Source organism: Podarcis gaigeae, assembly GCF_964106915.1.
Source record: "Podarcis gaigeae genome assembly, chromosome: 3".
In the NCBI taxonomy this organism is placed as follows: Eukaryota; Metazoa; Chordata; class Lepidosauria; order Squamata; family Lacertidae; genus Podarcis; species Podarcis gaigeae.
In genome coordinates, this window is record NC_139680.1 from 11,865,674 (window position 1) to 11,992,725 (window position 127,052).

Sequence of the window (127,052 nt, forward strand, 5' to 3'; positions counted from 1 at the left end):
CTCGGGGAGTCAGATAGGGAGCTGGTGGGAATTCTCCAGAAGTCCAGGCAATATAGACTTGCAACGTGGAGCGTGTGACTTTACCTCCACAATAGCTCAATCAAGACACTAGAGTTAATCCACAAGTAACTGGTAGCCTGATAGTCAGGAGAGGCTCTGGGACTTGGATGAGGAAAGTTCATCTTTCATCAGCCATTTCAGTGAGATGATGGTCCCATCAGCCTTTCTTCTGGGGCTCCCATCAATCCTATTTTATAAACAACACTTGTTCTATAGCCATTTGTGGTGCAAAGCTTCAAGCAAACCTCAAGCCCAGGGACCAAATGTGCCCCCCCCAGGGGTCTCTAGTTGGCCCTTGGAATTTGCCCCAGGCTTCACACCTCCTGTTTCTGCCTGGCTGGAATTTGTCCTTGAACTCTGATCATGCTTCTTGGCTTACTGCATAGAGGATAAAGAGAGATGTGTATGTGTATTTATTGCTTCACCCTGTTTTGCCTTGTCCACTACTGGGACGCGGGTGGCGCTGTGAGCTAAACCACTGAGCCTAGGGCTTGCCGATCAGAAGGTCAGCAGTTTGAATCCCTGTGATGGGGTGAGCTCCAGTTGCTCTGTCCCAGCTCCTGCCAACCTAGCAGTTCAAAAGCACGTCAAAGTGCAAGTAGATAAATAGGTACCACTCCAGCCGGTAAAGTGAGATGAGCGCCGCAACCCCAGAGTCATTCGCAACTGGACTTAACTGTCAGGGGTCTGTGACATTAACATATGAGAGTGCTGGAGGTGAAATAGTTAAACAGGTTACCCAATCAGAAGGCAGGGGGTGGAGTCAGAGGGAATATAAAACCAGCTCTGGGAGGGGTGAAGGAGGAGTTTGTTGGGAGTTGGGTGGTTGGTTGGAATGGGAGTGAATTGGGATAGAGTCTGGGGGTAGGTTGAGTTAGTGTAGCGAAATAAGCTGAGTCAGGAACAGTTAGGGGCTAGGAAGACAAGTAAATATCTGAGAGGTGGTTTAGTGAGTGAGAGCAGGTAGCGGAAGTTATAGGTCTGGATAGGCACCCCATGATTGTAATTGACCAGTACCGTTTATGAAACCACACGCTTCTTAAACTGCAATAAATAAACAGAAGTTGATGTTCCAATTTAACCCTGACTGGACTCAGTATTATACCAGGTAGGGCCTGGATGGTGGCAGCGAGAAATAAAGTGGTGGCACAGGGATCAATAGACGGTGAAACGTCTGGGGACCCTGTGTGATTGCCACAGGGTCCTTTACCTTTTCCTTTGTCCACTACTGGCAAGTGGGTGCCCACAGCCTGAAAAATGGTTCCCCCACCTCTTCTCTGGAACAGCAGTGGGGAACCTCCACACCACAAGCCTAATTAGGTCTGGCACGAGTCCTAATTTGGCCCACAAGTCTGGTTTCTCCAAACCATGCCCACCTGCCCCACACCTGGCATGTTATGTGACATCAATTGTATATAGCTTGGCTTAGATCAGGGTCTCCCAAACTTGGGTCTCCAGCTGTTTTCAGACTACATCTTGCATCATCACTGACCACTGGTCCTGGTAGCTAGGGATGATGGGAACTGTAGTCCAAAAACAGCTGTAGACCTAAGTTTGGGAAACACTGGCTTAGATTGTTAAGGTTTCCAACAGCTCCATCAGGAAGATACCAGATAATAGTGAAGTGTGAGTGTCTATTCTGGTATACTATCCCTTTAAAAGTTCCAACTTCTCTTTTTCTTTTTTTTCAAAAATTTTTTTTTTTCATTTTATAACACAAATAAAAAACACAAACAGAAAAACAAACAATACGAACAAATTGTCATATCCTTATTTTTCTAAACATTGTTAAGTGGGCTTCCCTAAGTCCCACCTATCTGATTTTCATTTTACTTCATCTTTAGCATTTTACATATAGCATAATTTCTAACCATCTTTTTTTTAAAATCACACTTAAAATAACGTCACATTTTATCACTTACAAATAATACTATTTTAAAACACCCTATCTTCTACTTCTAACCCTACAGGCTATATCCACTTCCAAAGCTATTCTAAGATTTAAATATTAACATATTTTTTCAAATATTCCTTAAACTTTTTCCAGTTTTCTTCCACCGTCTCTTCTCTCTGGTCTCGGAGTCTCCCGGTCAGTTTGGCAAGTTCCATATAGTCCATCAGCTTCATCTGCCATTCTTCGATAGTTGGTAAATCTTGTTTCTTCCAATTCTTCGCTAACAATATTCTCGCAGCTGTTGTGGCATACAGAAAAAAGTAACATCCTTTTGGGGGATTTAACCCCCCTAAAAGTTCCAACTTCTCATTGAGGAGGTGGAGTCTGAGGCAGGGAAGAAGACCAGTCTGAATATAAGGGCTCTGTCTGGCTCATTGGTCTGCTGTGGGGAGCTGTCCATGGTCCTGCAGATCCATCTCCATCTCTTTTCATGATAACTTTCTCTAGGAGAACATCTTTCCCATGAGATAAAGTACTTACAAGTTGTACTTGACTTCCACCTCCTCAGTTGTCTGAGATCAGCTTCCCAACACACACACACACACACACACACACACACACACACACACCACTTTCCAAGCTGCTGGGTCGCATTTCCAAAAGCAACCCAAGAGCAGCACAAGAGAAGGAAAGCAAACAGAGAAGCACCAGGACGGACTTTTACCGTTCCATCACTCAGATGTGCTGTAACTTCTGCAACTGACAGGCACATATGGCCACAGATTCTGCAACATGATTGATTAGCAATCTCCCGAAAGGAGGGAGCAACCAAGTATCCGTGGAACTTAAACGCAGTGATGTACACAACTGCTCCAAATGAATAGCCACACCAGAAGGATGATTAATATCCTGCTTAAAAAGCTCTTTGCCCATTACAGTTTTCCTACATGGAGACTTCCTGTGCTTGCCAAAATGTGCAAAGTAGGATATGAGTTTCCCTTGTAGCAGCTGCACAGTCTGGGTTCTTGGGCCATGAAATAGACTCACGCCGTTCATTGTGCTTTGCCATAAAATACATTTTCCCAACATGAATATTACCTCGTTTTAGGGGGGAAGTGTAATGTCTGATGCAGCTCTAAGGTACTTTGATTTAAGACAGCTCCCAGTACAAATCCAAGCAGCTGCAGACCTCCTTGTAGATTGCCAAATGGTGACGCCTAGAGATGCTACCTTGTCCCTTTAACAGTTCAAAGATACTTGGGAGAAGATGTAGCCCAGCCTACCGTGAAGCAAAACCAGAACCCTGCTTGATACAGCAGACATGAGCTGAGGTAGAGTAATGGGGTCAGTGGAGTGGCAGAAGAATCATGGCTTTTGGTGCGCTCTGTGCTGAGGTGAGGCAGAACTCAGGCTAGATACCAAGTAGATAAGGCAAGGCTACACAGAGAAAGGGGTCAGGATGTGCTGTGTGTACACCACTTCTATGATGCTTCAGCAATGAACAAACTGAGCCTTAGCCCTATACAGTAGAGCATCTGCTTCCTAATTCTGAGCCCTGCCTGTACTGGAAGGTGCTGGTTTGCTTTAAGGGACCCAGTTCATTAGGACAAGTGGGGCACTGTCCTGCCAAGCTCAATCTACTCTCAGCCAACCCTCACCTACTGAATTTTCTTACCTACAACCAGTCCAGGGGGTTGTCCTGGATGTCAGCTTCCTCTTACGTCCTCTGGGTCAGTCTTGGGTCCCCAAATGTTGTTGAACTGCAGTCATCCCATCATCTCCAGATAGCAGGACTAGCAGTCAGAGATGATGGGAGTCATAGTCCAAGAACACCTGTGCTGGTCCCGGGGGTTAATCGAGAGGCCAGGTCCAAGTCCAGTCCGTGGTCAATGGAGCAATATGGAGACAGTCCGTAAAAGTTGAAGCTGGCTGCAGGGGAGGGTTCAGGCAGGAACTGACAACCAACAATGTTGCTCCTGCAACTTGGGCCTGGGGCTGGCTGACTTTTATCTGCCCCAAGGCATAGGGTGGCCCCAGTCCTAAGGTGACTCGCCTCTCCTGGCCTGGAGGCGAGCACTCCTCCTGCAGGAAGTTAGTTCCCTCCGCCTCTTTGCCCTGAGCCTCTGCAGCTCAGGAGAGGCTGGAGGGTTACCGGACCCAGAGGCAACCTCAGCTTCCTCTGACGGGGCTGAGAGTGGAGCACCTGCAGACAATGGGTCCTCCATCACCTCAGGAGCCAGAGCAGACTCAGCTGGTGCCTGCACCTGAGGATCCAGCACAGGTGAGGACCCTTCAGGCTCATGCCTCAGCCCTGGCTCAGCTGGTTCTGGAGGCGGGGAATCCTGTGCAGGCTGGGATTCCTCAGGTTCAGCATCTGAATCCGAATCCCAGGCCATCACAACACCTGAGGACCTGAGGTTGAGAAAGACTGGTCCAGCTGTTCCCCTTGTAGAACTCAGCAAAGAGGACGACGGGGACAAAGCTAGACTTTGCTTCGCCTGTCACTGGCTATGGTTGCACCCGCCATTATCTCTGGCTCCACCTACTATTGGCCTTCTAGTTTACACCCTACCAATCCCAGTGGACTCTAGACACCACTGAGCCCAGCCCTCTCAATTAGTCTCTTACTACATTGGAGCAGGATAGTTTCTGACGGCACTGAGTCATCCAAGGAGTCCTTCAATTCTGAAGATGCCACATTCTCTGGCTGTGGAGACATTGGCCCTGCAGGCCTAATAGTTTCAGTGCTTCTGGTGTGGGCCCTGATGGATTTACCCCTTCTGTTTTAAAGTCTTCCACTTCATCACTTCATCCACTTCCACTGGAGAAGAGGAGGTTAAGGGGCGATATGATAGCCATGTTCAAATATATAAAAGGATGTCACATAGAAGAGGGAGAAAGGTTGTTTTCTGCTGCTCCAGAGAAGCGGACACGGAGCAATGGATCCAAACTACAAGAAAGAAGATTCCACCTAAACATTAGGAAGAACTTCCTGACAGTAAGAGCTGTTCGACAGTGGAATTTGCTGCCAAGGAGTGTGGTGGAGTCTCCTTCTTTGGAGGTCTTTAAGCAGAGGCTTGACAACCATATGTCAGGAGTGCTCTGGTGGTGTTTCCTGCTTGGCAGGGGGTTGGACTCAATGGCCCTTGTGGTCTCTTCCAACTCTATGATTCTATGATTCTATGATTCTATCACCTGCTCCTGATCCCTGACAGTTTCGTCTTCTTCTTCTTCTGCCTCAGTGTTTTTAAGAGAGAGGAACCTGGGCCCTCTAGATGTCAGTGGAATACGGTTCCCATTATCCTTGGCCATTGGCCATGCTGTGTGGAGCAAGATGGAAGCTACAGTTCCACAATATCTCAAAGACCACAGATTCTCCACCCATGTTTTAAAGGGAGAGACATGGTCTCTGAAAGAAGGCCTGGGAATCCCACGTTCTTGAAACATAACTTTTTAGCTCCTTTTAGCAACCGTTGTCAAAAGGCACTTAAGTCTGGCTGATTCCCCTTTTCTTCATTAACTTTCTTATTGAGTTGTCTTCTGAAATTCAAGGCAGTCAGATCTGCTAATGGCATATTAAAAATTCCCCGTGCAAACGCGATAAACTGGATCCTCATTGTTATTCTGCAGAGCGATTATCTTTACTTGATGATGTCTCAAATTTGCCCAAATTCAGACTGAAACTTTCCCCCTTTCAATTTGAGGCTAATTCGTTTCCTAACTCCTTGTTATGGTGCAAAATATCAAAAATGCTCTCAGCCTTGACTTGCTCTAATTTATATAGTTAAGAATCGTTTACTGGCAATTAAAATTAGCCTTAAGGGCTTCTGCAAACAAGCTGGATTAGCTAACAGTGAAACATTTGCTTTTTGTAAACAGCAACTTCAGGACATTAAACCAGCCGGCAGGAGAACGGAACAACTTGCCTGGAACAAAGAATCATTAAAAAAAACAAAAAAAAACCCAGAAACACATGTGGGGGGCCCCAGACTGAGTCAAGCTCTCCAAACTGCCATTTTGCGAGGAAATCACACATTACCGCTGCGAATGCCTCCCCCGAGAGCACGACTCGTGAGCATAATTTTCCACATAGGCAGAATCCTCAAAGGACTGGGAACTTGCCTTTGCAAAAGATGCATCAGATTATACGTCGGTGAGGAGGTGCTTACTAGCTTCAAGCTGGCAGCACATCGGTCCAATTCAGCCGCAGCAGAGGGTATTAACTTGTCACAACCGGTAGCCCCTAATGAGGATATACATTCCCATTGGCATTAAAATATGTATCCAGCCAGTTCCACATGGCCCAGATGAGCGGTGTGATGCAGACAGGAACATGCCTCTGGGCCTGCTTTCACGTCACCTGTGCATAGAGCTTTGAGAGCGAGACGGGATTTGTCAGACACACTCACACACCCTTTTAGAAAAGCCTCGTGTGGTTTCTCCTAGGGGAGGGGTTACAGGGAGGCACAGGGGCTCTCCCACCCAGTCAGGATTCTTAAACCAACCTCCCCCTGCCCTATTTAGTTCCTTCTTCACCTTGCATGCCCACTCTCTAATTGTGCTGGTCCCGGGGGTAAGGTACCGTGGGTGTAAGCAGAGTCCACACGAAGAGGGGTGAGGTCCAAGGCGGAGAGCCGGGCGGGGAACAGGAACACTGGAACAGGAGACCGAGCAGGGAACAGGAACACCGGATGATCAGGAACAGGAGGCCGAGCAGGGAACAGGAGCACCGGATGGTCAGGAACAGGAGGCCGGGCAGGGAACAGGAGCACCGGATGGTCAGGAACAGGAGGCCGGGCAGGGATCAGGAACACAGGAAGGTCCGAAGCCAACAACGACGTTGCTCCCGCAACCTGGGACCGGGCTGACTAGGCTTTTATCCTCTTCTAAGGCCGGGGGCGGTCCCGGCCCCCAGGAGCCCCGCCTCCTCTGGCCTTAAGGCGAGCACTCCTCCTGGGAGCAACCAGTTCCCTTCGCCTCTCTGCCCTAAGCCTCTGCAGATCAGGAGAGGCCGAAGGGTTACTGGGCCCTGGAGGAGGCTCACCTGACGCCACTGAGTCCTCAAGCACCTCTGGGGCCAGAAGGGCCCAACACTGGCTGCGGTCGGGGACGGTTCGGGTGGAACTCGTCGGGTGGGGCCACCGGACTCAGAAGGGACCTGTGGAAGACCGGGTGAACCTTCAGGGTTGCGGGTAACCGGAGACGGAATGCCACAGGAGAGACTTGGTCCACGATAAGGAACGGGCCGGTGAAGTGGGCGTCCAACTTCCGCGAAGGTCGAGAGGGGTGGAGGTGGCGAGTGGAGAGCCAAACCAGGTCACCGACGCGAAGTTCCGGTCCCACCTGGCGGTGGCGGTCGGCCTGGGCTTTGTACGCTTCCTTGGCCTGGTGCAGTTGCTCCACCAAAAGCTGTTGCTGGGACTGGAGCTCTTGTAGCCACTCCATCACCGCCGGGACCGCGGAAGCCGGCAGCACATCTGGAAACAGCCGTGGATGATAACTGTAACTGGCCTGGAACGGGGTCTGCTGGGTGGACGCATTCACCGCGTTGTTGTAGGCGAACTCCGCCAATGCCAGGTGGTCGATCCAGATCCTGCTGGTAGCTGCAGTAACACCGGAGGTACTGCTCCAGCACCGCGTTCGCCCGTTCCGTCTGGCCATCGGTCTGTGGGTGGTAGGCTGACGAGAGACAGACCTCTGTCCCGAGGGTCTGGTGCAATGCTCGCCAGAACCGGGACGTGAACTGAACGCCCCGGTCGGACACCACGCGCTCAGGTAGGCCATGCAGGCGGAAGACATGCTGAAGGTACAGCTGAGCGGTTTCCTTGGCTGTGGGTACAGATGGGCAGGGGGCGCAGTGCACCATCTTGGTGAAATGGTCGGAGAAAACTAGAAGGCAGGTACAGCCACAAGACGGGGGTAAGTCCACTACAAAGTCCAACGAAACCGTGTGCCAAGGGCGTGGTGGAACTGGCAATGGCTGAAGTAGGCCGGGGGGTCGCCCGGTAGGGCCCTTGGCGTGCCGGCAGACCTCACAACCAGCAACGTAGCGAGCCACGTCAGCCTTTAGGCGGGGCCACCAAAACTCACGACTTGCCAGATGGGTGGTCCGATACCGTCCAAAATGCCCCGCTGCTGGGGCATCATGAGCCATCCGGAGCACCTCCAGCCGCAGTGGCCCTGGCGGGATATACAGACGACCGTGGTGCAGCAGAAGGCCCTGATGCAGGACCAGCCCCAGATACTGAGGACTGGACCCCTCAGCCAGCTCCCGGAGTCGTTCCTGGGCCCAAGCGTCGACCCGCTGCTGTTCCCGCACCCAAGCCTGCAGTGGCTCCGCCTCCTGGGTGGCTAGGAATGCAGCTGGAGGTAGGATCGTGGTGGGTACTGCTTGCTGTACCGTGTCTGCGTTGTCTTCAGGCTTCCGGGACAGGGCATCCGCTTTCTGGTTCTGAGAGCTAGGGATATAGCGGATCCGGAACTGGAACCGGGAAAAGAACAACGCCCACCGGATCTCTCTTTGGTTCAGCTTGCGGGTGGTCTGGAGGTACTCCAGGTTCCGGTGGTCGGTTCTCACCTCCACCGGATGTCGTGCCCCCTCAAGATGGTGGCGCCAGACCTCAAAGGCCACCTTGATGGCCAGTAGTTCCCACTCCCACACAGTATAGTTACGCTCCGCTGGTAGGAGCTGGCGGGAATAGAAGGCACAGGGTAAGAGTGGCGCTTCAGGTCCATTCTGTTGAGACAGGACGGCACCGAGAGCCGTACTGGAGGCGTCGGTCTCCACCACAAAGGGTCGAGAGGGGTCAGGGTGTTGTAAGATTGGCGCCCTCTGGAAACAGGCCTTCAACCCCTGAAACGCCTCCTCTGCCTCCTTGTCCCAGGAAAACGGCGTCTTGGGGCGCAGTAGCCGGGTCAACGGGGTAGTGCGATGAGCATAATCTGCAATGAAGGTCCGGTAGTAGTTGGCGAACCCCAGGAAACGCTGTAGGTCCTTGCGGTTCCGGGGTGCCGCCCATTCTCAAACCGCTGCCACCTTCCCAGGGTCCATCTGCACCCCATCTGGAGAGAGCTGGTGACCAAGGAAGTCCACAGTCCGCTGATGGAACTCGCACTTGCTGAGCTTTGCGTACAAACAGTGCTCACGCAAGCGCTGCAGCACGGTCCGGACATGTCCCTCATGGCGAGCCGGGTCACAGGAGTAAACCAGTATGTCATCCAAGTACACCACCATGTACTTGTCTAACAAGTCCTGTAACACGTGGTTGATGTAGCGTTGGAACACAGCAGGCGTGTTGCACAAACCGAAAGGCATAACCAAGTATTCGAACTGCCCGTACCGGGTCCCAAACGCTGTCTTCCACTCATCCCCGGCTCGGATCCGAATCAAGTTGTAGGCCCCCCGGAGGTCCAGCTTGGTGAACACCTGTGCCCCTTGCACCCGCTCCAGCAACTCCGAGATAAGGGGCAAGGGGTACCGGTCTGGGATGGTAATTTTGTTCAGGGCTCGGTAATCATGGCAAGGGCGGAGTTCCCCACATTTCTTCTTAACAAAGAGCACTGGTGCCGCGGTAGGCGAGGTGGAAGGCCTAATGAACCCACGCTCCAGGTTCTTGCGCAAGAAGTCCTGCAAAGCTTCGCGCTCTGGCTCTGTTAGAGAATATAAGCAACTCACTGGTAAAGGCGCTCCGGGTTGGAGGTCTATGCCGCAGTCAAAAGGCCGATGCGGCGGCAGCTGGTCTGCCCCCCGTTCCTCGAACACGTCCTGGTAGTCCTGGTACACGGCTGGAAGCGTGGGTGCTGCCTCCTCCGTGGGTGCGGCCACCAGCGTCTCGGATTGAGCATGGGAACATGAGTCTGGGAAGTGAACAGTTCATTTGACCCAGTCAATCTGAACGTTGTGAGCTTCCAGCCAGTCCATCCCGAGCACTAGGGGGAACTGGGGCATAGAGGCAATGTCCAAAGTTCGCAACTCCCGGTGCTGCTGGAGACACAGGACCAGGGGCTGGGTCTCCTGAGTAACGGCACCCGAACGCAGGAGCCGTCCGTCAATTGCCTCCACCTGTACCGGTTCTGGCTTGTTCCGAAGTGGCACCTGATGATGAGCGGCAAAGGCAGCGTCCATATAGGAGCGGGTTGCCCCCGAATCTACCAGAGCGTGGGTAAGAATCCAGGGCCCACCTGGAGGGTAGAGACGCACCGGAACCATGAGATGTCGCAATTCCACTGGCGAGGGCCCCTCTTGCATGGTTTGGGACCCCAGGTTGCTAGGGCCTTCAGCTACCGAGGTTGCCGGTTTTCCTGCGACTGGCATCTTCTCGGGACAGGATCGGGCGTAATGTCCACTCCCACCGCAGTAAAGACACAGGTTCCCCTCCCGACACCGCGTCTTCTCCGAGGGGGAGAGGCAAGGTCGCACAGCCCCGAGTTGCGTTGGCTCGTCCGGCAACTCAGCTGTGGGCATGGACCTGCTGGGAAGGACTGGAGCCAGGAGCCGGGGGTGCTGGCAGTCCCGGGCCTGGCGACGGTCCTCCAACCGATCGTCTAACTGCAGGCTCCGCTGAATAAGGGCGTCCAGCGTGGTGGGACGATCCATCATGGCCAGCTGGTCCAGTATCTCATCCGAAAGCCCCTCAAGATACTGGTCCCGAAGTGCAGAGTCATTCCAAGACAAGTCTTGCGCCAACAACCGAAATTCCATGGTGTAGGCGGCCGCAGTAGACTTGCCCTGTTTCAAACGCCTAATTGCCCGGTTGGCCTGACTCTCCTTCTGGGGGTTGCCGAACGCGGCCTCCAAATGGTTGCAAAACCCCATATAGTCTGCCAGCAAGGGGGAGTCTTGCCTGAGTAGCGGCAACGCCCACTTGGCCGCCTGGTCCTTTAACAAACTAATCAAAAAGTGCACCTTGGTGCGGTCGTCACCTGACGCCACTGAGTCCTCAAGCACCTCTGGGGCCAGAAGGGTTTCACCTGGGGCCAGCTCCTGGTGCTCTGCCACAGGTGCAGGCTCTTCAGCATCTAGGCCTTGCCCCAGTTCAGCCGGCCCTGGAGGCGGGGACTCCTGTGCAGGCTGGGATTCCTCTGGTTCATCCTCTGAATCGGAATCCCAGGCCATCACACTAATGCCTGAGAGGGTTGCAGGATCGTGCCCTGCTGACCGAGCCCCCAGCAACAGGACATTTGACGTGAGTGAGAAAGGGGTTCTGTGCACATACAGCTGCACACCTGTAGGGTCTCCTCCACCTTTGGAGGAGGTAAAAAGGTAAGGTAAAGGACCCCTGGACGGTTAAGTCCAGTCGAAAGCGACTATGGAGTTGCAAAACTCATCTCGCCTTCAGGCCAAGGGAGCAGGTGTTTGTCCACAGACAGCTTTCCGGGTCATGTGGCCAGCATGACTAAACCACTTCTGATGCAATGGAACATTGTGACAGAGTGCATGGAAATGGTGCTTACCTTCCCGCCACAGTGGTACCTATTTATCTACTTGCACCGGTGTGCTTTCAAACTGCTAGGTTGGCAGGAGCTGGGGCAGAGCAACAGGAGCTCACACCATCATCGCGGGGATTCGAACCGCCGACCTTCTGATCTGCAAGCCCAAGAGGCTCAGTGGTTTAGACCACAGCTCTACCCATATCACTTTTGGAGGAACCTTGATTGGACAAGGCCTGCAACTGGGGTTCAGAGGCCAATTTCTTCTCACTAACCCCGAAGGCATAGCTGCTAGGGACAAGGCCAGCGGGCATGTTAGTTTGCAAGGCGCATGACTATCGGGCTCATTCTCATGCTGTCTCTTTGGGGGGGAAAACCCTCCCCACCTTGTATCACTGCAGAATGCAAGCTGCCCATAATCCAATTACATGTGAACAGAGAGATAAATGAGAGTTGGTTAGTCAAATATCTCCTGCCTGTGCATGGATCAGAAACTGTGACTGGAGCCTTTTACAATCTGCAAGAAATGATGACTTCTGCGTGGGTGGGGGTCACTTAGCAATTGCATCAAATTGTATTGAATCACCATATGAATTATGAGGAATGTGGAACCTTACAAAGCTTTTCAGGGCCTGCCAATCTTGACTCCCCGCCCACCCAACCTCCTAATCTCTGGTTACCAAACGTCCCCATTTCCTGGGGGACAGTCCCCGGATTTATAAATCTGTCCCTGGACCAAATCCGTCTCCGGAATATCCCCGGATTTCATTTAATGTCCCCGGATTTATATTTTAAGTGCTATAGATTGATTAGTAGGGAATGAATGTTGCATGATTGGTTCAACGGCACAAAACACATCATATGGGGACTTCTGGTGAGGAAAAATGGTGGGCGCCACAGCAGCGAGCAGCTCCTGAAGCCAGCCAGAGCCAACTGCGCTACCAGGATGGCTCTGGGCTGCTGAGACTGTCGCTGCCACCGCCGCCGCTGAGGGGGAACTGGGGATGCCCGGCATGTCAACTGGGGGAACCCCTGACACACACACCCTCGCCCCACGACCCAAATGGAGCTGGGAGTGAGAGTGCCTGGCCACCCGGCCAACTGCTCAGTGGTGCTCTGGGGCCAGGAAAACCCCAGAGCTGGTGCAGGGAGAAGGAGAAGAGGAGAAGGAGAAGGAAGAGGGAGAAAGAGGAAGGAGAAAAAAGAAGGGAGCCCCGACCTTGCTGCGCCATTGCCGCCGCTGAGGAAGAGAGGGAAGGAAATGACATGTGGCTGAGCCCAGCCCTGACCTGAGCCTACTCCATGGCGGCTAGCTATCGCTCCAAGAGAGCATGCCGGAGCCCAGAGGAAGGCCGCATGACAGAGGAGACCACACAATAGAAAATATTCTTATTTTTTTAAAAAAATATATAACTTTTTTCTGTTTTCAGAAAAAAGTGACCCCGGATTCTTTGGGGAAAAAATCTGGTAACCTTATCCTAATCTAAAGAAATAAATAAATTATGCAACCGGCCCAAACTTCAACCCTACTTGAGTTCATTCCAGACTGGAGCTTTCAGGCGGTGAACGTCGCAAACCAAAAGTTGAAATGAATTTGCAAGGGCAGGGTCTTCTCTCTCCCTCTCTTTCGTGCTGGGGCTTATTGAAATAATAATTCAGATCTATGAAGCAAGGTCTATTAATTTTTATAAAAGTATTAAATAATTTACCAGATAGCTCCTTTCATCTATAAGGAATGCAGGGAAAACAGAAGAGGAGGGGGTGGACCTGAAACACTTACCCCGTCTGTGAAATGCAGCAAAGTCATCTCTGTTCTGCAGTTTTTGCAATTCCATTTAGGCTTCAGACATCCTATATGTGCTTACCTGAAAATAATTTCCATTGAACTCAATGTGGCTTCTTTCTGAGTAAATATGCACAGGGTTCCACTGTCAGTAATTCGGGGAAGGAAGAGGGTTGCTGTGCAAAATAGAAATGTTCAGCTGTAGGTAAAGCAAACATTTTCTTCCCTATGTTATTTTATCACAGCGTATTCACAGCATCACTCCCTGGCAATCTAAGCAGGGAAGTGTTACCCATAGGACTGAGGGCAGTTTACAATAAGCCTTAGGCAGAAAGGCTGAAGGAACTGGGTATGTTTAGCCTGGAAAAAAGAGGAAACTGAGAACAGATAGGATAGCCATCTTCAAATAACTAAAGGGCTGCCACATGGAATATGGAGCAAGCTTGTTTTCTGCTGCTCTTGAGGGTAGGACTCGAGGCAATGACTTCAAGTTAAAAGGTAAAGGGACCCCTGACCATTAGGTCCAGTCGTGGACGACTCTGGGGCTGCAGCGCTCATCTCTCTTTATTGGTTGAGGGAACCGGCGTACAGCTTCCGGGTCATATGGCCAGCATGACTAAGCCGCTTCTGGCGAAGCAGAGCAGCGCACGGAAACGCCGTTTACCTTCCCGCCGGAGTGGTACCTATTTATCTACTTGCACATTGATGTGCTTTCGAACTGCTAGGTTGGCAGGAGCAGGGACCGAGCAACAGGAGCTCACCCTGTCGTGGGGATTCGAACCGCCGACCTTCTGATTAGCAAGGCCTAGGCTCTGTGGTTTAACCCACAGCGCCACCCACGTCCCAAATTCAAGTTACAAGGAAGGAAATTCTGACTAAACATTAGGAAAGCTTTTGGATAGTTAAGAGCTTTTTGACTGTGGAATGGTCTCCCTCGGGAAGATATCTGTCGTAGATGCTTTAGCCGAGATTCCTGCATTGCAGGGGGTTGGACTAGATGACCGTTGGGGTCCCATCCAACTCTACAACTCTATGATTCTATGAATTTGTCTTCACAGGAGTGCCACTATGATTCTGTGAAATCCTACAAGGGCTCAGAAAGGTCAAAACCTGGGACAAACCATTTGTGTGAGCCAAAGTACACAGTATAGGGACTCAGGTAGTGTCTCCAGATTTGGAGGCTTGTGAAAGATCTCCTCAATTGGTCTCTCACCTTTAGCAAGCCCCCTTGTTGCCACTGTCACCATTGCCTGCTTGCTTGCTCCCTTGTGCTTGGGACAGACATTATTAAAGTAGAACGGGTCAGTTTGGTGTTGCCAAACTCTGAAGCATACTCTGTTTTAGAAGGCAGGGCAATGCAGGCTGCCGAAGAAGAAGAGGAGGAGGAGGAGGAGGAGGAGGAGGAGGAGGAGGAGTTTGGATTTGATATCCCGCTTTAACACTACCCAAAGGAGTCTCAAAGCGGCCAACATTCTCCTTTCCCTTCCTCCCCCACAACAAACACTCTGTGAGGTGAGTGGGGCTGAGAGACTTCAAAGAAGTGTGACTGGCCCAAGGTCACCCAGCAGCTGCATGTGGAGGAGCGGGGAAGCGAACCCGGTTCCCCAGATTATGAGTTTACCGCTCTTAATCACTACACCACACTGGCTCTGAATACAGTAAACCTAGAGCAAACTCGGCTTGACACGGGGCTGAAAAGATGCTGCGGATACACAGGTGAAAGATTGTTGGGCTTTGCTGTTGAGAGTTCCTACACGTTTTGTTTCCAGCTCAGGTGGAGATCAAAAGCTTGAACTCTTGACTCTGCTGGAATCTGCAGCATGGCACATCCATTTCAGGCAGCCGTAAATACCCTTTCTCAAAAACAGCTGGGATGTGATGAGGTTTTCCAAAGATGCTACCGATCGCCACCCCACCCACCTCCCACTAAAAAATGCCACAAGTCTGTATTCTGTTTTCTACTCCAATCGTTTGAATTCAGAATAAGAGCAAAGTCACGCAGGCCAGTTCCAACAATACAGCTTTATTTCTAAGTCCAGAGCCGTCCCATCCATGAGACAAGGTGAGGTAACTGCTTCAGGTGGCAGGATCCACAAGGGCAGCAGGTTCCAATGAAGGTATTTATTCCCCCTCCCCATTCCTGATTAAGATCTTCATTCACCCCTTCTTCCCAAGCAGGGAGATGGGGGCCATTTTATGATTTGCCTCAGGTGCCTAAATGTCTTGGGCTGGTCTTCTCCTCTTATGACCAAATCATCTTTCCCACCCCCCACCCCAAATTTTTTTTATTGATTTTCCACATTTATCACAACAATGACACAACAAAGAAAAACACATTACCCTACAATAAACTAAACACACACAAAAATAAAAAAGAATTATTTCTTCAAATATCTAATTGTCATAACATTGATAACTGACTTCCTCAAATCCCCTCTGAATTTCATTATATCACCTGTATAACAGTTCTCCAAATTCATATTTCTAATAATATTAGCTCCTTTCATTTACTAACCTCTTCTCCTTTATTAATATTCTAATCCTTAATATTTACTACCACGTATCCTTATTCTACTCCTAAGACTATTTGTTACTTCCAAGGATTTTCTGTTTATCTTATATTACAATATTTTGCTAAATATTATTTGAATTTCTTCCAATCCTCTTGGGTCTCCTCTTCTTTCTGGTCACAGATTCTTCCAGTCAGGTCGGCCAGCTCCAAAAAGTCCAACATCTTCATCTGCCATTCTTCTATTGTTGGTATTTCTTGTGATTTCCAATTTTTGGCTAATATGACCAAATCTTTAGGAAGGGTTGCTAAACATGTCTGCAACCAAGAACTGAAATGCCGCAAAATCCCTAGTTCTGTTATCTCCATGTCTAGAATATTCAAATATTCTTCTTTCCTTCCCATATTTATTTTCCCTTCGACTGCCTGCCTCACTTCTGTTTCATTTTCATGCAGCTATACTGGTGCTTACCTGCTTGTTAGCTTCTGAAAAGTGTGTTCCAAGTACCCAAAGGGCTGTCCTGCAGAACAGAGTTCAACGTCATGGGATCTGGTCCACCAGCCAGTCAGGTGCAAAATGCCAGTTCTGCTGGGTGAACATATGCTAAGAAGTTAAGGGACAGCGTGCCTCTGAGCACACATACAGCCCAGGAAACTGTGATCAGCATCAGAAGGAACCAAGCTCAAAAGTCCTTCCAGACAAGAAATCCACTCCTGGGTTTCCACAAGCATTCCTTTTCAGCAAGCGGGCTTAGCTGTGACCGTTGTTAGCTGGAAAACAGAAACCCTTTGCCAAACACCCAGAGACATCGCCTGCCTTCTGCCCATCCCTACTGTAGAAGAAAGAGACAACCTTCTACTTGTTGCTCCAGAAGACAGGACTGGAACGAAAGGTTGGCAATTTCAGGGAACTGGATTTTCAGCTAAATATTTGAAGGAAAATCTTAGGTAAGCTGTTCAGCAGTGGAACTGACTGCCCTCCAGAACTGATGGCTCTCCTTAGCTGGGGGGTATTCAAGCTGGACAGAGCCAGGGCTTTTTCGGCCATGGCCCTGATCTGGTGGAACGCTCTGTCGCAAGAGACTAGGACCCTGTGGGACTGGACATCTTTCCGCAGGGCCTGCAAGACAGAGCTGTTCCACCAGGCCTTTGGCCAAGGCATAGTGTGACCCCCCTCCTTCAGTAATCCTCACAGAACTCTAGCCCAATGGTTGCCATTAATTTGATTTTGAATTGATTTTAGAATGAATTGATTTTAGAATGCATTTCAATTAATTGATTGTGATTTTATGTGAACTGTGTTACTTTTATTGTTGTTAGCCGCTCTGAGCCCGACTTCGGCTAGGGAGGGTGGGATATAAATAAAATACTATTATTATTATTATTATTTGTTTGGGGTGCTATAATTGCAAGATCCTTGCTCTGAGAAAAGGGTTGCTCTAAATGACCTTCACGGTCCCCTTGAGCTCCAAAATTCTATTCTTCTATCCTTGCCATTTATTCAGCAGAAGCTGCTCCTGCTCATAATTATCTCAATGAGGAGTAGTGTGCCCAGAGGTTGTGGGATGGTAGCTGGCTGACCGAGGAGAGAAAGGGCAAAAAAATACTGGCAGGGAAGAGCAATGGAACAAAGTATTCTGATCAGCGGTATTTCACACTGTTACGTTCTGTTGGAGGTCCCACCTGTCAACTCGTAAGACATAATAATAAGCAGAAATATAGGGAAGTTGTTAATGTTTGATATTTGACTGTATTTGATGTTTTCATTTGCTGCAAGCAGCCCAGAGTGGCTGGGGTAACCCAGTCAGATGGGCAGCATATAAGTAAAGGTAAAGGGACCCCTGACCATTAGGTCCAGTCATGGCCGACTCTGGGGTTGCAGCGCTCATCTTGCTTTATTGGCCGAGGAAGCCGGCGTACAGCTTCTGGGTCATGTGGCCGGCATGACTAAGCCGCTTCTGGCGAACCAGAGCAGTGCACGGAAACGCTGTTTACCTTCCCGCTGGAGTGGTGCCTAGTTATCTACTTGAACTTTGACATGCTTTCGAACTGCTAGGTTGGCAGGAGCAGGGACCGAGCAATGGGAGCTCACCCCGTCGCGGGGATTCAAACCGCTGACCTTCCAATCGGCAAGCCCTAGGCTCTGTGGTTTAACCCACAGTGCCACCCGTGTCCCTAGCATATAAGTAATAACTTATTATTATTATTATTATTATTATTATTATTATTGACTTCCCATTGGGACCCAAATGACAGCAACACTCTCAGACTCTGCACACTCATCATATTCACTTTGTCTCTGTGAGAATCACATGAGTTGCACATTGCCTACATTTGCCAGCCCCATATCCCTCAACAAACGGAGTTGGTTTTGTCTCGTGGTGTCACAAGAGGGTAACTGCAGGCGAAGGTTATCCAGGCTATGCTTAGCTCGGCTTGGCTTAAAGCAGCACCAAGCTTCCGTCTGCCTCCCCCTTTCTATTTCTCCCAGCTGGTGAAATGTCACAAAACAGAGGCTCGCTCTATATAGATTTGCAGCAGGGTCTACAAAGACGTTTTCATACATGAAAGAGCTGGTAAGGATAACTTCCAGGGAGGTTTGCTAGGAGTACAGCCACTGAAGCTAACAAGGACTGTCATGGAAAGAAAATGGGGGGGGGTGTTGAAATATACTCAGAGTCGAGTGTGGTTTTCATGCTCTTTATTCAGCTCATAGTAGTGAGGAATGAATGTTCCCCCAAAATATCTGCTTAATATACATTACTTGCACAATGGGCCCCACGTGATTGGCTAATTCCAGGATTCTCCTGTAGGCCAATCAGGTTGCGGATTCACTTCCATCTGGAGCTGGACTGGGTGGCTCCTGCGGACTAATCATACTGCTGCATTGTTCTAGGACCAATCAGACTGCTGCATTCTGAATCCTATTGTTCTAGGACCAATCAGACTGCTGCATTCTGAATCCTATTGTTCTAGGACCAATCAGACTGCTGCATTCTGAATCCTATTGTTCTAGGACCAATCAGACTGCTGCATTCTGAATCCTATTGTTCTAGGACCAATCAGACTGCTGCATTTTGGGTCCTATTCAACTCAGTACGTAACAGGACTACAGCATGGAAATTCTTGGACAGCTTCAGAATGGCGCAGTGGGCGAAGGTGTCTGGTTACACCTAACAGGTTGAGCCAGAGCTGTGAAGGGAGATGTTTCAGAAAGGGTCTCTCTCTCTCTCTCTCTCTCTCTCTCTCTCTCTCTCTCTCTTTCTCTCTCTCTCTCTCTCTCTCTCTCTCTCTCTGTGTGTGTGTGTGTACATTGTCCAAGCCAGCCTTCTCCAATTTGGTACACCCCAATGTTGCTCTGCAACTCCCGCGGTAAGGATGCAGGAAGCTGCCTTATTTTAATGAGGCAGAAGTCGGTGATGATTCATTGGGCCAAAGATATTGGGTATAATATACATTTGAATGATTGGGGAAAACTATGGAATGAAGGTTTAAAATTTACTGCATGCAATGCCTTAAAGGAAAATGTGATGAAAATGATGTATAGATGGTATATTACACCCGTTAAATTAGCTAAAATGTATAAAGTTAGCAATAAATGTTGGAAATGCAAAGAAAAAGAGGGAACATTTTATCATATGTGGTGGGAATGTAAAAAGGTGAAAAACCTATGGGAGATGATATATAATGAGATGAAAAAAATGTTTAAATATACATTTATTAAGAAACCAGGAGCATTTTTACTTGGCATTGTAGGAGATGATATAAACAGAAAGGATTGTAAGTTGTTTTTATATGCAATGACGGCAGCAAGAATATTATTGGCACAAAAATGGAAGCAAGAAGAATTACCGACAAAAGAAGAATGGAGGATGAAATTGATGGACTATGCAGAATTGGATAAACTAACCGGGACCAGAGATTCACAGAAGACTGGTGTAAATTTACGGTCTATTTGAAAAGTAATTATGATGACCAGATTACTTTTGTAGGCTTGCAAGAAGTTTTGTGAGGTAAATTATTTGAATTATTGCAAAAATGGTTAAAGAGGTGGATTGTGAGTTAAGATAATTAAAGGCAATAGGAATTTAAGAAATGCAGAAGAAATGATAAAAAATGGTGGATCATCATCAGAGGTGCTGATGGAAGTCCAAAAAGATTGCATAAGATGTGAAGTTCTGTGGAATGTATAATAATTGGTATGTTGAAATTAATAAAAATTATATATTTTAATGAGGCAGGCCATTAGTCTATCTACCTCAGTTTTTCTCAAACTTGGGTCTCCAGCTGTTGTTGGACGACAACACTGAGCATCCCTGATAGCTAGGGATGATGGGAGTTGTAGTCCAATGACAGCTGGTCAGTGAACATCACAGCGGAGCGGGGATTTGAACCCTGTTCTCTCAGGTCCTAAGCCAACACTCTAGCCACTAAGGTAAAGGTAAAGGACCCCTGAACAGTTAAGTCCAGTCAAAAGCAACTACAGTGATACCTTGGTTACATATGCTTCAGGTTACATACGCTTCAGGTTGCAGACTCCGCTAACCCAGAAATAGTGCTTCAGGTTAAGAACTTTGCTTCAGGATGAGAACAGGGATCGTGCTCCGGTGGCGCAGCAGCACCAGGAGGCCCCATTAGCTAAAGTGGTGCTTCAGGTTAAGAACAGTTTCAGGTTAAGAAAGGACCTCCGGAACGAATTAAGTACTTTACCTGAGGTACCACTGTATGGGGTTGCGGCGCTCATCTCGCTTCAGGCCAAGGGAACCGCCGTTTGTCCACAGACAGCTTTCCGGGTCACGTGGCCAGCAGTACTAAACTGCTTCTGGCGCAACAGAACATCCTGACGGAAATCAGAGCGCACGGAAACACCGTTTACCTTCCTATCGCAGCAGTACCTATTTATCTACTTGCGCTAACGTGCTTTCGAACTGCTAGGTTGGCAGGAGCTAGAGCAATGGGAGCTCACGGGGATTTGAACCGCCAACATTCTTATTGGCAAGCCCAAGAGGCTCAGTGGTTTAGACCACAGCGCCACCCGCGTCCCTTCTAGCCACTACACCACACTGGCTCCACATGGTTTCCATGTTGCAAGTGAGCAAACATGTGTTAGTACCTTTGAACTCCTCAATGAAGCACAAGATGAGCAAGTCCGGCCCTTTTATCTGACTTCCTCTCCTGCTTGTAGCAGCAATTAGGACTCCACATGTACCCTGCTGTAAGTGTGCCTGGAAGTTAGATAAAAGGGGGAATGACTGAGAGAAGCCACGGCTACCACATCTCCAGTTCTGCAGAAGAGTTCAAAGCTGCACACCCTTGTTCGTCAGATGCGTCTGACAAATTTGGCCTATTTAAATTCGTCGCGACAATGACGGATTTGTTAATCTAGAACAGTATTCCCCAACCTGCTGCTCTGCAGATCATTTTGGACCCAACCTCCCTTCAGCCCCAGCAATGGTCAGGCATGGTGGAAGTTAAAAGTCCAGCAGTATTTGGAGGGCACCATGTTGGGGATGGCTGATCTGAAACATGCTACACAAGATGTGCTTCTGCATTTTCTCTGGGTTGCGGCCTTAAGTCGTTTCCACGGATGACCTCTAAATTAGCTCCAGTGGTTCCTATGTCCTTGATTTGCATATAAAATCTAGATTGTCAAGAATATGCACGCAATTATTTTATATTTTTTTTTAATGGCTTTGCCCTGCATTTCCCTTTGCCCTCCACTAACAAAAGTCTGTATAGTTAAAGCTATGGTTTTCCCAGTAGTGATGTTTGGAAGTGAGAGCTGGACCATAAAGAAGGCTGATCGCCGAAGAATTGGTGCTTTTGAATTATGGTGCTGGAGGAGACTCTTGAGAGTCCCATGGACTGCAAGAAGATCAAACGCATCCATTCTGAAGGAAATCAGCCCTGAGTGCTCACTGGAAGGACAGATCCTGAAGCTGAGGCTCCAATACTTTGGCCACCTCATGAGAAGAGAAGACTCCCTGGAAAAGACCCTGATGTTGGGAAAGAGAAGGGGACAACAGAGGACAAGATGGTTGGACAGTGTTCTCGAAGCTACCAGCAAACTGCGGGAGGCAGTGGAAGACAGGAGTGCCTGGCGTGCTCTGATCCATGGGGTCACGAAGAGTCAGACACAACTAAATGACTAAACAACAATAACAAAACTCCTATTCCAGACTAACAGGTGTTCTAAATTCCAATCACATCAAAGAAGTGAGCTTTTGGTGTTCTGTAGCATGCAGTTTCCTGGGACATTTGCATGGTTTGTGAAAGTGGGCTTAAGTGGGAGCAACTAACTGGACTGTATCCGATGGGAAATGACTGAGGGACCTAACAGACTAGATCTTGTGTGCAGCAGATTCTACTCAGTTAAGACAAATGGGGCTCTGTCCCACCATCCTCACTTTTTGCCATCTTCCCCCCTTCTTAGCCTCGTGCTGGTTTTTTCCCTGGGGAAAGCTGCAAATTTAATACAGAAAGAGAACAGGATGGATGCATGAGGAGAAGGCATGCCAAAGGGTCACATAACGGATAGATCTGTCAAATCCTTATAGGATTTTATTTTTTATTTTTTTGCTTACTTCCTAAGGCATCTGCTGTGCATCAGTGCTTTTATTTAATGTTCGGGAATATCAAGGATGCAGAAGCATGCGAGAGGGACGGCCTCACCTGTTCTTAAAGAGCAGGGTATTCGGAATGGCAAATGATCTGCGATCATCAGGCCCAAAGCAGTGTGCGAATGTGCTTGAAGAGGAAGACTCAAAGCAATTGCCCCAGAGTTACAGTTGCTAAGCCTCTGGGCTTGGTGTGCAGAAGCTGAGTTTCCCAATATCCTCAAGCTGAATTTCAAATGTGCATCTACAGGGACAGCGTTGCTGTGTCGGCATGTAAAGGGCGAATAGAATGAGACAGTGTCAGCGGGACATGTGCTTTCCTTAGGAAGAAGAAAAAGGGTTCACAGGAAAATGCGACCACGGTTCTCAGAAGTCTGTCGTCTTTTGAACTAAGGCCTCGTCTGCACATCATACAGCAGCATCATACCAATTTGCTTTGTTTGTTTTTTATTAAAGGTTTTCTTGTTTTACAGAAGTATGTGTAATGTCTCTCGTATTTTTTCCATGTAACGTTTTTACAAATCAGTTTCATTTGTTGAGACATTGGGGGGGTCGGGGGGAGATGGGGGGGTCGGGTGGCGATGTTTCTATTTTGCTTAATGTATGTAGGGTTTGGTGTCAGCATTGCTTATGCAGGTTCTCTGCTGTTCATCAATACCTTTCCCGCCCCGACCTGGCCACAGTGATCCATGCGACGGTCATCTCCAGGCTTGACTACTGTAATTCGCTCTACGCGGGGCTGCCCTTGAAGCTGTCCCAGAAAGTCCAGCGGGTGCAGAATGCTGCAGCGAGGCTCCTCACGGGGTCCCTGCCATGGGAGCATATTCACCCAGTGCTTTTCCAGCAGCACTGGCTCCCGATGGAGTACAGGGTCAGATTTAAGGTGCTGCTTTTCACCTTTAAAGCCCTTCACGGCCTAGGACCCTCGTACCTACGGGACCGCCTCTCCCGGTATGCCCCACGGAGAGCCTCAAGGTCCATAAATAGCAACACCCTAGTGGTCCCGGGCCCTAAGGAAGTTAGATTAGCTTCAACCAGAGCCAGGGCCTTTTCAACACTGGCTCTGGCCTGGTGGAACTCTCTGCCTCATGAGACCAGGGCCCTGCAGGATCTGATTTCTTTCCGCAGGGCCTGTAAGACAGAGTTGTTCCGCCTGGCCTTTGGCTTGGAGCCAATTTGATTCCCTCCCTCTCTTTCTTTTTTCTTTTCCTTCTCCTCCTGCGATGAGGCTACATTTTAATATTTTAATGTCTCAATATTTTAATGTTGTATTTTAATTTTGTTTTTAAGTTGTAATCATTCAACTTGTTTTTATTATTGCTTGTAAGCCGCTCTGAGCCCGGCCTTGGCTGGGGAGGGCGGGGTATAAATAAAAATTATTATTATTATTATTATTATTATTATTATTATTATTAGTGTTTTTTTGGTGGTGAGAGAGGTTGGGGTTGGCCTAGGGTGTTGTTGCTTGTTTGTGATTGGCTGTGGTGATCTTTGTTTTCGTGTGTGAGTGAGGTGGGTGGGTGTTTTGGATCAGGTTAGCCATATTGATTTGTATGCTGTTGGTGGATTATTGTCATTGTCTTGTTGGGCTGTGTATGTGATAAAGGGGAGCCATACCAGGGTAAAGGCGTCTTCTTCTGTTTGTCCCCGTGTCAGTTTCAGTTTATTGGTTAATTTTTCTAGTAGGGCTGTTTCCCATACTATTTGGTACCATTGGTCCATGCTTACACCTGACAGGTCTCTCCAGTGTCTGGTTATGGTGTCTCTGGCTGCTGAAAGTAGGTGGGTTATGAGTTCTTTGTGTGGAAATGGGCATTGTTGTCTTGGAAGATGTTAAACATCCATGGTTCCTGCGCAATCATCTTGGGAACTGTAGTTTAAGGCTGCTGAGGTTTATTAGGAAACTCCTGCTCCCCTAACAGAGCTACAATTCCCTTAGTCCCCTGTGAAGTTGGACTGACTGTTAAAGCAGTCTTAAGAGCTGGTGGGTTGTATATAGGGTGCAATCCCACTGGGAATATGCTCTCAAAGCAGACCCTCCCCCCACTCCACATGTCAACTTTGATGAGATGGGACTGAACTGCCCATCTGTCAGTCACATGATCATGTCAGGTGATTGACAGGTGGGTCGCCTTGCCCACCTCTCAAAGTTGGCCGGGGGGGGCAGGGAGAGATATTTTTATTATTTTATTATCTCTAAAAAATGTTAGTTGTTTTATCTTGCCCAAGGCAATCCAAAAAAACTTACAACCAAAAAAGATGAAGATCACCAGGCCGATAACCAGGGGGGTTGTGGTTTTGTTGTTTGGGCTTAATTATTTGCTTATGTTTTAATCTTGTATTTTAGTCTGTGAACTGCCCCAGAATCTCTTGATGAAGGGCAGTATATACATTTAATAAAAAATAAAAATAGTTGCCAGCCCTGCTTTAGGTCATTGATGGTCATCTCAATCGTTGTGTTGGTAGATATAGTCTTAAGCTCTACTTTATAATTCTTCAATGCTCCTTTTATATCTGTAGTTGGTTTTGTGTTTTACTGTTTATATGCATTTTTTCTATATAACACCCAGAGGCTGGTAGCTATTGGGCACAGAGTAAGGAAAACCCCAACCCTTCTTCCCTGGAAGTAAGACCCATGGGATTCAATAGCCTTAATTCTGAGGAGACATGGTTAGACTTATTCTATTAGTAAGCAAAAAATAAAATTTCATTGAGGCAGAAATGACTTTTTTTGGGTGGGAGGTGAAAAATTATGGATGCAGCTAGGTGGAGAATCTGGCTATCCAATTCATTTGAGTCTTAGATGGACAGAATCCTAGCAGTATAAAACTACAGGTATCTGTTCAGAACCATTGGGTTCAACGCAGCTTCCTCCCCAGGTAAGTGTGTATAGGATTGCAGGCTCCGTGCAACCAAGGCTTACAAGCCGAACTGAACTCTTTAAAAGTGCTGATAATAAATATTATTAGCGACCCAGCTGTAAGATTCTGCTAACTGCGGCTTGGCAGCATTTGTGTCAGCTTGAAAGAAAGTGCAGGTCTGTTTCATGTCAGATTCCTTTGGCTGTATATAGATCTGTCCTTATTTAACACTTGCCTCCAGCTGTGTGTGGCTAGGCTCATTAGTACTCCCTAAAGGACATTTTATTACACAGTGACACTTCAGAACAACTCCTTTATTTTGTGTTCATTTCCCCACCCCCACCCCTCGCCTCTTTGAATAAATCATCAAGAATCAGTTCCTTTATAGACGGCGCAGGCAAATTGTGCGCATCAAAATAGCCGTGAAGGCTGCAAGCCAAAAAGTCGTCTTAAAAACGGCAGGGGGGGTTTCAGGAACTGGGATCAACAGATAGGATTGTTGATGCCAAGTATAAAAGCATATAATCTTGTTTCCCTTCAGCCAAACGCCCAAGTCTGGCAAGTGGGGACTTTTGCCTGCAGGCTTACTGCTGCTCACATTCACTCGCAGCATCTGAAGGTGCTGTCCTCAGCTCCCGCCACTTCAGGAGGCTTGGAGTGGAGAAGGTCTTCTTTTTAAAGGATTCTCAAATGTTCCTCGAGGGTCCCTCTTGTCGCCAGGGATCTCCTCCAACTCCATGCCTTCCTGTTTTTAGTAAGCAACCACATACACCCAAAGGGACATGGGTGGCGCTGTGGGTTAAACCACAGAGCCTAGGACTTGCTGATCAGAAGGTTGCTCATTCCCTGCTCCTGCCAACCTAGCCGTTCGAAAGCACGTCAAAGTGCAAGTAGATAAATAGGTACCGCTCCGGTGGGAAGGTAAACAGCATTTTTGTGCGCTGCTCTGGTTCGCCAGAAGCGGCTTAGTCATGCTGGCCACATGACCCGGAAGCTGTATGCCGGCTCCCTTGGCCAATAAAGCGAAATGAGCGCCACAACCCCAGAGTCGGCCAGGACTGGACCTAATGGTCGCTTTACCTTTACCTTACATACATCCACAGGGCACTCTCTTTATTAATCAGGGAAAGTGTAAGGTCTGAGGGGTGGTGAACTCTGAGCTTTGCCATCATTGCATGGGGTGTTCTCTGCCAGCTCAGCAAACTAAGCCACTGAGGCCATATTCCCAGCCAACTTAAATACTATTGTTTGATCCCACAGTCCAATTCAGATCCACCAAACCCCATACTACGGGGGTTATCAACCTGGTCCCTACCACCCACTAGTAGGCGTTTCAGGATTCCAGGTGGGCGGTAGGGGGTTCTATAGCACAAGCTAAATCCTCCTTCCATCGAGCACTGGTGGGCGGTAAGGAAATTTGACCATTAAGAAAGATGCATTAGTGAGTGGTAGTGGCGCTGTGGGTTAAACCACAGAGCCTAGGACTTGCCGATCAGAAGGTCGGCGATTCGAATCCCCGCAACAGGGTGAGCTCCCATTGCTCGGTCCCTGCTCCTGCCAACCTTGCAGTTTGAAAGCACGTCAAAGTGCAAGTAGATAAATAGGTACCGCTCTGGCGGGAAGGTAAATGGTGTTTCCGTGCACTGCTCTGGTTCGCCAGAAGCAGCTTAGTCATGCTGGCCACATGACCCGGAAGCTGTATGTCAGCTCCCTCGGCCAATAAAGCGAGATGAGCGCCGCAAGCCCAGAGTCGGCCACGACTGGACCTAATGGTCAGGGGTCCCTTTACCTTTACCTTTAGGTATAAAAAGGTTTGACTGCCCCCTGCCATACAAGATAGAGCTTCTTGATGTTGTTTAGTCATTTAGTCGTGTCTGACTCTTCGTGACCCCCTGGACCAGAGCACGCCAGGCACTCCGGTCTTCCACTGCCTCCCGCAGTTTGGTCAGACTCATGTTTGTAGCCTCGAGAACACTGTCCAACCATCTCGTCCTCTGTCGTCCCCTTCTCCTTGTGCCCTCCATCTTTCCCAGCATCAGGGTCTTTTCCAGGGAGTCTTCTCTTCTCATGAGGTGGCCAAAGTATTGGAGCCTCAGCTTCAGGATCTGTCCTTCCAGTGAGCACTCAGGGCTGATAGAGCTAGACTGCTTTTATTAAAGATTTGTCTGGCACAGGCATGGAGAGCTTGTGGCTCTGCGGGTGTTGCTGGACTCCTGCCACAGTTAAAAGGCACCGTGTACTTTTAAGCATGGTTCTAGTAAGTTGGCAGCCCGAACGAGAAGAAGCACTAGGGCCAACTTATGTATTTGGCAGCCTAGTAAGTCAGTGCTTATTTACACTAGGAGCAACAATGGTCAGGGAAGATGGGAGTTGTAGTCCAACAGATTCCCTAGCGCATTGTGGCTTTTGTCTGATATCACAGCAAATGGAATCTGTTCTAATACAGTGGTACTTTGGGTTAAGTACTTAATTCGTTCCGGAGATCTGTTCTTAACCTGAAACTGTTCTTAACCTGAAGCACCACTTTAGCTAATGGGGCCTCCTGCTGCCGCCACACCGCCGGAGCACGATTTCTGTTCTCATCCTGAAGCAAAGTTCTTAACCTGATCTACTATTTCTGGGTTAGCGGAGTCTGTAAGCTGAAGCGTATGTAAGCTGAGGTACCACTCTAGAGGATTTCCTTACATGTTATTTTAATGATTTGGGGTTACAGACCTCACCTTGCCTTGATCACACATGACCTAGGGCCTTGTTTTTATGATACAGACCTTAGGTGAGAGCCTCTCTCTCTGCCGCCCTCAACACGTCCGCCTGTGGTGTTTGTGTAACAACACACCACAACGCTGCTAGGACATTGCTCATGAAACATTACGCTTGCCGAGCTTTCAGTGCACTCATAGTGGGGAAGCTAGGGAGGATGTTTTTGCCAGCAGCAACCATTTGTTCGGTGGGTGGTGTTTGTCAGAGCAACACACACATCCCAGGATATGGAAAAAGCAGCATTTAAAGGATCCCTGGCTGTGGAACGCAAGAGCGATACGCAGTGATTGAAACGGAAGTAGAGAATCAGTGAATTAATGTTAAACCTCAGTATACCCACAGCCATTGTGAAAGGATAGCCTGACAAAGCTAGGCTCTCTTGTGATATCCTAAGCTCCTTCCTTGAGTGTTCATTTTTCATTTTCATTTTATTTTTTAAAGCAAACCTCTAGCACTTTTACTTACAGAGATGTACAGGCCCTCAAACATGCCAAGTTTGATTAGATTTTGGATTTCCTCGTAACCTGTTGGGACTACCATGTTACAAATGAAATCACTTGTCCTTATTGGATTTAATAAAGTCAGGGGCATTGTTAGGGCCGGGTGTTTTGCATGGGGTCCCTGATCTCCTGCCCCTATTTTTGAAATATTTGTTTGTACTTTTACAGGGCAGCTGGGCACACTACAGAGCCAGTCAGACTCCAGTCAGCTCCCAGCTTAATTTCCAAAGGTGTACAGTGGTACCTCGGGTTACAGACGCTTCAGGTTAGACTCCGCTAACCCAGAAATAGTACCTCGGGTTAAGAACTTTGCTTCAGGATGAGATCAGAAATTGTGCGGTGGCGGTGTAGCGGCAGCGGGAGGCCCCATTAGCTAAGGTGGTACCTCAGGTTAAGAACAGTTTCAGGTTAAGAATGGACCTCCGGAACGAATTAAGTTCTTAACCCAAGGTACCACTGTACACACACACAATGTGCTACACCCAGAAATTCCAGATAGCAGCCAATATTTCAAGAGTGAGCCATACCACCAGGAGTCAGAGATAGCTTCCCCTCCTTTGAAATGCAGCCCAAAGGTGCTTCTATACATATAAATTAACATACGCTGTTTTACCCAAATGCCCCCTCTCTCTGAAGTACAAATTTCACAGCACCATCTGATGCATACCTAATCAGAGGGTAAGTCCAATTCAGCCTTAAAAGCCCAGCCAGAGCTCAGTGCTGAATCCAAGGAGTGTACTGAATGGGATTAACTACAGTGAACAATGTCCTCCGTTCATGGAGTTGTGAGCCCAACGCCAATCCTCGAGGGGTTCCAGTTACTTACCCAGATCAGAACCAAACCCAAAGTGCCATCAATGGTCGCTGTTGCCCATTGAGGCTGGCGGGGTGGTAGGCAGAGAGGCCCAACGGTAGGCGGAGCCAGAGCCAATGACTGGCCAAGCCACAGCCAATGAAACGCAGAGGCAACTCATTCTAGTTTTGTCCCCATCCTCCTCCCTGCTGGGTTCTACAACAGCTGTTCTCAACCTGTGGGTCCCCAGATGTTGTTGGACTACAACTCCCATCATCCCTGAACTCTGGCCTTGCTAGCTAGGGGTGATGGGAGTTGTAGTTCAACAACATCTGGAGACGCAGAGGTTGAGAAAGGCTGTTCTACAAGGACATGGGTAGGCAAACTAAGGCCTGGGGGCCTGATCCGACCCAATAGCTTTCTAAATCCGACCTGTGGACGGTCCAGGAATCAGCGTGTTTTTACATGAGTAGAATGTGTCCTTTTATTTAAAAAGCATCTCTGGGTTATTTGTGGGGCACAGGAATTGGTTCATTCCCCCCCCCAAAAAAAAAATAGTCTGCCCCCCCACGAGGTCTGAGAGACAGTGGACCGGCCTGCTGCTGAAAAAGTTTGCTGACCCGTGTACAAGGACAACGCTAAGACTAATACCATTGGTAGAGGTCATGGGGGGAGTTGTGCTTGGGTCTTGTTGGGTCTGTTGTGCTTGGGTCTTGTTTGCAGGTTTCCCATAGACATCTCGTCAGCTACTGTGCAAACAGGTTGCTGGAGTAGATGGGCCATTGGGCTGATCCAACAGACTCTTCTTATGCTCTTAGGTTCTAAGGAGGAGGAAATTGACAGACCTGGACTAGTTGTTAGTAGGTAGGCTGGCAGGCTGGTGGGTAGATGGCTGGCTGGCTGAAGGCAGGCTGAGGTTGGTGCAACAGTGGCCACCTGCCCTAATGAACCAGCCTCAATCTTATTCAGGGATTGCCCAACCTACCTTCTGGCATCTAAGATCAGATATAATTACAGGAATTGGTGGAGACGGCTCAATTGACTACTAAACTCAGAGGAAACTCAAAGCAAAAATTTGCAGAAAAATGGGATGGTTATAGAAGATATGTTCCAAAATACAATAATAGTTTTGACTCCGTGCTAGCATTCGAGTGATAAAGGAACTAAAAGGAGGTGGGCAACAATTAAGGATTTATTATGTTTTCAGAATGTATTGGAGAATTTATATAGAAAGGTTTATTGTTTTGTGTACATTCGATTGTAAGATAAAATATATGCAAAGGGACTTGACAGGAAGTCAAAGTTGAAGAAAAGATTTTGGAAGATAAAAGGGGGAAAATATTTACTGCCATTATTATCATTTTGTGTGCAGGTGTGGGTGTCTGCACATATGTGTGTTTTTGTATGGAATGTTTGGAAGGAAATAAGACGGTAAATAACAAATAAACTAAATATTGATGTATGCAATTTTTATTTCTTAATTATATTTAGTGGTAGTATGGTTGTATTGTTTTTTGAAAAATAAAATAATTTTAAAAAAAATTATATAAAAAAAATCAGATATAAGTTCCACATGCAAATATACTTTCAGCCATTACCACTACCAAACAGAAAACACGTTTCTTTCCCCACCTCCTCCGCCTTCCCTCAGAAACCGTGGGTGTTCTTTGTAACAATAATAGGTGCAATATTTTTAGAAATATATTAAGGGTTATGGGTTTGGGTTTTTTGCCCTCCCCTTCGAAGTTTCACATTCTCCTTTAAAATGGTTTCAATACCGAAAACTATTACTCACAAATAATACAGCAGGGGGGTTAGAAGAAACACATTTCTGATGCCAAGATTGAATAGACCTCCCACGATATTCCAACAGTTTAGATTGCAAAGGAACACGGGCTCTGAAGCAAATTGCCAGCAAGGTATCTGAACTGGACAAGGCCAGGCCAAGCCAATTTACCACCTGCGGCAGAGCAGCAAATGGTAGCCCTCCCTTCACCCCCCGCGCCCAAGCCAAAGTGCAAAGTACCAAATGCCGGTCAAGCTCTTTGACTGGAAAATCCCACAATCACATCCCCCTGGCAGCAAAGAATACTGTACAAGAACGACCAATTAAACAGCAAACCATTTGCTGTCTTTTCACAACTTCCAAAATCTGATGCCTCTTCTGTCTGATAGTAGAACCGGCCCCAGCTCAAGTTCTGGGGAGCAAGACTTCTCCATCAGGTTCCTCTCACTTGAAGGGTGGGACACAGGCCCTTCGTGAGGGTGGGGGCAAAGGAGGTCTGGTAGCCGATTTATTTCCCCTCCCCATCAATGCTACTGTGGTGTAGTGGTTAAGAGCGGTGAACTCGTAATCTGGTGAACCGGGTTTGATTCCCTGCTCTTCCACATGCAGCTGTTGGGTGACCTTGGGCCAGTCACACTTCTCTGAAGTCTCTCAGCCTCACTCACCTCACAGTGTGTTTGTTGTGGGGGAGGAAGGGAAAGGAGATTGTATAAACAACTTGGCACCATTGAGTTAGATGAAGTGAATTATGAAGATAAGATAAATTTAAGAAAAGATAAAAATTTGGAATATGTAGGTTATATTTAAACTTTTTAAGACTTGAATAAAACGATAGTCAAAATTAGAGATATAACATTGGAAAATTAGATATTAAGATTAGAAATAAGGGGATAAATTTGTTGAATAAAATTTTATAAACAGGAACGCAGGAGCAGGAGATGCGAGGGAGTCCAAAGAAGTGAAAAGATCTATGTTAAGAGATGTTATATTGTATTGTTTTATTGGCATTGTGATTTAAACAAAAAATTGATAATAAAAAATTATTATAAAAAAAAAGGGAAAGGAGATTGTTAGCCGCTTTGAGACTCCTTTGGGTAGTAATAAAGCAGGATATCAAATCCAAACTCCTCCTCCTCCTCCTCTTCTTCTTCTTCTTCTTCTTCTTCTTCAACCTGGACTCAGCTGTTGGCTGACGTTGGTCTTTCCAATTTCAGCAGTGCCCTTCGCAAGGCCAAAATTCAGCACCCTCCCTGCCTCTCGCCTTCTGTCCTGCTCAATTCACTGTGTCAAAGTTGCTTGCAGCACCTTTGGCACACCCTAAACCCTAGGCAGAAGGGACGCGGGTGGCGCTGTGGGTTAAACCACAGAGCCTAGGCAGATCAGAAGGTCAGCGGTTCGGATCCCCGTGACGGGGTGAGCTCCCGTTGCTCGGTCTCTGCTTCTGCCAACCTAGCAGTTCGAAAGCACATCAAAGTGCAAGTAGATAAATAGGTACCGCTCTGGTGGGAAGGTAAGCAGCGTTTCTGTGCGCTGCTCTGGTTCACCAGAAGCGGCTTAGTCATGCTGGCCACATGACCCGGAAGCTGTACGCTGGCTCCCTCGGCCAATAAAGCGAGATGAGCACCTCAACCCCAGAGTCGGCCACAACTGGACCTAATGGTCAGGGGTCCCTTTACCTTTACCTTTAAACCCTAGGCAGAACTGGTCACACTGCCCTAAATTCACCCCAGGCAGTGGTATACAGTGGTACCTCGGGTTAAGAACTTAACTCGTTCCAGAGGTCCGTTCTTAACCTGAAACTGTTCTTAACGTGAGGTACCACTTTAGCTAATGGGGCCTCCCGCTGCCGCTGTGCAGTTTCTGTTCTCATCCTGAAGCAAAGTTCTTAACCCAAGGTAATATCTCTGGGTTAGCGGAGTCTGTAACCTGAAGCGTCTGTAACACGAGGTACCACTGTAATAAGACGGTGCATAGTGCAAGTTGAGATTCTGTCTGGTTGCCCCAAAGACTTAAAGGAGGATATCTCCTCCAGATAGCAGTGGATTCCAGCTCCCATCAGCTCCAACCACAGTTGGCCATTATCCCATGGCAAGGGATGGTGGGCTTTGTAATCCAACATTTGACAGGCCCCAGGCTTCTCCAACCCAGCAATATAACCAAGTGATGATTAATCTTGCAGGGGCTTTGCAAACACCTTTTTAAAAAAACAAACAGAGCCCTTGTTGTGTGTGAATGCTGAGCAAGGCAGGAACATGTAAAATAATAAAACTTTTGCAAAGCCCTTAAGTGGCAAAGAAAACCCTTTTCCAACAGGTGATACTGTGCATCTTCACCCCTTGGTTCTCTACTCAAAGCCACTGCAAATGGACTCATAAATCCCTTCTCGTCGAAGATACACTTGAAATGCAAATCTGCATTAATTAATAAAAGCTAAAGTCACATCAGTGCTTGGGGTCAGGGACTCATAGAAGGAAAGGTTTGTTTCTGCTGTACATTTGCTGAGGGCCATTTTTTCTCTCTCTCCTAAGGCTATGGTGATGTATTATATGAGAAAAGTGTGTGAACCAGAGGTGAAAGCAAATGGCTTCCATGGAGGCAGAGTGTCACTATGTCTCTCCCCTGGGCCCTTTCAGAACGGCTTAAAAGTTTCTCCTAATTTCTCCTTGTTGTACTGTTTATTTCTGGAGGAATAGATCAAAACTAATGGAGAGATACCATTTGTTAAATTCCTGCATGTTCCACTGAAGTTTGCCTTCCTCCTCAAGTCCAGAACACTGCATTTAATTGAAGATGTTCTTGGAGTAGCATTTAAAGGTAAAGGGACCCCTGACCATTAGGTCCAGTCGTGACCGACTCTGGGGTTGCGGCGCTCATCTCACTCTATGGCCCGAGGGAGCCGCCGTTTGTCCGCAGACAGCTTCCGGATCACGTGGCCAGCATGACTAAGCCATTTCTGGCAAACCAGAGCAGCGCACGGAAACGCCGTTCACCTTCCCACCAGAGCGGTTCCTATTTATCTACTTGCACTTGATGTGCTTTCGAACTGCTAGGTTGGCAGGAGCAGGGACCGAGCAACGGGAGCTCAGGGGGATTCGAGGCCAAACTTATGATTCACAAAATGTTTAGGGGTATGTGTACCCCTGTGCCCCCCCCCCGGGAAAAAAGCACTGGTTACATAGCTAGGAAGACCTCACAGAGCTGCAATTCTCAGAATGTTTCAAAAGTCGATCCTTCCTCCCAGTGGATTCTGGGATCTCCTAACAACTCTTAGCACCCTTAACAAACTAAACCTCCCAGGATTCTTTGAGGGAAGCCATGACTGTTTAAAACGGCACTGCTTTAAATCTATTGTTCAGATGAGGCCAAGATTGCTTCTTAAATCTCTCAAAACAGTTGCTGAAGAATTTTCAAGTGTGTCGTCTTTTCCTGCCTTTTGAAGACCTTCCCACTCAAAGGTCAGGCTTTGTGAAATCACGTTGCAGCTGTTTCTTCTCTAGTATCCCTTCGTTGGGCTACAACAGATAATAGGTGCAATATTTTTAGAAATATATTAAGGGTTATGGGTTTGGGTTTTTTGCCCTCCCCTTCGAAGTTTCACATTCTCCTTTAAAATGGTTTCAATACCGAAAACTATTACTCACAAATAATACAGCAGGGGGGTTAGAAGAAACACATTTCTGATGCCAAGATTGAATAGACCTCCCACGATATTCCAACAGTTTAGATTGCAAAGGAACACGGGCTCTGAAGCAAATTGCCAGCAAGGTATCTGAACTGGACAAGGCCAGGCCAAGCCAATTTACCACCTGCGGCAGAGCAGCAAATGGTAGCCCTCCCTTCACCCCCCGCGCCCAAGCCAAAGTGCAAAGTACCAAATGCCGGTCAAGCTCTTTGACTGGAAAATCCCACAATCACATCCCCCTGGCAGCAAAGAATACTGTACAAGAACGACCAATTAAACAGCAAACCATTTGCTGTCTTTTCACAACTTCCAAAATCTGATGCCTCTTCTGTCTGATAGTAGAACCGGCCCCAGCTCAAGTTCTGGGGAGCAAGACTTCTCCATCAGGTTCCTCTCACTTGAAGGGTGGGACACAGGCCCTTCGTGAGGGTGGGGGCAAAGGAGGTCTGGTAGCCGATTTATTTCCCCTCCCCATCAATGCTACTGTGGTGTAGTGGTTAAGAGCGGTGAACTCGTAATCTGGTGAACCGGGTTTGATTCCCTGCTCTTCCACATGCAGCTGTTGGGTGACCTTGGGCCAGTCACACTTCTCTGAAGTCTCTCAGCCTCACTCACCTCACAGTGTGTTTGTTGTGGGGGAGGAAGGGAAAGGAGATTGTATAAACAACTTGGCACCATTGAGTTAGATGAAGTGAATTATGAAGATAAGATAAATTTAAGAAAAGTGCAAGTAGATAAATAGGAACCGCTCTGGTGGGAAGGTGAACGGCGTTTCCGTGCGCTGCTCTGGTTTGCCAGAAATGGCTTAGTCATGCTGGCCACGTGATCCGGAAGCTTTTGAAGACCTTCCCACTCAAAGGTCAGGCTTTGTGAAATCACGTTGCAGCTGTTTCTTCTCTAGTATCCCTTCGTTGGGCTACAACAGAGTGTTGGTTTGTTGGTTTAAACCATTTATATAGCACTTCTCAGGAGAACCTCATGAAGCTGGTTACAAAAAACCCAATACAGTGGTACCTCGGGTTAAGTACTTAATTCGTTAACCTAAAACTGTTCTTAACCGAAGCACCACTTTAGCTAATGGAGCGTCCCTCTGCTGCCGTGCCGCCGGAGCACGATTTCTGTTCTCATCCTAAAGCAAAGTTCTTAACCCGAGGTATTATTTCTGGGTTAGCGGAGTCTGTAACCTGAAGCGTCTGTAACCTGAAGCGTATGTAACCTGAAGTACCACTGTAAGCATCAGTTAAAGGGTTTTGGAAAAATTACGGATCACTAAAAATTTAACAGTACAATAGGAATGTGCAAAATTAAAAGAAAATACAAGATAAGCTCTACCATTCTCGTAAAATACCATCCTCAAATATTGTCAGTGAATATTGACAGACTCAACTCTTTGAGAGCCTTGCAATTTTTTAAGAAGGTGTGTTTAATAGATAATGGAAAGCCTTAACTGCCAGTGGCTGCCTGATATCTATGGGGCATGTGGTCTATGGAGCTGTTGCTCTGTACTAAAGGCCCCAGTCTGCCTGGCTGCAGAACAACATCTGGTGCACGCTGAGACAAGCTACAAGGAAAAGGCTTTTGGAAAGCAATATATTTTCTTTCTTCAGGGCAAGATCCTTTTAAGTAGCTCTGTGATGGCAATAGGGTTTGGGGGAGGCAGAGGCCACTTCAACTGATTCACTGAGTAGATGGTAGCCGGTCGTTTTGCCTTTCCTCTCTCCTTCCTTCAGGATGAGATGTTCCCCATAAAGTCCTGTGTCGGGCAGTTGGGAGAGGAGAAAGGCTGTCTCAGCTGCGACACTCAGCACCAGATGGTGGGAAAGGTAACCTGGTTTTGTACCGCAGCTCATGACTTGATAGCACTGGCTGCATACCCTCCAACATTTCTCCGGCGAAAATAGGGGCGTCCTATTCCATACGTTCCAACACTTCTCCCATGAAAATAGGGACATCCAGAGAAAAAAAGATGAGGTGACTCACGAAGCTATAGAAAACCAAAACAATTAGATTTGGAGCTCTCAAACAATATGGCACATTAGGTTTGCAAAAACACATGTTGTTGTTTAGTCGTTTAGTCGTGTCCGACTCTTCGTGACTGCATGGACCAGAGCACGCCAGGCACTCCTGTCTTCCACTACCTCCCGCAGTTTGGTCAAACTCATGTTGGTAGCTTCGAAAACACTGTCCAGCCATCTCGTCCCCTTCTCCTTGTGCCCTCCACCTTTCCCAAGGGAGTCTTCTCTTCTCAGGAGGTGGCCAAAGTACTGGAACCTCAGCTTCAGGATCTGTCCTTCCAGTAAGCACTCAGGGCTGATTTCCTTAATGGAGAGGTTTGATCTTCTTGCAGTCCATGGGACTCTCAAGAGTCTCCTCCAGCACCAGAATTCAAAAGCATCAATTCTTTGGCGATCAGCCTTCTTTATGGTCCGGCTCTCACTTCCATACGTCACGACTGGGAATACTATAGCTTTAACTATATGGACCTTTGGCGGCAAGGTGTACAGCACATGAGCTGTACATAATGCCACACTGGTGCACAAATGCAAACCTTCCCATGGGTAGGAGGGCACCAAGAAAATTTGCACAAGGACATATCTGTTCTTCCATGCTCAGGGCAGGCTGACAACTCATATTGAACGGAGAGGTTGGTAGAAATGGCTGAGGGGCAATGCACAGCACTCTCGCAAACATGGGCATATGCATCATGCGCCCCATTCTTTCCTGGAAGTGCTATAATAATTTTTTACTCTTTTCTTAATACATATTTATGAATCAATAAGACAGGAAGGTAGGGAACTGAGATATGAAATAAAATAGCAGTGGATAAAGCCATAATGTAAAAAGAGCACACAGCGGGAATCCTAAGAAGGCATCAATCCTAAGGTGGCATCAAGGCTGTAATTGGAGACGATCCTTCAAAAGTGTGGCAGTAAAATAAGAAAAGCAGGCACACCATAATTTCACTTTACCACGGGGGCAGCTATGCACAGTATTCTTGCTGAATCTATAACTAGGCTTCGCTGGAACATCGAGGAGAACCTCGTTGACATTGCAAGTGGGATCTGCAACAAAAAAAGTTGCGGCGTACCTTTGCCGCCTTGCAGGAGTGCTCCTGTTCAGAGTTTTTGCCAGTTAATAATAATAATAATATTTTTTTTATTTATACCCCCGCCCACCTGGCTGGGCTTCCCCAGCCACTCTGGGCAGCTTCCAGCAAAATATTAAAATACAATAATTCATCAAATATTAAAAACTTCCCTAAAGAGGTCTGCCTTCAGATGTCTTCTAAAAGTCAGATAGTTGTTTATTTCTTTGACAACTGATGGGAGGGCGTTCCACAGGGCGGGCACCACTACCAAGAAGGCCCTCTGCCTGGTTCCCTGTAACCTCACTTCTCACAGAGAGTGAACTGCCAAAAGGCCCTTGGAGCTGGATCTCAGTGTCCGGGCTGAACGATGGGGGTGGAGACGCTCCTTCAGGTATACTGGGCCGAGGCAGTTTAAGGCTTTAAAGGTCAGCACCAACACTTTGAATTGTGCCCGAAAATGTACTGGGAGCCAATGTAGGTCTTTCAGGGCTGGTGTTATGTGGTCTCAGCGGCCACTCCCAGTCACCAGTCTAGCTGCCGCATTCTGGATAAGTTGCAGTTTCCAGGTCACCTTCACAGGTAGCCCCACATAGAGCGCATTGCAGTAGTCCAAGCGGGAGATAACCAGAGCATGCACCACTCTGGTAAGACAATCCACGGAAGGATAGGGTCTCAGTGTGTGTTAGTCAGCTGTTCCATGAAGTACCTCAGCAGCACCTCAGCAATGCACCAAGTATTAGTGCCATATCATCTTAGAGTTTCTCTGCTTCTCTGTCCAGCACTGGGTCTCTTAGTGCAGACCCGGGTCATCAGTTCCATGTTTCCACAGCCCCTGCCTGCCATGAACCACCATTGGCAGCAAAAGGAGCAGATCGTTTTATGTTCAGGATAATATTGTGTTCTCTGGCTAATTACGCTGTTCTACATGTGTATTCTATATTAGACCTCCTTTAGTAATGCTTTATTTTGAAATGTTGAAGATAAACAACTGTCAACTTTGCTACATTAAATGTGTATTCTACACTCCACCTTCATTTGTAATGTCTTGTTTTGAAATCCTTGAGAAAACATTTTGCTTTCCGGTTCGTTATGTTGCTTTGAAAGTATATTTAATATTTTATTTTCTTCTGGAATGCTTTAGCTCAGAATATAGGATTGGAGGATGGCTTTGTCAGCAAGAGCATAAGGCTCTTAATCTCAAAGTCATGGATTTGAGCCCTGTGTTATATATATTTGAAGCATCTGAGAGTCACATCCGATCTGCATTTTAGCTTGCTGCAGCTTGAAGAAGCATAGTGGGGAAAGGTGGGAATTTGCAGGATTATGCAATTCCTGGTGTGAAACTAAAAACAGAAGCTCTTGGGACGTTTCTGAAAATACCCATCATTATGACAGTTGAGGATTAGGGTCCTCATACTGATGACATGGGGACGCAGGTGGCGCTGTGGGTTAAACCACAGAGCCTAGGACTTGCCGATCAGAAGGTCGGCGGTTCGAATCCCCGCAACGGGGTGAGCTCTCGTTGCTCCGTCCCAGCTCCTGCCAACCTAGCAGTTCGAAAGCACGTCAAAGTGCAAGTAGATAAATAGGTACCGCTCCGGTGGGAAGGTAAACGGCGTTTCCATGCGCTGCTCTGGTTCGCCAGAAGCAGCTTAGTCATGCTGGCCACATGACCCAGAAGCTGTACACCGGCTCCCTTGGCCAATAAAGCGAGATGAGTGCCGCAACCCCAGAGTCAGTCATGACTGGACCTAACGGTCAGGGGTCCCTTTACCTTTTTACTGATGACATCTCATACTAAGATACGGTCTTTCTCTCAGTCACCAATTTAGGATCCTCTCCTTCCTTCCTTCCTTCCTTCCTTCCTCTTCTGGGGGAAAAGTAAGTGAAAGAATTAACATTCTCCATGCAGAATCTCTGAACTGAAAGGCGTTGGGGGTGGAGAGGTGGAGATGGAGAGAGGGAAAGGGAGAAAGGGGCAGCTACCAAATACACAGTGCACCTCCGACCCCAAATAGGATAAAGCACACCTGAAGAGGGGATTGAAACAAGTCATCACTTGGTCTCAGGCTAAGGCAGGAGGAACTGGATATGGCAGAAGCAGAATGGTGGACCATTCTTTCAATTTATTTCCTTTCTCCTTCCATCCAAGATACTCACAACAGCGGTTGCAGGAGCAGGTTCTGCAAATATCATGCAGCCAGTAACTTGTGATGACTGGGAGAAGCTTAGCCACTGAAATAACGGAAGGTTTGGGATGCCTCAATCTCTGCTCCTGTTCTGTTCAGTCTTTGCCCATTCCTCCCTTGCTTCATAAGGTACACGGGTGGCACTGTGGGTTAAACCACAGAGCCTAGGACTTGCTGATCAGAAGGTTGGCAATTCAAATCCCCGCAATGGGGTGAGCTCCCGTTGCTCGGTCCCTGCTCCTGCCAACCTACCAGTTCAAAAGCATGAAGTGCAAGTAGATAAATAGGTAGCGCTCCGGCGGGAAGGTAAACGGCATTTCTGTGCGCCGCTCTGGTTCGCCAGAAGCGGCTACGTCATGCTGTACACCTGCTCCCTTGGCCAATAAAGCGAGATGAGCGTCGCAACCTCAGAGTCGGCCACGACTGGACCTAATGGTCAGGGGTACATTTAGCTTTACCTTTGCTTCATATGGGGACAAACTATGCACAAATATTTTGAGCTTACATTTGGGTACCACAGAAGGGGAGGGGGCTGTACTGTAAATGGATGTATTAAAGCACCTCTTATTGCAGATTTACAACCACCTGGAGCTTGGGGAATCACCAGGCCTCCATGTTTGATGGATAATTCCCCCTGACTGCAGGAACCCCTTGAGTAAGGCTGCTTGCCCCAATAAAGTATCTTTAGATACATGCGTTCATGACACACTCTCACAGGCTCTTTTCTGCAAGCATATTTATTATTAAAATGATGTCTAGGTCATGAATACTTAACAACAATCATTGGAAGGCTGACATACAGTAAACGGTAGTTAATACACAAACGTTTCTCCTCTGTTCTTTCCCCTTCTGTTATTGAGAATTCACAAACAGGTATCTGAAAGCACATCACACAACAATCTCCATCACCATCATATTAAATCAAACAGGCCTCAGATCATCTTTCTCTGCTGCCTGTTCTCACAAGTCAGAACAACCCAGGCTGTCCTCTTCCCATTCTTCATTTCCCTCCCATCTTACACTATGCAAGATAGAACTATAGTTTTAGAGGCTAAAAAAGTCCCATCATCTCTGACATTTGCCCTGCTGGCTGGGGTGGATGGGAGTTGGAGTCCAACAATATGTGGTGGGTCATTCAGGGTTGGATTTTCAGAAAAGCTAATGATTAAACTGGCACAATAACTTATCAAGTAAACAAAATGGTTCTCTGTTTCAGTTTCCAGGTGGTACTGTCAAAATAATACCGGGGGCCGGGGGGGGCAATTCATTTGTGATAGGCTGCCTAATTTTTTCACTCTGCTATCCAACTTACTGATTAAGATCAACCTACCTATTCCAAGCTGATTTCTCCCCACATGGTGAAAAAATATTTGGGTGGTCTTCAGAATCCCATTTTCAAAGATGTACTGAAGTCATACTTTTCCATTATCATCAGGGCACCTTGGTCTATACCAGTGTTTCCCAACCTTGTGCCTCCAGATGTTTTTGGCCTACAACTCCCATCATCCCTGACCACTGGTCTTGCTAGCTAGGGATGATGGGAGTTGTAGGCCAAAAACATCTGGAGGCACAAGGTTGGGAAACACTGGTCTATACGTGTGCTAAATTGTTAGGAATTTTGGAGCTTCCTGAATGATTTGACACTTCTGCCTCCATTTTGAGGTCCAAAACTGCTGGTTATCAGATTGTCTCTGGTAGCAGAGTTGTCTAGCTCACTGAGATGAATCCTTGATATTCCCATGACTGTGAGACCAAGCGTCATATGATTAGGCACAAGAATGCACACACACACACACACATTCTTTCTGAAATACCTGGCGTGTTCACATGCAAATTCACTGCCACCTAGCACTTCACCTATTAGCGGGCAGGTTCTGGTAAACTGATGTGAAAACATGTGAAAACAACCTTTTGAGAGATTGAGGGGGTTCTAGTTAGGTGCAAAATATTTGTGGAAACTTCTATGAACGTTAAAACAGGAGTGGGGGACCTGTGGCACTCCAAATGTCGTTTGACTCCACATCCCATCAGCCCCAGCTAGAATAATCACGAGTCTGAGATGATGGCAACTGTAGTCCCATATCAAGAGAGTAACAGGTTCCACATACCTGTCCTGCTTGCATATATTAGATGTGAGTTTTAGGCCTGTGATGTTTCATACCATTTTGGTTGCACACGCACAAACATCCTTATTGTCATTGGAGAAATGTTGGAGGGTGTGACACACTAATATAAACTCCACTTTATAGATGGCAATACCGTCAGTAGAAAAACGTTAGCTGAAACAGAAAGAGTCAAATCTAGAAGAAACTGGACATTCTAGTGTGAACTTAAATGCAGGCATTTGGCAACCCATCCCTCAAATTTAAGACATTATAGTCAACACCACGCCAAAACATCTTTTTTTTTAATACCAAAAATAGACTGAAGTATTGCTTTTCTAATCAAGACATGGAATCAATCTGGACTTCTTTATTTTCACCATATCTCTGCCTCATTAAGACTGATCATGCCTTTGAGCTATTTTCAAGATTTAATCTCCACACTGTTCGCATGGCCTGTTTGTTTTTGCATTATGCACTGAGATTCCAAATTAGGCCCTCTCAATCGCTTGAAGAGCTATAGAAGAAAATTCCACTGGACCAGCACTCTTGCATCTGTCAAGCATGGGAAATCAAGAATATTTGCCACTACCATACTCCATGGTGTAATATTCATACAATCATAGGGGGAAATTCATTGAGAAAGTGTTACAGGGCCCAGATAAATCAGATGATTTGACAAACATGGTTTTTATCTTCTGTCTAATCAGGAGAAATGTGTCATGTATAGAGCTGCGAGATTTGCCATGGTTGCGCTGAAACTGCTCACGAAACTTATTGAAACAAATGTAAAGGTAAAGGGACCCCTGACCATTAGGTCCAGTCGCGGACGACTCTGGGTTGCAGCGCTCATCTCGCTTTACTGGCCGAAGGAGCCGGCGTACAGCTTCCGGGTCATGTGGCCAGCATGACTAAGCCGCTTCTGGCGAACCAGAGTAGCGCACAGAAACACCTTTTAGCTTCCCGCCAGAGCGGTACCTATTTATCTACTTGCACTTGACATGCTTTCGAACTGCTAGGTTGGCAGGAGCAGGGACCAAGCAACAGAAGTTCACTCCATCACGGGGATTCAAACAGCTGACCTTCTGATCAGCAAGCCCAAGGCTCTGTGGTTTAACCCACAGCACCACTACCACCCACTAATGCATCTTTCTTAATGGTGACTGCAAAAACGTACTATGAAATAACGCTTTGCTTTCTTTTATATTTAAAGGAAGTTTTGAATGTTTCAGATCTTGCTGTGGTTGTTGTAACAACTGCTGAAGTTCCATAATGGGACACATTGGTTAAAGAATGAACATAGATGATTAGGGTGCTCTTTTAAGCCTGAAATGATATTAATGAGGCTTAATATTGTGATTGTGGACTTCTTTTTGCCATTCATTAGTTCTTTTGTGCACTTCCTACAAACCTTTGCCTTGGAGTCTTATGGAATCCCCTTCTTTTGCACCTTATTTATATAAGACTGCTCTATTTAGCACACTGCTGGACAACTGCCCCAGGTAGGTGCAAGATCTGGCCTTGGTTTCACCTTCAGGCAAGCAAGTTACTGGAGAGGCACGCGGTACTCCCACCACAAATGGGAGCTGTCTTTCAGACCTCCTGCCTGCTTCCTGTAACATTTAGGCACACTTAGTTATGTCATTAGTTAAGCAGCTTTTGCTGGGGGCTGTCAAACCATGACTGGGGACTGCTAGCAGGGAAAGGTACAATTCAATGACATCACAGCACAGCTAAATGTACCCAAGTCATGTAATTAAACATTTCAGAGGAGAAGAGGGAGAACTCAACATAGGATTGCTGCTTTGGGTGGCAGCACCTCAATGTCAGGTGTGAACATCATGCATTGCCCCTTCCCTTCCTTTGAGAGCCAGTGTGGTGTAGTGGTTAAGAGCGATAGACTCGTAATCTGGGGAACCGGGTTCGCGTCTCCACTCCTCCACATGCAGCTACTGGGTGACCTTGGGCTAGTCACACTTCTTTGAAGTCTCTCAGCCCCACTCACCTCACAGAGTGTTTGTTGTGGGGGAGGAAGGGAAAGGAGAATGTTAGCCGCTTTGAGACTCCTTCAGGTAGTGATAAAGCGAGATATCAAATCCAAACTCTTCTTACTCTTCTTCTTCCCAAACCCTCTGCATGTCAGCCATGACCAGCATTAAGAACAATCCATTTTAGGAGGGTGAAATATTCTGGATTTGTGAACTCACCAGAAAGACGTGTCTAGTTATTTATTTTATCACATATGCATATATTTCCACACAGTGTATCCAGTAATCAGCTGCCACATTCTTTGCTCAATAATTACAGTGGGCTCCATGGAGTTTGTTAATCACACCGAATAGCAATCAGCAGAAGGCATGACTTTTTCCTCCTTAAAAAAATAACATCAGCTGGTGTCAAGCGGCTGGTTTTACACTTACATGGAGTGACCTGGTTGCCGCTGCCTTCATGGTTGCTTATGTGTCCCTCTAGGATCACTACAAACTTTCACGCCTGTGGTTTCACTGAACAACATGCATTTCTATAGTGTATAAGTTATTTAAGTGATCCATGCCCCCTGGCAGATGAGTCACTTGTGTTTTATGTAAAGGTGTTGTAAAGCAAAGATCACGTGGATTTAATGTGCCTGGACCAGTGTGTGTGTGTGTGTGTGTGTGTGTGTGTGTTTGTGTACACTTAACTGAAGTTAATGCCGAAGTAAGCTACTTTTGCTTGAGAGTGTGGTTGTAAAAGCACCATGCATCGAGCAAGCATCACCCTGAGTCCTGCCAACTGAAGACAGCTTGCAGCATCCTCTGCTCTGTATTTATAGAACAGGGGTTTTGGAAGCAAGCCCTAGGGATCAAAGGAACACAGAGAGCATCTATTGCAGGCTGCAAGGAGAGGAAGCAAACTTCTTTTCCCAACATGTTTTAAATAAGTCTGATGGTAATCCACTGGCTAATTTCCAATAGATTGTCTAGTGTTTGTTGCTTGCTGCGATTCTTGCGTTATTGTATTGCTTGAAAAATATAAAATCTAACAAACCCACTTAAAAAAAAAAAAACATACCGGTATTTGCTGGATCTTGACACTTGGTTCTGTTAACCATTAGGCAGAACTAATCTATGTTGACCCTTTAAAAGATCCTTAGTATGATTATTATTATTGATTAAATTTATATTCTGCCCTTCATCCGAAGATGACAGGGCAGCTTAAGATATAAAAATATAAAATACCTAATACAACCACAACCAGAAGCCTCCCCGGAGACGGAATTCCACAAATGGGGAGCCACCACAGGAAATACCTGTTCTCATGTTGCCACCCTACCGACCTGTTGTGGAGGAGACACATGAAGAAGGGCCTGAAATGATTGTTGCAGGGTCCAGGTTCGTTCATATGGGGAGAGGCGGTCCTTAAGGCCTTGTGTTGCTGAGCAGTTTAAGGCTTTATAGGTCAAAACCAGGACTTTGAATTGGGCCCAGAAACTAATTGGTACCCTGGAGTGGGAAGAACAAAGTGAGGCTTCGCCGAAGCATCGGCCCCCTTTTCCCTGGCCCTCGCCCCACACCCAGCCCATTGTCCTGCCAAGCTGGGGGCAGGATGACAGCCACCCTATAGCCGGTGGGTGGCCCTGGCCAGGAAGTCTCGTGCAGTGTCACAAACCCTGCCCATCTGTTGGGAGGTGTTGGGTTGAGGTCCAGCTCCAAGGGCCTTCTGGCAGTTCCCTCACTGCGAGAATCAAAGTTACAGGGAACCAGGCAGAGGGCCTTCTCAGTAGTGGCACCCGCCCTGTGGAACGCCCTCCCATCGGATGTCAAGGAAATAAACAACTATCTGATTTTTAGAAGGCAGACCTGTTTAGGGAAGTTTTTAATGTTTAATGTTTTATTGTTATTTTAATATTTTGTTGAAAGCCTCCCAGAGTGGCGGTATAAATAATATGTTGTTGTTGTTGTTATTACTGTCTCTCCCCCAAGAAAAGTCATGAAACAGGGTGACCAAAGCAGTTTCTGTGCCAAAACCGAGCCTAAACCCTGATTGAAATGAATCTAGCATGTTGTACTTGGTCAATTTAAAACAAGACTGATAGGCCACAAGGAATCAAGTAAAATAATAAGTGACTCACTCAAGCCTGAAGATAGCTGTCCCTACCTCATAAGACTATATATGGAAGAGGTTACCCAAGGGTAGTGTCAGTCAGTTCAGACTTAGGAGGATATGAAACATAGCTTCAAAGCATTATGAAACTCATGTTACCTCCTCAAACACAGGCATGAACTTCTGCATAGTTCATGATACTGCTTGCCATTCAAACGTGAACAGAGGCTTGCTTGGTTTGAAAGGTCTGGATACATTGAATTGAATTGTCTGGATGCATCTGTATTCTGGCTTTCCCCACTGATCCAACTTTGGCAGGCATCAGACACGACAATAAAGGACTGAGCAGCAGAATGGTATGTCTACAAGTGTTTCATAGTTACAAAACAAATTAAGAAAAGCCAGTCACGATTGCAATGCCCCCCCCCCCACTTCTGCCATGAAGTTATATATGAATGTTTGGGGGCGGGGAGTTTGCTGTAGAAACTTTTATATCAAATGTCATCTCAAAAGCGATGAACGCACACACGCCAGAAATCTGTGAATAAGAGGAAATCAACTTCCTACGAAAAAGACAGTATTTCTTCATGAAAAACTTTGGGGTGAATTTGGTATTCAAAGATTTCTCTGCTCAAGCCTGCTTCAATTGCATTAACTATACATCCTACCAAAAAAAAAAAAAGCACTTCCTTTCTGACTAAAGTTATCCTGCTGTGTTAGTCAATGAGACATTTCAAATAGCATGCATCATTTTCTGAAGTCTTCCTCGTTCGCATTCCCACAGGGTGACAGCTATTTTATATTTTAAGTGATTTCCCCCCTCCTCCCCTACTATTTTTGTCTTCTGCAATTTTACAAAGAAAATCCATCTGAAGTCAAGACTCTTTTATTTTCTTTAAAAAAGAAAAAAAGAAAACTGTCAAAAATGTTAAGGTACAAAACATAGAGCCCAAAAAGAAAACCAGAACAGGTGTTCTTATGACACTTCTTTTAAGGACACAAAATAAGAAATCTTTTTGATATATTTCAAAAACAGCTGCATGTTGGCATGTATCCATGAAGCTTCTTGCATCTTTTCTTTGCCTCTCCACCCGGATCACCAAACCTCCAGGGCTGTCCCTAGGTCCTTGCAGGGACCAGGGGAAATCATTTTGTTTGGGGGGGGTCTGCCTTTTACCTTCATCTCCCCTTCATGGTCTCTCCTCCTGGCTGATCTTTTGCTGAGGTGGTGGGGTTTTGCTGCCACCATCCCCCACTGCCACTACCACATCCCCCCTCTCCTTGCTTCAGTGGCAACAGGCCAAAACCTCCTCCCTCCCTGCCTCCCCAATCTGGTAGGCAGGAGGTGGAAAACCTCGTTGGGAAATAAAGCTGTGGGCAGGGGTGGACTCCAGCATCTTAAAAAGCAGAGACATCACCTTGCCGACCAAGGTCTGTATAGTTAAAGCTATGGTTTTCCCAGTAGTGATGTATGGAGGTGAGAGGAGGACCATAAAGAAGACTGATCGCCGAAGAATTGATGCTTTTGAATTATGGTGCTGGAGGAGACTCTTGAGAGTCCCATGGACTGCAAGATCAAACCTCTCCATTCTGAAGGAAATCAGCCCTGAGTGCTCCCTGGAAGGACAGATCCTGAAGCTGAGGCTCCAATACTTTGGCCACCTCATGAGAAGAGAAGACTCCCTGGAAAAGACCCTGATGTTGGGAAAGATGGAGGGCACAAGGAGAAGGGGACAACAGAGGACGAGATGGTTGGACAGTGTTCTCAAAGCTACCAACATGAGTTTGACCAAACTGCGGGAGGCAGTGGAAGACAGGAGTGCCAGGAGTGCTCTGGTCCATGGGGTCACGAAGTCAGGCACGAGTAAACGACTAAACAACAAGGGGTGGACTTACCCTGGAGCTTCTCAATGTTGCACCTCCTCGGCTTGGTGCCCTGTGTGGGGGAACTGTCCACACTGCTAAATTGGGTACTGCTGTGGTTTGTGGCCACCACTACCAGGCATGAGGACAATTGTCCTAATGGTCCTGAGCACCTCTCCTATGCTGTATTAACAAGGTTTTTTGTTTTGGTTTTTTTTTACTAGCTATGTGGTTTGCATTATAGGGAGCAGTGGGGGGGGGAGAGCTGTGTTTTCTGCTACTCACAGGCTATAGTCTGGAGAGAGCAGGTACTGTCATAGATTGGTGCTATTCCTGGGATGTTGCCTTGCTATAGCACTGTCATTGCCCAGAAGTTAATGTGATAAGATACAGTACCATGATTATTGGCACTATGGTTATGCCATGTTCTCAGGGGTGCTGTTAGGTTGGCATGAACTGCGGAAAAAGCTGTTACTGCTTCTAACTAACATGCTATTGTAACTGTGAGCTTCAGCTATTGTTGGTTCAGGGCACTGAAAAACTAGCGACTGGTTTGGCACACGCAAACTCCTCTGGAAACAATTCATGTGTGCACTGAGTGGCGTACCTATACTTCTTTTGGCTATTTGCATCACCTATAACAGGTGAAGCTTAAACATTTGATCCAGTCTTAGTAAAGCAAGGATGTTGAAATCCCAGTCTCACCGATGGGTGAGTAAGCCCAATTGAATTCAATAGGACTTACTTCTGAATAGACTTGGTTACAATGGGAGCCTAATTCCAGTGCCGTTTTTGATCCTCATGTGCCTAGAGAACCTTACTTTAGCTTTTAAAAGTAACATATAGGAGAGTGTAAGCCAGAAATTATACTATGTAGTCTGTTTTAGCTCGGCATTTAGCACCAAGTAGAAATCCTATTTTCTAGCTGGCTATGTTAGTAGCCCAGCTAGGTGTTCCACTTGTTCCTTTTTTACTGCCAGCTTTGCCAACTGCGTCCTTCTTAATTTATCTCAAAATTATATTACTTTAGTAGCAGAGAGATGAAATGTAAGAGTGTGTTCTTCCAAATTATGCTCATGCAAAGCTCTGAATACAGTATAGTGCATACACCGTATTAGTTATAGTCCAGTGCGTACATTTTTTTGTAGAAATTATAGGCTCATGTAACAATCATGCAGACTACTAAATCTTTATATATTTTTCTTGGATATCTAAAGCATTTCAGGTGACTCTTGGTCTGTGGTTATGTTTGTGTCCCTGAGTAGGCTGCCTTGGTTAGCTGCTTCAGACCAAGACAGGAGCCAGATTCTGTAACTGATCAATTTTAGCCTACCACGAAGGCTAAATTCTCACCATCAGTTAATAAATTATCACTGGTGAACTAGCCAGGACATTTCTGTGGGTATATAGAGAAGCACACATATGCACACAAGTAAATTAAGCTTGCATTTGGCAGGCAAAGATACATTTTCTTGGCTGCCTTTCTCCCCAATTCAAGCCTGTGATTCAATGGTGTGAAGAGGAAATATAATTCTCACAACACAACTTTCTGTCCCATATGTAGCTCTGAATGCTCTGCGCCAGAATTCTGGCCTCAACAATAATTTATATAGAATATTATATAGAATATTCAATAGCCCTGAGAACTTACCCCCCCCCCCAAATAAACAAATCTCAAAATAAAATCACACTCAAGTCTAGTACGGGAAAAGAAATTATATGGTGTCCATATGGAGGCAGGATTGTGCAGGCAGCATTTCCTGCCCTTGCAACTCCCTTCAAAATCCTCAGAGGCAAGAGACTGGGGCTGAGCAGCTTGATTGTACTCAGCCCACAAGGGATGCAAGTTTTCCCGTGCTGGCAGCTGGCTGTCTCCAGGCAACAATGGTCTCCTAAGGTCCTTTGAGGCAAGGGAGTAGGGCTGAGCAGCTGTTACTGGTGAGCTTCATGCCTCGCATTCTGATAGTCAGGTGTTTAAAATGTCCACTTGTTAGACTTTTCGAGCAGTAGGTGCATTGTGGGCTTTGCGTGTGTCAAATTTCATCTCTGATGCTGGTCTAGAAGTCCCTTAGCCAGGTAGCGGTATACTTTGCCACATATTGTTGTTGTTTAGTCATGTCTGACTCTTCGTGACTCCATGGACCAGATCACGCAAGGCGCACCTGTCTTCCACTGCCTCCCACAGTTTGGTCAAACTCATGCTGGTCGCTTTGAGAACACTGTCCAACCATCTTGTCTTCTGTCGTTCCTTTCTCCTTTTGCCATTAATCTTTCCCAACATCAGGGTCTTTTCTAGGGAGTCTGCTCTTCTCATGAGGTGGCCAAAGTATTGGAGCCTTAGCTTCACGATCTGTCCTTCTAGTGAGCACTCAGGGCTGAATTCCTTAAGAATTTGATCTTCTTGCAGTATACCTGAAGGAGCATCTCCACCCCCATCATTCTGCCCGGACGCTGAGGTCCAGCGCCGAGGGCCTTCTGGCGGTTCCCTCATTACGAGAAGCAAAGCTACAGGGAACCAGGCAGAGGCCCTTCTCGATAGTGGCACCCGCCCTGTGGAACGCCCTCCCATCAGATGTCAAAGAGATAAACAACTACCTGACATTCAGAAGACATCTTAAGGCAGCCCTGTTGAGGAAAGTTTTTAATGTGTGACATCTTAATGTATTTTTGGTCTTTGTGGAAGCCGCCCAGAGTAGCTGGGGAAACCCAGCCAGATGGGTAGGGTACAAATTATTATTATTATTATTATTATTATTATTATTATTATTATTATTATTATTGCAGTCCATGGGACTCTCAAGAGTCTCCTCCAGCACCATAATTCAAAAGAACCAATTCTTCGGCAATCAGCCTTCTTTATGGTCCAGCTCTCACTTCCATACATCACTACTGGGAAAACCATAGCTTTAACTTTACAGTGCTACCTCAGGTTAAGTACTTAATTCATTCCGGAGGTCTGTACTTAACCTGAAACTGTTCTTAACCTGAAGCACCACTTTAGCTACTGGGGTCTCCTGCTGCCGCTGCGCCGCCGGAGCACGATTTCTGTCCTCATCCTGAAGCAAAGTTCTTAACCTGAAGCACTATTTCTGGGTTAGCGGAGTCTGTAACCTGAAGCGTATGTAACCTGAGGTAGCACTGTACAGACCTTTGTTGGCAAGGTGATGTTTCTGCTTTCATTATTGTTGTTATTATTATTTTACGGGTGATTTCTTTTCTGCAGCGAGCCGAGGTCTTAATTCTTGAGAAGCAGCAGTGAGGTCATGCAGGGTTTCGCTCACGCTGACGAAACTTTTCCACGCAAATGAGGAAAGGCCGATCCAACGGAGTTCTCAGCACCCGAATGAGATCACGGGCCCATCCCGGAAGCGGCTTAATTGCACCTCGCCCGAGGCCAAAGACCATATATCCCCTTATATGGGGATATATGCGACGAAGACACACAACAAAAGTAGCCCTTGGGCGGGAAGTCCGCGCCCGCCTTCCCCCCCTAGGATAAAGCGAAACCAAAGCAGTTTCGCCATGTGACCGGAATCCCAACGAACTCTCCCCTGAAAACTTTGCCAGCTGAGGCGGAATCTCCTCCTCACACAAACCAGGTGCGCGGCTCCGTCAGGTGTTGCGTGAGGTAAATTTCGTTACCTTCTCAGGTAGGCGGCCTGCAAGGCGGAGGGCGGTGCCGGGGAACAGCCGGCCGGACGACGGGCCGAGGGCGGCGCTTGGGAAGAGCCGGCGTCGTTGCGGAGGGCGGTGCTGGGAAGAGCCAGGCCGGGAGGCGGCGGCGGCGGAGAAGAGGGGGGGAGGCGCCCGGAAGAGCCCGTTCCCTAGCCGCCTCCTTCGCAGACTCCGTGGCTCGGCTCGGGACAGGGCGCGGCGGCGGCGGCGGCGAGCGAAAGGCCCACACGGACGGGAGTCAAAGCGGCCGGTACTTCACGGGTGAGGGGTCGGGATGTGGGGGGGGGGGGAGGGGAGTTTATTTTCTTTTCTTCCCCTGAGGTAAATAAGCGCCCCCGGTGCGGAAGGTTTGGGTGGGTTTTCTGAGGTAAATAACGTTCCCCTGAGGAGGAGCGGCCCGCCTCAGGTAACTTTCCACTCAGGCGTCGCCACTTTTCGCCCGCCTGGGCCTCCTCAGGCCGAGTTAGAAACTTTCAACTTCCGAAGGTGGCTTTAAAAGGGCGGCGGCGGCGGCCTTGGCGCGGCGCCCCTTCTTTCCCCCTTGCCCTGGATATATTCTCTCGCTCCCCTTCGAAGTGGGACACGGAACTGCCGTGCGTGTGAATGGGGGGGGGGAGATAATCCACTCAGACGCTCGAGGCCTTTTCCTCTCTTCCCCTCCCCCCCCCTTTCTGGGCGGCGCCCTCATTCCAGGGATTTGTGAGCTGCTATCTATGGGAGGGAGGAAGCACACAAAAGAGAGAGGATCTGGTTTTCTTTTCTTCCCCAGTAGTTAGTTGAGGAGGAAGTAGGGGTTTGGCTCTCCTTTCTTTCGCCCAGGCTTTATCTCTGGGGTTTTTTTTTTATATTGGTGTTTTTTTGCCCACTTGTGTGTGTGTGTGTGTGGCGAAATGTGCAAATGCACAGCAGTGGAGGGGTACTTGCGCCCCATCAGCTACGGAAGGAAGTTAAGAGTAAAGAAAAAAGCAAGCTTTTTTTGCTTCTCTGCTTGACTTCACCTTGAATCAGCAAACTCCTCCTGTAGCCTCCCGACACACCTTTTCTCCTTAAATCCAATTATAAGCCTAGGGTGATCTGATAAACATTGACAATCGAGATCTTGTGTGCGTCAATAGTAGTGTTCGGATCGTGTGTGTTTTTTCAAACTCCGTGGCCGCCTGCCATAAATTTACTTTTCTCAATCTTGGTTTAGTTCACATGCGTTGCGTTAATTTGCCCATTAGCAAAACATCCCATAATTTAATAAATCCAATCTGTCTCCTGTTAATAGCCAGGATGAGTTCCATTGTTGGGCTACAAGCATCTGTGCCGCAAGTAACATATGTTGTATTGATTTTTTGTAGGAAGGAACAAGTGGCATGTGAAGTGTTCAGAAAGTATTTATATAGTACTGTAATCCTGGGCAAGTTTGCTTGGACTAAGCCGCAACTCACTCTGCCCTGAGGACTTAAGATAGGTTGATGTGTATGAGGTAGGTTAGGGTAGGGTTGCCATATTTCAAGAAGTGGAAATCCGGACACAAAAGTTGGGGCAAAGTCACCCACCAAGCTTGGTTGCTGATTGGTGACTTGAACCATTACAAATTTGGATAATAGCCAGATCAGCAAGCACCGCCCCGCCCCCCAAGCTGTCGTTTCCTGTTCTAGAATAAAAAACAAATACTGTATGAATTGCGGGGTATGTGGTTGTTGGTTGGCCAAGGTGTTCAGAGCTACTGTACTTATCTGAGCAGTGGGCAGCCTTTTGAGTCTCCCTTTTGCCTTGGAAAAGGGTCAGGAGTGGGCAAGCACAATTTTTGACTTTGTGACCAAGGCCAGCCAGAAATTAAGGACCCATTTGTGGAAGTTAAGGTGTAAAGAACTGGTGCAGGAGTGCAGAGTTACTTTGCAATCCCAGCTGCTGTTTATGAACAGCAAATATTGTACCTCCCAGAACTCTGTCATATAACCGCTGCAGTGCCATAACAGTAGGATTTCATATTATTGAACTCACTTCCATTTAAATTACAAAACTACATCTAAAAGCATATTTTAAGAGCCTTGCCTTTTTGTTGTGCTTTATCATGTGGTACATTTTCCTTTAGAAACAATTTTTCTTACAATATAGTGTTTTGTAAACATGAGCATAATCTTAGAGAATACAGTTCTAAAGTAGCACATTAAGCAATAAGTTATGTTTGTCATATGTCAAATTGTTATTGATACGATAAATCCCAGAAGAAGAGTGTAGCACATAATGGTTACTCCCAATGTCACCTAAAACATGGTTTAGTAAATTATGAACAAGCCTAGCCTCCTCCTGGGCTTGTGTGCTCCCTCCCACCATTCCCACCGAGGAGGAGTTAAAATGCTTTTTGTTTAACCGTGGTTTGGCATACAGTATTAGATTTTAAACTTTGGTTAATTATCTAGTGGTTAACAAACCAGTCAGCTTCATACCACTGTATCTGAAGTGGCTTCTTTGAAACGAAGTGTTTAATGTTAACCACAGTGACGGGTCTGGACAACATGAGAAACTGCAATTAACCAAAAGCAGAAGTGAAAGCTTCCAAACTCCTTAGTGGAGGGGTAGAAGGAATGCATAAGCTCAGAGGATGCTAGCCTCATCCATATCTTGCTAAATTGTATAATACTGGAATACAGTAATACGTGTTAATATTTTGTTCCTGGGATCCCATGGATTATGTAGGTTTCACCTGTTCTATACTTCTTGGAGACAGTGTCTCATTTTTTCACTTTGTTTATAGAACCACTGAGTAAAAGTTACAGGTGTTTTGAGAATTGAACATAACTGTTATAAAACACTGTACACAGGGTTACCTTCTGGGTGATGACTAACTTTAGCTCCCCAAATTCTGGCCTGGCTTGCGTAGCAGGAACATTAGTTGCACTCCTAGACATTGGTATAGTTCAAATCTAATTAATTGTTACTTCCAATAGAAAGAGTATTGCTAATTGTGTTGCATCAATGTACATGGTTAGTTTTTCAAAGAAGCCACTTTTAGAAAGCCACTGTGAAGTTGACTGGTTTTAAACCAACCGCTAATTTGTTCAACACAGTTGCAGGTTTGACAACATGACGAACGATTATGAAGTAAAAACAGGTAGGACAGGTCCCTACCCAGATAGTTTACAATCTCTAATTCAACACACAGGAAGGGAGTGGGAAGTGGAGAAGGAAAGAATGTCCCATTTGAGTACCTTCACTTTCATTGAGAAGAGGTTAATGGAATCTAAGAAGGCTTTGATGTATTGTAACGATGAAATCCAGGGTGGGGTGAGGGCTTTGGTGTCTTGTCTTTGAAGTCTTTTTGGGTACTGTGCAGGAATTATATGAAATTCAGGGAGATTCATATTTTGCTGAAGCTGTAGGGGGCAGCTTTTGTTGCCAGCACACTACTGTACTTCAATAACCCCTAAAAGGAGCAACCGCATGGTTGCCCAGATTATTTGACTAATTTCCATGGTATCACCAGCACCCTCAGAAATGCTGATGTGGGAAGCAACTGTATCTCAACCCTGTGGTTACTTCTCATAGGTGTGATTGGGATTTTGTGATATTGAGGCACCTAGAAGCAGCTCTGTGCTGTTCCTATAGCACAAATTAGCAAACACACTTTGCTTTCTTCCCTGGAGATAAGGAGTCTGTCCTCCGCTTGTGTCTTTGGCACAAAGGGAACTTTAAGTCTGAGAACACTGTTACGTCCCTTCTTGTTCAAGAAATCTCTCTGAAAAGGAAATAAACCTTTCTTGGCATTTCTTTGCAGAACGGCTTGCTTTCAACTGTTTTTTGGATTCTTAAAAATTCATTCTGGTTCAGATTTGGCCCTGGCTGCATCCATTTTCAGAGTAATCAACTTTTCCTTTGCAGCATACTGCCCAATGTACACACCACTGTGTATCATTGAAAATAGCGCACAAAACTTAGGTTCTGAATTGTACCTAGTGAAAGAGATTTGGGGAGCAAGAAACAGGATTCGTTCATATATGAATATGAACTATTCATATCATAGGATAAATATTTCCAAGTCAGGTTGAAATTTGATTTTGTTTCTGCATCGTTCCATTATATGTTAGGCAACATTTTCTTACCTCTGTGACTGTTACAATGGGTGTGGGAGACAGGATGTTGGGGAGGACCATACTTAAAAGATGAAAGTTTTTTATGATTGAAACATGATAGCAGATACATTGTATTGCAGACTTCTAAAGTGTGGAGTAAGTACTACTTGACATAAAGTTAGTGGGCAGTGTTCTGAGTTGAGAGACAGATTAGGACAAGAGATTTTGTTTCCTCTTCCAACTTGGGTGTATATTGTAAAACACTATAAACATCCATTGGAACTGAAAATTTATGTGTCAATCTCTGGTATTTTGGTCTGTCTGCAAAAAGTTGAAGCTGGCATACTATTATCATCTGACTCACCAGTGTCAAAAGTTTTAGAGGCCTGTGATTTTAGAGGCCCTTTTAAGAATGTTGGGGGGGGGGGTAAGGACTACTAGACCATGTAGAAAATGAACATTGTATTTTAGCTGCAGTTCATCCATTTTCAGCTTTGTATTCTTGTTATAAAAAAGTGTGCCTAGACATTCTGTTGTTGTGCCCATAACCTAGATTTAAGGTGCCGTTTAGCTCCTAGCTTTCATATCCCAGTTTCTAACACTATGGAGGTGATTGCTACATTAATTTTAGCAGAAAGGTGCTAGTACAAACGGACTCATTAAAATTCTGCTACTTGAGGGAGGGAGCCAATCCTAATAAGGGAGAAATGAGCCTCAGCAGTTTCTTCTGACCTCTTTGGTAAAGGTGTCTTTATTTTGAACAGGATTTTTGTTTTTTTGGATGTATCAAGCCATATCCAGTACAACATTACTTTTTAAATCACTTCTATTAAATTCATGTAAGCTTTATTCCTGCATGCATGCGTAGAATTGCTCATTTTGGTGTACCTACTTGGAAATTTAGTTTCCTACCCCCAATTACAAATGCCATACTGTGATTCCACATTTTCTGTTAGGGCAAACAGGAGGGACAGGTAATGTTAAAAGTTATGTCATGGGTGGATAAAATTGCTAGGCAGTGTAATTTTAGGGTGTACTTGCATATATGCGTTCTTTCTGGAATAACTGGTTTCTCTTGTCCCCCTACAACTGCTTCTCTACGGAATCAGTCAGCATTAAGAGGATGTGTTGCCATTCTTTCTTTCCTTTTTACTATTTGTTGGAGGCACTGCCTAGAATATGTGTGTGATGTGTAGTCAAAGTTCTTTGGATAGGATGATTAATGTCTGGTATGTAGTCTGCCAGACAAGTACAGTACTTGCATTAATGCAGTCATTTAATTGTCATCTAGGCCTCCTGCCAAAACTGATGCATTGCTCTATTCAATATTGGAGGTGGTCCCGTCCCGTCCCCCGTCCCCCCCGTATTCTCTCTGACTGGAATGGAAGCAGCATAGGAGAACAAAAGTTTGAGACTCTTGAGTGAAAAGATGACATCACTGCACAGATATTCCTTTTCAGCAACCATTGCCTTCCTCTTAAACTGATACTGTGAGCTGATTTCATTGTGAAATCTGTGGCACAGATTCTTTCTCCCTGATAGAAGCCAATATGGTTTAGTGGTTAGATTGTTGGGCTCATATCTCAGAAGATGAGGGTTCATATCCCTACTCACTGAGTAACCTTGGGTCTTAGCATAATCTACTTCCCGAAAGGCTGTTGTGAAGATAAAATGGGGCAGGAGGAGAACCATGTACAGTGCCTCGAGCTCTTTAGTGGAAAGGCGATCTATAAATGAAGAAATACAGTAGTACCTCGGGTTAAGTACTTAATTGGTTCGGGAGGTCCGTACTTTTAGCAAAATGGCAAAACAGTAGGAAGCTTTGGGAAGTCATGCCTGTATTGCAAATGGCACCTGTTGCTCAAGGTCCTAAAAACAATTCATGTGGTTTGTGACAGATAAAATAAGCATTGCACGCTATCACTCCTTACAATGACTCTTAAGCCACCATCATTTGTATGCATTACAGCAGTATAGTGTAGTTTTTGGCAAATTATTGAATTTGATCAGTTTCTGGGTTGTGACTGTGTAGCAGTAAGGATTCATGTCTCATTATCAGAATTGGATTATCTCCCATTTCACATTCAGTTGAGCATATTCTCACTGGATTTTAAAGTTTGTGTCTGTAACTGTGATTGCTAGAGACGTCTTTAATGCATGAATGTCATTATGGATTTTTTTTTAACCATAGTAGGGCAATTTATTTATTACACCAACCAAAATATCACAAAATCCTAGCTTGAAACTTGCCTGGCCTCTAAACCATAATAATAGCTACAGTTTAAGGAGTTATCCTTTTTCCACCCCCTGCTGTGCAAGCATGTTGTGATAAGATAGTGGAGTCTTTGTACTGATCAGAGTGGAGAGAATGTGTTACCTGTTCCCACATATCAAAGATTTGTACCTGTGGTCAGGGTCAAATCATGAGGTGGTAAGGTAATATACTAAAAAGTACTTAAGCAGTGATGTTGTAGTCAGCTTTTTCTATATACTTGGCTATGGAAAACATACAGTATGTGGATGCAGAACTGGTTGTATTATTGACTGTGTCTGTTCTGGAGAGTGTAAAGCCAAATAATCTGTTTTCTACTGTGCCATGTAATGTGGAACTGGATAGTTGGAAGGAGTTAAAGAAGGGCTTCTTAAAGCATTGAAAGTACCACGTTGTTTCCAGAGTTTGTGAGAACAGAGAGAGGAAATCCTTGTTTGTCTTCCTATGTTAATGGTGGATGTAGCTATTGTGTAAAATACGAAGGGCTGTCTTAGTCCCAGCTGCACTGCATTTGTTGTCAGTCCCTGTCTTCTTTTTCATGAAACTTGAATGTGTGTTCTCTGAGGGTTTCCAGCGAGTACAGAAAGGATGCTGCTGCTGTGTTTTTATTGCAGCACTTAAGAATCGTGGTAGGAATGACAAGGTGTCTATCCTGCTGTTCAGTCAAGACCATCAACACATTAATTCCTCATAGATCAACCTATGCAATCCACTTGAGAGAGAAATCTATTCTTTCTTTCTTCTCCCAACTGTCATCCAGCTCATTGGTCTTTGACTTGTGGGTTGCAGCAGTGACATGTATAATTTTAAGTTTTGTTCTGTTAGGGGTGGCTCTCTTAGCAGAAAAAAGACTAAGAAAAACAGTAGATGAATATAAACATAGTGGAGGTATATAGAGAAAAATGCAGGGACGGAAATCAAAAGTAGATCTCATTTTGCAGGTCAGGGCTAAATGATGGCTACTGATCCAACTCTTCCTTTGATGGATAGGACAAGAGTAATTTTTGTCTGCTCTTGCGGCAGAGCTCTAGTACTAGAAGTAATTTGTCCTAGCCTGCAGCGGAGGCATCCATTCAATGCATACTTAACTTTTGAGTAAGCCCTGTTGAATTCAGAAAGTCTTCTGAGTTAAAACAATCACCAGTTTGTGCTGTATACAGAATTTTAGTAAGTGAAATAACCAGACAGGTCTCTCTTCTTCCACAGAAATGACTACCATTAATGCAGGAAACGTTAACTTCAAATGGGATCCGAAAAGTCTGGAGATAAGGACATTGGCAGTTGAAAGGTTGTTAGAGCCTCTCGTTACACAGGTAACAAAAGCTGTATGTGGTGATTTCTAATAATGTTTTGGATCAATAGTAGTGAGTTGGGTAACTATTAGTTTAATTGTACTAGTCAGTAAGATCTGCATTGGACTTCCAAGTATAAAGTGGGCACCATGGCAAACTTGCAATGTGTAGTCTTCTGCCCACATTTTCTTTTTTGTAAGAAAACTTCAAAATAAAACATGAACAAGTTAAAAAAATCACCTTTTAAAAATAGCTGGTGCATAGCTGGTAAATATGATCTGATACTATCTTTCATAATGCCTTCTGTGTAAAATATTCTTGAATGTTGAGTTTGAATGGGAGAAATCCAAGTTCAAATCCTTGCTCATCAATGAAGTCCACTTGGTGAAACAGTGGGAAAAAACTAAGATAGATAGATAGATAGATAGATAGATAGATAGATAATTAAAGCAAATCTTATATTGGTCTCTTAAAATGGAATCTGTGGCCCTCTATTAAAACCACAAACCAATATCAAAGGTATTGTGCTCGATTCAAAATAATTCCTTCCAGTAGCACCTTAGAGACTAACTGCACTGGAAGGATGTTTGTTTGTTTGTTTGTTTGTTTGTTTGTTTGTTTGTTTGTTTGTTTGTTTCTTTCGACTACGGCAGACCAGCACAGCTACCTACCTGATTCAAAATAAATTGTTAATCAGTGAAGATGCATTTGTTTAAATGGGGCTTAATTAGTTAAGTTTGTCATTTCAATCAGATTTGAGTGCATCTGTTGAAGATTTTGTCCATAGTACTTGGTGATCTCTAAACTATGTCTGACTTGAGAGACAAGGAGTACCCAACAGTCTCATTCACTCCTCCTGGTGTATGCACTCCTTCCCTCCTTCCCTTTCCCCTTTTCGGTGCTAATGGTTGATACTAATATCTACATTGAATCAAGTGATGATATGGTTAGAAGCATTTTTCAGACACTGAGCATAGATAACTTTAAAGCAGAGATTAAAACCTCCTTCCAATTTATAGCTTCTAATTCTTGTTTAAAGTCAGCTATGAGTAGCATTCAACTTGAGGTAAATGTAATACTGACTGTAATTATCTCAGGGGAGTGATGATGGAGAATAGCATATGAGCCTGAGTTGGCACATCTGATCCAACCATGATTAAGAGACTGCAAAATGTCATATCTGCACCGCGCCTCACTCACTGACTCAGTTCCAAATAACATTAGAGTGCATTTCTGTTCAAAGGAAATCATGACCAAAATATCTCCTTTTTGAGATCAAATGTAAGTGTGGCATAATAGGTCATGCATATTACAGACAATACTGAGGGTCAGGGCATGACAAGTTGTCTCAAGTTTTAATATCAATCTCCAGGACAATCCAACCTATATCTCATCACAATAATCTATTAAATTAAGAAAGAGGACAAAGTTGTGCAATCACATTGTGGATATGTGATTTTGTTTCCTACAAAGGTGGGCGTTTCCCACATGGAAATACCTTGTTTTGGACCTTAACTTTCAGCTCTTTGCTTCTAAGAGATTCTGAGTGCTTGGTCTGTGAGCAAATCACTTTGCTAATTGTTCTTGCATTTACTTTAAATCACCATCCCAATGCAGCTCTATTATTTCTTGCAGCTGACGCTTCCTGATATAGTCCAGCATAGCTTGATCCAAACCACAATTAAAACTTTAAAACAAAATCCAATATAATAAGCAAGCAATAATACAATTTAGCAATACACAATCATTAACCAAGAGTAAATTAGCAATGTTATATATCACAAAATATTTTCTAAAACAGTGAAAAGGAAGTATCCTGTTAGCTAGTACAAAGGCTTTCTTCAGTTATAAATCAACCGATTTGTGTAATGTTTGATCTCAAAAACTTAGGTATTTCCTCTGTGGTCTCCATGCAGATGCACATTTTCTTTTGCATATCTGTTGAGGAAATATTTGAAACATAAATGGGGAAACTTTAAATTGGTCTATCCTAGTGGGTGGCCTCACCCAAATAGCTTTCTCTATCTTGCAACTTTATTAGGATAAAATTGAATGGTACCATGAATGCCACCCTGAGCTCTTTAGAGGAAGGAATTCAAACATAAGAAAGCAAAATCCCATGTAGCATTAAACTGATGTCTTGTGTATACAAAACAGTGACCTGTTTCCATAATATAGAAAGTAATTGTGAATAACCACAGACATGTAGTATCATGAGAAGAAATTGCCTTGGAAAAGGATGAGAGAAAAGCAGTTTTTGAGAAAAGCAGTATGAATATGGACAGTGCTTTTTTCTTAAATGCTTAGGGGTACTCTCATTTTCCTATTCATATTGGAATGCTGCCCCCAGTGAGGCCAAATTTAGATTCACAAAATGTTGAGGGGTATGCGTACCCTGCATCCCCCCAGAAAAAAAGCACTGAATATGGGAGAGGGTGAAATTCAGTGCTAAAGTGCATCAGGGAAAAGGCAGGCAGATGAAAGATCCACAAAGTCAGAGTTTACCAACTAGGTAAGTGAAGATAGAGCTAAAGATGCAAGAGTGAAGAAATAAAGGTGAGAACTGCCTGTAAAATCTGTTCTGGAGCAGAAAACTGAAAATTTGCATTAAAGTCTAAACTCCTAATCAGCAACTAATGTTTCAGCTACTTAACTGTTTGACATAAAATTCTTTTAAACTCAACAGACTTTTAGCTTGATGTTGTTTAATTAAAATGCAGTCGATCTTGCTTGAATTGTGATGCTTGTCCAACAAATAAATCTGGAACCATATTAGCAGGGAAGGTTCTCATAGTTTGTCAACTAATAATATGTCCTGTGCGATGCTGCTTTCCAGGTTACAACACTGGTTAATACCAGTAACAAAGGTCCCTCCAACAAAAAAAGAGGTCGATCTAAAAAGGCTCATGTTCTAGCTGCATCAGTTGAGCAGGCAACAGAGAACTTCCTGGAGAAAGGGGACAAAATTGCAAAGGAGAGCCAGTTTCTTAAAGAAGAGCTGGTGGCAGCGGTGGAAGATGTTCGCAAACAAGGTATGTAGTAATATCACATTGTGGTGGGAAGCTGAATTGCTGTCCCAGCCCTGTGAATTAGTTCACTAAAGTTATCAGTCTACAAAACTAGTAGCCTGCCTCTCACTACATGCACATATTTAAAGGTCAGTTTTCATTCCTTTGATTATGAGAAAGCAGCCAATTTTAAGTAATTGCACTGATTTTATTTACAGATGTATTTCATTTTAATGTTGCCTTTCCTCCATGGAGCTCAAGGTGGCATGCCATCTTTTTCTTATCCTCACAATAATCCTGTGAGGTAGGTTAGACTGAGAGATAGTGACGGACCCAAAGGCACCCAATTACCTTTGTGGAATGTCATTTTCATCTTCAGTAAGACAAGTTACTAAAATTCTGCTATTAAAATAAACTTAAATAAACTGAAGCTCCAACGATTTAAGACCAAGGCACTGTTAGCAAGTGGTTCCATAGACCTGATGAAGGGGAGGTTACCTTCTCTTGATGGGGTTGCACTCCCTCTGAAGGAGTAGGTACATAGCTTGAGGCCTCAGTGGTGCTGAGTGCCTTCCATCAGCTTCACCTTGAAGCCCAGCTATGCCCCTATCTCAGTGGTAGTGAACCTTTTAGAGACCAAGTGCCCAAACTGCAACCAAAAACCCACTTAGTTTTCGCAAAGTGCCAACACGGCAAAGTTGTTGAGGTTTTTATTGGGGGGGGGGATTACACAGGATTCTGGAGCTTTTTTTAGGGGGAATGCAGAAAATAACTAACGCCACTAAAAATGCTGCAAATCGCTCGCGTCAGCAAACATGCGCCTCCAGCTCACCAACAGCACACCGCCAGCTGGTTTGCGGGCACGGAACTTCACATCACAAAACGCGCACTCTTGCGGAACGTTTACTGCTCACAGCGGCGTGGCCCCCCCCCCAAAAAAATCTCCCCCCGGCACCACTGTGGGCAGAGCACACACTAAGGAGCGTTTCCCACCCACACTGGCGTGAGGGGAGCAGATGGCTACTGTGCTCGCTGGGCCAATGGCTCGTGTACCCGCAGAGAGCGCTCTGAGTGCCCACTCTGGCACGTGTGCCATAGGTTCACCACCACTGCCCTATCTGGACAGGAATAGCCTAATTTATGTTGCCTACCCTCTGGTAATCTCTAGATTAGATCACTTTAGTGTGTTATATGTCAGAAACCGTAGCTGGTGCAGACAGGTTGCTCACTGGGGTAAGATGGTCTGAGCACAGAACACCAACCCAGGCCACTGCACTAGCTACCAATTACTGTAGTTTCTGGCCACAATTTGAGGTGCTGATTTTGACCTATTAAGTCTTATGTGGTTTAGGGCAGCAGTACCTCAAGGACTGCTCTCCCCGTATGAACTGACACGAACCCTGCAATTGTAAACAGACCCTTCCATGGGAGGTCTGGAGGGTAGCAACATAAGTATGTGTCTTTTCAGTGGTGGCTCACTGCTTATGGAGTGCTGTCCCCAGGGAGGCTTGCTGTGCACCATTGTTACATATCGTTATTAATAAAATTAGGCACCTGCCAAAAACATACCTTTTAATCAGGCTTTTAACTATTGACAGCCTTTTTGCATGGGTGGAATTTTTTTAATCTAGAGTTTTTTTAATGCTGATTTTAATGTATGTATGTATATATTTATGTGTTTTTTGCTTAAAATATTGTAAGTTGCTTTGAGTGGCAGAAAAAGCAACTAATAAATTTAATAAATAATAATAGTTACAATAATGGCCCTTTGTAAAATGAGATCTCAACTATACAGTTTTCTGATAATTACCTTGACCTTTCTGCTTTCGAGAGCATGGTAGCAAATTGTCTGATTTGAGAAATTTTCTTTTAATTGAAAGAAATATCTCTGTCTTCCGTCTCTGGGGGGGGGGGGATCCAGTGCATTATATTTTTTTCTTTTCAGAAGGTGGGATTTATTTTAATTAATTTTAATAGGATGCAATGTCTCTCCTGGCAATTTACAGCTATTTTCATAATTGCAATAGATATTTATTAGGATTCTGCCAGTTTTGTAAGAAAATAGTTCTGTTTCCACATATTCATTTATTGCCAAAGGAAGTGTAAACTACCTCATCCAGTGATAATTGGAAAGACTGAAGAAATGTAACCCCTTTTTTGCTAACTTTGTGTACGTAGGAGATTTGATGAAGAGTGCCTCTGGAGAATTTGCTGATGACCCATGTTCTTCTGTGAAACGGGGGAACATGGTGAGAGCAGCCCGTGCCCTCCTATCAGCAGTCACCCGGCTGCTCATTTTGGCTGATATGGCAGATGTGTACAAACTGCTTGTTCAACTTAAAGTTGTAAGTAGTGACTCAACTGTAACTTTCTGTCTCTCTTTAATTTGCTTATTATTAAAGTTGTTGAGAATAGTTTTTTGGAATAGCAGGGAAGACGGGACTGCAGTAGGGGAGTGCGTTTGCCTTCATTCCTCTGCTAATGAGCTTCCTAGGAACATCTGGATAAGCACTGTTGAAAACACATTGATGGATTTGATCAGGGGTAGGCAACCTAAGGCCTGTGGGCCGGATGCGGCCCAATCACCTTCTCAATCCGGCCCACAGGTGGTCCGGGAATCAGCATGTTTTACATGAGTAGAATGTGTCTTTTTATTTAAAATGCATCTCTGGGTTATTTGTGGGGCATAGGAATTCGTTCATTATTTTCTTCCAAAATATAGTCTGGCCTCCCACAAGGTCTGAGGCACCATGGCTGAAAAAGGTTGCTGACCCCTGGATTAGATGGACTAACAGATCATCTTCTGTGATATGACCCCATATGCAAGTCTTGGCTGACAGGCTGACATTTTGGCCAATGGGCTAAGTATTACTATGTAAAGTCAGTCTAGAGCTATATGCCATTAAAACAGGCAGGTTGCATTGTCATTCAGATTGCATGCCTGTTTCGTTGGGGGTTGGAGGGGCCTGATAGATTACTACTGCTTAAGTGCTCTTGGAAGTTACTGGTGCTACTTCTGTAGAATCTGTATTACATTTTTAAAAGTTGTATAGTCCATATAGGTCAAAATCTGATTTAATCTTCTAGGTAGAAGAAGGCATCATGAAACTAAGAAATGCTGGTACTGAACAAGATTTAGGAATACAGTACAAAGCTCTTAAACCAGAGGTGGATAAGCTTAATATAATGGCAGGCAAAAGACAACAGGTATAGTAACTTTTTGCATGTTTTCAAAGATATGGTTGCTTTATATACTGGTATAGTATCTGACAGTAACAGAATCACAAGATTACAATGCTATAAATACTTTTAAGGACTGTGGGTGGGTGGCTTTTATGTCCAGGAAATGGGTGTTCAACCTCTACTGGATGGAGTTGTAGGTACAACGGGAGGAATTCAATTATCACAGTCTTCTGGCCGTTCCACCAGTGCAAGTATTTCAGCCTGCCAGAGGAAACAATCCCCCCCTCCTCCCTCTGCATCTCATTCTCCCAACACATACCCTGATCTAGTTCTTTTCAGGGGGGAGACCCCATTATGCAAGCAGGGCTTCTGCGGATGGTACTTGTTAGGTGAATCTTACCCATTGTCTGGAGACACTTGTAGTTCTCTCTCTGTCATACAAGGCTCAGTTGGCTTCTGTGCCAAGGAGAGCCCATTGCCAGCCTTGTCTGCTTCATCAACTACAACTGTTCTTGCATAGGGATAGCCTAGCTATAGTTATGCATACTCTGGTAATCTCCCATCTTGACTTCTGTAATGCTCTCTACACAGGGCTACTCTTGAAGATGGTCAGGAAATTGCCGCTAGTGCAGAATGCTACCATGAGAATACTAACTGACTTTTTGGTGTGCAGACATACAGAATACCTATTTGGCAGGATCTTCACTGGCTGCCTTTACTGTATGTTACCAGTAGGGTTGGGCCCATGGACAAAAAGTTGTGTTGGGTCAGTTTGCCATGAGATGGCTCTAAAACCCATTCCATAGAATTTAAGGACAAGTCCCTATAAATCCACACAGAGTTCAATAAAAAATTCAGGGGGCGGGGGTTGTGAGTGCTGATGAGTTGATCCAAAGACTTGACTGTCCTTTAGTATGTTTTTTAATGGTTTCAGCTGCCTAAGTGGTTAGCTAGTGTGCAGGACTTTTGCTGCTACATGCATTGAAATCTCCATGTAGCAAGCTCCCAGGAAGTGCCTGCCGTCACTCTCAACGGGAGTTCCATTTATTTTAAATTGAACTGCCACTCAGTCTCAGGAATTGGTTCATAATAAGAATCTGTTTTTCTTTGGTTTAAGATTGGGGAAGGAATCACATCTATGTATACCTCCAAGACAGTTGCTGGAAATGGTGTGGGGCAGAAGCCTTAGAAGTTAAGTTCCAGAGTAGGCAAAGAAAATTGCATTCAGTTTTCATATGACTTCCAATTCCTTGGGCCTATTTACAACCACCTGAACATCATTGGCAAAATATAGAGGAGAGTTCTGTATCCCAATCTGCCCTTTCTTCAAATTACAACTTAGCCGCTATTCTTCTCAAACAACAACAAAATAGCAGCTAGCTCTGTGGAGGTGATGCGTGGTGATTTGTGTTGGTTTTCTGCAGAATTTTAAGCTTCAGTGAGTACATATCATGGTCTGAGAGAATATTGTGTATGTGTACAATTATTAAGATTTGAAACCATAAGAGGCCTGACTGAGACTTTGCTGCTTTACTATTAGAAGCTTCTGAGACTCTTGCTTGTGAGACTCTTGCTCATACTTCTCTCTGCTGCCTACAAGTTTTCTAATTACCTGAACTTCTATTAATGAAACCTAAACTTTCAGGATTCTACTGTTGCAAAATAATCATGTCTTGGAAGCCTTGCAGTTTGATATACTTCTTGATGAATGTTATGCTATTACACTACTTCTTCAAAGGGAACAATATGCAATGCTCTGTTAGTTACGGGGGAGTCTTAAGTGCTGACCTGCATCACATTTATCTCTTAACACATCTTGCTATTTGAAATATTCTCTGCAGGAATTAAAAGATATTGGCCATCGTGATCAGATGGCAGCAGCCAGAGGAATCCTTCAGAAAAATATTCCTATACTTTACACTGCTTCCCAAGCATGTCTCCAGCACCCAGATGTAGCTGCTTACAAAGCCAACAGGGATTTGATCTACAAGCAGCTACAGCAAGCAGTCACAGGAATCTCTAACGCAGCCCAGGCAACAGCTTCTGAAGATTCTGTTCAGCAGCAGAGCGGTGGCGGAGAATTGGCATATGCACTTAACAACTTTGATGTAAGTACTTCATTTTGCAGGGGGGAAATGTATGTTCCCTTTTCATAGTCAGTTGGTCGTAAGTTACCTAGAAACAATTAGATTTCCTCAGGGTGATGAGTAACCATATCCTTGGTTATTCAGAAACATGGCTATTCAGAAACTAACAGATTTGTAAACATCTGTACCATCTGTGTGAATATGATGATAAATTTACATTTCTGTAGATACACTTGGGCACCATGAGAACACACACAGTTGATTACATGACTGCTTAAACATCTGGAGATGTGTAGTTAGCAAGACTGGTACTTAGCTCTGGATAATCCACCTTCCTTATTATGACATGTTGACATGGTTATTTTCAGAGAACTATTAGGGGGTAGCAGTAAGATTTGGTGCTTAGCTTCATTCAAAACAGGGCTGAAATTAGGAAATAAACTCACTATTCTCAACTTGCGCCATGACCTGATAGGAAAGCTGGAGATTTGAAACAGAATATTTTCCCTATTTAGGTTGCATTTCGCATATTCACTTATATGCTCTTTTTTCCTGACAATGTCTTCTCTTCTTCCTCAGTCCTGTATGAATAAGTTACTTCACAGCTCCCCCCACCCTGCTTTGACTCTGTCTCCTTTTAGCTCTGTACTGCTTTCATCCAGCTTTTGCATAGGCTGCTACTACCCCCACCTTGCATTTCAGCTTTCCAGATTTGCCTCCTTGGATCCATTTCTTTAATCCACTTTTGCAAGGGGCAGAAATAAAATGGCCTCTGGCAGGAGTGCAGTGTCAGAATCTCCACCCCTTTCCCCAGACCAGGCATAGGCAAACTCGGCCCTCCAGAAGTTTTGGGACTACAACTCCCATCATCCCTAGCTAACAGGACCAGTGGTCAGGGATGGTGGGAGTTGTAGTCCCAAAACATCTGGAGGGCCGAGTTTGCCTAAGCCTGCCCCAGACCATAGAGAAGAACTGGGACTTCTTGATCCAGAACTGACTTTTGAAGATATTTGAAAAGCAGTAAGGCATCAGGTTCCTTTCAGAATTGCTCTTGGGCTTAGTGCAGCAAGGATAAGCCACCTTCACAGATTTGAAGTGAGCAGGGATTTTGTTACCCCACAGTTACATAGGGGTTCAATATCCCAGACATCTTTGGGTCAAAGTGCAATCTGCTGTAGCTTTAACTTGGTATAAACTATACTGTTGCAAACTCTGTTAAAAAGGCTTTTAAGCCGGAAGGAATCGAGTTTGATGTACTACTTTGTTCTCTTCAGTCCAAGGAAGATTTTAGCCCTGCAAAGGTTGAAAAGATGAAACTGGGTGACATGCTCGATGTCAAAAGTATGAGTTGCCTTTCCCAATATTTCTAAGCTGTGTTCATCAAACTGACCCAGAGTAGTATGACACTTACTTGGAGTTTAAAACTTTTTCTTCCTGCCAGAAACAAATCATTGTGGATCCTTTGAACTTCAGTGAGGAGCGTTTTAGGCCTTCCCTGGAAGAGCGCCTGGAGAGCATCATTAGTGGTGCAGCCCTAATGGCTGACTCATCCTGCACACGTGATGACCGACGGGAACGCATAGTTGCTGAGTGTAATGCAGTGCGACAAGCCTTGCAAGATCTGCTTTCAGAATACATGGGAAATGTGAGTAACCAAATTATGTTCTGTGTTTATTTGTAAGTGAAATTTGAAGAGAGGGCGTAAAACGGTATGGTTTGAATTTGACTGGAATCTCTTTAAGAAATAGAACTGGAAGTAAAGTTGGGTCTTTTGTAACTTTTTGCTTTTGGATATACTCTCTTGGTGTGTTGGTATAACTTTTCCCTAACTTCTAAATTACTCCGTATCTATTGAATTGAAATGAGGGTTGGATGGAAAAGCTGGATGTTGAGTATTTTGTAGCTCCAGCTTCCTGCAGCCCTAAATAGATGTGTTGTGGCCTTACATTGTGCAATTACTGTTGTGTATGAAATGGATCTTAAATATAGCAAGAGTCCTGCTGGGGAATATCAACAGTATATAGTACTTTTGAAGAAGTAGGCTCTTGTCTATAAAAGCTCATGCCACAATTATTTATTTAAAGCAGCACAGCTGCTCCTCTGAAACATATGCCGCAGCAATAATAAAGTATTTTTTGTACAAGATGTATTTTCATTCCAATGTGTGGACTATTTCAGTGACCTTCCCACATGCTACACAACTTGCATTGTGAGCAAAAACCACTGTTTGGTCAGGTCTTGAGACAAGTGCAGCTCTAGAGGTGCACTGAAGAAACACTCAATGCTTTAAGTGTTCCAGGAGATTTTGTTAACATATGCAGCAGATACTGACAAATACAACCATATGAGTGCATGTTGAGGGTTAAAGTGACTAAAGTGATGTGGTCTTTTAATAAATGACGGCATAGCTTAAGATGGTGTCGATGCTACAAATATAGCATCAGTGACATCTGTTTGCATAAGATACATTTCTGTTCATTCTACATACTGTAAAGAGATTTAAAAGATTGCAATAGAACTGAAACAATTCAGTGCTGACATCCAACATTTAAGCATTTGAATTTAGGATGGGTTTTTGACAGCAAAATAAAAATCCTTGCTTCAAGTCCACATAAGACCTAACTGCATTTCACAGTGATAACTGTCAAGCCTACTGCTGGTACCTGTCATATACTTTCAGACTGAAAATGTTCAATCTTCCATCAAATGTATATTTGTATATCCTTACAATATTTGTAGTAAACTAGTTAAAATTTGTGAGGAGAGTTTCCTTCAGCAAATTTGGTGTCAACACTAATTACAAATGTAGAAAGTAAAAAAAGATTTGTCTAAGAATGAAGGAACAAAAGGCATGTGCAGTTTGGGTGGCTGCAGTGTCAACTATCTGCTGCTTGGTCTTCCTGTTGCAAGTTCCACTCATTTCTGGATTTTCATTTATCTCTCACCCACACCCATGAGTACAGACTAAATCAATTAAGACTGCAGTTTGAGAACAACTAGGTTAACGAGCATCTCTTGTTTGCTTTATTGGGAGAATTGAGTGTCTGAAATACTTTTACGACATTTACAATTCTTACTGTAAATTGACTTGATGTATAACAACACAGGATGCATGATGATTTTTAAGCGTATGGAAATAACTATGTTTGAAATAAATTTGAGAACTGATGGTCACTGCCAACAAATAAATTATTGGAGGGGGGAGTTGTCAAATGCCTATGAGACTGAATAGTAATTATAGATGTAGCTTCGAATGTGTGCATAAAATGGCTCTAAATTAATTTGACCTCATTTACAAAACAGGGCAGAGGGAATTTGGTAAACTGCTGCTCAAATTGTGTTGCAATCCATGAGTGTCAGATGTTTGTTCTAAACTGCAGGCATGACCAAACTTGGCCCTCCAACTGTTTTGGGACTACAACTCCCATCATCCCTAGCTAACAGGACCAGTGGTCAGGGATGATGGGAATTGTAGTCCCAAAACAGCTGGAGGGCCAGGTTTGGCCATGCCTGCTCCAAAGGCTTCTTTTGCTTCAGCAGTTAGTAATCTTTGCTTGGTCATTGTACTGTTTATTTCTTCCTAAGTAAAGTGTTAAGGGGAGTAGCAATAAGGCATCATTAAAGAGCTATCTATGGCTGTGCTTGGGTGGGGTGCAAAGAAGGAATAAAAAGAAGGTGGTAGTAGTGGGAAGATTAAAGGCAAGTATATTATAAGCAGAGGAAGAATTGGAGGATTTTGTGCTGAGTGGCACTGTTTTAAAGGCTCAAGTTAGGATTATTGAGATTCCATTGGAGGGGTTGGTCTAGACTTGGCCCTCCAGCTATTTTTGGGGCTACAACTCCCATCATCCCTAGCTAACAAGACCAGTGGTCAGGGATGATGGAAATTGTAGTCCCAAAACAGCTGGAGGGCCAAGTTTGGCCATGTCTGGGCTGTTAAGGGTCCCTTTCCAATTCTGTGATTCAAGGAAATCTTAATTCTATAACATTTAAGTTTATTGAGCTGGTCAATAAACTTATTGAAGATGATTGTCAAGCAGTATACCTGGGGTGAAATCTAACAATAGCTGTCCACAACTGAAAGATACTGTTGGCATAACAGATTCCTTCTCCCCCTATAAGCCCCCAGTATTAGCTGTGAGGGGCAGGGAGGAGGATACTTTACAATTTGTGGGAAGGAAGCTGTAGAATAAAAGTGTCCCCTTTCATAATACTGGATGTTGCCCAACTTCTATTAGAAGCTTTTAGTGAAGAATAGTTATTCTATGAAATGCACATTCATGGTGTCAGTAAATTGACCTATTTATGGATCAGCAGCTAGATTTTAAAAACCGGAAGTTGAGTGTAGGAATCAATTGCAGTGCTAGGGACGCTTTTTCATCTTTAATTTTTTTGATGCCCTTATATGCCCCAGAAACCTTCTCCCAAAATTGGACTTCAGGCAGCATTCTAGGAGGTACCACTACTTCTATGACCCTCTCCCCCCCCCCATCCAGATCACAGCAAATAGAAGTAGATCTTATTTCATGGGAACATAGCTTTACTGGTTCACCTCATGCAATAACATCCCCAGTGAGCAAAGCTTTCAGATCATTAGCACTATTTGCAACAGGTTATATCCATAAAACTTCACCTAAATATAAGCACAAGATAGTAGAGGCAGCAACCGATTTGCACAGGGGTTATTCTGGACCCCTACGTGTGTCACTGGGGCCCACTTAAGGCTGCCCCAATCCGCCCCTTTTTGTAACATTTTTGGGACATTTCTGGGTTAGGGCCACATGCATGTTTGCAGTTGCACACATCGGAGAAGCGTGAACCAGTCTTTGCCTGTAGTGTGAATGAAACTTGTGTAATTAAGTAAAATTATTTGGATCCATGAGAAATCTGAAGATGAACTCTCCGTGAAAAACACTTGGCAGAAAGTAATCTTATGGTGTCACTTGGCTTGCATATTGGACAACTGATGGCGTTTGTGTTGAGACAATTCATTTCCTTCATAAGAAAGCAGAAACCAAAGTGGTTAATCTAAAACACAATTAGGCATCTGTATCAACGCAACATGAGCAGAATGGTGATCAGAATCTAGGGAGTTACATTTAAGTATATCCGAGGCTTTGGGCATATCCAGTGGAATTTGGCTTGTTTTTCCTTGACTTGCAATCCCCAGTACCATATAAAAACTACTTTAGAACTCAGAAGTTTCAAACCAGGCTTGCAATAAAGCATGGAAAAGGGAGTACTTGAGCACAAATCCAAACTTTTGTTAGATGTATAGAGCTAGCTGCAGTTGTTCAGGTCCTGGACCATGTGTCCACTTCATGAAGTCCTCTATGCCATTCTTTTGTATGTTGAGGGAAGATAAATTGCTGAAGAGCTAATTTACCAGGTAATGCTTCATTTCACAGTGCTTCTGCTTATATTAGAACATTATAATCTTAACTTTGAAATCAAGGCAGAATTGTTTTTTAAAAAAAACAGAAAAAAACACCCCAACTTCAGCATCATAGTAAGAAACACTACTTTAACTGACTTGAAGTGCATATGAAGGTTAACGTAACCACATTTAGGCACTAAATCAGCAGTGTGTTTGCGAGTGAGACATAGGTGCTAAAGAAAAACAAAATTCTGTAGTTTGCTATGCCATTACAAAATAATACTCATTGCAGCTGTTTTCCTCTCTTCACAACCCCAATCTAGAGCCGCATAAAAATAAATAAATAATAGTATTCCACCATCTGACTGGGTTACCGTAGTACCTTGCTCATGCCACATGTGTTTCCGTAAAATTAGGAAATGCAGACTCAGCCCCCCTTTCCCAGTCCTCTCGTCTTACACAAGATTGGGAAGGAGGGTACTGATGGTGAGCACAACAAATGCTTTTAGTATGGCATGACTATCCTACTGGGCAATCCTATCCTTATCAAATGGACTGCCAGCTGTACCTTTGCAAATCAAAACGACATTCGCATTGTCCATGCTAGTTCAATTTAATGGTTGCAGGAAGAGTATTTAATCTTTACCTCTCAGACAGTAGTCTGACATAGAATTCTGAACATCCATTAAAAATGTTAGTTTTCAACTGTAAGGTCAGGATTCATTATTTGGTTCAGGATAAGATCACAACAGCAGTACAATCACAATTCATACATATATGATAAAAAGATGAAGTAGGTTCCCAAATGCATATTTGGGCGTAAAGCAGATTCAGTGTCTGAAATTTTGAAGACTTCTGCCTGTGAGCATATTGCAAAACTTAAAGGTGAACAGGTAATCCTAGCTAGGCAGATAGAGAAGAAGAAGAGAAGATTCACAAAAACCCATTCATTGGGATCCCAGATTGTAACTTTAAAATGGAAGCCAGTGCAGTCAAGTTGGCTGAGCTTTAGCAATCACAGCCAGTCTAGGTCATGTTTGTTGAACAGCTAGGAAACAACCAGTTTATACACAAATCAGAATAAACACACAGTTCTTTTCCAAATATTTGGGGGGGGGGTTTACTACTTTGTGTGGCACTGTCTTGTTCATGAGTCACTTTAGGGTGCCATCCTAAACTCATTTGGAAAGCTGGGCAAACTCAAATCTGTGTCTTGAAAATAAAAGGATTTAAATCCAGCAGGTCCCAGGCTATTTCACGCTTGTTAGGTTCTTCAGGTCTTTAATATCAAACTTTTAACCCAAAGTGTTTCCCATTTTTTAATCTCTCCACCCGTCTCCCTGATTCAGTAATTGCTGCTTTTCACTGCTTCTTCCGTGTAGGATTTCCTTCCATTGTTTGTTGTTCAGCTGTTGGTTACATTCATTTTGTTTATTACTATGTGATGAATTGTATTTTTATATTGTAAACCATTCTGTGATCCTCAGATGAAGGGCAGTTTGGAAATTTAATAAATTATTATTAATAATAACAATTCACTTGAGGATCCAGAAAGTTCGCAGTGGCCAAAGTGCTGCCCTCCATAAGTTGTCAGACTACAACTCCTATGAACTCTGACAGCAGGGACTGGTCTATGCTAACGTAGCTAACGGTAGCATTTCACTTGTGTGTAATGGAAGGTACCATACTCTGAGCCTTTCTAGACAGCCTATATTGCAGGAGCAGTTAATTTATAGCTGGTCCTGAAGACGGCCGATGTTACATTTTGTCACCAAATAGATTGCATTACCAGTATTTTTCATCTTGAAATGGCATCAATAAAGAGGCAACTTCTATTTTTACAGTATACACAATTTTAATGTTTTTTGTACACTGCAATTACTGCATTATGAACCTTTATCCTCCACCAGAAAACGCATCTTAGAACATTATTGGCACAAGTCATTTGGAATGTCTGTTAATATTTGATTTCAGAATTAGATGAAAAGTTCCAGGGGGGGAAATAGTAATGAGAGAAATGATGGACTAGAAGTATTGGAGAGACCTCTGAAGTTTGCATCATGGATGTAGCTACCACCTTGTTCTCTTAGGTGACATGACCTCCATTTATGTTGGGTAATGGTGTAATCTAAACTTTTTATACCCCTATAGAGTGAGTGTGTTTGTGTGTATCACACACAAATCAAGTAACTACTTGAAAATTAAAAATGATTCCAACGTATTTAATGTTTCTATCAGTTGAAGGAAGATAATGATTGTGAAGCAAACTCCCATGTATCTGATCTTGGAGTGCAGAAGATTGTGGCACCCAACATGATATAACCTCGCCACCATGTTCTTCCCACATGCAATAAATTGTAATTCTGAAGCTTGCTTGCAAGGACCTTAATGGCCCGTAATGGCAGTAATTCATATACTGAGGGATTTGTTGGGCAGTGGCAGTTCCACAAATAAGATGTGGCTCTGCTTGTTTTGACCCCTCCCCTTCTAAGGCTCTATAAGTGTAGCTGTAGAAGACATGAAGGAAAGCATTCTAATATTAGCAAATAAGAGAAAACTTCAAGCATGTGTAGAAACCGTCACTGATGAAAACACATAGTGTATGAAGGTTGGGGGAGAACTACAGCTGCATGACACAGTGCATTATGCTAGTCTTGAGGTTGATTCACATGTGCATATCTCCATGATTCATGTTTACGATGCAGCTTCTATCCATTTTCACTGTAAACAGTGTTCTGCTTTGATGTTGGTATATTTTTCTGGGAAGAATTAATGTTATGCCTTACACAAATTTGGTGTGTATGTATGTGTGTGTGTGTATATATATATATATACACACACACACACACACACACACATATGGTTATAAATCACTACTTTTTTCATTCTTTAACTTTTGAGGGAGGCAGAAATAAAGGGATGTGGCCAAAGGGAGAGGCAGGATATTAATCTCATACTAGTGAATTAAAGGTGCCTGACCTTTTGTAAGCTAAGAGAAAACATAAGTATTACTCCTCCTGAATAAATTTAGTAATTTATTTAATGATAAAAGGCCACCTGGCACCTTCACTGCATGAGTTTAGGCACCAGGCGAAAACTTTTCTCTATAACCAGGCCTTTGTCTGATTAACATTCTGTGGTCTTTTACACATGTTTGTAGGAGGAAGATTATTGGTTTGTTTTTGTTCTTGTTATGTATTTTGTATTTTTATGTTGTGAATTGCCCTGTAATGAAGGGCAGTATATAAATTTAATAAATAATAATGCATGAAACACTCTCACTTATTTGAGATTTGATGTATATTGGTCAAATTGTAGAAACCTGTCTTAACAGAAAATTTTTGTGTTTGAATTCAGTCTGTTTGCATTTCATACATGTACATCCTTCGTAGATGCTATTGTCAGTGTGATTATGCAGGTTTGAAATGATACTCATACTGTATGTTCTGTTGGTTAAAATAATAGTCCTGACATCTTTGCTTATACAAGACTGAATGTGACTGTAGTAGCAGTCAGTTTGCACTCAATAAAATACCCTCTTTCCTAGATAGACAAAGCAAAATAGAATTTAGAAATATAGCGAACATAACTAGTGGGCGGGCTTGGTGTGTACAGCTCAGTGTTGTTTGAAAGACTGGTCTATTTTTATGGATGCCAGTGAATCATCACATAAGCCATATGATTCCTCTTACTGTGCTTTGAGTGATTGCAAGTTCAAACTTAGTAGTCCACATAGCTTTTGGTTAAAGCAGCCAAAGGTCACTGTAAAGACAAGTATTCATTGTGGCAATGGAAGTATCTGCAAGACATGTCATATCTTTGTAATCCAAACCTGCTTGAGTATGGAAATAACATTGGACGGTCCTTTGCTTAGGTGTCTACAAATACCAGCTCAAAGGGAAAGGATAGATAGGTGGGTTAACATGGCAGGGAGGAATAGAGAATTTCCTTGAAGGGAAAAGTAAACGCAGATCAGACTATATCAGCAGTTCCACATACTCACTTGCTGCAGAATATCCCTTTCCTAGCACACATTTGGAGGAGATAATGGCAGCAGTAGAATTCTACTAGCGTCTCTTGCAAAAGCCCAGCATAAGCCATAGAAAGTACCCAGAAGGGAGGGGTTGTTGGGAACTAGAAATGTTGGCTAAATAAGTCCAGCCAGTATCACAGCCCCTACATAATTTTTAAGTAATTAACTGGGATAATGTTGGGCTACTTTCAATTGGAAATATGCTGTAGGAAGCAAAAAGGGTTTGTAGTGGTAATGATCTTGGGCATGTAAATGGTTCTGTGGGAAAACTACTGGAATTTACATTTCCCACTTTATACTAAATTCTACAGAGTTAGTGCATTGCTACTCAGCATAGTGAGGAACTGCAGACTTTTTTGAAAGAAAAGCCTGTTTGCTACCTGTTAAAGAAGGGACCGGCTTCTGCTGTTAAGCATTTATCTTTCATTGCCAGGTACCACCTTTGTCCACCTTCCTAACACACTTGTAGAGTTATGCACAGCTGATTCTTGGCAAGACATGAAATTATCTGTGTCTCCATATGGAGTGGGAGCTGGGAGAAGAGGCTGACAGTTTGCAAGAGTTTGGTATATAGAACACTAATCTCAATGAAGCTGAATAGATTCTTGGTGGCTGCAGTGTTTAAATGCCGAGAGAAATTCCCTTTACCCAGATGCATAGAATACACCGTATATGGCTAAAATAATGGCTTACTACATGAGATATTTGCAGATATCCTTCCATCTGTCCATCCATTTTCACTCTAGTAGTAAACAGTCAGTGGCTTAATAGAACTAGAAAAATAGGAACCCTCCTATTAAGTTAAAATAGAGTCCAATATGAAAAGCTTAAGCTCATGGGTAGTGGACTTTGACTCGGTGGCTTTAAAGTCTTGCATCTCCAGACTACTCACTTTTATGTTAAAGCATTGAAATATATTTATCCAAATACTTCACTAAGAGATATTACGCATATAAAAATGGATTTTTGAGCCAATGGTTAAGTTGAAAACTTTGCAGCATAGTACAACACACAATTAATACTATATACTGATTTAAGAAATCCAAGCACCAATGTTTCTTTTCCCTCTGCATGTACTTGTAAATACTGTTGCAGCTGAACGTGGCATGATATGTTAGATCTACATATGTACATTTCCTTCTAACTTTATAGCTTTGGTTATGTGTTCATGATTTTTGAACAGTTGTATTAATTTCTCCTCTCCAATGGACTTCTGTCTACATAGATGCACAGTAATATTCAATTCCATAACCCAATCTGGAAACTGTATTGTTATCCAGAAATCAGTTTTGTTCAGAGTAGTTTTGTACTGCCTTAAATATTTCTAAACCTTCTGTTCAGCAAAATAGTGTTCCTAAAATTGCTTTTTTTAGTAAACCATCTCTGATATCCTACATTAAAATGTTCTTACGCCTCCCAACATATTTATCTGGAAGTAAGTCTCACTTCTGAATAAACCAGACCAGGATTTGAGCATAAATCTTACTGGATTGGGATGTTACAATGGTAGATGAAAGCTGTACTGCAAGGACTAATTTGGCCTCCAGAGAAACCAGTAGTTTGTGCATAAAATAGTTTTCTGGTCTAGACAAACAGCTGGAGATGAAAGGAATAATTTTCTGTGTTTAAAAAAACAACCATCTCAGTTTTCATTTGTGTAAAGTATATATTGATTCTTAGTCTGAAATGTGTCCCATTAAAAGTCAAGACAGATTTAATAAAAGTTGAAGTGTATCTAATACTTTGAAGACCAAACTGCATGCTACTGATTGCCTGTAGACGGTTGATATTTCAAAGCAATGGGGATGTAATCCTGGTTTATTCAGAACTGTCAACAGCTATATTCTGAATCTGGAACACATTTAGATAAGCTGAACTCTCAATATGGAGTTAAGAAAATAATAATCTTTTTCCATGCTTCAGTACACTGGAAAATCCCCTCTTTTGCACCTTTCCACTGTAGATCATAAGTCCCAAGAACCAGGGTTTTTTTTTTATGAAGAAAATTCCATTAAATCTCTACTACAAAAGAAAACCGAGCCAGCTAAAATGTTGGGGATCATAGCTACAATGCTTCAATTGGTAAAATGTCCTCCCTTCACTGGGTCCTGTAAATATATACCTAACATCTTTTCATCCAGACTATTCTTCTAAATCAAATCTGGAGGCTTGAGAGTAAAAATTTACACGTATAATTACATAACATGAAGCAGTTTACATATTTTGGGTTGAGCATATTTAGACTTCCAAACATCAGGAGTGCAAATTGAATGCAAACATTGCTGCTTTAACACAGAAAATACTATGGGTTTAAAAAAACCACCCTTAAATACTGCATCACTCAAAACAAGTAGCCTAGAAAAATCCAAGCTTTCTCAACATTTGTAAAAAAATCAAAAATATGTGTAGGATCCCTGCAATTTAAAATAAGTTTATCTGATTTTGCTTTTTTGTTTTGTTTTTTTGATTACCTGTATATATTATACTTCACATTCTTTATAGGGTAGTTGCTGACACTTGCACTGTCCATAACCATTAATGATGATGAAAGGTCCTTCATGGCTGGCTTCATATTCATTATATGGTCCTTGGTCTGACATGTTTGACATATGTAGCCGTGTTTGAGATCGTAGTTGCCTGTGGCTTTGAATCATTGAGCACTGCCTAATTTTTCTTAATGTGGGAGGGCAGCACTTCCTGGAGATGAACACTACAAAAATGATAAAAAAGAAAGAAAATAATAAAGCCATTGTTCCTGTAATTACCTGCTGGCTGAAGATGGCATTGTTCGGCTCAGGCAACTGCTCTTCTGTAGTAATGGGTATGCCTGTCGTAGTTGAAATTTCTTTGTCTCCCACATGGAAATTTGAGGAGCTTATCCTTTTTGTATATTCAGTCGTTGGAGCTCTGTAACTTGTAGCAATGGATGTAACAACAGTTGATAAATTCCAACAAAGCTGAAAACCATAAACTGCATCTAGAATATCCTCTCCCTGGGTGTGGTTTGGGCTATGACAAAGTATCGAATGCTCCCACCGACCTTGGAAGCCACTCAGCCATGTGGCTAGTGCACATATTTTGGGACTGCATTCCCAGGGATTGCTGGAGAGGCCCACTGTAGTAAGGGTTGTAAGTGAATATAAAACCTTGGAATCCAGAGTGCTTAGCTTGTTGTTATCCATTAGGAGTACTTTAAGATTAGGCATTGTTTCAAAAACTGTCATATCAATGGCTTTGATCTCATTTCCGGACAAATCTAGCTTTTCTAAAGTGCCCCAGGTCCATTCCATCCCGCAAGTCAAGTTGCTAATTTTATTCCCCTGCAAGAAGAGCATGTGCAGATTGCTTAGCCGTAGGAAATGAGCAAAGTTAATCTTTGTCAGCTGGTTGTGCTCTAGGTGAAGTTCCCTCAGTTTGATTAATCCTGCAAATCCATTGCGTGCCAAACTTCGCAAGCGATTTGTGCTCAAATCCAGAAAATCCAAACTACGGCAGTCTGAAAATAGACGGACTGGGATAGTCCTCAGGGAATTGGAACGTAAACTCAAGGTTTGCAGTTTGCGAAGGCCATAGAACAACTCAGGATGCAAAGCAGACAATTGATTGAAAGAGAGGTCCAAATGTTGCAGGTTAAGCAGTTGGCTAAAAGTTGTGTTTGGCAAATAAGAGATTTTATTTGAACTTAAAACTAATTCCTTGAGTTTATACAGTCCTTGGAAACCATCTTCTCTTATTGTATCAATTTGATTATGGTCTAAATGAAGCCAAGTAAGTTGACTGAAGCTTGCAAACTGATCCCCTTCAAGTTCCATAATAACATTGTGCCTCAAAGACAAACCTAGACAGCCCTTGTCAGTGGTGTTTGGCACTGAGTGAAACCCCTGAGAGTCACAGTAAAAGAGCAGCTTCTCGCAACGGCATTTTGGCGGACAAGCCGTGCCCAAGGCAGGCAGCATTTTAAAAACAATACTCATTGCATATACTGCTGCCAGCATAGGAGCCCCTAATGGCCACTTGAAATGTAAGCCTGCAGAATATAATTCAGGGAAACAACAAAATAGGATATTTTTATCAGATGTATGCTTCCAACAAAACGGAGAAAGAATGCTACAGATAAATCACATGCATTAAAATGCTTCAGGTCTTAAGAATATAAAACAAATCCTCGTGAGCATCTCTCTGAATTATTGACATTACTGATAAGGCAACTGAAAAGTGCCTTTTAAATCTATTGTTGTCTAAATGTGCATTTCTAAAGCAAGGTTGACTGCACATAGTACAACAAACAAAAATATATAAACTTACCCATTCTTTTGAGTACGTTGGCGGTTGCATTCAGTCGCAGTTTTAGACTCAACACAGTGAGTCTGTAAAAGGCTCTAACACTGAAAACCTTTGAATAATTTACTTTCTTCTACTGTCCTCATCCGAGGAAAAAAATGACTTGACATCCTCTTTTCTCATATTCCTTTTGAATTCATTTCCTTGATTTCCAGCGGTAGGTCTGTTAATTCCTTAAACAGTGCTGAATCGGGAGTTCTTTTTGTACTGCTTCTTAATTGAAAATGCTTTCCACTGCTATGGCTTTTTTGTCTTAACTTGTTGATGGCAGAAGGGTGGCTTATTGCTGAGAGAAGCTTCTGTAGTCGCTTGAATGCATTTGCTGAAAAGCTTTCAGGGATACGGTACAGGAATGCATTTGCTTATGTGCTGCGACCACACAACTGTATATAGGCTGACGTCATCCTGTGACGTTCCTTTTTGTTTGGGTTTTCCAGAAGCTTTGCAGTTTAAGACACAGTGGTGCATACTGTGAATTGTGAGATTAGACTACCACTAAGAGGAAAAACTAATTGTAGGAATTTTTCATCCAGCATTCAAGTAATAGGAATGACTTTACATGAATCTCTCTCGCAAGTTACATGTTTATTACAATAGCCCTGAGCTATATATCTGAATTTGTGAAGTAAAGTTACAGTACTGATTTTTGTGACATGGTGGTCCTGCTGGCATTCTTCTGCCTACATGTGTGAGAGCAGGGTGCTAAATTTTTTGTTTAAAAAAAATCTGCCAAGGGAGAGTTGCATGGGGATTAGCATGTCAGAAATTATTTGTATTGCTATATGATTAAAGATCTCGTTTAAAAGGAGGATTTTTTAATTTATTTTTTTGCTAGCAATGGAGAGAAAGTGTTTTGGTAAAGACCACATAGGAGAGTCCATCAAATGCAATAGCTTTAATAAATTGCTTTCTACTTTAAAATGTGTTTTTTTATAAAATAAAATAAGATAATGTCATTCAAAGCTCTAATAGTTCTGCTTCTGGATAGTTCAGATATTATTTGAGAACAAGCAAACTTGAGTCCTATTCCAATGAAACAAATGTGATAATGAGAACTTCAAGAACAAAAGCAAACCTGGGTGGACAAAGAGTTCACAGGGAAACTTGAAATAGATCTTGAGGATGTTTGCAGGCATCCTGGTCAATTTTCAGCCTTTTCTGGGGAAAAATAAACTTTACTTTCCCCCCTACCTAGCCAAAGCAAATCTTAATTGCATGAGTATGGGTTTGTTTGGCAAAGACTACCATAAATATTTAATTTTGCCATGTGGGTGATATAGTACAGGTAAAAAAACTACCTGCAATTCTAATAAGCAAGAAGCTTGTGGCTTTTATTTTTATTTTTAAAATAGAAGTGTTAATTGGAGGAATTTTGTTCAAGTTGTGTAGCAAATTATATCAGTTGTTCAAATACCAGAATACATAGGCTATGGCAATAAGAATGAATGCTAACTAACAATGCTGTCTTTAGTATTTCGAGACTTGTTCTGTCATTATCTGTATTCTGCAACTTTAAAATGATTTTACATATAACAAACTCAGTTGCTAAGTGAAAGCTTTTCAGTTGTCATGATCACTAGAGGGCAGCACTGCACTCACAGTGGTAAGCAGACATTTCGAAGCCTGTTTGAAATGCCAGTCTCACCCATTAGCTCTGTTGGTTATTTCCCTTTTTGTACCTCTGGAAAGAGGCTTCCCCAGCATAAATTGCCTCCCCTACCCCCAAGAAAAGAATCCTGTTAGGTTCTCACCTCAGGCTGCCTGTTTTGGATTTTTTATACCCCAATGCTAAGGACCTCTCCCTTCACTCCATCTCTACGAGTATTAAACAGTTTGATTTTATGTTCCTACTGGCCAGAGGACAAGGGAAACTTCACAAGGTTTGTGAAGTTCTAACAACACAAAGAGTAGCATAGCCAACATGCATGTGGGGAAAGTTTTAATGAAAAATTCCAGAGTTTTTCCCTAAAACCAGCGACACCAAGTGTTAAGATATGAAGAATTATTATTTGGGGAAAGGGAAGAAAAAAGGGAAGGCCACAATCACTCATAGACTTCTTGACAAAAATGTAAAGTTTTTGCAATGTTTGAGTCTTGGAGAAAGGCGGTTCTAAGAGAGTATATCTTTGGTCACCTAACTTGAAGAGCCAAAATATTGAAAGGATGCTTCCCCTAGTTGTAGAAATTTGAAACCACTGTAAACCCGTGACTCTCTAGATGTGGTTGAACTCCAAATCCCATCAGCCCCAACGAGCATGGCAATGATCAGGGATTATGAGTTCAGCAGCAACTGGAAGGCCACCCCCCACCCCCACTGTGATTTAAAGTATTTTATCATGGAACTAAGTTTTTGCCAGGTTCAACTATGTATAAGTGCTTCATGTGTTCAGCAGTGCCATTGTGTGAAAGCAGAAGTCTGCTCATGCAGTGTTTGATTCAACCCAATGTCTGTATCAACCAGTGTAAGTATTGAGTCCCATAAAGGGGCTCCTTACTTGTGCATGTGACCTGAGCTTGCAAAGCATGGCATTCTGTTTGGACTTCAGCGTTGTTAGTCCATCATCTATGAGGCATTGCCCTTGACACTGAAGTCAGCAGAGAAACCAGGGTGTTCAAATCCTTTGGAAAAGAGCCATTGCAATGGGTACAATACATTAATGAAGCTTGTTTGTTTTATCTAATTTTCTAGGCTGGACGCAAAGAAAGAAGCGATGCTTTAAATTCTGCAATAGACAAAATGACAAAAAAGACAAGGGATTTGCGTAGACAGGTACAGTATTAAATATGTATAAAGTGTTCATGAAAACAGTTACACTACATAACATTCCATTTATCATGTTAGCCTGATTCTAGCAGTCTTTACTGTTCTGTTCATTGTAGTAGAAAACTAAAAGATTGGATTCAATTAGAAGTTGAGTGAGCTGGCCTTGGAAGAAGGGAGTCGCAGTGTCTTCGAAGAAGCATCTTAGGACACATGACGAGCTCCTCCTCCTCTTTTCTTTAGCAGCAAAAGCCAACCTATTCGAGCCACTGCTTACAAGGATTGTCTTCCTAGAATGAACTCTCTCCTTATGAAGAGAGAGCATCGAAGCGAGCCATTAGCAATGACTCTTTTATTTTTGTTTTTGTCTTTTTCCTTGGCCACACGGAAAGTCGAAACTGCTATTGTGTCAATCTAATCTTGTTAAAGGGACACAGGTGGCGCTGTGGGTTAAACCACAGAGCCTAGGACTTGCTGATCAGAAGGTCAGCGGTTCGAATCCCCGTGACGGGGTGAGCTCCCGTTGCTCAGTCCCTGCTCCTGCCAACCTAGCAGTTCAAAAGCACGTCAAAGTGCAAGTAGATAAATAGGTACCCCTCCGGCGGGAAGGTAAACGGCGTTTCCGTGTGCTGCTCTGGTTCGCCAGAAACGGCTTAGTCATTCTGGCCACATGACCCAGAAGCTGTACACCGGCTCCCTTGGCCAATAAAGCGAGATGAGCACCGCAACCCCAGAGTCGGCCACGACTGGACCTGATGGTCACAGGTCCCTTTACCTTTTTAATCTTGTTAAAACATGAGAAGTGACCAGTTTCTATACTCCCTGTCATGGGTCCCCATACTTTGTTATAAAGTCACCAACATCTCACAGGTAGTGGGACAAATCAGATCCAAAAAGGCCAAAACATTGTTGTCAAACCTTGGATACATGGAATACGTCTCACAGCTTTTAAAACATTATTTTTCCAACAAGTGAAATCTGATAGAACCTCTGCAGTGCCTTGATTTAAAACTTGATAAGGCTGCTGAGAACCAGGTTTTGTGGGCCAGATCCGGCCTGTGAGCAATACAGTGGCCTTACCTCATACTACCTAATTGTTTAAGCAAGTACTGTGTTTCCCCATTAAGATTATTATTTTGAGGCTAAAACAATTATGTGACATGAAACATTTACTGGGGGAGTTAGCTTCAAAATAGTCTCCATACAGCAATGCCAATTGCATTAAAGTGAAGGATTACGTGTGTTTAATAATAGGGTTCCTGACAAAGTGAACTTTTTATTAATGTAGTTTACGCTGAAGGGCCAACATTGTTTTGTTCTCTGTTCTTAGCTCCGCAAAGCTGTAATGGACCATGTTTCAGATTCCTTTCTGGAGACCAATGTGCCACTTCTAGTGCTGATTGAAGCCGCCAAGAACGGGAATGAGAAAGAGGTTAAGGAATACGCACAGGTTTTCCGTGAACATGCCAACAAACTGATAGAGGTAGAGTGATAATTTTAAATTTGAATAACTTGTATCAGGTTAATTATGTGTTGCGTGAAGTATTTATCTTCCATCTACAAACAGCCGGCTTCATTGGATCACTTCAGGTTCTGGTATGCTGATAGAGAAACCTCGCTCTTTCAACACCAAGAGCTTTCTGTCCTCGCTTCTCTTTTATAAAAACAGCCAAACAAATGAAGTATGTATCTGAAAATTTCCCTAGCTAGCCTTAGAGCTACAATACTTGATTTCTAAAAATTCTCCTTTTACTTGCAGTTGAGTTTGGGGCAGCATGTTAAATACAGCTTTTCCTGACTTGTAATACTATGTGCATTATAGAGTTTTATGGTTTTTTTAACAAAGTTGTGGAGAGAAGTTTGCAAGTGTGACAGAAAAAGAGCCAGTTGGCTAGTGTCAGATGATAGAACATTTCAAGCTTTGGTAGATTTCGATCAAAATGATTACATTTGAAATGGCTGTAGATTTATCTGTTTCATAACTATGGGAAAAAGTATTTTTATTATTGAGGACATAAAAGCCAGAATTTCACCGATCGCATTCCTGCATTTTGCTAACATTAATGCAAGATTCCAAGTGGCTTTACCAATGCCACATGCTGCTATTAACCCAAGTGTAAAAAGGCTTTGTACTAATATGGAATTCAATGTTATAGAGAAGCTATAATTTTGAAGACAGGCATTTGTCACACTTGAAAGCCTGTTTAATGCATACATATTTATAATTCTTTGTAGTATCAAGTGATAACCAATCACCACAGACAAAAGACACCACACCAGCCAACACCAGTTGTTTTCAGTGGAGATGGTCTGTGCATGTGGTTGAGATGTCAACAGGGACTGAAAAATACTATAGATAATTCCATCATACAGAAAGTATCAACAGATCAGCACACAACTTAATGTAACTGCTGAGGAGGAATTTTAGGGAACTGCTAAATTAAAATTAAATGCAAAATCTGTTCAGCAAAACTTAAGATTCTCAGTTAATAAAAAATTCATGTAGGCCTTGTGTGAGAATACATCTGTGTGTTATCTATTAACTATGTTTATCTGCCTTGGCCCAAGTGCCTCAGGGCTTTTATAGAAGAAAATGAGAGGCCCAGGCCTTGAAAAACAATGTTGTAACTAAGTTGCTAAAAAAAAATTTAAAAAAAGATTTTGCAAATACAGAGAGGAAAGCCATAAGATCAGTCAAGAACAGCATATTACCAGGTGTCACTTATATAGTGATTAACATTCAGTAGAGTTACGTATAATCAGTGATAATGCAAGATTTCTCCAAATATATTTTTAATAAACCCTTTTGCAACCTAACTTAATCTGTTGCGTTTTCAGCCAGGGCCACCCTCCACACCCAGTCATTTCATGCAGTAAAAGACAAGTTTAAGGCAACCTTCCAGTTTTTGGAACTCCTTCCATACTAATCTGTGCCTTGAAGACTGGTTTGCTGCATAATCTTACAGCTTGGAATGCCAGCCACCAGAGGAGTGAAACAGGAAGCAGACCACTACATATGAAGGAGGGTCCTTTTTTCCTTTATGCCCCCTCTAGCATAAGGGCCTCGGACTTATATATATATATATATATATATATATATATATATATATATATATATATATATAAAGTTGAACTCATATTGGATGCCATCTAAATTTAGCCAAGTGACCCTTCTCTAATTAGGGCTGCGGTAGACTTGATTGATATGACAATTCCATTGCCATTCACTGATTTGTCATGCTCATGGTAGAAGAGAAATCCACTTCAGATAAATGTTACATATTACTGAGAGGGGCAGCTTTGAAAAGATGAGTTCATCCAATAGCTTATGTTTTATATAGTCTTGAAAGTAACTCAATAGATTGATTTTAATTTATCTGCTGTTATGCGATTCAGTATTTTATAAAACACTGTGTCTTGTAAACTGCAATATGATGGCTTGTGGGTAATGGTGAGCAATTCAATACTCTAAAAGATATTTGTTTTTTATGATCAGTAGAGAGAAACATGGTTTAAACACAAATCAGGAAGTGCTGAAGGCTGGGACTTCAATCTAAAAGTGTGTTGAATGGGGTAGCTAACACAGAATCATAGAATCATCAAATTGTAGAGTTGAAAGGGACCCTGAGGATAATCTAATCCAAACTCCTGCAATGCAGGAATATGAAGCTGTCCCGTACAGGGATCCAACCTGCAATCTTATCACTATAAGCACCACGCTCTAACCAACTGAGCTATCCAGCTCCATCCATGTTGCCGTGCAGATACTTTGGACTACAATTTCTATCATCCCTGAATATTCACCATGCTAGCTGGGGCTAATGGGAGTTGTAGTTGAGTAATATCTGGAGCGCACCATGTTGGCTAATATGGGCCTATATCAACATTTCCTTGCTCAAGGAACTGAGCCTTGTGCTTGCTTTCTACAAGTAAACTTAAAGAGTTAAGAATGCCTCACTTGAGGCATCAACCTAATTTCCTGCTCCAGTGTCATTGTTAATGGATTTCAAAGCAAATTTTAAAGAGCTGATCCACATATAGAATGGACAGCCTTCTAGAAGACTACCCACCGCTTAACGTTCTGTCACCAGCACATTAGCTCAAATCATAGTGCAGTGTTTTAGGGAAGTAGTTGTAAGTACGCATTTGTTACTATTATATGTGGCAGGATTGTCACTTGGGGGTAAATAGAAAGTTGTTCATCCAAATGCTAGCAGCACCAGTAGGCAGCCCGAGGTTATCCATGCATCTTAAGATGTAAAGGGCAGATTCTTGGAGATGGGTTACAGAATTGGCTCAAAGAGTGTTTTTTTGATAACTGTATTAAAATTAATTTCTTCCGCCTGTATTACAGGAAATACTTCCAGACTTGTAACTACTCATTCCTTTTGGATTAGCTAAATTATCATTCACAGCATATCTGTCACTTCTAAGCCTGGGGCAGGGGGTATGGTCATTGATTTGCTGTCATTGTGTATGTATATTAGCCTGTCACATAGAATAGTGTACAGGGCAGGTGTCTGGCAAAAGTAGCAATCTTAAATTGTGTGCATTTGGCAGCTTTTGTCCCACACTGCAAAAGTGCAGTGTTGGCTATTCCAAACATGGAGAATATATAGCAGGGATGGTCAGCTTTAGGTTGGGAGGCTAGGTTTTCCACAGTCAAGTTCTGAGGGACTACAGAACAGAAACACACACTGATGACATTCCCTAGTTTTAGCAGCCAGGTCAGTGGGGTGATTGAACACCACTATCTCCTGAGCTGAATAACCTGGGGTTGGAAAGGCCAAGAAAATCATGTAAGAATCACACTTAACTGTCCTGGCTGCCCATTGTATTGGGAAATGGGGAAGCAGCCATGACGTGGGAGCTTTTAGGATCTTCTTCAGTTTCCCAATAGGAGGCTGTGTTCCTCAGCCTAGTGAGGAACACTGCTTTGCCATCTCTCCCTGGGCTTGGTTGCATGAAATGTCCTGGACAACTGGGCAAGCAGCAGTTGCATGAAGACTGTGGGACTGTCCCTAACAACATGGCAGATGGTTTGCAAGTCCTTCGACATTCACACAGTTCCATGACATTAGAATGTTTTGGTTATAATCATGTTAAAACCTTAACCTGTTGCAAGGATTCTGAAGTCAGCTCAGTAAGAACAGAATGATTTGATAGATAAGGGGGAGAAAATAATTCTTTAGTTTTTCAAAGGCCAATACAGGGAAAGAACATTGTGTCAGTATTGGTTGTCACACATATTTTCCTATCTTTTCCTGTGCAACCATAACAGTGAGAAGTTTTGTAGTATGGATTCTACTTTCCACTACCCAGGCACTGAGTAGGAAATCTGGAATCCTGCTAATGCGAGTTTCTAGCCCATGTGATAGCCGCACCATCTTCCTTGCTGACTCCTGACTCCAAAAAGGAGACAAATCCAGATCCTCTAAGAATATACAAAGTGAAGTGAAAAGACATTTGATCTTACAGAGGATCACGACAACCCTATTTAGAAAACATTTATACCAATTATCTAGGAATGCTGATGGAAAGGGGTAATTTCCCTTGCATGCCTAGCAATTTATCTCATTACTAGGATTCTCAAATGTGGATTTAAAAACTAATCTTTAATGCAAGTTAGCATCATGCTGGGGCACACAGTTCAAAGTTTTCACTCTGTTCATGCTGCTGTGCCACCAGGAAGCTAGTCAGTGTCTGACTTGTCACAGTGCCCAAACACGTTTCAGGTTCGTTTCTTTCCAAACAGCTACAAGTGGTAACCAAGGTTTATTCTTGTCTTACTGCTTGTGGATTTTGGGGGGAGAAGTGTCAGCCCAGGTTCTGATATTGCGACAAACCAGATTTTGGTTTCTTTCCCAGCAGCACAGCCAGGAGCAAGGGAAGAACATCAAGGAACTGCAATAGTATACTTCACACAAACATTAAACCATAGGGTTTTTGTTTTGTTTTTTACTGTATTTTAATGTGATGTACAAACCTATTGAGCTTTTAAGATTAGAACACGAGTTTTGAACTTGATAAGACTGTCAAAAGAGTAACAAAGCCTTTATCTCCAGAGGTATTACCAAATGTTTGTGTTCTTTTTAAGGTAGTGATTCCAGACTTGTCTTTCCAATTTACAGCTGAGTTTTGCCTGTTCTAGAATAGCCAACCCTGTTATTCAAACCATCTAGGTCAGCTCCTGGATGGGTGACTGCCTTGAGTTCTAGGTCAGGAGGATATTAATGTAAGCAAAAGAATTTGGAAGGTCAACAAAACATTCACTTAGTTAGAAAGAAGAAACACCTGCATTTCTTGCTATTTTCTCTATGCCCTTTCTTTGGTCTCCAAATAGCAAGGAGAAGGATGAACAAAAAAATCCTTGCATGCTTGTGTTCCACAGATTTGCTCTTAATAAGGTTAGCATCAAATAAATTGTCAACCTATGATCTGTGTGTGTTTTTAATGTAACAAAAAGCTTGATTATTTTTAGTTCTGTAGGCTCATCTCTCCTAGCAGTTAATAATAGGGTTGGTGACAGAGATTCACAGTAGATAATACACTTGTCTTTATAATAAGCTTGAAAATAATCCTAACGAAAAGCTTTGATTTTTTTAAATGTAAAATTATTTATGAACAACTTTGTTAACGAGCCAGTTAGTTCTGTCACTGTTCAAAATACCTAATCTATACAATGTGATTCTTATGAAAGCAAACACAGGTGCAGAGATCCCTGAAAATAACTAGAAGCCTTTATACTTAAGGCTCTGGTTCTGCCTGGTTTAAAGTCTTGACAGCAAAAACTTTGGCTTTCCTTCCATGGCAATGTCTGTGCTTCTTTAACAAAACACATTAAAATGCTTTTAATTGCTTCTCTCCTTATTGGTGCAGAATGTTTATAGGCACGATAAATCTTTACAAGAAACTACCTGTTTGCTAACCAGAGTTTAGGCTTCCTTTGGCTGGCTGCTTGCTAGAAAGAAGCGAAATTTTGCTGCTTATAGTGGGATGGAACGCACTGTTCTTGTCTTTGTACTAATTTTTACATATTTCTGTGTGCAAATGTAGGCTTTAAATAACAAGCTGTCATTCACCTGTCAGTTAATAACTACAAACCCTTTTAGAATCCCTCCTCCGAGAACAGGTTCCAAAATATAGAATGTTTTCACTTAAAAATAAGTGTGCCCTTTCATTCCCCTTCCAGAAAGCAAATGGAAGGACTTGTCTCTAGATAGCAGCTCAAGGTTCCAAGCAAATCTCTGGAAACGGCCAATTGTCATCTTTTTCTGCACCAGTTGGCAACAGTGTATTCTGTTCTGAATCTTGGATGCACATAAACTGCTTGCACATGAGTGGAGGATGTTCCCACACTAGGCTACGCTTCTGAGAGGCCAAATGGCTAAGAGAAACTATAGATCGGGACTCTCAGTACACCTTTAGCTAAAGTATATGTTTTCTTTAGAATAGCCAAATGAACTCAGTTCTACATGGGAGTAAATAGCCAAATGAACTCAGTTCTACATGGGAGTAAAGCAATAATATTGGATAGCAATGAGTCTGTTCAAATGTTTTTTACTACATGGAATTTGGAAGACCAAATATTTAGAGGCTAGCCCTGAAATATATTACAAATGTTTGGGGGTTTTTCTGCAATTTAAAAAATTGTTATTGCCAGTTGTAAAAGGCATGCAAACTGTAACAGTTTCCTTGTGAAGAGCTTTTGATTCCAGAAGCAAAAACACCTTCCTAAAATACCTTTCTGTCATATGCACAGGTTGCCAACTTGGCCTGTTCTATCTCAAATAACGAAGAAGGTGTGAAATTAGTCCACATGTCAGCAAGCCAGCTTGAAGCCCTCTGTCCTCAGGTAAATTATGAATGGACCTATGAATTCTATAGTCTAATTCTGTATGAAATGTGGGGAGTGTAAATATATTTTTAGTGTGTATAATAATATTTTGCCTGCTAAAATCAACGCAGTAGGGTAGGTGGTTTTTCAGATCGTAAAGAAAAGTTATTGTAGTCTCTTAATATAAAGCATAAGCCAGAGGTAGCTTTAAAGCTAGTAACATAAAATATTCTGATGAGTTGTTCCATCAGTGGTAAATAATATCCTCTGTCATCTGTTTCTCTATTGAGCAAAGGGGTAATGTGTGCCTGACATTACTCCATTGTTTAGACGTTGGAAGAAAAACAAAATTGCAAAAAGATGTGTTCATGACATTGTTATTTAAGTCAGTTGAACATGTGCCAATCCCAAACATATTAAGATCTAAATTAGGGGAGGGGAACCCTCAATTTTCGTAGCTTTTTCTTCATACTGATAGCTGCTGTATCATAAAAGTTAATCAGGAAAATCCCCAGTTTGATTATTGTCATGAATTAGCTCAAGGGAACCTTAACCAAAACAGCTGTAGCCTCTGTTCCCACTCCCCCCAGTCAAAAAACTCAAAAAATTGTCAGTTTTGCAGAACGTAGTTCATTTTTAGTACATAAAGTCTGAAAATTGGTAAATTCATAGTGTGTTTTTAAAAAATGCTTTGCATTACAGGTAATAAATGCAGCTTTGGCTCTGGCTGCCAAGCCACAAAGTAAGCTAGCTCAAGAAAACATGGAGATGTTTAAAGAACAGTGGGAAAAGCAAGTTCGTGTGCTTACAGATGCTGTGGATGACATCACTTCCATTGATGACTTCCTGGCAGTATCAGGTAACGGGGCTGCAGAATGCTAAGATTTCTTTTATGTTTAGCTTTATTGTTTATCCTGCTACAGTGGCACTGGAATATCCTTTGGAATTCTGTGAATAGCATTGTTGGTTTGCTGCAACAAAGAATGTAATATGGTAGCAGCTGACTCAAGAAAGCAGAAGCTTTTGTAGGCAAGAGTCTAAAGCATTTAGCTTGTGCACATTTATCTTTAATAGGGTTGCCATACGTCCTGGACATACCTGGAATACTGCAGTTGGAAGGAGTGTTTGGGGCGGAAACCTTTGAAATATGGCAGCCCTATCTTTAAGTTCTTGTCAAAAAAACAAAACAGTAGGCGTCTGGGGCAAAAAGACTGACAATCCACCTGACACTGAACCCCATATGTTTTGACTATACACAATTTTGACGTTAGGCGTTATCCCTGGAACGTAACCCCTGCATAAGTTGCAGGCTTACTGGATTTCATCAGTTGCGGGAGGTAAATGAAAATGGATGGTTGAAGATGTTGATATATAAATATAGAAGAGGTGTAGATATACTCTTATCAGTCCTGTGGGAGGAGAACTTGCCTTACAATGTGAGAGTAATATATGGAAAACCTATATTGTACAGTCAATAGCATTGCCATCAATATATACATCTCCCCCATATTTGTGGTGTACATGGAACAGTACTTCCTTAACATCTGTTATCCAATAAACATTTTCTACTGTTCTGGAAATTCCTGTTTGCATTATGTGCACACAATACAATAAGGTGACAATCATTATGGTTTGTTGTTGTTGAATGATAACAGTTTTGTACAAAAGAGGGAAGTTTATTGTATAAATTATTGTAGATTGCTGGGAGACTAGTCTATTTAGGCTGCTTGACTTATTCGCTGGCATAATTGTTTGGATAAATGGATAGAAGATACAATGTATGCCAACTTTAATTTGCATGTTATTTCCTTTCAGGCAGCATTTTGAATACTTTATTTTATTAATCACATGGCTTGCAGCTAGGTTTTGTGTATTACATGTTAAAATAAAATGTCTGACTACCTCAGGCACTTTAGAGATAGCAATCACCAGTCATTTACAGTTGGTGTTCAGCATAGATTTATGTAAATAAAGAAGTATACCAGGACACTAGAACAGCTCTTGTCTTCAGCTATGGCCATGTTGTATTAGAATGTCAGGCTTGCACTGAAGCAGATGTCTAACATTACTAACAGGTTAAAGGGACTGTAGCAGAGCACTCATTAACAGACATTTCTTTTCCTGTAAACCTCACCTCCATGAGATGAGGTTTTCTTAAAAGCCCTGCATTTCCTCAATCCAAATTTTAGAAAGTACTGCGAGCATATGCAAAAACACAGAAGACCTCACTGCTGTTGCTACTTCTCTGGATCTCAGGCTGGTAGTGGAAGTGCAAAATGGGCTACCTCACTCCTTCTGTGTATGGAGCTGCTGTAGACAATGAGGTGTTGAAAATGTATGCTGTGTGAGTTTGGAGCCGTTTGCCACATTTCCCACACACGCAACTTGCAATCTAGCCTAACTGCAGATTTCAGCAGTAGTTACTATTTATTATCTTACTACTGCCAAGCTAAGCTGCCTACAACTGCAACCTTTACTTCACTCGGGCTGTGGAGGACAGTCTGTCCTAAGCCCTTCTGCTCCCAAAAGGCTTTCTCACTGTAATATAGCCTTTCCTTCCATTAATAATTAGTTCCTTTACTTATTTATTTTGTTAACAGCACTCTATAAAGATCTTTCCTAAAAGCGTTGGCCGGGGTGGAAGGGACAGATACTTTAGCCAATGACAGAGTGAAGCTGAGGAGGAACCTGGTGCTGCACATCCACTTTCACTGGATTCAGTCTCTGGATTTTATACTGTGCTAAGAATCCCCTATCCTAACTGTTCTGCACCCCCAGCTTCTTAATTTTTATTCTGCATTCACTCACTTGCTCTTTGCTGAATAATGTTTGTTACATAGCTAATGGCTGCATAAAGTTGCTCTCCAATGGTGCCATTTAAAAGACAGTGGAAACTTGAAACAAGCAGTTTGCAAAGGCTATGTGTGGTGGCCTGGCTACCGCTTTGTATACTTCTGATTAACATTAGACTATTTCAGAATGGCTTAATGTCAAGAATAGGAACATGTTGGAGGATTTGGAATGAGGGGTGAATGTCAAAAGCAAGAAGAAAAATCTTTCTTGTAGTACATGTCTCACTTTTCCATAAAGCAGCATACCGCTTCAGTGCAAACAGTTAATACCTTCAGTGCCACAAGTATCTGGAAAATTGAGTACCATAAAGCGTGAAATTGTCAGAGCTGCCTGAGGAACATGGACAAATTATTGCCAATAAGAACTTGAGCATCTTCATCTTTCTTGGGCTTCAGAAACATCTTTTGTCTCCTGAAGAAGTAGATGTAGAAAAGTGAAAAGCATTCTCTTCCCATCAAATCATTAAGAATGTTCTTGGGTATTTGATTTTGTCTGCAGCTCTCACTTTGTTGTCCGATTTGATCTATAAAACTTTTTATAAGAGAGGTGCTGGAACCTGTGGCCCTTGGCTTGGTTTTCTGCAGGTGTGGGGAACCTAGAGGGAAGAGAGAAGGAAGGAGAACAGAATGGGATAACCTGAGGGAAAGAGACAGGGGAGCCCTCTGCAAGTGATCTGCTGCCCCCAGCAAACTATCACTGAGGGAATGAAGTTCTCAACAGGATGGGGGAAGAAATTAAAGATTCCCACCCCTGTTTTAGAATGTTGATTGGAACGTGACTTATTTCATGCCTGTATTGCAAATAAAATAGACTTTGAACAGGTGAATGATTACATGAAATGGGGGTATAGGGGATTTCTTCTTAATTGAAATTTTTCTTAATTGCTGCATTTTGTACTCATCACGTAAGAACAAAAGACTTGGATTTTTCACAGTCTTGACCAATCCCCCTCACCCTCCGCACTGATGCTGTTATACACCAACCTAGGGCAGAATGTTAATTTTGAATTCTATTCTGTTCTATTTTACTACCAGAGAATCATATTCTGGAAGATGTAAACAAATGTGTCATTGCTCTCCAAGAAAAAGATGTTGATGGCTTAGATCGCACTGCTGGTGCAATTCGTGGTCGTGCAGCTAGAGTAATTCATGTTGTCACTTCTGAAATGGATAATTATGAACCTGGAGTGTATACAGAAAAGGTTCTGGAGGCAACAAAGCTGCTGTCAAACACAGGTAAGATAAACTACCTCATCAGGCTTTTAATTTCAGATACTTACCCTGTTCAGTGCTTTCTGCTTACAACTTTGTGTCGGTAGGTACAGCAAATTTATTAACTGTTTAAACCTCAGTGCTAAATCTAGTGTTTTGCTGGAATATTTGCTTGGAATGTGGGTCTTTTTATCCATAGCATTGTTCTGTAAGCCCCATGCTAAGTACAGATGATAATAGCTGTCATGGGGACCTGAGAGTCTTCAGATGTTGTTGAACTACAAGTTCCACCAGTCCAAGTCAACATCCCATCCCTGGGATATAATCACTGAGAAATTACTTGCTTGCAATACTAAAATTCATGTCCTAATAGAACAGGTTTGCTCTCTTGAAAGAAAAAAAAATGTAAAGTCACAGATGAGAGCTAAGCGGGACTGTAATTGGTAAGTTTAAAATGTCATTAATTTTAACGTACACACTCAATACATTTCTGGTCTGGAAGCAAGTTTGATACTCTGTTGAACTGTAAAATGCAAACCAGAAGGAATTTTTTATGACCATTCTGTCCATGTGTAAAACCACAGCAGACAATTACTTCATTTTGACCTTGAATTAAAATGAATTAATCATAAAATCAATATCATCATTCAGAGGGATTTCTTAGTGCCATATGACTACTATATTCAGTCCTAGAGCACTATGAACAGTGCTGTGTTTGTGCTAGTTAGTAGCTTGAGCTTAAAATAATTTGCCAATGCATCTTTGTGCAGAGCCGCAGTATAGTTCATAGGATGTTGCAGAATTTAACTTCATTTTTTTTTATTTAGGCTAAATGTGCTAGTTTTTAATTGTTTGAAAGATTTTCTTAAAGGTTGTAATCAATGGAGTTTTCCTTCTAGCATATGAAAGGAGAATTCAATTCATCTACAAATGCGACTTCACAGGTTAATTGTGTAAATCGTAAAATCTGGTGCCAGATTAAATCTTTGTGCCACTACTGCAGTCAAATCTGGCTCTGGTGTGGCTGTTTTTGCCCTGGAAATGGAAGCAAGAAAAGAACAGGATACTGGCTGCCCCGCTGTTCGAAATGCTGTGCCTTTCCACCTGGTATACAACCCAAGAAGGCTGGAGGCCTCTTGGATAGAGCCCAAAGTTTGTGCCCCATTTACTGAGTTGGATTGAGTTTGAGCTACTGAAGCGCATCTTAATAGTTTTGCCAATGAACTGAATGTGGCATTGATTCTACTATCAAACGTCTCTGGTGGTGCTGATGACAGATAAGCCAGAATCCTTCTGGCAGGCTGATTACAGTGGTACCTCTAGTTGCGTGCACCTCTGGATACGTATCCTTCGGGTTACACACACGGCAAACCTGGAAGTATTTTTTCGGGTTTCGCCGTGCACGCATGCGCACTGTGCATGCACAGAACAGGCACCTCTGGTTGCGAAAACCTCAGGATCCGACCGGAGCTCCGGAATGGATCCTGTCTGTAACCAGAGGTACCACTGTAGTTCCATTTTGCTCCAACACCCAAGTTCCTGTATCACTATCCTGCATTCCTCTTCTGCAATGATGATCTTGGTAACGCACAGTACATTTGGGGTCAGCGTTTTTAATGCTTCATTGCAGATCACTGTGACCACTTAAAATTCCCTTAGTTATCATCACCATCAACATCATGTATTTGCATGCTGCATTTCCATAGTAAACTATGCTGAAGGGAGCTCACAACGTGGAGAATAATAACTTAATGAAAACGTTTCCTTAAGAAATACTCAATAAAATTATATAATTAATTATAAGGTCTAACAACAAAATACAAAAGCATAATCATGAAAATACAATGGATCCCCAAAATTAAACCTTGGCCCCAACAGCAGCCCCAGAACACCCCCACCCTGATAGTCTCTAAGGATCCTGAGCAGCATACTTTTCTGGACTGACAGCAAGAAGGTCCCTGGTACCTTCAGCAACTACTTTGGTCTGGACCCCACACCCCCTGGCCAGGTGGAAATTGACCAGCAAAGTAGAGAGCAGGTCTAGCCAGGACTCAGGGCAAGAAATGCAAAATGGAATATACGTTATTTTATCTGCCGTTGCACTGGCAGACTCCATTTTCTTGCTCATGTTTTTGTATTCTTTATATGGCCCAACAAAATAACTTTTATTAGCAGCCATAGAATTGTAGAGTTGGAAAGTGATCGCCAGGATCATCTAGACCAGGGGTCTGCAGCCCGCGGCTCTGGAGCCGCATGTGGCTCTTTTACACCTTTGCCGCGGCTCTGGGGCAGATACTAGCAGGGGGAGGAGGCGCATTATGCGCCCCAACACTCCCCACTGTGGCGGGCGCTGTACTGGCTGTGACGTTGCATGGGGGCGGTGCGTGTGTTAGTCACACACCGTCCCGACGTCACCTTCCCGCCCGCCCGCTACATTGTAAGGGGCATGTATGTTGGTCACTGCATTGAAAGGGGGCATGTACGCTGGTCACTGTTTTGAAGGGGAGTGAAGAACACACACACACAAAAAGGTAACTTGTTAATTTAACATTTATTTCTATGAGGAGGAGTAATTCTGAGGGGTCAAACAAAGAAATAATAATAAAAAGTGACAAAAAAGTTATTTTTATAATGACGAGTTTTGCGGCTCCCAGTTGTTTTTTCCTTTGGAAACGGGTCCAAGTGGCTCTTTTTGTCTTAAAGGTTGCAGACCCCTGATCTAGACCAACCTCTTGCAATGCAGGATTCCTTTCCAGAGCCATCCCTGGACAGGTGGGAGCAAACCACCAACCTTCTGGTGAACGCACCGACCCGTTTATTAATGGCATTTGTATACCACCCAGCAACTCATGTTTTCTGAGTGGTCAACATCACCATCATCATGTCTCGTGGCAAAACCTTTTCATATGTACACATTTCAAATGCACAATACAATTAATGTACAAAACTAGCATGAATGTAGTCACACCCCCACCTTTCTTAAGTGTCTGTCCTGTGTGTATATCCCTTTGTAGGGATACGATTAGGAAATCCGAATGTTTGTGATTTGTAACATTTCAATGAAAGAACAGTTGTACCAGTAATGTTTGTGGATTAAAAAACTGCATTTCAGTACTGTGTTACTGCAGAATCTGCATGCTAAGAGCCACAAGTTTTATTGTATTCTGGTAAGCGGAATGCTTTTCCCCCTGTGTTCTTTAGTTATGCCACGTTTTACTGAACAAGTAGAAGCTGCTGTAGAAGCTCTGAGTTCTGACCCTGCTCAACCAATGGATGAAAATGAATTCATCGATGCGTCTCGGTTGGTATACGATGGAATTCGTGACATCAGAAAAGCAGTGCTGATGATCAGAGTGAGTCAGCCTTTATTTCCTTAAAATAGCATTCACGGGTTTTCTCAAACACATTTTTATTAAACAATAAGGCAGTACAATAGCACTAAGAGCGTCTGTATAATATATACACACACACACATTCTAAATTTAAACAGCTGCTTCACAGCATAACCCCTCTGGGCACCTCTCAAGGCATATATAACAATTAAAATACAAAATGAAACAATAAATGCTGTTCAACTAAAAACACATGACACAGATTTAATCTTAAATACTGCTTGTACCCCTAATTCCACCTGCAAATTGGTATGGGATCTTGTTTATATATTCTGTAAACAATTGTGATCACTTCTCAAATGTTTTAACCGTGATAGGTCATAGGTCATTATGACAGTTATCAGAGACGAATAAAGTCAAGTCACAGTAAACGTCACACATTTGTTGGCTGAACTGTTTTTAGTTCATTAATGCTTTCATAACTGGCTACTACAGTATGCTTTATGTGTAGCTGTCATTTGGCAAGCATTTGAAAGCTGCAACTGGTACAGAATATGGTAACCTATTCCTTTTATCAAAATATATACTTTGCTTTTTAAGAATTCAGAAACAATATGCATCAGTATGCAGCAATCACAATAAGACAATATCAGAACATAAATTCATTGGGATGCTTCTTACAGGACAATTGATGCTGGTGCCTCTGATTAGAGGGGCACAGCGGTGTGGAAACCTAACATTTCTTAGACTGCTTTACCTAATTGTTGGCTCTCTAATGTCAGTTGGCCCAAATTTGGGGGAGCGGGGACGCTGAAGGCTCTTCACCCCTGCTTTAGACATATATGTGATTTGTGTTCAGATCAAGTATCTTTGTGTTAGAAATCTCTCTTGTGGAGTAGTACGATCAACTACCTATTTTCGTTCTTCCCCTGAAAAGTTTTTAATTATTTAACTGAAATATATTTTAAGTTTTTATCTTGTTATGTGAATTCTGTACATGTATTTAACACTCTTAATTTACTACAGCTGCTTTGAAACTTTTAAGAGTCAGATAAATAACTTTAGGATTGACGACACAAAATAGAACTGTCAAGGCTAAGATAAAAAAGCAGGTTTTGATAGGCTCTTAGGTCACAGCAGGGGGAATAAATCTAAGAAAACCCTATAACGTTAAGATTACATCTAGTGCTTCAGGAAGCAAATTCAAAAGACAGCCTGTTTGCTACTTCAATTTTACAAATGGAGAAACTCAAACTCTAATGAATCAGTAGACTATTAAGTTAAAAGTGTGTCTCATCTTCTTGGGCCTATGTTGAAAAGCTCTTTTATTGAAAGCTTCACATTTCAATCTAAAATGCAAATTGGAAAGATGGTAGAAAGCTTTCAAAGCAAGTATAAGAATGAATCACAAATATTGGAAGTTTTAACTAATACCGTTCATTAATTGTCAACATTTAAATGTAAAGCATGATAATAATAAGCATTTGTGTATACCTTGAATTAAGCCAATACATACTGAGAATGTAAAAGCTAGGCGGAGAAACCTTTTTTATCTAACAAAGGTTAAACTACAGGACAACTGATGACAGATCTCCATTTCCTCATGTTTCGTGTATTAAAATAGGCATCTAGATTAAAGGGGTCTTAAAATTACAATGACCTGCTGTGACATTACCACATTGGCATCACTTGTATTCGAAGGCAGAGATTGGCATGCATTCCCAGATGAGATTATGAGGGTTGCTTCATGTAATACTTCCCCAACTTCTTTTTTCCATTCTGTGTTCCTGTAATTCAAATAGAATATATACTTTCCCCAAAAGTTCTATCAGTACTGGAGAGAGAAAAGTAACATGAGCCAAACCTGAAAATTGAAATATTGCACCTTGTCTCAGCAGCTGTAGATTCTTTTGTCAGAGCTTGCTTCATACCTATTTGCTCCCCTGCTGCAAGTATTCCAGTTTTTAGACACACACACACACACACGTGACAGATTTGGGTACTATGGCACCCTGAACAAGGCCACAGTACGCGCCCCCAGCCCTCACACTGCCTTCCCAAAGGTGAGTAAGGAGGCACCTGGCTTTAGGAAGGAGGTACGAGAATGCTGGCAGAGTCTTAGAACCCCTCCTTCTTCCTTCCCAAAGCTGGGAAAATGCTAACTGGGCTTTGGGAAGGGAGGATTCTAGGACCCTTTCAGAGTCTCACGCCTCCTTCCCAAAGCCTAGCTTTGGAGTTTCTTATAAGTGTTGTGAATCCTATTTTAGTTGTCTTCAACAAAAAATGTGAAGGAGGCTTAATCTTGGAGTATCAGTTAATGAAGCTGGTGGGCACGATGCTCTGCGGTTTAACATGTGCATCCCAAATCAGTTGTTCACAGTTTTTAAAATATTTATTTAAAACATTTATATTCAATCTTCCCATCAAATTATCTACAGGATGTTTTAAATGTCATAAGCCGTACATTTAGCACATGTGGTGGTGCCATTTGTAACTGCTTATCTGTAAACCACAAAATGTGAAAATTCATTCATGTTTAGTTTTAAAGCTTTTAAATTAGATGCATTCCAGAGGGAATAGATGTTAGTTCACTGAATTGCTCTTGACTTTTTGTATTTTTGTTTTCCCAGACTCCTGAAGAACTGGATGATTCAGACTTTGAGACAGAAGACTTTGATGTTAGAAGCCGAACAAGCGTTCAGACTGAAGATGACCAACTTATTGCAGGCCAAAGTGCAAGAGTAAGGCTAACTGTTCCAAATCTCACTGAACATATGCAGAACATTTGACCATACTTTAATCAAGAGGCTAGCATTCCTCTCTGCTTCTGCATTTTAGGGGGGAGAATTGTGTTTCAAGGGTTAGAAGTGTATTACCTTTTTATTGTCTACCCCATAACATTGTCTTAATGTCCCTCTTTCTCCAACCATCATCTTCCTTCTTTTCTGCTTTGGGGAAGGAAGTAGAATCAAAACGGAAAGAAAAGGTTGCCAATGGGGCACTCCATATTGGATCAGAGCATGACATATCCAAGTGCCCTATTCAACTGTCCAGCTCCACCCCCTCATATCACTCCCTCTGCTATCCTCATCCTTAGTTGCTTTTCCCCTCTGATGCATGTACTTTCCTCCTGCCACACTAGTTAATCCCTAGCCTTAAGATAATTTTAGCCAAAGATCACGAACTCTTCTGGCCCTATCCTTTCAGCTATCCCAGTGAGTTCATAAACCTATCTTCAAACCCATGAGTCTTAGCTGTTTGTCAATCATTATGTAATCTGATAAATGGCATTTCTATTCCAGTTTTACCTTTCCTTCTGTGGTAATAGAACCACAGACCTAATATACAAGATCGTCAGATAAGAACATCTAATCTGATAGCTGCATTAGAATTCCATTTAATAGCCAAGGATAAGTTTATTTCTTTGTTTATAGGTTATATTTACATCCTGCCTTTCCTGCAAGGTGGAATACTTGGTTCTCTCTCTCTCTCTCTCTCTCTCTCTCTCTCTCACACACACACACACACACACACACACACTTTATCCTCATGGCAACCCTGTAGGTTAGCCAAGGCTGAGAAATGGTGACTTAATCATGGCCACTCCAGTAAGATATTTGGCAGAGAAGGGATTTGAACCTATATCTCCCAAGTCCGAGTCCAACATTTAACCACTGCACTACATTGACTCTTCACTAATTAGAATGTACCACTTAGGACTATTTTGTTCTGCTGCCAGCATATAAAGTGCTGCCACTTGAGACCATTATATTTGGTCTCAGCTCTCTCCCTCGTCTTTATTGCAGCATTTATTTTCTTCTTATATTATGCCACCTCAACCTTTTAAGATTTCACATTCCTTTACTTTTCCTAAGATTGCATGGCTTCCAAACTATTTATTCTGAACTCTCTCCAGTTCCTCTTCAGATTTCTTTTAAATGATAGATACCAAAATTGAATGTAATACTTCAATAATTGGATTAGCTTCTGTGTTGCAACCAAATAGCCCTTCATATGTATATTTTATGCTAAACGTCAAACTTGGCAACTGTCTTCCTTACAAAATTGTAGCAGACCAGAGGTAATTCTCGCCAAGCGCCATTGGTAATTTCTAAGTTTTCTGTGTATACGTGCATGCAGTGTGTTTGCACAGAACACTACCACAATAATTAAAGGAGATGCTTAAATTCAAGTGGCACTTCTCCAAAGAGGACATGCCAGTACACTACTTGAAACTGCAGGTGGGCTACTTGTTTGTGAATAAACATGCCTTTTCAAGCCAGGCACCCTGGGTTATCCTGTTGTTTCATACAGCCCAACAGTGGTCTAGCTCTGTTATAATTTGCTTTCGCTTGGTGAAATAGCCCTACAATTTTGTCTGTAGACAGTGTGTGTTTAAACTTCCAAAATCCAATCCTAGATTAATTTGGAACATCATGATCTGGTAATTACGTAGGAGGATGTGTTCTTGCTTCGAAGCTTGCTTCTGAGCACTCTTGAACAATATTCAAGAGGTTGTTCTTGACAATAAACATGAATTTAATTTCTAGCTATCTACCTGAAGGTAGGTGAACTCTACGGCAGTGATTCTATAATGGTGTGAGCTACCTTGCTGTAAAGGCTATTGTACTCCACAAAGAGAAAAGGAGGAAAAAAGAAAGAAGGCACCCTCTGGATGTTAGCAATTTCCTCTCAGCAGGACTTCAGAAATCAGCCTTTTATCAGTGACTTTCTTTCCCAATAGTCTGTACTACTAATGGTAGATAATTCATATAGGTGCAAGATATGGATCAAGATGGAAATAAATGTTCCTCTCATCCTTTCAGATATAATTTGATTCTGCCCCTATGAATTAGTTGGCTAGTGAAAATAACATGAAAAGCCACCTTGCCAATGAATGGAAGTAATTATATGCGAAACCATTCTTCTTTCCAGGCTATCATGGCTCAACTCCCTCAGGAGCAAAAAGCAAAAATCGCTGAACAAGTTGCCAGCTTCCAGGAAGAAAAGAGTAAATTGGATGCTGAAGTGTCCAAATGGGATGATAGTGGTAATGATATCATTGTTCTGGCAAAACAGATGTGCATGATTATGATGGAAATGACAGATTTTACCAGGTAAGGATTCCTTATTGACATGTCATCTAAATAAGCATTTTGGGGGCAACTTTATATCATATCCTTTGTCCAACAAGGCTCTGTTAGATTTACATTAGTTCTTAAATGCTATTGACTGACCCTACTAGTATTGTCTGTTTTCAGTCTGGCTTTAGCCCTTGCTTTGGTACTGAAACTGCCTTTGTCAGCCTGCAGGGTGGTGATTAGCGCACACACACACACAGAGAGAGAGAGAGAGAGAGAGAGAGAGAGAGAGAGAGAGGACTGATTCTCCTGGATCTCCCAGCAACTTTTGTTAACATCAGCCATGGGATCCTCTCAAGATCCTGTCCAAGTTATATGTGCATAGTACTTTTCTGCTGTGGTTCTATTCGTGCCTAGGTACCACTTCCAGGAGGTGGTACGGGGGGATTTCTGCTCAGCTTCATGGCCCCTTGTCTCATAGGGCTCCATCTCATCCCCCATGCCGTTTAGCATTTACACAAAGCCACTGAATGAGATCATCCAGGGACGGAGGGATAAAACGTAGATTATGGAAGTGCTTTATCAGTGCCTGGCAATGGTAATGGGATGAGAGCCAAAAGGCTGAAGCTCAATCCAGACAAGATTGAAGTTCTGCTGGTGCATGGTTCATCTGCCCAGATCAGTTGTGGTTCACCCTGTCCTTGAGGAGGTTGCACTCCCTCCTAATGGACCAGGATCATCATTTGAGGGACCTCATCTGTCTTTGTATCTAGAGGTGTGTCATGAGACACATTTTACCATCTTAGGCTAGAGCTCTCTATGGGGGGCAGAGAGAGACTGGCTTCAATGATCCAAGTCTGGGTCATTTGTATTTCAGTGGCTTGTATCCAATGAAGTGCTGTTAGTGCAAGCATTTCACCTTGTGCACCAATACTTCCTTTCCCTGTGTGCCTGTGCCAATTTGTTTTGCCCCCCCCCCCAAAAAAAAACCACACACTTCAGAGCAGATAGTTGGGAGCATGGGTGGAGTTAGAAAGAGATGGTTCTCTTGCTTGGGCAGAAGACCTTGCACTAACAATTTCATTTGGAAACAACCCATTGTGATGTGTGTGGGCCTGCTTTTAAAAACAGTGAGAAGCTTTAGTTGGTGCAGAATATAGGTACAATAATACACACTGGAACTGGGTATTCTGAATATAATATGCTTGTACCTTGCCATCTCCCCTAACTCATGTTTCTCATTTCGTGACCAATTCAAAGAACTGGTTTTGACCTTTAAAATCCTTCTTGGCTTGAGACCTCAGTATCTGAAAGATTACCTTTTCCCTACACTTTGAAATCATTATCCATGGCTCTTCTCTAAGTGTCCTCTACAACTGGGGAATGCCATGTGGCTTTGAGGGGGCCTTTCCGTTATTTGTCCTTTCAGTAGCAGCTGGATACCTTTTTATTGTCCCTGGCCTTTTAAACTATAATGTGGGTTTGATTCTGCCTTAGCTGTGTGGATTTTTTCCCCTCTGTCCTCTTTAGAATTTTAGTGCTGCAAAGTCTCTACTCTGTTTTAATGTAGTCTTTCTGGTTTTCATTGGCCATGTTTCATTTTATTCTCTTTGATTCTGGCAAGCTATCCAGAGATCTTCTGCTGTAGGGTGCCGTATAAATTGTTGAAATAAATAATAAATGTCTGAATAACTAAGCTTTCTCCAGCACATGCATTGCTGAACATAATTTCAAAATTATTTTGGAAATCCCACATTTTGTGAAGATTAAAATGTAACTTCCTACATTGATTATCTGTGATGCATACATGGAGCTTTCAGGAAACTGCATAGAAATTGTGTTCCATTTGTGATCTGTATTCTGAAAAACTGGGCCAAAATGATATTTATTTGAAAATAGAGTACAATAAATAAGGTTTCATAGTACTTAAATATTAAGCAGAGAAGGGTGTTTTGTTTTGCATATTGCAAAAATTTAATGATCTGACACTTGAAATTAGTTGACTTTTGGTTTTTTTTATTATAGATTAATGACTGTGTTCCAAAGAGTATAGGAGTGTCCAAGAGTTTGGGCCTGCCTTGTTTGTTTGTTTTTGTTTGTTTGCAGAGATTTAGATAGGTTTCTATATATATGCATACATACATATGATCCCACCAACCTGTAAAAGATCCTCTTTTTGTGAAAGTGTTGGGTTCTGTGTTCAAGAAATGCAAACGCAGTCTCCTCCGATACTCAGAACTACCCGCACAGTTCTTTGGTTCCTTCCAATATGTAGTATGATACAGAACTATGTGAAGAACCTGGTTCACAAGTTTTACCTGTTTATATCTGAAACATACATTAATAATATGAAGCAATCTTTTACAGTGTGCTTCAGTGCCACATTAGTGCAGCCTAGTTGTAGTCATTCCTGTACTAGCTGGAGAGAACTGAGAAACAAAGATGTCCTTGATTTGTGTTCCTGATTCTAATAGACAACTGCTGTGCTCTCTTTTTTTGCAGAGGGAAAGGGCCACTGAAAAATACATCTGATGTGATTAGTGCAGCAAAGAAAATTGCAGAAGCTGGGTCAAGAATGGACAAGTTAGGACGGACAATTGCTGATCATGTGAGTTGGAACTGATTTTTCACAAGCTTTTAGTTTAATTTAAACAGGGGTTTTAGGTTCACAGGTACAAGAGTCCTGGAGCTAGCAGCTTGTTTTATGGTGTCTTCTGACTCAAATTATTGATTCTTTGTTCTCCTCCACTTCAGCTTTTTTTATTTGTAGCTGGATCGCTAGTTTGCCCTGAGTTTTGGGGAAGCTTGGTGTTCACTTCAAAAATTGTCACTGAGTGTAGAGTTCCCCAAAGAAAGCTGTTACTTTCCACTGCTGGTTTTTGTTTTGTTTTTCCATACATTGCTCTGCAACTACTCAATCATTGTGGATGCTTGGACACCTTACCAAAAAAAAAACCCCAACCTCGAACGAACTGCCTCACTGTGTGTTCCCAGCATTAGTAAATGCAGGTTAAGTTGTAAACTTTCAACTTTGTTTTTGAATAATTACTCTTTGAACACTTGCTTTATACCTCCAGTTGTACAATTTCATATTTGAGACACACATTCATTGTAAAATTCTGCAAATTGCTCTGGCTTGGCACGGTCTGACCTTATGGAAGATAAGGAGCCTGAAGGCAAGCAGTCACACAGCACTAAACCATATGTGCTTCTAGAATGCAGTGGAATTACTACATTGCCCTTGCCTTGCAAGCCACCAGCAGAGATGTCAGTATTTTGGAACTTGCATCTATCTCAAACTGTAGGACTGAAAGCAATAATAGCTTTTTCTATTTGCAGTTACAAAGAACTTTTTCTCACCATTTAGATGAATTTTCACGCATTGTGAGAACTTCATTCATTCAGTATTGCATCCCATTGTTACCTTAATTCATTCTGCCTTTTTTTTTATTCGCTTCACAGTGTGTATATTTTGGAATTCTCAAAAGTGAAGACATATATTTTGCAGCCAGATTAGTTAAAGCAGGAAAATCTGACCTCCTGTGCAAACTAGCACAATTTTAGGCATTTTAATGCCTTACAGGTGCACGTTCAGGATGTTGCCATTATAGATTGAAAGGCAATGAATAGCTCGTGCAATTGCTCTCAACAAGCAATTATTCAAAGTATCTACTTTTGAAAACGAAGTGAACAATATACGTGATAATAATGAAACGTTTAATTCTCAGCATTCACTTTCGATTTTCCACTATGCAGTGTAGAAAGCCTAAATGTGTATTCACTAAATAGATACACTATTTATTTAAAATTAGAAGCAAAACTCTTTTGTTACATATTAGGCTATGGGATCCATGGGTGACATTTATACTGTGTGGGGAAATTCTTGGTGCTCGGTGTAATGGGCTGAGGCGGGAAACCTGAGTTCAATTCCTGCTCAGCCATGAAGCTCACAGAATAAATTCTTCGCAAACTTGTGATAAAATGAGAGGAACTATAAACTGCTTCGAAGTTTTTCTACCATTAAACCATGTATGTTCCCACCTTAAGTTTTTTGTTTTAAAACAAAAGCAGAATACATTTCAAAAGAGAAAAGCCTCAATTAGGACATACTATGAAATCCATATACCTGTATTATTACTGTTTATAGGTCAATCAGCGTATATAGACAGGCATTTTGCCAAATCTTTTTTACAAGGTAATGACTGACCTGGTGGCTGTTGATATTATCAGTCTTTGTGCAAGAGGTATTCTACAACATCAGCTTTTTGCCTAACTTAGATATTTAAGGTAGCCTGTATGTTCATTGGGGAACAAACACTATTGATATGTGATACACTGTGATACACTGATCAATTTTAATGTCTCAGAACTAAATACCAATTTTATTTCTGTCCTCAGTGCCCAGATTCTGCTTGCAAACAGGATTTGCTAGCCTATCTGCAACGTATTGCTTTATACTGCCACCAGCTAAACATCTGCAGCAAAGTGAAGGCAGAAGTTCAAAACCTGGGAGGAGAACTCGTCGTGTCTGGGGTATGTAAATTTCTGAACACTTCGGTTTTGGCTTCCTTCTACATCAACAGTTGTACAAACTTCGTTTATGTTAATTTTTTAGGATTCTGAACAATCTTTGTGTGTCTTCATTTTGTTTCTGATCTCTGAATATATAAATATCCTTTTGGAAAGATTCCTGGAGCATCTTGGTTTTGCTCAAAAACTCATTACAATTGTTTCTGATGATCCTTACATACTTAGGTATTTCTGGTAAGTCAGAGGCCATGCTAGATACGCAAAGTATTGTGCAATTTTTCACAGTTGTGCTATACTTTTCATTCAGAGAGTAAATTTACTTTCATTCCTGTAAGATACAGGCTACATCTAAACTTCGTTCTGCAGCTATCCAGAGCTGAGACCATTCCACAGCTGCATTCTGAATAATGGTTTACCGTATTTTTTGGGCGCACCGGACCATAGGGTGCACCCAGTTTTTTGGGGGGGAAATAAAGGGGGAAAATTTATTTTCCCCCCCCCCAGCTCAAGCTTCCCCCGACCCCAGCCCCCAAACAGGCAAGTCTCCACAAGCCGTGGGAGCGCTCCCGCTGCTTGCGGAGAGGTCCGCGAAGCCTGGACGCGCTGAGCTCAGCGCGGCAGGCTTCAGCATGCAGGCAACTCTCCGCAAGCAGCGGGAGCCCAGCGCTGTCCCCCGAGTTTGCGGGGCTGGCGATGGGGAGGAGCAGGCTTCTCCCCCCGCCAGCCTTCTAGCCAAGTTGGGGGACAGCGGGATGGCGGCGTTCCGCCTCCCCGCTGTCCCCCAAGCTCGTGGGGCTGGCGGTGGGGCTCTCCTGAAGCCTGGAGAGCGAGAGGGGTCGGTGCGCACTGACCCCTCTCGCTCTCCAGGCTTCAGCGAAAGCCTGCATTCGCACCATAGGATGCACACACATTTCCCCTTCATTTTTGGAGGGGAAAAAGTGCGTCCTATGGTGCGAAAAATACGGTATTTTCTGAAAGCATCATAGAATCTAGATCTAATCCTTTTACTTCTGACCAAACTACCACTGCCATGTCATTCTTTTCTGTCATCATGTATGCTTGTTTCTCATCGCTTTTTACATCAAACTGCTTGTCTTTAAACCTCTCCACAAACCTATCCCATTCTGTTGTTTCTGCTTGTGCCTTGTGCTCCTCCCAGTCTACCAGTCAGCCGCTTGGGACTTCTGCTTTCAGGCTCCCCCACTTATTTCTTTTGCTGCCCCTGGAACTTCCTAGCAGAATAACTAAGCAATGCTCGCTCTCGTCCCCTTGGAAACCTGTAGTTTTAACCCTTTGGTCCCCAGCCTAGCTGTGTGCACATCATTTTCATCCCATCTTACCTTCCCCTTTTATCTCATTGCCACCATTGGAAACTTCTTCAGGCAGTAGTGACAGTCTTTTTCTCCTCTCCTCACCTCCCCATAGGTTTATATTATGCCAGGGGTCAGCAAACTTTTTCAGCCGGGAGCCGGTCCACTGTCCCTCAGACCATGTGGTGGGCCAGACTATATTTTGAAGGGGGGGATGAACAAATTCCTGTGCCCCACAAATAACCCAGAGATGCATTTTAAGTAAAAGGACACATTCTACTGATGTAAAAACATGCTGATTCCTGGACCGTCTGTGGGCCGGATTGAGAAGGCGATTGGGCTGCATCTGGCCCCTGGGCCTTAGGTTGCCTACCCCTGTATTATGTTGTAAAGCACATTGTATATTGATGGTGCTAAATCACTATCAGCATTTTCTCACACTTTTGCTATACGCACTGTAGTCTCTTCCACTTCCTCCTTCACTCTGCAAAACTGGAGCAGTTTTGTAGCACTTAAAAAATTTCATTGGGCGGGTGCGTTTGTGGTTGTGTGCATGCACTGAAGTACAAAGGTTTGTACCCAAATGTAAGACTGCATGCTCCCCTACAGCAATGCAGTTCCCCCGTCCAGTGGCATGCTGACATCTTCAAAGGTTTACATTTAAGGAGTAAGTTTTTCCAGCACAAGAATGTTATCCCACTGTATCAAGGCTCCCCATTTATCCATAAATGTTTTATACATTAAACAGTGATTGTGATAGAGACACCTTAGTGGTGGTCAGAACATGGTTCTTATTTTTCCACAAAACTAGTACATCCTCAACTTCTTTTTTCTGATCATCAAAAGGCTTGTTCTTAGCTACACGTTGTGTTTAGACAATTACTTTCGCAGAAGGGAATTCACACTATAAGACACAGGAGAAATGAAAGGTTCAGATCCTAAATCTTGCTTGAAGAAGAAGAAGAAGAAGAAAACAAGCGAATTCCGCCTTTGAGAATAATGGCAAACTAAAGCAGAAGCATATAGTAGTGTTGGCAGCAGCACCTTCACACAGAGTACATTTGGTGTAGCAATAGGCTCCTAGCAGATCTGTCACAACCAGGGGAATAGTGGATGAGCACTGCAGAAAACATAACATGTACTGCTGTGGTATTCTGCATGTGAGGACACTCTTTGGCAAGGCTCTTGGCATGGGAGAAAGACATAGCTGTTACCCCGACAGCCCGCTAACATGTTCCCTGGGGTTTTACTGAGACTATAAAATGCCTGTGTGACTTACATGGTCTTCTGCCATAAATAATTGTCTGTCTCCAAGCTAGACTCGGTAGAATGTAGTTTAATACACACTGAAAAAGAAAAGTGCATACACCGTGTAGGTATCCCGTTCCCCATCAGCCAGTTGAACAATGACCTAGTTTGTTACAGCACTTGCCTTCCCATTAAGTGTTTGTTTGTGATGTACAAATACAACATTTTGGAATCTGGGAAATAAAAAAATAAAAGTTAAAATCGGCAAAAGGAGTCAGGAATCCCATATCACTTGTTTATGCAGTTCTTGGTCAGAAGGGTTTTGTTAAATGCAGGGCATACAGGAATGGTTATTCTCCACTGATATGCAGAATCTGAGAAATGGCTGCAATGGATCCTAACCCAGATTCTCTTTGTAAATGTCTACATTATCTGTGCTGCCGTAGAAATCATAAAAATGAAAAGGCAGTCTTGATCTGTTAATTAAGAGGCCTAAATCAGTTAAAGGTCTCTCAAAATATGCCAAGCAGTAAATCTTTTTGCAGCTTCCCTCATGGAGTCTTTAAATTCTGAATTCAAACAATCTGTGCCACCCTACCTGTTGCTACCTTCTGTCAATCTGCATGTCCTTTTTGACAGTGCAGTGATGTGATCCTTCACCGATGTTAACATGATACATTTCAATGCCAGCAGATAGTGGTCACTATGCAGTGCTGCACAGTGGAAACATCAGCTATTAACACAAAGTGATGGGATACAACAGAATTCTGGCAGAAATTGTGCAGTGCAATTGTGTGCTTATGATTCCATATTTTATCAGTTTGTTAAAATATGTTGACTTAGTAGAGTAGATATCACAATCCAAATTGACACATGCAAGAGCTGGCTTATCCTTCATTGGTGTGGTTTTGAATTTCAAAAATTCTCCACAGGTTGTTGTTTTTCCTTCACCCTGGCTTAGTTAAATTTTCCTTACTATCTCATTCTGCAATTGAAAGCCCTATCTCAAAATACATAGACAGCTGCTAGCAGCAGCAAAATAACCTTCACAGTCTAGACCAGTGATTTTCAGCCAGGTGGCCGTGGCACCCTAGGGTGCCTTGAATGATGGTCAGGGGTGCTGCGGGCAACACTGGCCTCTGTCCCTCTTTCCTTCCCTCCCTCCTCTGATGTCTTCTTGCATCTCTGCTTCCTGAGGCTTGCACAGCTGTTGGTTGCAGCAGCCCTGGCTACAAGCTCACTAGGAGAATGGTGCCTCTGGGGAGAATGGTGCCTCTGGGGCTGGTCAGGGGGTGCTGCTTGCCAAGAGCTGAGGCAGCCTCAAGAGTAAGCAGGCCAGGGAGTTCAGCCAGCCAGTCCACCAGCCCTTGCTGTTGGGAATGGACAGGCAAGTACTAGTGAGGAAGCAGCTCTCTTTGGGGCAGGGGGCAGCAGCAGCGAGACCAGGGGCGGCGGCAGCAGTTGCCTGGAGGACTCACAGAGGAGGCAGAGGAAACACTCCGCAAGGGAGGGTGTTTGAAAAAGAGTGGGAGGCTGCCAGCTTTGCAGGCAAGGGGTGACATAACTGGACTCCTGAGCCCCACAGGGGTGCCGCAGAAAGAATGGTCAAGGGAGCTGTGGAATCAAAAGTTGAAAACCTCTAGTCTAGACCATATAGTATAAGCAGAGACAGAACAGAGAAGAAGCCCTGTGGAACAATAGCTCTAGGTTCACTGATATGTCAACAAATCAATTTCCAGAGAGGTGGAGTGGAACGAGATCTTGCCCTCCTCTGTTGCTGCTAAAAAAATTGATTTATAGCCGATGGGCTCAGAGCAGGTAGCAGTTACCACATGAGACAAGTTTTCAGGTGACCTGTTAGCATGAGCATCATTTATACTGAGCCAGCCACACCCTCCTGCTCTTCTCTTCTAGTCTACAGAAGCTTACGTCCTGATAAATGTTATTTTTTTGAAATGCCAATGACGGTTTTTGCTGCAACAGGCCAAAACACTGCTATACCTTTGGAAATCCCTTCCTAACTGCTTTTTCTCTCAAGTAATTGCTAAACTGAGGGTTTATTTAAATAAGCTCATTTAACTAAATTTTCTCCAATCGCCATTTGACTATTAAGTACTGTACTTTTGCCCAATGGTCCTGTTAAAAGAAACACTCCATGGTTTTTTTAGTGAAGTGCTGAAGACTCCTTGGATAGTCCAAGCGCTAAGGCATGTATGTGTTGATAATTTTTAAAAAAATATGTGCTCCTCTTCCTTTGTTTACCTGCATATGAAAACACAAGGTTTTCACCCAGAAGCTTGGCATGTAAGGAAGAATTCCTTAAACCTACGCAGGGAAAAGCAGAATACTGAAGTTATTTCAATTTAGCATGAAGACTTTTAATACTTCATGCCATGCCAGCAATCAGGGCGAGCTTTAATCATACAAGAGTGCTTCTGTTTTGAAAGTGATGAGGATCTGTGTTTCATGATTGTGTATCCAGCTGTCAGATGACTGGGGAATCTTGACTGGCTGTATGCAGTGATTGAGTTCATATTATTCAAGAGCTATGGACATGTGTTCCTTGGATAGCAGCCCTTGTCTCCACCTCCACCCGCCCAATGCCAAATAGAAAACCTCTTTTGAAAATTAAGGGGACTTCCAAAAGTAGTCTGATTGGATGCAGGGTTCCGATTCTGACATTTTTGCTTTGAGTGCAGCTAAAGAAGCCCTTTGAATCCTGCCCACTGCTTTCCTTCTTTAAAGGTAAAGGGACCCCTGACCATTAGGTCCAGTCGTGGCCGACTCTGGGGTTGCGGTGCTCATCTCACTTTATTGGCCGAGGGAGCCGGCGCACAGCTTCCGGGTCATATGGCCAGCATGACTAAACCGCTTCTGGCAAACCAGAGCAGCGCACGGAAACACTGTTTACCTTCCCGCTGGGGCGGTACCTTTTTATCTACTTGCACTTTGACGTGCTTTCAAACTGCTAGGTTGGCAGGAGCAGGGACCGCGCAACAGGAGCTCACCCCGTCGCAGGGATTCGAACCGCCGACCTTCTGATCGGCAAGTCCTAGGCTCTGTGGTTTAACCCATAGCACCACCCGCACCCCCGCTTTCCTTCTTTATTCTCCTCCAATTCTTTTAAAGCAAGCACCATGCTCAGTTTCAACTGGAAACCTCTATGGTAAAGGAATCTAACGTATGTAAAGAGACAATTTAAAAGGTTATTCGAAGCATCTTCCGTTCTGCCTTTCCTAAAATGCTTCACAATGAGCACTAACTGAAACTAAAGGGACTTTCTTGCTGCACTTTTAGGTTGACAGTGCCATGTCGCTGATTCAAGCTGCCAAGAACCTGATGAATGCTGTGGTGCAAACAGTGAAGGCCTCCTACGTGGCGTCCACAAAATACCAGAAGTCTCAAGGGATGGCTTCTCTGAACCTGCCAGCCGTGTCCTGGAAAATGAAAGCTCCAGAGAAGAAACCACTCGTCAAGCGAGAGAAACAGGACGAAACGCAGACCAAAATCAAGCGCGCCTCCCAGAAAAAGCACGTGAACCCCGTGCAAGCGCTCAGCGAATTCAAGGCAATGGAGAGCATTTAAACAGAGGGAGTAGTATTTCTGGATTGCATTCCTACTATCAGATTTCCCCTCCCCCCAAATATTCTGTGGATTATGTTAGAATTCATTTACACAATATTTTTTGATAAAATCACTTAGACTAAAAGGAGGTAGGCAAGATATATGAAGCATGAAAATACATCTTTAAATCTGAGAACATGGTTAATTTTAGTATGAAAATGCTGTTTAGAATTCTGTGGCATTTCCCCCCCCCCCTACCTTTTTAAAATAATAAATCCTGCTTTTAAATCTATTCTGTAACCAAAGTTGAATTTACTGTAACATTAATCCTTCATATAGCTGGATCATGTAATTCCTTTAGAAGAAATGTGAGCCTTCTCAACTTGGAAGTAGAATGGAACCTGTACTTTTATCAAAATTATATTATGCTTTGGGTGGATAGAGAGTATAAGTTTGGTATGTTGAAATAATTGATAAAATGGAAAACGCTAGTTGCTGCTTAAAACACTAAGACAACCATAGAAAATGATTTTGAAAAAGTAATATACTATAGCATTCTTTTCTAATTTAAGCAGGTTTTGACTCCTTTATATGAAACAGAACACTTTGATTCATTTGTTCTGAATTGCTGGGTTGAAGGTTACCTTTCAGCGTGTGCATCTTGTGAAGACTTCCATCGGAGCCCATAGGGGAGTGAAAGTTACTTAGTTTTGTAATGCGAAGTGCACCACAAGGAAAACTTTTAATCCTTTTTCTTAAGATGGTGAAAACGTTAAGCCTTACTAACACATAACTGATGTACTTTGCTGGAAGGGACTCTAATAAGTGGCTTGTTCCAGCCACTGTTGTAAATGTTGCATGTTTCCCTCGGCATTCAAATGCAAATCTATCATTGTGTTCTTCTCATAATTGCTATGCATCCTGCCCTGGGCTTTTTAAAAACCTAGCAAATAGCATTGCATTCAGACTGCGATTCAGGCATTGTTTGTCATACTGGGAGCCTCATGGTATAATTTTGCTCTTTAAAATTTTTATGGATTTCTGTTTTTATACCTTTTCCAATAAAGTCCAGTATAAAAACCAGTTGTAAGGGTCAGAGCTTTCTTTGCAGTTCATAAAACACTCCTAATTCCATAATGAAGTGGCTGGGCTATGCAACTAATTAGTGGCAATTTAAAGGGCTAGTCATTGGTGACTAACACATGAATCACTTGCTCACTTTAGTTAAAATGTACATAATGGAGGGTCTGCTATAGTTTCATTGCACCATGGGCAAAATTACTATGCTCTTATTGTGACTCATACCGTGTGCTGGGGGGGGGGGGAGGTACTCAAGAGTTAAATGAGCTGAATACTTGGCATGTGATTGAAGCACTTGTTCCAAAGATTATCTTCTGGTGCTTTAGTTTGACTCTTTGCAACTACTCAGTTCACACACCCCAGTTTAATCATAGTTGAGGGTTTACCATGAATGCACGGATGGCTCTCACTTTACTCCAACCCTGGTGCTAACGGGAACAGCAACCGCAACTCTGGCTTCATGGTAAATGCCTTAACTTATGGCTTACTCTGAGATGCAGATGCCACTGATAAGTCCTAAAACCAAACATACACAATTAAGATATATAGTAAATAAGAGAAACTTTAATACCAAATGTGTCCCAGTAGCTGTAATGCCACCATAGTTAGATCGAAGATATTGAAATAGCAAGAAGTTACAGTCCTAACAGTGTTTATTAGAGGATTTTGATGCAAAACCAATTAAGCAAAATTGCATGATCTATAAAAAAGAACCAGCTGGATGTCCGAGAGAGCCTTCTAGTCACCCAGAGAGGTTAAAATGAAGGCGAGATATATTTTAGTGTGTCATCCCCTCTAGGCTGATACGGCACCAGAATCTTCTTAGAGGCTGGTAATTAACTTTCCCAATGATTGGGGAAGGTCACTGTATGATGAGACATTAGGATTGAATGGAGCCCATTAAAGTCACAAGTTTGAACTAGGACTCTGTTTACCACTTATTCCAGTTTAATGTAAAATGTGGTTTTGAAATGAAGCGTTATTGTTTGTACAGAGATACATCTATAAGGGGAAGTATCTCAGGTCAGCAATAACTACAACAAACAAAGAACAGGGTTGAAATAATCCAGAAACAGTGGGATAGAAACTATGTATACCACCAATAATATTGCAACAAAAATACTGTACTTGTATGCTGTCCAGAAAGACAGAGGAAATAACTTAAGTAAACTCTTAGCAGATAAACTTTTTCATATGGATTGTGTTGTTTAAAATTCCTACATTACATCCATAGCACTGCTTTTTTTAATACTATCTCCAAGAGATGTCTTGGCCTGCTTTTGTTTTTGATCATATTTTCTTGGAGGTGAATTCATTTCATATTTCCTCTCCTGGAAGTGTTGCCTACCTGACCCTCCTAGAGGTAACTTTCCTAGCATTCATATGCTCTCACTGTAACCTTCGTGTGAATTTATTCCTCATTTATCACAACTGCCACATGATCTGTCCAGCTCACAAAGCTTGACTGTGCTATAAACAAAGCACACCTTTTCTCCTTATTCTCTGGTTTGGAATATAAAATTATGTTCTGTGCATAAGCAGTCTGGGTTTTCAGCTGACCTTCATAATTTGACATTTTTCTAGACACTTAACTACAGCTAAGCTGTGTTGAACAAAATACCCCAAAGGCTAACAGTGAAGGTCAGAGCTTACCAAAACTTGGCCAAACAAGCTCTGGTATTGCACAGCTTCCTTGCCCTGTTCAGGAGCTTTGAACAGTGTCTTATGTCAATAACGTGGACTGCAGTGGACCAAGTAGGTGAGTTTGTAATATCTTTATTCAACAAAACCAGCTTTTAACGAGAAAGGTACCCCAAGCCCTGTGGAGCTTGTTAGGAAACCTTAAGACTAGCTTGTTAGGAAACCTTAAGACCATGGGACAAAAGATGCTGGAGGGGTACCAAATAAACCAGATATATACCGTATTTTCCCATAAGACACACTTTTTTCCTCCTAAAAAGTAAGGGGAAATGTCTGTGCATCTTATGGAGCAAATGTGTGGTCCCTGGAGCTGAATTGCCTGGAGCAGGCTGCCTGGGGAGGGTGGGGAGGTAAAGACAGCGAACTTGTAAGGAGAGGAGACAGGAATATTAAAACAAGCAATAAGGAGAGAAATTAGAAGAAAAGGAGGAGCAGAAAACTGTTCCAGCTAAGGAAAAGACGCTAAGGCAAACAAGAGGGAAGGGGGAGTTGAAACAAAGTCGCTGAGCAGCTGATCGGCAAGCAATTAGGAGGGAGTTAAGGGACGCTAGCGATAAAGGAGGGAGGAGGTAAAAGCATATGGATCCTCAGGATTTTTGCATTGGGTCACTCCAAATTCACCATCAGATCATATAGCGTGTCCATGGCCATAGCCTACACCCAAAAAATCACGCATCCACTGTTTCATGGGGCACAAAAATGTGGTTACAAAGCACGGATCCACATGGATTCTCAGGATTTTTGCATTGGGCTACCCCAAACTCACCATCAAATCACATGTCTGTGGCCATAGCATGAACCACAAAAATCATACATCCACTGTTTTCTTCAGAATATTTTTTTCTTGTTTTCCTCCTCTAAAAACGGTGCATCTTATGGAGCCAAAAATACGGTAGTATTCAGGTAAGACTGCTTATCTTCAGTTTCTTCTTCAGCTTCAGCCTCCTTAGATTTTCTGTAATCTGCCTCTCATCCAGGACGGGATACAGTTCATAAGTCTACACCTAGAAATCTCTACAGGAAAACTTTCTGAAGCCATGAATACCACTTCTCAAAGAAAAATATATTCTCTCTGGAGTTTGATAAGCATTCACCTTTAGCTTCTCTACCTGTTCAATGCATATATGAAGATAGATGACAAGTTTTGGTGGTGCCAAAAACATGGAGCCATCCAAATCAGTTTTGATCCCACTCCAGCTGCCCTTGACAGATGAGACAGCGAAGCCCTTTGCGTGAGCAGTGGGATTGAAAAGAGTGAGAATTTATATCTTGTTTTTCCCATGCAGCACAAATCCTGCAATTTCAGTGCCTAATGATAAGGGGAGGGGAGCGTGTCCCTGATAAAGGTCAGTTTTTATACTTTATGGGGAGGGGGTGTTCTTAAGACCAACCATTCAAAGAAGTTACATAAAAACCTAAGAATTGTAAGTGAGAAGCAGAAAACTTAGTACTTGGTTGGTTGGTTGGTTCATTGCATTATCAAAATGTCCTTGAAGCATCCACATCTAATAAATAGATAAAAAGTAAATAAAACAACACACCATCAAATACATCATCCTGGGGCAAGCGACTTGTTCTGTCCACAATATGCAACATTTGCTGCGTTATTAAGCATGTATGCCCATCACTGCAACTTTTGAAATTTGCACATGCCAAATCAGGATTTAGGTCTTAAAATGAACCCAATTCACCATATTTCAATTAACCTCAAATGTTGCCAAATTTATGCTTAAGGGGCTGATCTAGCGTGTTCCTCTGCTACTTTCTGCAAAGGCAGTTTACTCTTCCTCTTGAAACGCATGTCTAAACCACTCCATTCTTCAAGCCAGCCGGAGAATGTGAGCTAGCTGTGGATGATGTGCCTTGGGGGGCTTCAGAGTCAACGATGTAGTAAAAATCGGGAGGCAACAAGAGGGGAGGAAAGCGCAGCCACCGTTTTGCAAAGGCGTGCAAAACAGCTAGAACTACCCAGGCTTGCAGGGGGGAAAGGGAAAGGGGGGGAAAGAGCGCAGCACGTTTTACAGCCACAGGACCCTGGATGAAATGCAGTTATGCAGCTGCATAAATGGCCATGCAATTTCCCTCCTGGCAATACAGTACATCAGTGTTCAGAATGTACTTTCTAAGTGTTCCACGTGAAGAAAAGTGAGAGCTAGGAAAAGAGCATAGGAACAAGAATGTAATGTTAGAGATTAGGAAGATTAGCACCTACCTAATACTTCAGTTTTCTGCTTTCCCCACCCTAGTCCACCCCACGCACACAAAATCATTGGGGTGCTCCATTCCTTTCCTTTTCTACAAAAAGTAGCAGCACATGTGGTTCTAGATTTGCTTTCTTCCCTAGGGCTTGTGGCAAAATGAGCCATGAAATCATGGGTGTCTGCATTTACCTACATCTGGTAGCCAATAAGGGTGTGGGATCCTGAGATCCAGACCAATTAATAGATTCTTTGTATGCATCAACCATCCAGATCAGGGTCACCTTTTTCCACTTTCCCCTGATAGGGACGCGGGTGGCGCTGTGGTCTAAACTGCGGAGCCTCTTGGGCTTGCCGATCAGAAGGTCGGCGGTTCGAATCCCCGCGACGGGGTGAGCTCCCGTTGCTCTGTCCCAGCTCCTGCCCACCTAGCAGTTCGAAAGCACGCCAGTGTGAGTAGATAAATAGGTACTGCTGTGGCAGGAAGGTAAGTGGCGTTTCCGTGCGCTCGTTTCCATCACAGTGTCCCATTGTGCCAATAGCAGTTTAGTCCTGCTGGCCACATGACCTAGAAAGCTGTCTGTGGACAAATGCCAGCTCCTTTGGCCTGAAAGTGAAATGAGCGCCGCAACCCCATAGTTGCCTTTGACTAGACTTAACTGTCCAGGGGTCTTTACCTTTTTCCACTTTACCCTGATAGGAGCAGCAGATTTTAATTCAATAGGTTCTGCCACTCCCATATTGATCCTAGTTATGTGTTGCGTCTTCTTAACATTACAACCCTTTAGTAAGAGAATAACATTTTGGATTGCTAAGAGTTAAAACTCACACACCATCTCAAACCTGAATGGGTTCTTCTTCCCACAGGTGGCCATTGCTCATCTGAATATGGCGTATATATATTTCAGGTGGTTCTTTGTAAACTGCTTAGAGGCTTTCTGCTAAATACAGTATGCGGTAAAGGTAAAGGGACCCCTGACCATTAGGTCCAGTCGTGAGCCGGCGTACAGCTTCCGAGTCATGTGGCCAGCATGACTAAGCCGCTTCTGGCGAACCAGAGCAGCGCATGGAAATGCCATTTACTTTCCCGCCGGAGTGGTACCTATTTTTCTACTTGCACTTTGATGTGCTTTCAAACTGCTAGGTTGGCAGGAGCAGGGACCAAACAACAGGAGCTCACTCCATCACAGGGATTCGAACCGTCGACCTTCTGATCAGCAAATCCTAGGCTCTGTGGTTTGACCCACAGCGCCACCCGCGTCCCTAAATATGCAGTATACACGGTTAAAAAATATGTGTGGATTCAAATATTTCTCACTGTGTGTACTTTGCGGAGGGATGCCATCTCATAGCCTGGCAAAGGGCTTGTTCTGACTGCAGAAGGTCCCAGCTTCATTCTCCAGGTAGATCTGTTGTTGTTTAGTCGTTTAGTCGTGTCCGACTCTTCGTGACCCCATGGACCAGACCACGCCAGGCACTCCTGTCTTCCACTGCCTCCCGCAGTTTGGTCAGACTCATGTTTGTAGCTTCGAGAACACTGTCCAACCATCTCGTCCTCTGTCGTCCCCTTCTCCTTGTGCCCTCCATCTTTCCCAACATCAGGGTCTTTTCCAGGGAGTCTTCTCTTCTCATGAGGTGGCCAAAGTATTGGAGCCTCATCTGTCCTTCCAGTGAGCACTCAGGGCTGATTTCCTTCAGAATGGAGAGGTTTGATCTTCTTGCAGGCTGGCAAAGGCTAATTTCTGGAAGCCTGCAGAGCCAACACTTGGTTGGCTAGAGCAAACTAAATTAGTTGGACTGATGATATGACTTTGTATAAGACAGACTTTTCTGTTCTCTACATCAGAGGCTCCTTGTAGAATCTAAATAACTATGTACTAAAGAAGATAGAATGAGGGAACAAAGTTGATATCCATCCCAAAGCAGCTCGTAAGACAAATGTCATATATAAAGCACAAATACAACAGTAATGTTGTTAAAACGTCACATTCAACCCAGATACTAAAACGGAACAAAAACAGCAACAGCAGAGTCAGCAAAGGAAAAAAATCGTTACAGCCAGCCAGGGGAAAAGGTGGTGTTTTGACACAAATATATATATATTTTTTTAATAAATATTTTATTAAGATTTTTGAATAAAAATGCAAAGATAAAAAACAGTATAACATATATCATAACATACTTTCTTAACATCTTTGGACTTCCTCACACCTCCCGCTCCCATTTGCATCGTTGTCAATTCTTGCCCGCAATTTATCATCTTGTTTACACTCTTGTGTCAGGTTCATTTAAATATAATCTGTTAGGTTTATAATTTTTCCTCAAACTTACTTATCATCTTAATTCCATCTAGTTTAGTGGTGCACAATTATTTATGATCTAGCATCCTTTCTTAACATTCAACCAAATTACAGTATTTTTTTAAATAAGTCTTGAATTTCTTCCAATCTTCTTCGACCCTCTCCTCTCCCAGGTCTCGGATTCTGCCAGTCATCTCGGCTAGTTCCATATAGTCCATCAGTTGCATCTGCCACTCTTCCAGCGTGGGTAGATCTTGAGTTTTCCAATTCTTGGCGATGAGTATCCTTGCTGCCGTTGTTGCGTACATGAAAAATGTTCGGTCCTTCTTTAACACCTTCTGACCGACAATGCCCAAAAGGAAGGCCTCTGGTTTCTTAGTGAAGGTATACTTAAATACCTTTTTCAGCTCATTATATATCATTTCCCAGAAGGCCTTCACCCTAGGGCAGGTCCACCAGAGGTGAAAGAATGTTCCTTCATTTTCTTTACATTTCCAACATTTATTATCAGACAGATGGTATATCTTGGCAAGTTTAACTGGGGTCATGTACCATCTATATATCATTTTCATTACATTTTCCTTCAAAGCGTTACATGCAGTGAAGTTCAACCCAGTGGTCCACAACCTTTCCCAGTCCTCAAACATGATATTATACCCAATGTCCTGTGCCCACTTTATCATAGCTGATTTAACCATTTCATCTTGTGTGTTCCATTTTAACAGCAAGTTATACATTCTTGAGAGTACCTTAGTCTTTGGTTCTAACAATTCTGTTTCCAACTTCGATTTCTCCACCTGGAACCCTAACTTTTTGTCGTTTTTAAAGACTTCTTTAATCTGAGCATAATGTAACCAGTGTCGCACTTTGTCCTGTGTTTTGACACAAATAGTAACTGTATTCTGTAAATTAAAAAGGTAAAGGGACCCCTGACCATTAGGTCCAGTTGTGGCCAACTCTGGGGTTGTGGCGCTCATCTTGCTTTACTGGCCGAGGGAGCCGGCGTACAGCTTCCGGGTCATGTGGCCAGCATGACTAATCCGCTTCTGGTGAACCAGAACAGTGCACGGAAACTCTGTTTACCTTCCCGCTCAAGTGGTACCTATTTATCTACTTGCACTGGTGTGTTTTCGAACTGCTAGGTTGGCAGGAGCCGGGACCGAGCAACGGGAGCTCACCCCGTCACGGGGATTCGAACCACTGACCTTCTGACCGGCAAGTCCTAGGCTCTGTGGTTTAACCCACAGCGCCACCCGCATCCCATCCTGTAAGTTAGCTGTTCCTAAATTCCTGGGATCGGACCGCACTTCCCTCAAGTGAATTTAGGAACTGTGGGTCATTCAGTTTTTCAGAGGCTGGAGAAAATAAAAGAGCTTGGAAATGATTGACAAGCATGGAGCAGAGCTCTGGAAGTGGAATATCCTATTTACTGCTCTTCGAATGTTCTTTCATTTCTTCAGAGTGACTTGCAGCTCAGAGGTAGAGCCAAGTCTGTGCACACTGAAGCTGCCCCTCTCGCCATATTTCCCCGAATTGTCAGCTAGCTAGAATTGATACGTTTTTAAGAGGAAAAAGCACATCCCTCTTGTGGAATGTAGAGTTCCCGTCAGACCCCCATCTGTTCTTGTCAGCTACCCCTAGATGAATTAAGGCTTCCTCTCTCCAGGCTCATCTGTTGTATATTCCCTTCTAACTTTGGTTTATGCATCTCTTCCCCCCCCCCCAGTTCCCATAACCCTTTGCCTGATGGCACTACCCTCGCAGCTGCTAAATGGATTTAACATAATGGGCTCCGTTGTGCTGTCCTCTTGTCCTAGTATGGCTTGTCAGCAAGGTGATTTACATACTCTTACTTGGAATATGAATTTTTATGATCCCACGAAGGGCTGTATTTCATGAATGGGATTTCAGCGTTCCAGTAAAATACTAATGGGCATGAAATTAGTGTGGTATGACCTGTTGGCTGCTTGCTTGTATTTTTGATAGTTGCAATCCTAAAGGTTAATGCCAGAGCGTAAGTCCCACATCAGTCAATGTGATTCATTTCCAGGTAAATACTGTGGTAAAACGGCTGGTGTTCTTCAGGTTTGACATTGCATGTGGGCAGCCCAGGGGCCACACGTGGCCCTCGATCTATCCATGCAACCCGTGAAGCCCTGCTGAACTCAGTTCAGTTGTTCCTTCACCAGCTAAGGAGTAAACCCAACACAAATCCCTAGTGGAGTTTCTAAGACAGTTTGATGGCACCTTTGTTAACGGAGAAATCCGAGGGCTCCCTTGGACATAAAAACAAGGACACCAGCCAGGAATACCAGAGCAAAACAGCAGCCAGTAGGCTTGGTCTTTATTGAAGACTGTGGCGACAGGACTCCCACCTGCCACAAGGTGGAACAAGATGGAAGCCCAGAACAAAAGAAGACCCCAAATTTTATTAGTTACTAATCCCCCAAGCTACACCCCTAGAACTACATCACGTCATGACTACATCACTGACACATCACAAAAAGGAGGGGTTGAGGGAGTTGTGGAGGTAACCTGAGTATCTTGTCACCTGGCTGGTTCCTCCTTTCCCCCTCCCCATGAGTCATTTCCAGAGGACAAAGGGGAGTTGGCAGTTTCCCGCCCCCAGAGGGAAGATCTGATCATTGTCCTTTGTTCCAGTCCGTGTTGAATGCATTCCCAAGTCCTTTGTGACCTTGATGGTCTTCTGTCTGGGACCATCAAGGTTCTCATGCCAACTGGGTAGTGCTCCTGAGTACATGTTGGTACGTTTAAGAGATTATGGCCATCCTGTATCAAACCATCCCCCTTTGATAGTCCTTCCTTCATGGAGCAAAATAAATGTGGACCGGTGTAAATCCGATGTACGGTTGATTTACTATGAATTTATAACAGAAACGTGTATGTCCTATGTGAGTGTGTGTGTGTGTGTGTGTGTGTGTGTGTGTGTGTGTTGTGTTGTGTTTGTACAAACTGAATGATTGGGCGGGGTCCTGCAACACTTTGTATCCCTCCTTCTGGCAACCACTGCAGCCCAGCTGCTGCCAAATCTAGTGCCTTGGCCTATATCATTCCTGAATGCTTACCTGACTCCAGGGTGAAATCTAGACACATTAAAAAACCCGCTATGAAAATGCTTTTTAAAAAAACGTTTTGGAAAATATATTGAATTTGCCATAAGCTCACCATCGCCATCTAGTGTCAAATGTGTATAGTGCACTTAAAACAAACTTAAAACCTTGTATTTGCAGCTACAGTGGTGCCTTGCAAGACGAAATTAATCCGTTCCGCGAGTCTCTTCGTCTTGCGTTTTTTTAATCTTGCGAAGCACGGCTATTAGCGGCTTAGCGGCTATTAGCGGCTTAGCGGCTATTAACGGCTTAGCGGCTATTAGCGGCTTAGCGGCTTTAAGAAAAAGGAAACAAACTCGCAAGAACACGCAAGACATTTCGTCTTGTGAAGAAAGCCCATAGGGAAATTCGTCTTGCGGAACGCCTCAAAAAACGGAAAACTCTTTCGTCTTGCGCGTTTTTCGTCTTGCGAGGCATTCGTCTTGCGAGGTACCACTGTATATAGCTGAGTCCCTGGTGTCAGCAGTTGCTGACCCCCCATCTTGAATCTTCTAGGAAAAGAATCTCCTTGAATACTTACAGTAGAAAATAGGTAAAGTTTGCAGAGTTGTTGCTGAAGAAATTTCAGGGGCAGGGGCAGGGGCAAGCCAGCAGGTGACGAAGACACACAGGGTTGGTGGCAATTGTCTAGGCATCCCAAGCCAGTTAACACATCTTTATCACAGTTTAAAAAAAAGATAAAGTAATATTTTTGGTTCACTCTGGTTATAATCTGGAGATAGTATACTCACAACAGTAGACTCCGAGTTAAGAGTTAGGGGACACCTCAGTCATATATGAAGTTGGAAAGATGCTACTTATCAGAATTAAACCTAGGCAATGTAAAAGGATGAGGGCGAAAGAGGAGAGTGCAAAATATGATCTGAAGCTCAACATCAAAAAAACGAAGATCATGGCCACTGGGCCCATCACCTCCGGGCAAATAGAAAGAAAAGAGATGGAGGCAGTGAGAGATTTTACTTTCTTGGGCTCCATGATCACTGCAGATGGTGACAGCAGTCACGAAATTAAAAGACGCCTGCTCCTTGGGAGAAAAGCAATGACAAACCTAGAGAGCATCTTAAAAAGCAGAGACATCACCTTGCCAACAAAGGTCCATATAGTTAAAGCCATGGTTTTCCCAGAAGTGATGTATGGAAGTGGGAGCTGGACCATAAAGGCGGCTGATCGCCAAAGAATTGGTGCTTTTGAATTCTGGTGCTGGAGGAGACTCTGGAGAGTCCCATGGACTACAAGAAGATCAAACTTATCCATTCTTAAGGAAATCAGCCCTGAGTGCTCACTGGAAGGACAGATCCTGAAGCTGAGGCTCCAATACTTTGGCCACCTCATGAGAAGAGAAGACTCCCTGGAAAAGACCCTGATGTTGGGAAAGATGGAGGGAAAGGAGAAGGGGATGACAGAGAACGAGATGGTTGGACAGTGTTCTCGAAGCTACCAGCATGAGTCTGACCAAACTGCGGGAGGCAGTGGAAGACAGGAGTGCCTGGCGTGCTCTGGTCCATGGGGTCACGAAGAGTCGGACACGACTAAGCAGCAACAACAACAGGAATGCAGAATGCAAGATACCTACAAGATAGTGCCTTG

General features: G+C 43.3%; 2 protein-coding genes and 1 long non-coding RNA gene across 9 annotated transcripts; 1 reads left to right on the forward strand and 2 right to left on the reverse strand.

Annotated features, from left to right (window-relative positions):
- Positions 1-40,670: 40,670 nt before the first annotated feature.
- On the reverse strand, positions 40,671-43,905 carry LOC310841257. The gene is made up of 3 exons (XR_014562438.1): positions 43,227-43,905; positions 41,536-42,859; positions 40,671-41,391 (listed from the first exon to the last, which is right to left on the reverse strand). It is a non-coding gene; the product is annotated as an uncharacterized lncRNA (long non-coding RNA).
- A 7,436-nt stretch (positions 43,906-51,341) lies between these two features.
- Positions 51,342-116,138, forward strand: CTNNA1 (catenin alpha 1). Of its 7 annotated transcripts, none has more exons than XM_083730169.1 (18): positions 51,342-51,627; positions 59,214-59,320; positions 62,136-62,331; positions 64,486-64,652; positions 65,395-65,514; positions 67,332-67,598; positions 69,019-69,222; positions 84,018-84,098; positions 85,420-85,572; positions 91,852-91,944; positions 92,629-92,785; positions 95,814-96,014; positions 99,192-99,343; positions 101,953-102,063; positions 104,258-104,439; positions 106,906-107,011; positions 108,802-108,936; positions 114,789-116,138. In XM_083730169.1, the coding sequence occupies exons 2-18, from the start codon at positions 59,216-59,218 to the stop codon at positions 115,074-115,076; spliced, it is 2,718 nt and encodes a 905-aa protein (XP_083586295.1). In that variant the 5' UTR covers positions 51,342-51,627; positions 59,214-59,215; the 3' UTR covers positions 115,077-116,138. The 7 variants fall into 7 exon arrangements, 5 of the variants coding, with proteins under 5 accessions (XP_083586295.1, XP_083586296.1, XP_083586293.1 ...); XM_083730170.1 differs by having other exon boundaries at positions 51,627-51,649; XM_083730167.1 differs by lacking the exon at positions 51,342-51,627 and adding an exon at positions 51,669-51,935.
- On the reverse strand, positions 69,993-84,024 carry LRRTM2 (leucine rich repeat transmembrane neuronal 2). Its single transcript, XM_083730469.1, has 2 exons — positions 81,293-84,024; positions 69,993-81,014 (listed from the first exon to the last, which is right to left on the reverse strand). The coding sequence occupies exons 1-2, from the start codon at positions 81,294-81,296 to the stop codon at positions 79,468-79,470; spliced, it is 1,551 nt and encodes a 516-aa protein (XP_083586595.1). The 5' UTR covers positions 81,297-84,024; the 3' UTR covers positions 69,993-79,467.
- Positions 116,139-127,052: the final 10,914 nt, after the last annotated feature.

Bases quoted from the DNA above. Each gene is read 5' to 3' on its own strand.
- CTNNA1 (XM_083730169.1), top strand. From the start codon at position 59,216: ATGACTACCATTAATGCAGGAAACGTTAACTTCAAATGGGATCCGAAA. The intron at 96,015-99,191 runs GTAAGATAAACT...TGTGTTCTTTAG, and splicing joins AAAGCTGCTGTCAAACACAG to TTATGCCACGTTTTACTGAA. The intron at 108,937-114,788 runs GTATGTAAATTT...CTGCACTTTTAG, and splicing joins GAGAACTCGTCGTGTCTGGG to GTTGACAGTGCCATGTCGCT.